General features: G+C 43.6%; 9 protein-coding genes, 1 long non-coding RNA gene and 1 pseudogene across 28 annotated transcripts in view; 4 read left to right on the top strand and 7 right to left on the bottom strand.

Moving 5' to 3' along the window:
* LOC147343451 (forkhead box protein M1 pseudogene) overlaps positions 1 to 441 on the bottom strand; it is a 2,580-nt pseudogene extending 2,139 nt beyond the window's left edge. The window contains exon 1 of the transcript XR_015156016.1: positions 1 to 441. This exon is cut by the window's left edge and continues 2,139 nt beyond it. The product of XR_015156016.1 is annotated as a forkhead box protein M1 pseudogene (transcript).
* Positions 442 to 981: 540 nt separating this feature from the next.
* Positions 982 to 2,917, bottom strand: LOC147343450 (protein FAM90A27P-like; the record flags this gene model as incomplete). The annotated part of the gene is made up of 3 exons (XM_086379662.1): positions 982 to 1,668; positions 2,216 to 2,321; positions 2,841 to 2,917. Coding segments are annotated over 3 exons (870 nt in total), but the record flags the coding sequence as incomplete, so codon positions are not given.
* Positions 2,918 to 3,010: 93 nt separating this feature from the next.
* On the bottom strand, positions 3,011 to 11,058 carry LOC147343449 (uncharacterized). 2 transcript variants are annotated; one of them, XR_015156017.1, is made up of 3 exons: positions 10,881 to 11,056; positions 7,404 to 7,463; positions 3,011 to 3,145 (listed from the first exon to the last, which is right to left on the bottom strand). It is a non-coding gene; the product is annotated as an uncharacterized LOC147343449 (long non-coding RNA). The 2 variants fall into 2 exon arrangements; XR_015156018.1 differs by lacking the exon at positions 3,011 to 3,145 and adding an exon at positions 3,251 to 3,555 and having other exon boundaries at positions 10,881 to 11,058.
* Positions 11,059 to 13,337: 2,279 nt separating this feature from the next.
* Positions 13,338 to 14,303, bottom strand: LOC147343448 (uncharacterized). Its single transcript, XM_086379661.1, has one exon. It carries the CDS (start codon positions 14,301 to 14,303, stop codon positions 13,338 to 13,340), a length of 966 nt encoding a protein of 321 aa, XP_086235787.1.
* A 15,046-nt stretch (positions 14,304 to 29,349) lies between these two features.
* Positions 29,350 to 35,465, top strand: LOC147343447 (zinc finger protein 69 homolog). Its single transcript, XM_086379659.1, has 6 exons — positions 29,350 to 29,525; positions 31,903 to 31,964; positions 32,041 to 32,111; positions 33,612 to 33,738; positions 34,705 to 34,800; positions 35,277 to 35,465. The coding sequence occupies exons 1-6, from the start codon at positions 29,350 to 29,352 to the stop codon at positions 35,357 to 35,359; spliced, it is 615 nt and encodes a 204-aa protein (XP_086235785.1). The 3' UTR covers positions 35,360 to 35,465.
* A 7,109-nt stretch (positions 35,466 to 42,574) lies between these two features.
* On the bottom strand, positions 42,575 to 60,338 carry LOC147343446 (zinc finger protein 705A-like). 11 transcript variants are annotated; one of them, XM_086379788.1, is made up of 10 exons: positions 60,224 to 60,331; positions 56,397 to 56,555; positions 51,485 to 51,552; positions 50,982 to 51,258; positions 50,650 to 50,720; positions 48,206 to 48,292; positions 46,021 to 46,147; positions 45,208 to 45,303; positions 44,662 to 44,741; positions 42,575 to 44,201 (listed from the first exon to the last, which is right to left on the bottom strand). In XM_086379788.1, exons 6-10 carry the CDS (start codon positions 48,215 to 48,217, stop codon positions 43,551 to 43,553), a joined length of 966 nt encoding a protein of 321 aa, XP_086235914.1. In that variant the 5' UTR covers positions 48,218 to 48,292; positions 50,650 to 50,720; positions 50,982 to 51,258; positions 51,485 to 51,552; positions 56,397 to 56,555; positions 60,224 to 60,331; the 3' UTR covers positions 42,575 to 43,550. The 11 variants fall into 11 exon arrangements, with proteins under 11 accessions (XP_086235914.1, XP_086235920.1, XP_086235913.1 ...); XM_086379794.1 differs by having other exon boundaries at positions 42,575 to 44,198; XM_086379787.1 differs by having other exon boundaries at positions 60,064 to 60,247.
* Positions 60,273 to 98,673, top strand: LOC147343443 (uncharacterized). Of its 7 annotated transcripts, XM_086379801.1 has the most exons (4): positions 60,273 to 60,462; positions 61,227 to 61,387; positions 94,696 to 95,330; positions 98,113 to 98,673. In XM_086379801.1, exons 3-4 carry the CDS (start codon positions 95,150 to 95,152, stop codon positions 98,385 to 98,387), a joined length of 456 nt encoding a protein of 151 aa, XP_086235927.1. In that variant the 5' UTR covers positions 60,273 to 60,462; positions 61,227 to 61,387; positions 94,696 to 95,149; the 3' UTR covers positions 98,388 to 98,673. The 7 variants fall into 7 exon arrangements, 1 of the variants encoding a protein (XP_086235927.1); XR_015156011.1 differs by lacking the exon at positions 94,696 to 95,330; XR_015156015.1 differs by lacking the exons at positions 94,696 to 95,330; positions 98,113 to 98,673 and adding an exon at positions 85,749 to 87,198.
* LOC147343445 (beta-defensin 107A-like) lies at positions 73,371 to 77,266 on the bottom strand. The gene is made up of 2 exons (XM_086379799.1): positions 77,197 to 77,266; positions 73,371 to 73,513 (listed from the first exon to the last, which is right to left on the bottom strand). Exons 1-2 carry the CDS (start codon positions 77,264 to 77,266, stop codon positions 73,371 to 73,373), a joined length of 213 nt encoding a protein of 70 aa, XP_086235925.1.
* LOC147343444 (beta-defensin 105-like) lies at positions 84,105 to 85,985 on the bottom strand. Its single transcript, XM_086379800.1, has 3 exons — positions 85,907 to 85,985; positions 85,527 to 85,568; positions 84,105 to 84,344 (listed from the first exon to the last, which is right to left on the bottom strand). Exons 1-3 carry the CDS (start codon positions 85,974 to 85,976, stop codon positions 84,217 to 84,219), a joined length of 240 nt encoding a protein of 79 aa, XP_086235926.1. The 5' UTR covers positions 85,977 to 85,985; the 3' UTR covers positions 84,105 to 84,216.
* A 1,155-nt stretch (positions 98,674 to 99,828) lies between the features above and the next one.
* On the top strand, positions 99,829 to 104,788 carry LOC147343442 (sperm-associated antigen 11B-like). Its single transcript, XM_086379798.1, has 3 exons — positions 99,829 to 99,929; positions 100,914 to 101,060; positions 104,431 to 104,788. The coding sequence occupies exons 1-3, from the start codon at positions 99,875 to 99,877 to the stop codon at positions 104,643 to 104,645; spliced, it is 417 nt and encodes a 138-aa protein (XP_086235924.1). The 5' UTR covers positions 99,829 to 99,874; the 3' UTR covers positions 104,646 to 104,788.
* A 12,668-nt stretch (positions 104,789 to 117,456) lies between these two features.
* On the top strand, positions 117,457 to 119,946 carry LOC147343441 (sperm-associated antigen 11A-like). Its single transcript, XM_086379797.1, has 2 exons — positions 117,457 to 117,511; positions 119,614 to 119,946. Exons 1-2 carry the CDS (start codon positions 117,457 to 117,459, stop codon positions 119,799 to 119,801), a joined length of 243 nt encoding a protein of 80 aa, XP_086235923.1. The 3' UTR covers positions 119,802 to 119,946.
* Positions 119,947 to 141,120: the final 21,174 nt, after the last annotated feature.

The raw sequence follows: 141,120 nt of genomic DNA, 5'->3' as shown, positions 1-141,120 counted from the left end.
TGCAGACTTTGGTCCCAGGGTCTCGGTGATTACTTCTGTCCTCTTGGGGTCCTTGCTGGTTTGGGCTTGACGCTGGGGTCCTGGAGGGGGAGTGGGGGCTCCCCCACAGCTGATGAGGATGAACTTGTTGGGCCCGCTGCTGCCACTCTCCTTCCCTTTGGCGGTCGGTGCTGTGATGATGCTCTGGATGTTGGCATTGTTGGGGACGACCACCACTTGGGTGTTGCGCATGGTTGGGTGGTTCAGGATCTTGATTCCGGCTGGAAACTTGCAGGGGTTGGGCTCTGCCACCTTCTTGGGGGCTTGTGCTTGAGCAGGCTCTTGTTGGGCAGGGGGCCCCTTCGGCTCCTCCTCTGCTGTGTCACCTGGAGCATTTTGAACAGGAAGGGGCAGCCTCTGTCTTTTGAGAATCAATGGCCTACGGGGGCTAGTTTTCATCATGAATCTGTGCTTTCACTCTCCATTGAGCATCACAAGAGTGGACCCACCATCCAGACCAGGGCAAGGCTGCGGGGGTCTCTGGAACCCGGAGGAGGGTCCTGGGACAGGGCAGAATGGAGACTGGGTTACCTCGCTGCACCGTCGGCTCCTGGCGGCTCGGCGCTGCTCCGACCTGCGGGCCTGGCCGCAACCCCGGCTGCGGGCGGGAATCCCGGGATCCCGGCGGGGGAGGGGAGGGGGGGAGGGTGTCCCAGGCCCGGGCCGGGGGTGGGGTCCCGCTCTGGGGCTTTCAGTTTGTTCCCTAGTTTTAGGTTGACAGCTTGACATTCGGTTTGAGAAGTGCCATGTGACAGACTTGGATTCCATGAGGAGACAGGGCAGTGTGTGCAGCTGTGTGTCCCCAGGGTGGTCCGGTCGCACTGCTGTCTCGCCCACCAGGGTGGGGAATCCTGCTTCACCGGGCACAGCCACTCCCTCTAACACCCAGCCCACCCGCCAGAGTCACAGTCACGTCAGGGCACGGGCGCTGGAGGACAAGTCTCAGTCGCCACTGGTGTCTTCGTCCCAGTTACTCTCTTCGGAGGAAGAAGACACCTGGAGGTCATCGTAGAGGATGCTCCGGGGCCCGGGGATAGCGTGTACCTCAGGCTCCTGGTCGACGGACCGGCGCTCCACAGGCCACGGAGACGGGGGCACCGTGTACCCGCAGCTCCAGCAGCCTTCGCCGTCTCTCAGGAAGAGCATCCTGAGAGGCTGGGCTGGGATGACAATAATGGGCGAGGGGTGGGTTGCGGAGAAGGCGCGCACGCTCCTGGAGGGAGATCTGTCCGCTGGAAGCTTGAGGTCAAAGCGTTGCCCCTGGGCAGGTGTCTCCCTGGATACACGGACGGCCACTCTCCGTCCACGTCCAGCTGTGCTGGGTGGAGGAGGGTGATTCAGGAAGGCCCCCGGATTTGCTGTCAGAGTGCTCTGCTGGGGGATCTGGACAGGGCTGAGTCTAGGTTTCTTTGGGGGGTTCACACATGTCAGGGTGGGGGTCTGAGCACATCTCTTGCCTGGAGCCTCGATGCAGCCCTTGGATGCTGGGGCCAAATTCCTGCCGATGAGAGGCACTGTGGAGAGGCTGGATTTCACATCATCTCTCCTTGTTGGTGACCCTCTTGGGTGATCTGGATGCTGTAGGGATTTCCTCTTGGATGTGTGGATAAGCACGGGCAAGTTTGGGTGCTGCAGGAGAAGAACACACAGAGAAGCCAGGTGTAAGAATCTCCTCTCCCTCTAGTAAAACACCTCAAAGGAATTAATTTTATATGATAAGATACTCAACATCAGGTTTGCTCATAAAAAAAAGAAAATTACAGTATGATTTTGATACATTTATGGATCAAATAGGTAAATGGAAATGTTATAAAAATATATCTTGTTAAGCAAGGGGAAACAAGCTTTTGGTACACACTCTTCTTAAGACTGTACACAGCTTGGTGTTTTGCAGGCACTATGATGGCAAATGAGTTTTCATGGTCATGGAGGATGAATCACAATTCACAGATTCCTGTTCTAACTTCTACTATGGAAGCTACTGATAAAATCACTTTCATGTCCCTGCCAGCTTCTTCTTCCAGACATGTAAGTAAGAATGCAAAATCAAAGACAGCAAGAAAAATGGCATCTGAAAAATAAATGATGACATTGGTCAGGAAAGAACATGAACAATTTCCTCCCACAGACAGGACTGAAGCCAGTGGATTAAAGAGGGGGCCCAGCAGAGACTGACCCTCAGGCAGAGGCCGGGCTCCAGCTCCTGCTTCCAGCTCTGTGGCTGCCAACCGCAGGGCCTCCTGGGAAATCGCTGCAGGAGCTTCCTCTGCTGCTCCTCTTTCCTGCAACACAAACATGTCAAGTGTCAGAAACCCAGTGTCCTTGTCACAGTTGGGACCAACGGTGCTGTGGCCCAGCCCCTTTCCTACTTTGGGAGTGACACAGGACCTGAACCCCTCTGCCTTTGTGCAGACCACCCCCCCCACGTCCTTCCCCAACTCCAGAAACCCCTCCAGAGTCTCCCAGGAAGTCTTGTCTCTCCATCTCTATGGCTTTGGGGCCCATCAGGTGCAAAGTTGTGTGTGTTCCCCACTCTCCTTAGTGACTTCAGGACCTAGTGTGAGCCCCCGAGTGTGGCCCCTGAGCACTGGCTCCTGTCTGTCTCCTTAGTTCCCCTGTCCTTTGTAGAGATGGCTCAGCACAGTGTCAACAAGGAGAGGAACCGTCTCCCAATTGCAGCCCAGACCTTGGGTCCCACCTCCCTGCCACACACATCTGCCTTTCCTCCTCCTCTCTCTCAGCCATGTTAGGGGTCCCTGGGGTAAGTGGGTCCTGCAGCTTCCACGCCAGGTTCTCCTTACCGAATCTGGACCCCAAGGGCAGGGGGAACAGCACCCCTTGCCAGCGCTTCATGGGGCACCTGAGGCTCCTTGCTGTGTGCCCAAAGGCTCCACAGTCCTTACACTTCACCTGTGGGTGGAGGAGAACCAGGTCAGTGAGTCAGCAGAAGCCACAGGCACGAGTCCAAAGGGAGTGCAAGGATGGATGAAGAGCGTTGCATGCTGGTTCTGGAGAAAGGACGCAGTCCCTCAGGTGCCGGGGTAGTTACAATATTGTGGTTCCCAAAGCCCTCTTCAGGAGCATCAAAGGAGGAGGGGCTGGCAGTCTAAGGTGAACAGTAAGAGCCCCATTGAAAGATCTGGATGAAGCCAGGGCAGACATAACCCTGAGGAGCCCCAGTGGTTCCTCCCAGGCTCTGAATGGCCCGATCTGCTGGGGAGGGAGGTCGAGGCAGCTATCTTTGGATGCGAATGCACTAGTGAGTTATGGACCAAGAATATTCCAGGTCTAAACCCTGAATCCGCAGTCCATGCCACCCACAGATTCCCTGCAGGTCCAAGGCTCCACGCACCATGGAGTCTTTCTCCTGTGGTGGGGGAGCCATCTGCCTCCCAGGTCCCTGGTTTTGCTTCCTCACTCTCTGGTGTTGAAAGAGGCAGGCTTTCAGCCATCCGTAATAACCAGCCATCTTCCACACCTACTGGAGATTCCCCTCAAACTTAATTTTTGGATCTCCTTTGTGAAAAGAAAGAAGAAACTGTCATATTGATGCAGAGACACAGAGACATCCCTGCCCTATTGACCCTAAATAAGGATTCTGACATCGGGACCAGGTTTCTGACAATTTGACTTCTCCTGCCCAGATCTTTCTCTTCAAGGAAAGCGAAGAAGAACTAAGGAGGCTCTTGATGAAAGTGGAAGAAGAGAGTGAAAAAGTTGGCTTAAAACTCAACATTCAGAAAACCAGGATCATGGTAAGTGGATAGGGAAACAGTGACAGACTTTATTTTTGGGGGCTCCAAAATCACTGAAGATGGTGACTGCAGCCATGAAATGAAAAGATGCTTGTTCCTTGGAAGAAAAGCTATGACCAATCTAGACAGCATATTAAAAAGCAGAGACATTCCTTTACTGACAAAGGTCCATCTAGTCAAGGCTATGGTTTTTCCAGTAGTCACGTATGGATGTGAGAGTTGGACTGTAAACAAAGGCGAATGCCGAAGGATTCGTGCTTTTGAACTGTGGTGTTGGAGAAGACTCTTGAGAGTCCCTTGGGCTGCCCGGAGATCCAACCAGTCCATCCTAAAGGAAATCAGTCCTGAATATTCACTGGAAGGACTGATGCTGAAGCTGAAACTCCAGTACTTTGGCCATCTGATGTTAAGAACTGACTCATAGGAAAAGACTTGATGCTGGGAAAGATCAAAGGCAGAAGAAGAAGGGGAGGTCAGAGGATGAGATGGTTGGATGGCATCACCGACTCGATGGACAGGAGTTTGAGTAAGCTCCCAGAGGTGAAGATGGACAGGGAAGCCTGGTGTGCTGCAGTCCATGGGGTCCCAAAGAGTCAGACATGACTGAGAGACTGAACTGAAATGCCCAGACATTTCTATATTCTCCCCTGATTCCCGACACACAGATCAGGACCCAGACTAAATGCATTTGGATTTGCATCCTCGGAAGACTAAACTTAGAGACTTGGGTTACATGTATCACAGTCTAGGAGATAAAAGGTCTCCCCACATGTACACAAATATTTGCACTAGGGGAAGCTACACTTAATATTGAGGAATAGGCATTTGAAAAGGAAAAATAAATGTGATTAATTTTGAAAACTGGACTCTCCCATTCGACATCAGGGAAGGCAATTTTCAAGTACAAATTCACTTCAAGTTATCTTCCTCTCTACTAGCTTACATGATTCATGGCTGAGGGTCTGTTTTCTGGAACTTTTGTCCTCAGCGTCTCATTTGTTCCTAGCTCATGTGAAATACATGTTTCAACTAAGGATGAACAAATAATGTTTTTGGCTTTCAATAGTATGCATATTCAATGGAAATCTAATCAGCCAGAAAAAAAAAAAGTTGAGATGTTATTATTCTCCAGAACATGGAGAGACCTTAGTGCTATGATGCTGATGAGTTAAGTCAGAGACTGAAAGCAAAGACAAGAGGACTTCCCTCCTGGGTAGAAGAGTGAGAGCAAACACAGAAGGAACAAACCAGCACAGCGACAAACACAGCAGAGACAGAGGCAACACACAGACATGAGAACAAAAGCCCACAGTAGGGAGGACGCTTCCGCATCCACTGGATCACCATAAAAGCAAGAGGGTTGCAGAAAACCATCCACTTTTGCTTTATTGACTATGCCAAAGCCTTTGACTATGTGGATCACAACAAACTCTGGAAAATCCTGAAAGAGATGGGAACACCAAACCACCTGTCCAGTCTCCTGAGAAATCTATATGCAGGTCAGGACACAACAGTTAGAACCAGACATGGAACAACAGACTGGTTCCAAATAAGGAAAGGAATATGTCAAGGCTGTCTGTTGTCACCCTGCTTATTTAACTTACATGCAGAGTGCATCATGAGAAATGCTGGGCTGGATAAAGAACAAGCTGGAATCAGGATTTCCCGGAGAAATATCAATAACCTCAGATGACACTACCCTTTGGCAGAAAGTGACGACCTAAAGGGCCTCTTGATAAAAGTGAAAGGGGAGAGTGAAAAAGCTGGCTTAAAAGTCAACATTCAGAAAACTAAGATCATGGCTTCTGGTCCCATCACTTCATGGCAAATAGATGGGGAAACAGTGGAAACAGTGGGAGATTTATTTTGGGGGGGCTCCAAAATCACTGCGGATAGTGACATGCAACCATGAAATTTTAATTTCTTTTAAGACACTTGCTCCTTGGAAGAAAAGTTATGACCAACCTAGACAGCATATTCAAAAGCAGAGACATTACTTTGCCAACAAAGGTCCATCTAATCAAAGCTACGGTTTTTCCAGTAGTCATGTATGGATGTGAGAGTTGGACTGTGAAGAAAGCTGAGCACTGAAGAATTGATGCTTTTGAACTGTGGTGTTGGAGAAGACTCTTGAGATACCCTTGGAGTGCAAGGAGATCCAACCAGGCCATCCTAAAGGAAGTCAGTCCTGGGTGTTCATTGGAAGGACTGATGCTGAAGCTGAAACTCCAGTCCTTTGGCCACCTGATGCAAAGAAGTGACTTCCTTGAAAAGACTCTGATGCTGGGCAAGATTGAAGTCAGGAGGAGAAGGGGACGACATAGGATGAGATGGTTGGATGGCATCACCGGCTCAATGGACATGAGCTTGAGGAAACTCTGGGAGTTGGTGATGGACAGGGAAGCCTGCCGTGCTGCAGTCCATGGGGTGGCAAAGAGTCAGACATGACTGAGCGACTGAATTGAAATGAGGGAGGAAGCTTCAGGGGAGAAGGCAGGATAGTCACGGTGGTCAAATGTGTAGCGGCAGTGAGAGAGGAAAATCTGGGTGGTGAGCCTGAATAAGGTTCAAAAAGCTGAAATGCAGTAATGTACAAAAGGGCAGAGTCACTGTAGTCAGCATGACGCAAGGTAGCCAGCAGGAGCTTGCCCGCCAGAAGAATAAGAAAAGGCAGAGCAGCTCGGTTAAGGGAATGCACTGATCTGCTGGGGCGATTGTTCCCCAAGCAGAGGGACATGCAGATCATGCAGCAGAAGCTAAAAATGCAAAAGGGAAGGGGGAAGCCAAGTAGCTTTGTGGCTTCCTGTGCAACCCTCTTGCCCTTGGCCTGTGTGCCTGAAGCCAGTGCCCCCACACTGGGGTTTCCTGCCACAGAGCTCCTGGGCCCCACGACCGATGGTGTTCCCTTTGCCCTGAGTCTGCAGCGGGTCCCTTTTGTGCTTCCTTCCCCTCAGGTAGCCTCTCTCCCTTTCAGCCACTTCCAGAGGGTGAGGGGGTTATCCTTTCCCAGTCTTTTTTATTCCTCTGGAGTTCACCCCAAAGTTTTAAAATTAGCTTTGTAATTGCAAAAAAAAAAAAAAGGACAAATGAAACATCTAATATTCACATCAACGTTTACTCAATTTAAAAAGTAAAATTATAAAGTTCAAGACACCTTACCCTATTGCCAGGCCAAACCACTACATAAGTTTACTATGGATTTTTGTTCTGAGCAATATGCTGAACACCAGCTTTAAAAAGCAAACCATCCTAAAATCCAGCTGTGCTCCTCCCCTCTGTAGGAGATGGTCAGAGAGGTGGGGAAGGAATGCCCTCGTTGAGGGAGATGCAGCTTTGTTGGTGGCTGAGGACCAGTCCCCTTCTCCTCCTGACCCCAATCCCTTCCAGCATCAGGGTCTTTTCCAATGAGTCAACTTCGCATGAGGTGCCCAAAGTACTGGAGTTTCAGCTTTAGCATTATTCCTTCTAAAGAAGAGCCAGGACTTATCTCCTTTAGAATGCCATAGGCATTTGAAAATCAAAACTATTTTTTCATTTGCTAATTTAAAAAAAACTGTACCCTCCCAACTGACATCAGGGAAATCAATTTTCAGATTCAAATTCACTTACCCAAATTATTGTCTTCTTTCCTGTTTTCTGAATCTTTCATCCTCAGTGTCTCATTTTTACCTAGTTAATAATAATGTGAAATATATTTTTCAATGAACGATGAACAAATAATTTTTAAGCTTTCAGTGCCTACAGACAATAGCATTGAGTTTTCATAACTACTTAGCCAGTATTCCACATCAATCAGAATGATAAGATGCTAAATTCCTTAGAATTTGAATCTTCACATAATATTGTATTCAGAAGGATGTATTTTATCAGCCGCTGTTTTTAAATTTACTGAGATTAAGTGATCTAGATCATTGTATTTGTGTGTTCATTCACTAAGTTGAGTCTGAGTCTTTGCAATCTGATGGACTGCAGCATGCCAGGCTTCCCTGTCTTCCACAATCTCCCAGAGTTTGCTCAAGGTCATGTCCATTGAGTTGGTGATTCAATATAACCATTTCATCCTTTGATGCACCCTTCTCCTTTTGCCTTCAATCTTTCCCAGCATCACAGTCTAAATCTAGATTCTTATTTGGCACCATACCTAAAACTCAACCCAGAGTTGATTAAAGATTTGAAGATAACACCTAAGAATGTAAAACTCCTAGAAGAAAACAAAAGTAATACGCTCCTTTTCATAGTTCCCAATCAAGGGAAAAGGGGGTAAGGAAAAAAAAATCGTGTGCATATTCAACGGAAATCTAATCAGCCTTTAAGAAAAAAATTGAGGTCTTGTTCTTTTCCAGAACATGGATAGACCTTGTTATGATGCTAATGAACTAAGTCAGAGGCTGAAGGACTTCACTCCTGGGTAGAACAGTAAGAACAAATAAGAAAGAAACAAACCAGATGAAAAAAAGAAACACACAGATATACAGAACAGAGTAGTGAATACCAGTGAGGAGGTTTCAGAGGTAAAGGCATCATGGTAAAGTCATCAAATGTGTAGTGACAGTGAGAGAGGAAAATTTGGGTGGTGAGCATGTAAGGTTTACAAAAGTTGACGTGTAAAGCACAAATGAAGCACATCTAACCTTAACACACAATGTTAACTCAATTTATAAACTTAAATTATAAAGACACCTTACCCTATTGTCAGGCAAAATCACTATGTATCTTTACTATGGATGTCTTTTTCTGAGAGATATGCTGAACACCAAATTGAAAGCAAACTATCGTAAAATCCAGTTGTGCTCCTCCTCTCTGTAGGAGATGACGAGAGAGGTGGGGGAGGAATGCCTCTACTGGAGGAGATACAGCTTTGAAGGTGGCTGAGGATCAGTGAAGGAGGAATTTCCCTTTCCTAGCTGACCTGAGGCTGCTCCAAGGTCGCATGACCTTGTTGAAAGTTTCTTAGCCAAGTGACATCGTCTATTCCCTTTGGTCTAACCACATCTGAAGAAAGAAATAATTCACAATTTCACTCTTGTGTGAAACACAAGAAACAAAAAGAAAACAAGCAAGAAGAATTTTAAGGAAGAAAAAAGTTGACAGGATAACAAGTACAAAGATACACAGACCTGAGTAGTGGAAATCAGAGGAGAAGCCTCAGACAAAATGGGGCAGCAAATAGTAACAGAGGAAAACTGCATGTTTGGTGCTGAGGACATGCGTGCTTCACAGAAGCTGAAATGTATGGCTGTGCATCTATAAATTCACTAACATTATAATGGAATGATACCTAAGTTTAAAAATTTTTTTAATTAACTTGAAAGAAATTAAAGAATCAGTTCCCAACTATCTAAAGCCACATCAGTATATAATTTTACTCTTGTTGTATTTCCCTGAGGGACTAGCCGAACACCAAATTTAAACCACACAGCTGTGAACCTCTAGTCAGCTGTGAGCCTCTAGTCTGTTAGCACATGCTCAGAATCATGAGTGCTGGACACTCCATCTGAGGAGATGCACTTTCCATGGTGGCTGAGTAGTCAGCGGGGAAATTTCCCTTTCATGCTGACTTTATACTATCCTAAGGTCACATGACCTTGATGAGGTTTTCTTAACCAATCAAGGTTAGGTAAGCTATAGTCTAGGAGGTCGAAAAGAGTCACACATCTTAGTGACTGAACAACAACAATCACCCTGTATCTATCAACATCTTGAAGACACATTTAGAAGAGAAATAGCTTACAAATTCACTTATATGTGGAACACTAAACATATATTTAAAAAGCAAATAGGTAAAAAAAAGAAATGAGGAAAACAAATGATACAAAAACAAACACATATTCTCAGAGAACAGAGCAGTTGACGTCAGAGGGTAGCAGCAAGTGGACGGCCAGTGAGTAAAATAGGTTCACAGAATGGTAACAACAACAACAAAAAAAAATTTTTGGTGCTAAGCAACTTTATGATATGCTGGAGCTGAAATGTATTGTTACACACATGAAACTTATCTAATATTGTGACCAGTGATAACCTAGAAAAGAATAATTAAATTAAAATTTAAAGTATCTGTGGCCCATCACTTAAACCACATCAATACGTAATAATATCTGGTTTACTGTCCCATTTCTCTGATGGACAGGCTGAATGCCAAATTTCTTTTTCATATAATAGTAAGTTTATTCAAGTCAACAGCACTAAGCAGGTGTATCAAATAATGTCAAAATGGACAAGTAAGTGAACTCCAAATTTACATAAAACAACCTTGAATCCTCTGCTCTGCTGCACCCCAGCTGGGTTGGTCCCTAACCCTAACCCCTGTTGATCAGTAGATGTTCAGAATGGCAGATGCTGGACACTCTTGAGTCCATTTGAAAGTGGTTGAGGAGGACCACTGGGAAATTTCACTTTCCTACTGCCTTTGATTCTGCTCTGAGGTCGCATGACCTTAATGAGGTTTTTCTTAACCTCAAGGTTATTTATCAACTTTTGACCCTTTCATGTCTTGTAGACACATCTAGAAGAGAAATACCTTATGAATCCACATATATGGAACACTAAAAACAAAGAAAAAGAACACATACAGTAAAAAATATTAAAGACAGTCAATGGCACAAACACAAATCCATATATTCACAGAACAGAGCAGTTGATAGCAGACAGTAGCAGCAGAGGGATGGCCGATGGCTCCTCTGTCCATGGGATTCTCAAGGCAAGGATACAGCAGTGGTTTGCCATGCCCTCCTCCAGGGGATATTCCCTACCCAGGGATCAAACCCAGGTCTTCTGCACTGCAGGTGGATTTTTTACCATCTGAGCCACCAGGGTAGCCCCAAAATAGGTCAACAGGATGGTAAAAGTAAAACCTCGACTTTCTTGGTGTTGATCAGTTTTATAGCATACTAAAACTGAAATATAATCCTACACAAGTAAAACATGTAATATTGTAACCCAATCATACCCTGGAAAAATAATTAGTTTAAAAATTTAAATTATCCATGCCTCAGTGCATAAAGCCACATCTATGCATATTTTGTCTATGTCCAGGTTCTCTGGGGAATACACTAAACACCAAAACAAATTTAAAAAAAAACAAACAACCTGAAATCCAGCTGGGTACCTCCCATCTGTCAGTAGACGCTCAGAATGGTAGGTACTGGACACCCTCCACTGGAGGAGATACAGGCTCAGAGGTGGCTGAGGGTCAGTGGGGAGAATTCCCTTTCTTAGCTGCCTTTTTTACTGCCTCCGTGGTCCTGTGACCTTGTTAAGATTTCTCCTGGCCAATTAAGGTCATGTATCAGCTTGTTTCACCTGTGCCTGAAAACAAACTAGGAGAATCTTGATAGGAACAAGAATAGGAACACACCTGATCCCAGTGGGTATCCGGGAAGACTCCCTGGAAATTTCAATTCAATGTAGGTATGTATCAAAGGATAACTTTCCAAGTCCTGCAGACAAGTGGGGACATCTGCTTTGTGACAGTATTTCTTTCTTTCTTTGGAAAAAGACATTGCACTAGTTATTTTCAAAACTGACTTGTGTTAAGGCTGATAGTTTGGGGCATTTTATATTCCTGCAGCCTTATTCCATGAGCTTATGTGGTAGTAACAAGGCTGAGTTCCTGTTTAGTGAGAATGCTGGGTGCATAATTCAGTAATCAGCTAAGTAAGACAGACAGTATGATCATGGAAGGAAGTTTTCATTCACTTGGCTCAATTCAGAGGTTTGGGGGCAAAGTAACAAAGATTTCTGAGGTCTGGGAGGGAAGAGATGTCTGTTTCTTGAGCCCCAGGTGGTTTCTCTCTGCAGACATAGGTTGAAGGGCTCAAATAATGTAACACCAGATGTCTCTGAGACTCCCCCAGGACCTTGCATGAGCAGGGTCAACATTCTGGGAAACCTGACCAGTGGAGCTGAAGATCAGAGCTGTGTCACCACCAGGGCCTGAATGGGGTACATGGGGATAGAGGGACATTGGAATGAGTGGAGTGGAGTTGTGTACAAAGAGCTGTGGAGAAAGAGGGAACTCAGAGAATGGGGCTGAGTCTCTGTTCACTTTCCCAGAGTGTAAACCTGTGTCCCTTGTTTATAGGGGCTCAAAGAAATCAAACAGCAACTCTGAGCTTCTTTAGCCATGGACTTTATTGTTTGAATATTTGCAATTATTATTCTATACACAAATGTTAATTTCTTACAAAACTCTGTATTCCATATTGCTAGGTCACTTCACTCTTCATTTTATGTCACATTTCCATCAATAACTATTTCCCTAAATCACCATCTGCCTGATTGTGTGTTGTTGTTGTTCAGTTGCTAAGTTGTGTACGACTCTGCGATGCCAGACACTAGTCCACCAGGCTTATCTGTCCATGAGATTTTCTAGGCAAGAATACTGGAGTGGGTTGCCATTTCCTTCTCCAGGGTTTCTTCCTGGAACCAGGATCGAACCTGTGTCTCCTGCATTCACAGGTAGATTCTTTACCATTGAGCCACTTGGGAAGCCTGATTGTGTGTTACAGTTTTCTTTCAGGGGTTCCCCCTCCCATACATGATCATTTTTTTCTGATGTGAAATCTAGCTGTAGCTCCATTGTGGTTTTTAGGATTGCTACATCCTCAGTGTGAGAATTTCACATTAACTGAAAAATAAGTGATCACTGAAGACTTCTCTTCCTTCTTCCTTCATGACCCTGAGGGTGTGTTATATAGTCTGAGCACAGGTGAACCAGTGGGCTGGCTCTATGGATAAAGAATTTCTCATAACTTTTCATGAAATCAATTCTCAAGGATAAATTATTTAGAAGTATGCTTTGATGTTGCTCAACATACTTTGGTATTTCTCAAGTCTTAATCTTTGTTCTTATTTTAGTGCTTATTTTCACTGAGTTGCTTGTGCACATCAAGCCTGGGGCTCACCTGAATATATGTTAAGAGTGATTACAGTCCCAGTGATTCTCCACATTGAGTGTGTGTGTGTATTAGTTGCTCAGTCATGTCCAACTCTTTGTGACCGCATGGACTGTAGCCCACCAGGCTCCTCTGTCCATGGAATTCTCCAAGCAAGAATCCTAGAATGGATTGCTGTTTCTTTCTCCAGGCCACATGGAGCAGCCTCATACTGAACAATTAATCGTGAAAGAAGAACTAGGGGTTGCTTATCCTCTCCTCACATACTCTAGGGTCTATAAAGTTGGAAGGTGCTGCTGAAAACACTCATATTGTGTTTACAGAGTGAGTTCTGCTAAGTTACCTGAGGTCAGGCAATTGACTAAAGGCATAGACAGTGCACATATAGGTCCACTTCCATAGGTGATACCTGTCTGGACTGTGGATGGAGTATGATGCCTGTAGGAGCCTCCATGTTGATTAAGTCACCTCAGGTTAGAACATCTATGGAGGGCCCTTCTGCTTTTCTCTCCTGTGCTGGGTTCCCTCGTGTTGTCTAAGGGAAAAAGCAGGAGCAAAGTGTTCTCCACCGAGCTGACACTCATAGGGCTGCTCTCTGCTCTGGGTTCTCTCATGTTCTCTCAGCTTATTAGGTTTACTGAAGGCCTTCTTACACACATGGCAAGCGTGCTTTCACTCCTGTGTGGGTTTTCTTGTGCATACAAAGCCCAGAACTATAATGGAAGAACCTCCCACACTCAAGACATAGATACGGTTTCTCTCCCGTGTGAATTTTATTGTGTGAATTAAGGTCCCTTCTTTGAGGAAAGGCTTTTCCACACTGAGGACACTCACAGGGCTTCTCTCCTGTGTGAGTTCTCTCATGTCCTTTCAAGGAGGAATTTCGATTGAAGACTTTCCCACACAGTTGACATTTGAATGGTTTCTCTCCAGTGTGAATCATGCTGTGTCTCTTGAGGCTAGCACATCTACTAAAGACTTTCCAACACTGATGACATTTACAGGTCTTCTCTTCTGTGTGTCTTTTCTCATGTTGTTTCAAGGAGAAATTTTGATTGAAAGCCTTCCCACACAGTTGACATTTGAATGGTTTCTCTCCAGTGTGACTCTCCTTGTGTCGTATGAGCTTAGAGCAATGACTAAAGACTTTTTCACATTGATGATATTCATAGCCATTCTCTCCTCTGTGAGCTTTCTCGTGTTCTTTCAAGGAGAATCTTCCATTGACGATTTTTCCACACAATCGACATTCAAATGGTTTCTTTCCAGTGTGAATCCTCTTGTGTTTGCTGAGGCTAGTACATCTACTAAAGGCTTTTCCACATAGAGGACATTTATAGGGCTTCTCTCCTGTATGAGTTCTCTTATGGTCTTTCAAGGAGCAACTTTGACTGAAGACTTTCCCACAGAGTTGACATTTGAATGGTTTCTCTCCAGTGTGAATCTTCTTGTGGCTGCTGAGGTTAGAGTAATTTCTAAAGGCTTTTCCACATAGAGGACATTCACAGGGCTTCTCTCCTGTATGAATTCTCTCATGCTCTTTCAATAAGAATCTTTGATTGAAGACTTTGCCATAGTGTTGATGTTTGAATTGTTTCTCTCCAGTGTGAATCATCTTGTGTTGTCTGAATCTAAAGCAATTACTAAAGACTTTTCCACACAGAGCACATTGACATGATTTACCTCTATTGTGAATGTGACCCTGTCTATTAAGGAATGACCCTTGACTAAGTGATTTTTCACACTGTTTGCTGACATTACGTTTCCTTCTTAAGGGAATTGTTGAATATTGAGGTGAAGATTGAGGAGTAATTCATCACTCAGATCAGTACATCCAGCAGAATTCCCTTGCGAGTGAGAAACCTGCTTTGGAGAAGGAGATATGAGACTGTTACTGGTTTGCCCAAGACCAGGCAGACATTCATTTGTCTGCATGTTCACCATAGAGCATCAGCTGGTAAGTTTCCTGTTAAAATGTCTCCAGTGTTAGATGTAAACATGTGTTGTGTTACTCCCCTGCAGGCACAAACTTTTGCTTTTATAGTTTCCTACCTCAGATATCAGATTAATTTTGAAGATGAGCAATGTTTGTATAACTGACTTTTTCCCCTTAATTCACTGGTTGTGGTTTTGAGCTCATATTGATTCTTAACTGATTTCAGACTACCCCAAATTTTTTTCAAAAAGAGCTCAATCTCAAATTACACATAGGCAATGGTTCTCAATTGCCAACTTATCTCACTGCCAGGTCTTTAATTTGGATGACTGGGGTTCCCACCCATGAAACTTACCATTGCCATGGCAGGGGATATGTGTTTCCTGTAGACACTTGGCATGAGTATCATTTCCTGTTGTCTAAGGGGTCTTTCACTGCCTAAATAAATGGACAAAATATAGATTTTAGAATGGCATTCAGTCAGTCAGTCAGTTCAGTCACTCAGTCGTGTCCAACTATTTGCAACCCCATGAATCGCAGCACGGCAGGCCTCCCTGTCCATCACCAACTCCCGGAGTTCACTCAGACTCATGTCCATCAAGTCAGTGACGCCATCCTGCCATCTCATCCTCTGTCGTCCCCTTCTCCTTCTGCCCCCAATCCCTCCCAGCATCAGAGTCTTTTGCAATGAGTCAACTCTTCACATGAGGTGACCAAAGTACTTGAGTTTCTGCTTTAGCATCATTAGGAAAATAGAAATATAGATAAATACCAAGTCCTCCATGTGAGTATGTTTCAAAAATTGGCACTCACATGGAGAAACTGTGTATATAACAAAGAAATACTCAAGGTAGTAGAATACTTTAAAAGTCATTGTCTATTAGACAAAACCAGGAATAAAATATAAAAATGTAGTGTGGGGAAGAGACAGTGTGTCAGAAAATGATGGAAAAAACATTAAATGAGAGGATCAGGACAGGAATCACTATGTGTAAGTTTAAGTGCAGCAAGTCCACAAGTATTTAAAGAAAAGAAAGTGGCAGGAAGACACATGATTTGGGATAATAGGTGCACAAAATGGTAAAAATGTGAGGAATATGCCCCAATGTCCTCACTTTCATTTAGGATAGATCACTCATGTCTCACGGAGAAGGCAATGGCACCCCACTCCAGTATTCTTGCTTGGAAAATCCCATGGATGGGAGGAGCCTGGTGGGCTGCAGTCCATGGGGTCGTGAAGAGTCAGACACGACTGAGCAACTTCACTTTCACTTTTCATTTTCATGCATTGGAGAAGGAAATGGCAACCCACTCCAGTGTTCTTGCCTGGAGAATCCCAGGGATGGGGGAGCCTGGTAGCTGCCGTCTATGGGGTCACACAGAGTCGGACACGACTGAAGTGACTTAGCAGTAGCAGCACTCATGTGTCAAAACCTTCAGTTCTGCTTCCAAGGACTTAGTCACTCAATGACCAGAACCTTTTTGCAGTGAAGTCCAGGCCCCTGATGTTCACCTGGTCTTTGACCTTGGAAGCCTCCTGCTGCTTTACTCCACAACTCTTTTCCCTGTTCTAGCAGGGAAATCACATCTGATTTGCTGATCTGATAGCCTGTTTGATTTAAAAAAAAAAAAGTGTGGATTTCGAGTCTGGCCTAATTATCTTTTGGTATGCTGAAGTCCAAGGTAAGGGTACTGAGGAAAATAAAGAGATAATTGAAGGTCAGTGCAGGCAACAACATCTTTACCAGACAGAACAGTGAAGGTCCTTCAGTAGACCAGGACGAAACCCAGAGCAGCAGCAAGAACAGTGAGGTTGTCTAAGGGATGATGCCCATGTACCAGTTCAGAGAGAGGACACAGAATCCTCAGTCTTTTGCAAATGGGAAAGAGCAAAAGCCTCTACAGTGGGCTGAATATTTATGTCAAACAGGATCCAGTAATGACCCACCTTACAGGAAGAATCAAAATTATGTCATATACAGGACTCTGCTCTCAAGCCTTCAAGAAGTGATGCAGTTCAGTTCAGTTCAGTCGATCAGTTGTGTCCGACTCTTTGCAACCCCATGAATCACAGCACACCAGGCCTCCCTGTCCATCACCAACTCCCAGAGTTCACCCATACTCACGTCCATCGAGTCAGTGATGCCATCCAGCCATCTCATCCTCTGTCGTCCCCTTCTACTCCTGCCCCCAATCCCTCCCAGCATCAGAGTCTTTTCCAATGAGTCAACTCTTCGCATGACGTGGCCAAAGTACTGGAGTTTCAGCTTTAGCATCAGTCCTTCCAAAGAAATCCCAGGGCTGATCTCCTTCAGAATGGACTGGTTGGATATCTTTGCAGTCCAAGGGACTCTCAAGAGTCTTCTCCAACACCACAGTTCAAAAGCATCAATTCTTCAGCGCTCAGCCTTCTTCACAGTCCAACTTTCACATCCATACATGACCACAGGAAAAACCATAGCCTTGACTAGACAGACCTTTGTTGGCAAAGTAGTATCTCTGCTTTTGAATATGCTATCTAGGTTGGTCATAACTTTCCTTCCAAGGAGTAAGCGTCTTTTAATTTCATGGCTGCAGCCACCATCTGCAGTGATTTTGGAGCCCAGAAAAATAAAGTCTGCCACTGTTTCCACTGTTTCCCCATCTATTTCCCATGAAGTGGTGGGACCGGATGCCATGATCTTTGTTTTCTGAATGTTGAGCTTTAAGCCAACTTTTTCACTCTCCTCTTTCACTTTCATCAAGAGGCTTTTTAGTTCCTCTTCACTTTCTGCCATAAGGGTGGTGTCATCTGCATATCTGAGGTTATTGATATTTCTCCCAGCAATCTTGATTCCAGCTTGTGTTTCTTCCAGCCTAGCGTTTCTCATGATGTACTCTGCATATAAGTTAAATAAGCAGGGTTACAATATACATACAGCCTTGACGTACTCCTTTTCCTATTTGGAACCGGGCTGTTGTTCCATGTCCAGTTCTAACTGTTGCTTCCTGACCTGCATATAGATTTCTCAAAAGGCAGATCAGGTGGTCTGGTATTCCCATCTCTTTCAGAATTTTCCACAGTTTATTGTGATCCACACAGTCAAAGGCTTTGGCATAGTCAATAAAGCAGAAATAGATGTTTTTCTGGAACTCTCTTGCTTTTTCCATGATCCAGCGGATGTTGGCAATTGGATCTCTGGTTCCTCTGCCTTTTCTAAAACCAGCTTGAACATCAGGAAGTTCACGGTTCACATACTGCTGAAGCCTGGCTTGGAGAATTTTGAGCATTACTTTACTCGCATGTGAGATGAGTGCAAGATGGCAAGAATACACAGAAGAACTGTACAAAAAAGATCTTCACGACCCAGATAATCACGATGGTGTCATCACTCACCTAGAGCCAGACATCCTGGAATGTGAAGTCAAGTGGGCCTTAGAAAGCATCACTATGACCAGTGCTAGTGGAAGTGATGGAATTCCAGTTGAGCTCTTTCAAATTCTGAAAGATGATGCTGTGAAAGTGCTGCACTCAATATGCCAGCAAATTTGGAAAACTCAGCAGTGGCCACAGGACTGGAAAAGGTCAGTTTTCATTCCAATCCCAAAGAAAGGCAATGCCAAAAAATGCTCAAACTACCGCACAAGAAGTGATTGGAACAGAATAATTATTTGTAAAATATCGAATCCTTTTACTTATGCATTAAAATATCCACTGAATCCCCACTTCTGTTCTGACTCTAGAGACTGAGTAGCAACAAAGATGAAACCTTGCCAATAAAACCTTTCAGTGTGGTGATGAAAAGTGTCACATAAAGAAATATCTTCCTTTTAAGTGGTCATGAAGAATATCAGAGAATCAGGAAGCAGTTGCAGTGGGATACAAGGAAGCTGTTTTAAATGCTTGTTCAGTGAATGAATGAATGCAATGGACACAGATGCATGTACATCTGTGTTGACAGACTCACCTACAGAGACCAGATGATGGATAGTTTCCATCATCACATTTCTGAACAGGTTTTTCTGGGACTTGTCTAGCAGGCTCCACTCTTCCTGGGTGAAGTCAACAGCTACATCTTCAAATGTCACCAATTCCTAAAACATCAGGGATATTCTGATTTGGACAGAGCAGCCTCTACTGCTGTGAAGGTTCAGCTGAGGAAGGATGGGGACTGGGTGGATGATGATCATGTTCCATGTGGGGTTCCCCTGGTTCCCTGCAGCACTGAGCTGGTGTCTGCCTTTCAGGTACATTCATGGACACCTATACACTCAAGAATCCTTATTTTACAGAAATATCACATGAAGTGTGTTTTAGTGTAATTTGGAAGTTTTTCAATAACCTTGTAATTAGGACTTCTAGACAGGTGATTATGAAATATTCACTTGAAAATGTATAATTAAATTTCTCTTTTTTATTAATTGGACACATTTCCAACAAGACAAACAATAACCATGATGAACTACTTTTAAAACATGGCTATTGGTTTAAATTATGTCCCTAGGTGCTTCCCTCGTGGCTCAGAAGGTAAATTATGTCCGTAGGGGAACTTCTGATTCTCCAAATAGAAACTGTTTTCATAACTTGTTATGAGTGTTGAATTGCCCAATATATTGTGGTATGAACTGTTTCTGGCCTAGCAAACCTATGTTAAATACAAAACATTATTCTACTAATCATGCAAATGTCAGAGAATCATGAAGAGCTGTCTATAGTGTTCTCGGAACCGAACAGGGTTCATACAGAATTCATACAGAATACCAGGAGATGTCTCTCTCAGCACTGTGGGACTCAGGTGTTCAGAACACACTCTGAGGTCAGACAGTTCAGCGGCATGAGTCATGGACTCTTGGGCTGGAGTGAAGGACAGACTGAGACTGGCTATTCCTGTGGTGGGAGGACTCCCACTCTCAGCATTCTCAGGGACCTTGACCTTAGTTATCCCTACTTCTCTTGTAATCTAACATTGTCTGTATGGTGAAGGATGAAAGGAGCCTAGTTATTGGCTTGTTTTCTCCAGTTTTAAAAAAATCTATACAAGAACCTAGTTTAACTCTATCTACTCTAGTCTTTCTCTTTTCTTTGCAGATAATACTCTTCCCTACACATTCCTTCCAGACTTCCCTGGTGGCTCAGTGGTAAACAACCTGTCTAACAGTGCAGAAGACTCAGGTATGACCACTGTGTCAGGAAGATCCCTGGAGAAGGAAATAGCAGTCCATTTCAGTATCCTTGCCTGGATACTGAATACTGGATACTGGATACTGAATACTGGATACTGGATACTCCCATGGACAAAGGAGTCTGGTGGGCTACAATCCATGGGGTTGCAAAGAGTTGGATAAAACTGAGCAATTAAACAGTAACAATAGCACATTTGTTTCAGTTCTCAAATATGAGTACAAGTCAGACATCTTGGAATGTGAAGTCAAGTGGGCCTTAGAAAGCATCACTATGAACAAAGCTAGTGGAGGTGATGGAATTCCAGTTGAGCTATTTCAAATCCTAAAAGATGAGGCTGTGAAAGTGCTACACTCAATATGTCAGCAAATTTGGAAAACTCAGCAGTGGTCACAGGACTGGAAAAGGTCAGTTTTCATTCCAATCCCAAAAAAAAGCAGTGCCAAAGAATGCTCAAACTACTACTGCACAATTGCACTCATCTCACATGCTAGCAAAGTAATGCTTAAAATTCTCCAAGCCAGGCTTCAACAGTATGTGAACCATGAACTTCCAGATGTTCAAGCTGGATTTAGAAAAGGCAGAGGAACCAAATATCAAATTGCCAACATCTGCTGGATCATTGAAAAGGCAAGAGAGTTCGAAAAACATCTACTTCTGCTTTATTGACTATGCCAAAGTCCTTGACTATGTGGATCACAATAAACTGTGGAAAATTCTGAAAGAGATGGGAATACCAGACCACCTGACCTGCCTCTTGAGAAACCTGTATGCAGGTCAGGAAGCAACAGTTAGAACTGGACATGGAACAACAGCCCGGTTCCAAATAGGAAAAGGAGTACATCAAGGCTGTATATTGTCACCCTACTTATTTAACTTATATGCAGAGTACATCATGAGAAACGCTGGGCTGGAGGAAGCACAGCTGGAATCAAGATTGCCGGGAGAAGTATCTATAACCTCAGATATGCAGATGACACCACCCTTATGGCAGAAAGTGAAGAACTAAAGAGCCTCTTGATGAAAGTGAAAGTGGAGAGTGAAAAAGTTGGCTTAAAGCTCAACATTCAGAAAACGAAGATCATGGCATCTGGTCCTATCACTTCATGACAAATATATGGGGAAACAGTGTCAGACTTTATTTTTGGGGGCTCCAAATTCACTGCAGATGGTGATTGCAGCCATGAAATTAAAAGACACTTGCTCCTTGGAAAAAAAGTTATGACCAAACTAGACAGCATATTAAAAAGCAGAGACATTACTTTGCCAACAAAGGTCCATCTGGTCAAGGCTATGGTTTTTCCAGTGGTCATCTATGGGTGTGAGAGTTGGACTATAAAGGAAGCTGAGCACCAAAGAATTGATGCTTTTGAAGTATGACGTTGGGTAAGACTCTTGAGAGTCCCATGGACTGCAAGGAGATCCAACCAGTCCATCCTAAAGGAAATCAGTCCTGAATATTCATTAGAAGGACTGATGCTGAAGCTGAAACTCCAATACTTTGGCCACCTGATGCAAAGAACTGACTCATTTGAAAAGACCCTGATGCTTGGCAAGATTGAAGTCAGGAGGAGAAGGGGATGACAGAGGATGAGATGGTTGGATGGCATCACCGACTCAATGGACATGTTTGAGTAAACTCCGGTAGTTGGTGATAGACAGGGCAGCCTGGTGTGCGGCAGTCCATGGGCTCCCAGAGTCAGACATGACTGAACAGAACTGAAAATGTGTGATTTGGGGAAAGAATGCTAATGATAGTTTGTTGACGTTTTCAGTAATTTTCAATAGTGCATATGTACTGAGTAGAGGTTAAAAACTGAAAAAGTAGAATGATTCTCTTTTAGTCCCAAACCTGAAAGACAGGAACCTTCTGTTCCTGTCAACACTGAACAGCTTCACATCAGGTGGTATAACACTAGATTAGCTACACTCAGGGCTGTAACCTCTGACTCTCCAGGGCTTGTGATGTCTTCTCCTCACTGACCTCTACTACTTGCCATTACTGCTCCTAAACCCCTCATGTCCAAAAATAACCAACAAATTAATCTTTCGCCAATCAGGACAAGGGTTTAATAAGTAAAAAGAAATTTTATTATCTCTTCTGTAAATACACAAGATTAGTGCAAGCTCTCATAAATTTGTTTACTGTAAAGAATGAGATTAGTTTCTTATTATTGATAGACCTGACCCATGATAACTATCCCAGAGTCCTGGACAAAGGTAATTTGAGCTCAGATATCTGAACCCTGCCTGCTTGTGCTTGGAACATAGAAGCCAGTTTGGAAACCTTGTCCATCTAATGGCACTTGGGGTGTAATTTCAGGAGGAGGCATCACTACTTACCAGGGGCTCCATCTTCAACAGCTCAGTCACCAGGAGCCTTTCTCACGATTTCACTCACAGCCAATCCAAGCACAAGGCAGGTCAATCTGAGGATGAAGAAGAAGCCTTGAGACTCCAGACTTCCAGACCCATCAGAATTCAAGCCCCAACCTTCACCTGGACATGACCCCCAGCCCCTCAAACCGAAATAAGTGATGCACCCTAAGAATCTTCTCTGCAGGATCACAGGTAAGATGGCAATAGCCGTTGTGAAATGAAAATATCTCCTGCCATATTAATAAACAAGAAATGTCACAGTCATCAGTAATTTCTGGCCTCCATATGTGAATAGTTCAGTTCAGTTCAGTCGCTCAGTTGTGTCCGACTCTGCGACCCCATGAATCACAGCACGCCAGGCCTCCCTGTCCATCACCAACTCCCGGAGTCCACTCAGACCTACGTCCATCGAGTCAGTGATGCCATCCAGCCATCTCATCCTCTGTCGTCCCCTTCTACTCCTGCCCCCAATCCCTCCCAGCATCAGAGTCTTTTCCAATGAGTCAACCCTTCGCATGAGGTGGCCAAAGTACTGGAGTTTCAGCTTTAGCATCAGTCCTTCCAAAGAAATCCCAGGGCTGATCTCCTTCAGAATGGACTGGTTGGATCTCCTTGCAGTCCAAGGGACTCTCAAGAGTCTTCTCCAACACCACAGTTCAAAAGCATCAATTCTTCAGCGCTCAGCCTTCTTCACAGTCCAACTCTCACATCCATACATGACCACAGGAAAAACCATAGCCTTGACTAGACAGACCTTTGTTGGCAAAGTAGTATCTCTGCTTTTGAATATGCTATCTAGGTTGACCATAACTTTCCTTCCAAGGAGTAAGTGTCTTTTAATTTCATGGCTGCAGCCACCATCTGCAGTGATTTTGGAGCCCCCAAAAATAAAGTCTGCCACTGTTTCCACTGTTTCCCCATCTATTTCCCATGAAGTGGTGGGACCGGATGCCATGATCTTCATTTTCTGAATGTTGAGCTTTAAGCCAACTTTTTCACTCTCCTCTTTCACTTTCATCAAGAGGCTTTCGAGTTCCTCTTCACTTTCTGCCATAAGGGTGGTGTCATCTGCATATCTGAGGTTATTAATATTTCTCCCAGCAATCTTTATTCCAGCTTGTGTTTCTTCCAGTCCAGCGTTTCTCATGATGTACTCTGCATATAAGTTAAATAAGCAGGGTGACAATATACAGCCTTGACGTACTCCTTTTCCTATTTGGAACCGGGCTGTTGTTCCATGTCCAGTTCTAACTGTTGCTTCCTGACCTGCATACAGGTTTCTCAAGAGGCAGATCAGGTGGTCTGGTATTCCCATCTCTTTCAGAATTTTCCACAGTTTATTGTGATCCACACAGTCAAAGGCTTTGGCATAGTCAATAAAGCAGAAATAGATGTTTTTCTGGAACTCTCTTGCTTTTTCCATGATCCAGCAGATGTTGGCAATTGGATCTCTGGTTCCTCTGCCTTTTCTAAAACCAGCTTGAACATCAGGAAATTCACAGTTCACATATTGCTGAAGCCTGGCTTGGAGAATTTTGAGCATTAGTTTACTAGCATGTGAGATGAGTGCAATTGTGTGGTAGTTTGAGCATTTTTTTGGCATTGCCTTTCTACAATATACAATTGCAATATACATTGCTGCTTTTGAACGGCTTAGTAACCTAAAGATTTTGAACCAGAGTTTACATAAGAATCCCTGTGATTACCAAAGCCAGACAAAGATGCTACAAAAAAAGAAAACTACAGACCAAAATCACTGATGAACATAGATGCAAAAATCCTTAACAAAATTCTAGCAAATGGAATCCAACAACATATTAAAACGATCATACATCATGACCAAGTGGGCTTTATCCCAGGGATTCAAGGATTCTTTAATACCCACAAATCAATCAATGTGATACACCACATTAACAAGTTGAAAGATAAAAACTATATGATTATCTCAATAAATGCAGAGAAAGCCTTTGACAAAATTCAACATCCATTTATCATAAAAACCCTACAGAAAGCAGGAATAGAAGGAACATTCCTCAACATAATAAAAGCCATATATGATAAACCCACAGCAAACATTATCCTCACTGGTGAAAAATTGAAAGCATTTCCCCTATAGTCAGGAACAAGACAAGGGTGCCCACTCTCACCACTACTATTCAACATAGTTTTGGAAGTTTTAGCCACAGCAATCAGAGAAGAAGAAGAAATAAAATGAATACAGATTGGTAAAGAAGAAAGTAAAACTCTCACTGTTTGCAGATGACATCATCCTCTATATAGAAAACCCTAAAGACTCCACCAGAAAATAACTAGAGCTAATCAGTGAATATAGTAAAGTTGCAGGATATAAAATTAACACACAGAAATCCCTTGCATTCCTATACACTAACAATGAGAAAACAGAAAGTGAAATTAAGGAAACAATTCTATTCACCATTGCAATGAAAAGAATAGAATACTTAGGAATAAATCTACCTAAAGATACAAAAGACCTATATATAGAAAACTGTAAAACACTAATGAAAGAAATCAAAGATGACACAAATAGATGGAGAAATATACCGTGGATATATTTGGATTGGAAGACTCAATATAGTGAAAATAAGTATACTACCAAAGCAATCTATAGATTCAATGCAATCCCTATCAAGCTATCAATGGTATTTTTCAGAGAACTAGAACAAATAATTTCATAATCTGTATGGAAATACAAAAAACCTTGAATAGCCAAAGCAATCTTGAGAAAGAAGAATGGAACTGGAGGAATCAACCTGCTTGACTTCAGACTATACTACAAAGTTACAGTCATCAAGACAGTATGGTACTGGCACAAAGACAGAAATATAGATCAATGGAGCAAAATAGAAAGCCCAGAGATAAATTCATGCACGTATGGACACCTTATTTTTGACAAAGGAGGCAAGAATATACAATGGAGAAAAGACAATCTCTTTAACAAGTGGTGCTGGGAAAACTGGTCAACCACTTGTAAAAGAATGAAACTAGAACACTTTCTAACACCATACACAAAAATAAACTCAAAATGGATTAAAGATCTAAATGTAAGACCAGAAACTTAAAACTCTTAGAGGAAGACATAGGCAAAACACTCTCTGACATAAATCACAGTAGGATCCTCTATGACCCATCTCCCAGAGTAATGGAAATGAAAGCAAAAATAAACAAACATGATCTAATTAAACTTAAAAGCTTTTGCACAACGAAGGAAACTATAAGCAAGGTGAAAAGACAGCCTTCAGAATGGGAGAAAATAATAACAAATGAAGCAACTGACAAAAAATTAATATACAAGCAACTCCTGTAGCTCAATTCCAAAAAAATAAATGACCCAATCAAAAAATGGGCCAAAGAACTAAACAGACATTTCTCCAAAGAAGACCTACAAATGGCTAACAAACACATGAAAAGATGCTCAACATTACTCATTATCAGAGAAATTCAAATCAAAACCACAATGAGGTACCATCTCATGCTGGTCAGAATGGATGCTATCAAAAAGTCTACAAACAATAAATGTTGGAGAGGGTGTAGAGAAACGAGATACCTCTTATACTGTTGGTGGGAATGCAAACTAGTACAGTCACTATGGAGAACAGTGTGGAGATTCCTTAAAAAACTCAAAATAGAACTGCCATATGACCCATCAATCCCACGGCTGGGCATACAGACTGAGGAAACCAGAATTGAAAGAGACACATGTACCCCAATGTTCATCATAGCACTGTTTACAATAGCCAGGACATGGAAGCAACCTAGATGTCCACTGGCAGATGAATGGATAAGAAAGCTATGGTACATATACACAATGGAATATTACTCAGCCATTAAAAAGAATGCATTTGAATCAGTTCTAATGAGGTGGATGAAACTGGAGCCTATTATACAGAGTGGAGTAAGGCAGAAAGAAAAACACCAATACAGTATACTAATATGCATTAGAAAGATTTAGAAAGATGGCAATGGTGACCCTATATGAGAGACAGCAAAAGAGACACAGATATAAAGAACAGTCTTTTGGACTCTGTGGGAGAGGGTGAGGGTGGGATGATTTGAGAGAATAGCATTGAAACATGTATATTATCATATGTGAAACAGATCGCTAGTCCAGGTTAGATGCATGAGGCAGGGTGCTCAGGGCTGGTGCACTGGGATGATCCTGAGGGATGAGATGGGGCAGGAGGTGGGAGGGGAGTTCAGGATAGGGAACACATGTACATCCATGGCTGATTCATGTCAATGTATGGCAAAAACCACTACAATATTGTATAGTAATTAGCCTCCAATTAGAATAAAAAAAAAAAAAAAAAGAATCCCTGTGATTGCACATGTGGAAATTGGCCTTGCATTTCTGTTGCCTCCTGGGGTTAGTAGTCCTTGCCTTCAGGGGACACTTTTCATTGTGTAACCGACACTGATTCCAACCATCTCCAAGAAGTCCAGGATCTGTACTTGTCATTCCCTTAAGGGAACCTGTACTCTTGTCTACCCTCTTTGTAGTTTGAGTGCTATTGTCAGAATTATATTGTTAGTATCACTAGGATGATAATGATCACAGTTACTGTTGACATTCATGATGATTTTTATTAATGCATATGTTGCCTTTATGTATTGTGTTTCAGTTATATTCATTAAAAATGAATAGAGTCTCTTTATTCATCAAGGGTGTCTGATTTTCTGAAAATGTCTGTGAGGGGTCCCCAACACAAATACTCATACGTTGCAGCTCCAAGCTCCTGATACACCTGACTGAACCCTTCGGTTGGAAGACACTCCTGAAATACACCTTGTTCCCCTTCTGGGGCAGAGGTTCTGCATGTTGGGATCTGAGGACCAAGGATGACGTCATGGGCCCTTTTGAGACTAGAAAGATTCAGAAGTCCCTGTGAAACCCAGCAATTGTTTGTAGACATCTGGGATCTCCAGCTGAGGGCATCTTTGTACATCTCGAGAAACCACTACATTTCTTACTTCAACTCAGGGACCCAGAGGCAGCTTTTAATGACACAGAATGTGACGGAGTGAATGGTGGGCATAATACTCCAGAAATCTTTCTCAGATGCCCCTAACGACACAAGAACCATCTTGGAAAGGCTACCGAGAAAACTTTTCTCCCTCTTCAGAAATTTTTACTTCAGCTTAAAAGCCAGGGAACTGCCATTGGTCAAAATGGCTGCTCAGAGACAGCTACCTACCTCCTCTTAAGTTGATGAAAACTTTCTAGGTCACCTCTGGTGTCCAGGAAATGTTGATACTGGCCTGGAAGTCCTGAAGAAAGTGACCACCTCTCTCGGGCAACTGCAGAACTTTGTAAGTACTCCAGGGAATCTTGGAATTTTGTGGAATTTAGTTCATTGGGATATAGCCAATGATTTTTCTTATGATCACATTGGCTTTTGTGTTTTATTGTTTGTTGGGTTTTTAAAATAATTTTTAAAATTATTTATTTTTGGCTGTGCTGGGTCTTTGTTACTATATGTACTTTTCTCTAGTTGTTGCGAGATGGAGCTACTCTTTACTTGCGGTGTGAGGGCTTCTCATTGCTGAGGCATCTCTTGTTGCCAAACACAGGCTCTACAGCATTCAGACTTCAGCAGTTGTGGCCTGTGAGCTTGGTTGCTCTGTGGCATGTAGGATCTTCCTGGACTGGGGATAGAACAAATTCTTTACCACTAAGCCACCTGGAAGCCCCTGTTTGTTGGATTTTTATTTAATTTGTTTTTTGAGAAAGATGGCAGAGGTACCATCCACCATTCTCATCATTTCATTTCAAGGCTACAAGTCTGAAACGACTTAATACTAGGATACTAGTGTTGTTAGTCCAGCTACTTAGATTAGATTTCTCCAGTGTAAAGTTATGCTTATATCATGTCCAAAAATGTGTTGTTTTGGAAGGATTTCACTATGTACAGCCTTTGAGGTGTGGAGAGTTATGCTCCACCTCCTTGATTGCTGATATCCACATAAATTATCAGGAATTCCTCTCCACGGGAGATTTGTACTGTCCTCCAATTTGTTTATATAGATAATCCTTTATACATTTATTTATTTATTTTGGCTACACCATGCAGCATGTGGGATCTTAGTTACCTGACTAGGGATCAAACTGTGTCCCCTGCCTTGAGAGAGCAGAAGCTTAACCACTGGACCACCAGGGAAGTCCTATTTTTTTATTTAAATCAGTATGAACTCTTGGATATTTACTTTGTATCCTAGGATATAGTGAGTACAACTTTATCCTGTTGCTCAAAATGTTCCAGTTTGGGCCCTTGGGAACTCTTTTAGTTGACTTCTGTTTTCTTTTGACATAATCCCATTTATGCCTCTATGTGTGTGTGTGTTTGTGTGTGTGTGTGTGTATGTGTATCTGTGTGTGTGTATGTGTGTGTGTGTGTGTGTGTAGCTGTTTTGTTGAATTAACACTTCCTCACTTTCTGGAACTACAAGAATCTACAAATCTGTATATTTCCTGCTCCAACCCTATACTATGCTATGCTATGCTAAGTCACTTCAGTCGTGTCCAACTCTCTGCGACCCCATAGACGGCAGCCCACCAGGCTCCTCCGTCCCTGGGATTCTCCAGGCAAGAACACTGGAGTGGGTTGCCATTTCCTTCTCCAATGCATGAAAGTGAAAAGTGAAAGTGAAGTCGCTCAGTCGTGTCCGACTCTGAGCGACCCCATGGACTGCAGCCCACCAGGCTCCTCCGTCCATGGGATTTTCCAGGCAAGAGTACTAGAGTGGGGTGCCATTGCCTTCTCCTGCTGCAACCCTAGAATGAACTATTTATCCAAGGAATATGGTTTTGTTTTTATTAGCAAATATGATTTCAAAAACAACAGCATAGGTCTGAATGTGTTCATTGCTAGAGGGGAGTTCTTGTTTCTTGGCTTTTCAGCGGACAGTGTGAGGAAATTTTTGTTTGTCCTGACCTGTGTATTCCCACCTAAGTTGTGTCTATCAATCCACTGATCAATATATACAAATAGACAAAGACATGGCTTCCCTAGTGGCTCAGATAGTAAAGAATCTGCCTGCAATGCGGGAGGTGGGTCTCAAAAAGTCAGACACAGCTGAGCGAGTAACACACACATAGACAGAGATGCATGTCCATAAAGAATAACTGTCGTTTATATTAACATAGACCGAGCTTAATAATTCATCCTGATGTTCTCGTCTGTCATCCACGGGCACACGGGATCTTCTAGCCGGCCCCCCCCCCCCCCCCCCCCGCACTCCCGACCTCCGGGCATCCTGTACTGCGCCCAGCCGCCTGCAGAGGGCACCAGAGCGCGCCACGTGGAGAATGCGTTGCTGCGCGGGGAGCTCGACACCGTCTCCTGGTGAGAGGACAGGAGTTTCGAACCCTGGGGACCCACAGGGACCAGGAGATATTTCTCTCAAATAGAGGGAATGTGCTTTTCATTTTCTGGGCTTTTTCCGTGTCCTATTATTCACGTTCTTGTGCACTATAAATTAGACTCCTATGCACTATGAACCAGAGAAGGCAATGGCGACCCACTCCAGTACTCTTGCCTGGAAAATTCCATGGATGGAGGAGCCTGGTAGGCTGCAATCCATGGGGTCGCTAAGAGTCGGACACGACTGAGCGACTTCACTTTCACTCTTCACTTTCATGCATTGGAGAAGGACATGGCAACCCACTCCAGTGTTCTTGCCTGGAGAATCCCAGGGACGGAGGAGCCTGGTGGGCTGCCATCTATGGGGTCGCACAGAGTCGGACACGACTGAAGCAACTTAGCAGAAGCAGCAGCAGCACTATGAACAAGACTTCTTTTACAGAAGTATTCTTTCATTAAGTGGTTTGGGGTGAAAAATCACAGCCTGCTTTAGTATTTTTATGGATTCGGAATGGCTTCTGAGGAGAAATCTCTCTACAAGTTTGGAGGAAGGGTAAACCTTCCTCCAAGGGTAAACCGTGTAAACCTGTGGATGGTGGGAGCAACCATGAGCGGCGGTTCGTCGCATGTCTTGGGGACGCAGAAGGGTCTGGTCAGCAGTCACCCGGTCTCGGGGGGAAGGAAAGTGTTTGCAACACTACAAGTGTTTGTTTATTTTTAGAGGGTAATTTTTCTGTAAAGTGGAAATAGTTGGAATATTGAAAAATTGAAGAGTGGGTGTTTTAAAACTTCCAACCATATTTAAATATTGATTCCCCTCCCCCCACATCCAAATCAGAATATATCGTAAGTTCACTTTCCAGGCTTTAAAGAAAATTGTCTTCTCTCTCATACCTTTAAAGTAATGCTTCTCCGCGTATCCCAGTTTCAAGTTGAATTATTGCATGATTAACTTTTTTTGTGTTGTGACCCAATAACAGTTTTTTTATAATTCTGAGTTAATTTCATCCTAGGGCAGGTCTTCTGCAGAACCTAGGTGTGGTAGGAATTGTTGAAAGAAACCTAGGACAGTTGGAAGTTTATAAAATTGTCATAAAAAGAAATGAAGGGAAAATACTGATTTTGAAACAAAAGCTTAGACTCAAAATGATAATCGGTTAACACTTTTTCAGAATTGCATGTTCTTTCTTGAGACGGAGGGCGGAGGGCAGGTGGAGGGGTCAGCAGGATCGGCGAACAAGAAAGACCTGCCAGGCTGCCATCATAGCCAGATAGCCTGAGACATCTCAGTTCTATTTTTTTTTTTTAAGGAAAAATATTTATTTATTTTTGGCTGCCCTGGGTCTTCACTGCTGCATATCAGCTTTCTCTAGTTGCTATGAGCAAGGCTTATTGTCTAGTTGCGGTTTGGGGGCTTAGTTGCTCAGTGGCAGGTGGAATCTTCCCGGGTCAGGGATTGAACCCATGTCTCCTGCACTGGCAGGCAGATTCTTAACCACTGGACCACCAGGGAAGTCCCTAAGTTTTACTTTTTAAAATATTAGTTAAGACACACTTTATTTATACCAAAAACATTTGTAAGTTGTGATTCAATTATTCTGAAAGGGCATAATATTTTAAAAATTTGTAGTAGTGATTTACATAGTTAGGGTATAGCTAAAGCATAGCATAAATATGCTTGCAGAAATGCATCCTGGGTTGACTCTCTCTTACTTTAAATTAAAATATGAACTCTTCATAATCACCAAAATGTTTGCTTCTTGGCAGTGTCCCCAGTGTGTTTTTATCTGAAAAAAAAATTTTTAACAATTTCAAATCAGGTGACAGGAAACCAGCTAAAGGCTCAGAGTTGCTGAATAAAGATAGTCATTTTTGTTTTACTTCTTTTTTTTTTTCTGTGACTAAGAGAATCTCCACATGGCAGGAGTCAGGTTCTCTTAGGATTTGCTGCCAGTGAAAGTGAGTGAAGTGAAAGTCACTAAGTCATGTCCGACTCTTTGCGACCCCATGGACTATACAGTCCATGGAATTCTCCAGGCCAGAATACTGGAGTGGGTAGCGTTTCCCTTCTCCAGGGGATCTTCCCAACCCAGGAATCTAACTGGGGTCTCCTGCATTGCAGGCGGATTCTTTACCAACTGAGCTATCAGAGAAGCCCTGATAGCTGCCAGGGATGGGATTAAATAATCCATCTGAATAACATGCCTAATTAAACCGTAAAGCCCCATGCTTCTGCTTTGTTATCTTTTTAATGAGGATGTTAATATCTTCTTTATGACTGTCAAGAGCCAAAGACTTATTGCTGCCCCTTCGAGAGGAGAGCCCCCTCCCCATTTGTCTTTGCTCCCTCTCTCTGCAGGTACTTGTGGGTTGTACTGAGGTGGGGAGCATTACCATGTGAAGGTTTGCAGATTCAAGATGGTGGGCTTTTCTGGGGATGTTAGAAATGACTGGAGTCTCTCGGCTTCTTTCTCTTTCCTCAACTTTGTCTGTTTAGTCATTGAACTGTCCTTTGGTGAGAATACACACGAAGACAGGGCGACCAAGTTGCAGACAATGGAACCCCAGGTGAGTAGGACTTGCTCGTTCTTGTGAATTGATACCTATCTTTTCTTTTTTTTTCCCCGGGGATGAGTGGGTTTTGAGTCTTGGCCTGGATTTCCTGGGGCCCCCATGAAATTAAATTACTGTCAGTCATTTTTCCTCAGGACTCTGGGAGGCTTAGGGCAGGTTGGGGACTAATTGAGAAATAATTCCCTACCCAGTATTTACACTGCTTTACTCCATTCCTCACTCCCTTAAGGATGTCCTTGAAGAAAAGGTAAAAAGTTGTTTCTTTGAATTTATCCCATGTTAGTGTCTGCTGTGGGCTTAGGCATGTGGTGAACATAGGCAGCAGAAACGAGTAAGAGCAAAAGTGTCTAGTCCTGCAGGGAGGCAGTTGTTTGTTTTTCAAGTGAGTTTAGTCCATCCAGTAATTTGGATGCTGCAGAGGAGGGCTCTGCAGCATGGAGATTGGGGTGAGAGGAGGCAAGCAAGAGAGCAATAAGGAATCATTATTTTCCCCCAATTTTAAATTTATTCAAAATTTTATAGAATATACTTGCACATTTAAATAACTTAAAAAAAGAAAAAAAAAATCTCCTTATCCCTTTTGTCCCCAACAACCCAGTTTCCTTCTTTGTAATCAAAACTGCAAACAGAAAGAAATGTCTGGTACTGTTTTATTATTTTGGGCTGTGCATTAAGAAGAAGGATTATATCAGCATAAACCTAGGGTCCTGTAGCAATTTTTGAAGGGCTGGAAAGATCAGGTTCCACTGAGAGGCCTCTATTTCCTGTTAGCATATAAACAGCTTGGTGGTACAGGAGGGACCTTGATAACCCATGCTTGAAGGTCCTAGAGAAGATGGAGATGCAAGGTCCCATCACAGGAGGGTCGGGTCAGGACAATCCTTCTGTGTAGCAGTTCTAGGGCCCCTTGGGGTTTGCTTCTGAACTGTACGTCTTATTCTGCGTCATGAACATATGAGTTGTGCAGAGATGGGAGAAGCCACCTAATTATCACGTTCTCCAGGAGAGTGTTCAGTTCTGCAGAATTTGGCCATTGCTTTGCCAGATTATTTCCACTACAGTTACCTCATTCACTGTAATATTTTGTTTTCAAAGAAAGTGAAAGTGAAAGTGACTCAGTCGTGTCCGACTCTTTGCGACCCCATAGGTTGTACAGTCCCTGGAATTCCCCCGGCCAGAATACTGGAGTGGGTAGCCTTTCCTTTCTCCAGGGGATCTTGCCAACCCGGGGATCGAACCCAGGTCTCCTGTAATGCAGGAGGATTCTTTACCAGCTGAGCCACCAGGGAAAGCATTTTGTTTTCAAAGTGGTGCGTCTGTGAGTATGTGTGAGAGACACACGGCATGTCAGCCTAGAGAAATGTTTGACCAGAACCCCAAACAAGGTTGAGCTTTTTCTTACACAGCAATCTAACCACAGCCCTACTGCATACAGTATCTTTCCATGGCACTTCGTGGGGAAGGCCCTGGCTGCACAAAATGTCCATGTTTTAGGAAACAGTGACCCTCAAGGATATGGCTGTAGACTTCACCAAGGAAGAGTGGGCCCTGCTGGACACCTCCCAGAGAAAGCTGTTCAGAGAAGTGATGCTGGAGAGCATTAGCCATCTGGTCTCTGTGGGTGAGTCTGTCAACATTGATGCATTTTTAAAACAAGTATCCAGAACAGCTTCTACATATTCCCCTCCCTTCTCAGCCCTCATTCACATTCTTTCATGGTTCTTAAAACTCCTTGAAGTTAATTCGTTTATTTATTTACTTATACCTGTTTTTTGTCAGCCCCAAAGATTATAGTTTTCCTGACCACTCTTCCCTGCCTTTCTTGCTTCTTTTTTTTATTTTTATTTTTTAACTTTACAATATTGTATTGGTTTTGCCATATATCAAAATGAATCCGCCACAGGTATACATGTGTTCCCCATCCTGAACCCTCCTCTCTCCTTCCTCCCCATACCATCCCTCTGGGTCGTCCCAGTGCACCAGCCCCAAGCATCCAGTATCATGCATCGAACCTGGACTGGTGACTCATTTCATATATGACATTATACATATATGCCATATATATATATGTGTGTATATGTATAAATAACTCTGTTTACTTACCAGATAGTTAAAAATGCATTAATGAAAATTATACCAGCGATCTATTTCCAAAGAGAAATTAGATTGTTCCTGTGGAGCTTCTGTGTTTTGGATTCTTTTTTAAAAGTAAAGTTTATCTTACTGTTGTTGTTCCGTCGCTTAGTCGTGTTCGACTCTTTGCGACCCCATGGACCTATCCTACTGTGGGAAGATTTAATTTCTCCATTGAAAACACTGAGGCTTCTTCACTCTAGCTTTGACCTCAGGCCCACACATCAGCAAGAAGAGCCACCTGTGTTGGCCCAGTGCCAGGATGTTGTTCCTGCTCAGAAGGAACAGCTTCCTGAAAGAAGCTTTAGTGTTGTCAGGGGTGCTCTTCCTGGGCTGTTCTCCGGTATTCACCATGTCCTTCCTTGGCAGCCTGCCCTGAAATGAAAGAATGCGCATAGTTCTTTAACCCTGAATTAAATCCAAGACAAAAATACCTTTTCCCACCTCTAAACAGGGCATCAACTCTGCAAGTCAGATGTGATTTCCCAGCTGGAGCAGGGAGCAGAGTTGTGGAAGGAAGAGAAAGGATTTCCCCAGTGCCCGAGTTCAGGTGAGTTCCAGGCTCCCGTGTGGTCAGTATCAGGAAGATCCTGATACTAGGGGAGCAGATGCCTGGAAATGTCAGCGGCAGAGGTTCCTGAGTGAATTCTGTTTTCAGGAAAGTGGTGGAGGCCACTGGGACCTGTACTCTCTTTCGCATTTTCTTTGGGCCTCAGAAAGGAACTGTTCACGTCCTCTTAAAGTTTTGTGTAATGTTCTTTGTCCTGTTTTCTTACCTTTGACAAATTTCCTTCTCTTTACCTTATCAACAACCAATCTTGATTTTATTTTGTCTCTTATCGAAATCCTGAAAATACTTTTTAATTTTCAGTTTTCTAAAATGGGTTTTAACTCACTTTACCTCCTTTCCACATTCTTGCTCTGTGTCAGGGTCAGTATTTGAAACATACTCACGCAGGCCTTGCATGCTTTCAACCGTTTTCTTCCTCCAGTGCCACACTAGCATTTTTTTTAACATTATTTTAGACAGGAAAGGTGACCCTGTGAGACAAGAAGAAATATTCCTGCAAGATACCTGCAAGGAAGACTTATCTAATTGTAAATGGTAAGTCTCAAGGGGGTGAACCCATCCCTTTTCATTAAAGGCATGGAAACTGAAAGGCTTTAGAATGCAGGACACCACGGTTATTTGAGGTGAACGTAAATGCTGCTGCAGCAGAAAGTTTAGATGGTTTCAATTTAGGGAAAAAAATTAATTCATACTTGCAACCATAACCTGAGTACTTATAAAATAATTGCATAAACATGGCTTCGAAACTAATGAAATATTTAATAGATTTGCAGTTGAGATGTTATGAAACAGGAAATCTCTCTGTGTTGTAGAAAATAACACACAATGAGTATGTAAATAGCATTCAACAGGAGCCTATTCGTGGCACGGTCAAACTAGAAGTCGTGTAGAGAAAAATTAACGTCTCCTTGTTTCCTTGGAACAGCAGAGATTTCACACTAGAGAGGATATACATGGATATAATGATTTGGGGGACATTTTCACCCACAGATATACAGTGGCAAGACATGTGCTAAATCATATGGGGGGAAAAAACTGTAAATGTAATAAACATGGGAAAGAATTCTACCAGAGCACTCAGCTCTCTATACATGAAAGGACACACACTGGAGAAAAACCCTATAAACCTAACAAATGTGGTAAATGCTTCAGCCATCAATTCAGTTCAGTTGCTCAGTTGTGTCCGAATCTTTGCAACCCCATGGACTGCAGCACACCAGGCTTCCCTGTCCATCACCAACTCCTGGAGCTTGCTCAAACTCATGTCCATTGAGTCGGTAATTCCATCCAGCCATCTCATCCTCTGTCGTCCCCTTCTCCTCCTGCCTTCAATCTTTCTCAGCATCAGAATCTTTTCCAATGAGTCAATTGTTTGCATCAGGGGGTCAGAGTATTGGAGTTTCAGCTTCAGCAATAGTCCTTCCAATGAATATTCAGGACTGATTTCCTTTAGGACTGACTGGTTTGATCTCCTTGCAGTCCAAGGGACTCTCAAGTCTTCTCCAACAGCTTCAGCCATAGGGCTAATGTTTACTTGCATGAAGAATTCATGTGGGAGAGAAACCATGTAAATGTAAGGTATGTGGGAAGCAGTTCAGCCAAAGCACTTACTTACATTCACACAGAACAACTCACCCAGGAGAGAAACCCTGTAAATGCAATGCATGTGGCAAAGAATTCCATCAGTGCACTCAGCTTTGTGTACACTGAAGAACACACACTGCAGAGAAACCCTATAAATGTCATGAATATGCGAAGTGTTTCAGTCAAAAGGCTAACTTACATTCATACAAAAGAAATCCTCTGTCTGTAATAAACATGGTAAAGCTTCCTGTCATCCTTTCCTTCATCTTTAGTCAACAAAAGAGAATCACACTGGGGAAAAACTAGGAATCCTTTGGTTAAAACTCTGGCCTTAGATAGCACGAGAGAGTTCACACCAAAGAGGAATCCTACATGTGAAATAAATGTGGCCAAAATTCCAGGCATATGTCCAATCCTTAAAGAAAATAATCACGTTATGGAAAAGCTTTCAAATAGTTCTTTAACCTTAGTTGATGTGAAAGAACTCACACTATAAATGTAATGAAGGACTGTCTTCATCCTCAATTTTAATATTTATACACACCAGAGAACCTACACAGGGACAAATTGTGTGTCTGCAATTAATGTGGAAATGCCCTCAAAGAAGATGAGGACAGCAGGTGAGCTAGAGCTTTCAGGGTGTCTGCTCTGCACTCTAGGTCCAAGAGAAAACAGAAATGGAGTAAAAACCTGATGGAAAATATGGGAGCCAGAGAGCCTACTGGAGGAGGATGGGAGCTGGGCTGGTGGTAACAGCGACCTTCAGCAAAGGGATGAGCCAGGGAAGGGATGAGCCAGGGTCCAGGCCGCCCATGAGCCCTGGTTCATTCCCCTTAGGGCTGATCCCTCCGCAGTTTCTCCTGATGTTGGTCTCTCACTTTCCCTTGCACCAGGAACAGATGTCAATTTTCTCTCTGCACCCCAACTTGGGTATCACTGCACTCAGCTCAGTCTCAGAAGCTGCTTTAATGCCTGCCCTGTTGGATTCAGGGCTGGTAAGTGCAGAGCCTGCCTTACTCCAGATGCCAGCTTGGAGTGAGTGAGATATTCAAAGGCTGATCAGTGACCTACGTTTATGTGCCACAGTGGCTTCCCTAGTCTCATTTGAGAACATTTAAGTAGTAAGTGAATTGATACAAAATAGACATTTCTATCACAAAATTCATTTTGTATGGAGCATTCATGACAGTGAAAAACTAGTTGAAATGAAAACAAACAAAAAACCCCTTTGGCTTTTACTCTGAATGTGTAAACTGTATGTGATGTAACAATGAAACGCCAGTGCACGTGGGATCCACCAAGCCTGTGTGGGTGTGCTGGCGGGCACACTCACAGCACATGCTCTGGGCACTGCAGCACTCACCTGGGCCTAGTGGGCTGAATCTCCCAGAGGAAAATGGCCTCAAGTGTTTACAGTTTATCTCACCAACTATCGTACAATAATACGTTCACTCCTGCTTTCTGGGGACCAGTAGTCATTTTCTCCAACAGAAAGGTGAACTTTCTATTTCCCAAACTTCTCTAGTTTTTTAATTTGATTGAGGAGAATAACAAGGAAAGTTATGAATGATTGCTAAGTCACTTCAGTCGTGTCCGACTCTGTGCGACCCCATAGACGGCAGCCCACCAGACTCCCCCATCCCTGGGAGTCTCCAGGCAAGAATGCTGGAATGGGTTGCCATTTCCTTCTCCAATGCATGAAAGTGAAGAGTGAAAGTGAAGTCGCTCAGTCTTGTCCGACTCTTAGCAACCCCATGGATTGCAGCCTAACAGGCTCCTCCATCCATGGGATCTTCCAAGCAAGAGTACTGGAGTGGGGTGCCACTGCCTTCTCCGTATGAATGATTACTAAATGCTATTGTATGCTCTGTAACATAGTATAGGAATGTGTGCTGTTTTGTTATTGTTACTATTAAATCTGGATTATCATATTTAGAACATACATTAAAAGTTTACTTTTTTGTGCCACGTCGTTTGAGGGATCTTAAGTCCCCCATTTAGGGATTGAGCCTAGGCCAGGGTAGTGAGAGCACCAAGTCCCTAACCACTGGACCGTCAGGGAATTCCCAAAAGCTGATTTTGGAAATCTATTACAGCTTGTTTTTTCGAGAGCCAGCATAGTGGAAAAATAAATGTGTTTTGATTTATACATAACGTACCCTGCTAATTCATGTGATAATATGTGGATTTTTATGTTCCAGGCATATAAAGAATAAAATAATGTCTATTTTTAATTCTATCTTAGGGTCTGTCATCTAGCAACATTTCATGCTAGGTTCATTCACGTACCCACATAACTGTTGATGTACAGAGGACATTCCTCCAAAAGAACTGAAATCAAAAAATTACATAAAATGAAAATTTTACATCAAAATATAATTATTATGAAATTTAAAATCAATGGTATTGACCTAACAAATATTTTTTTTAGCACACATAGATTAAGTTGTAGATTAAGATAATCTAGTTAATAGTAATAAAACATTCAGATAAAGTGTTCTTTACCAAGAAATGATATATGTAAAGTATGCCAGAGTGTGAATTACTTGACATTTCAGATGAGAACATTAACCATTCTAGGAATTCTTCATAAATAAATGGTGGCAATAATTTTATTACATGGAAAATTAAAGCTATTAAAATATAACTTCAGATAACTCATTCTTTTGTAAATGTACACTTTTTAAAAAGTTAATCAGCAAAGAGGACTTTTAGAGCAGTGAAAATACTCTGTATGACATTATAATGATGGACACACATCATTATACATTTGTCCAAATTCACAGAATGTACACCACCAAGAGCAAACTGTAACGCAAACTGTAGACCATGGATGGTTATGAGGCATCAGTGCAGCTTCATCTTTATTAAAAAATGGACCATCTAGTAGTGGTGTCCATAATGTGGGAGACTGCATGGTTTGGGGGAAGGAGCAGTCTCTGTACCTTCTCAATTTTGTTGTAAACCTAAAACTGATGTTGAGAAATGTTACTTTATTTGTTGAATAAATATCTCACACAACTTTTGTATAACTATTACTGAGAATGTTAGAAAGCATTCTATTAAAATTTTATTAACATATCTTTCAAATTCTGATATACTAGTAATATAGACTATGTTAACAGTACTTCATTATTTGATATTATCATTGTTTAATTACTGCATAATTCAGTATAAGCACATATTACATGTTAATGAAATTGAAATTCACCATTAAAATATTCCATCATTAATATTTTCATTAATTACTGTATTATCATTATTGTAATTAGTATCATTTAAATTCACCTTCTACTTTAATACTAGAAGTTCTAGTATAGGTTATCTAAAATCTTACTGGTTTTTCTTTTGAATTCCAGACATGACTATAGTCAACCTGTCATCAAATCCTGTTCTAGTCTCTGAGGGCTCTCACTGCCTGGGGGCTGCAAGAAGAAATTCACTTTGTTTTCATCTCAATCATATTTGACTTGTAACACTGTAATTAAGTTTTTAAAATGTGAAAATCCCTAAGAAATACTGTCTTTATTCAATGCAGTTTAACTTGAATACAACTATAGTTCTCAGTCAATTCAGAGATGCTTTTCAGAAGGTTCCATACACGTGATCATGAATCACCAGTTGGTCACCTTCCTCTGGGCTAGTTTTCCCTAAAGGACAGATTTGTCTTCAGGAACTAATAAACTGAGTAAGGGGTACCTTTGAATATTAAATGTGGTGGTGATATTAGTCTTCTGAGTCCAGTACAGTTATCACCTGGAGGTTGTCCTCCCATATGGAAAAGGCTGGAGACCCGGTGGTTGCTCTCTTGCCGCAGTTATGGCTGACTGCTCACAAGGCTGTGACTAGACTACGGGCGTTGTGATGAGGAGGGTCACGGAGCGCTGGGGAAGGGGAGACCCGTGCACGTGGATGGCTTTTTCTCTGATGTGGCAACACTAGAGCCAGCTTTAGAGGCAGTTCTGCATATCATTCAATCTTTCATGTATTTAAACTTAGAGGAGTTTCTAGATCTTACACATGTCATATAGAAGAACTTCTCAAAGGATTTGAGGATCTGCTTTCTTACCTATTTCTAGGTTTTAGTTCATGTTATTGGGGAGGCCTCTCACTGGTGTTTTCCACACAGGAAATGAAAACCACCCTCTGTGCTACCTACCTGTGTGTTTTCAGATGGTGCAGGCTTTCTATCCTTGGTGTAGTCCATCATCTCACACTATAGTTATATATACAAGGACAGTGCTTCTCAAAGAAGGTGGATCCTCAAATCTTGCACGGTGATGCAAGACAGTAAGAGCAAGCAGTGAGTGAAGGCTGAGACAGAGTTGTAAACTTCCTGGCTAAGCTTTAAGCACCAACACGGAGATCTGTTAATACTGGCAGAGTATTTTGTGCGGGGCGGGGGGGGGGGGGCCGCTTTTTGGTTTTGGCTCTAGTATTTAAGGAGATCTCTCTCAAATCACAAGGTGGCCACCAAACTAATACAGACCTCAATAGCATATCATACATAACAAAACCTTTTACACAAAGTTCAGAAAATCATTAAACAAATAAGCACAAACCACATAAAATGTCAACAAATCTCAGGAAGGCAGGAGAGTCTCATTTCTAGACACATTATAATATTCAAAATATCCAGTATTTCATGCAAAGAGATAAGAAAATACATCCCATCCTTAGGAGAAAAAGAAAACTAATGGATACTGTCCCTGAGGAAGGACAGACATTGGAGCTACTAGAAAAAGGCTTTCAATAACTGTCTCAGTGTTGCTCAAAGAAGTAAACCAGGCAAATGATGCTTCATCAAATCACAAGTTTCAATTAAGAGGTTTTTTTTTTTGGCTGTGCCCTTGAGATATGGGACTTTAGTTTTCCAACCAGGGATTGAACCTGGGCCCTCTGCAATCAGAGCACAGTCCTAATCCCTGGACCACAAGGGAATTCCCAACATAGAGATCATAAAATGGAGTCAAATAGATATTCTGGAGTTAAAAGTACTATGGGCTTTCACCTGTGTTTATTATATAAAATATTAATAGGGACTTCCCTGATCACAGCCGATCCCTCTCCCGCCAGAACACCAAGATGTTGAATTTTGCTCATCATCCTCACACATGACCTGTTTCCACCCTAGTTGAACAGTACAATCACTTTTCAAAAAATTATGTCAGTTTCACCCTGGGATGTGCTTATTTAATTGGCCTCAGGCTATGATCTGTTAGTAGTTGTAATTGTGTTAGTTTGGGAAGTAGTAATTGTGTTAGTTTGGGAAGAACACCCATCTGCTTAGTATTGAGAGCACTTCCCCTATAGATATAGGTTCAGTGTGGAAGTCTGTTGAAAGGCAATACATTTCCAAGCCTTGGGAGCAAAGCAGGGGAGACCTCCTTTGAAAAAACTTTCATTTTTGCTTGGGGAAAAGAACATTAAGTTAATGATAAGAAGGGCTTCTGTGGTGTCTGAGAGGTTAGGGGATATTATAATATATTGCTTGGGTATTCTTTCCAGGGCTGCTATGTGGGGGGGAGGGCAGGGGTGGCATAGCAGTGACTCTTTGGAGGGTGCTGCTGCTGCTGCTAAGTCGCTTCAGTCGTGTCCTACTCTGTGCGACCCCATAGACGGCAGCCCACCAGGCTCCCCCGTCCCTGGGATTCTCCAGGCAAGAACACTGGAGTGGGTTGCCATTTCCTTCTCCAGGAAGTGAGTAGGTGCATAACTAAGGATTCACCTGAATAAAATGTGGAATGGGGTCATACAATGAACTCTGATTTTTCAGAGGCTTCACAGAAAAATCCTACTAAGGAGTGTTCTTGGCCTGCAACGGCAGAGCTGGCTGTCTCTCTGGCCCCATGTAGCTGCCCCAGGGCAGAGACAGGCTGGGGACTGCCCAGCGGTTTACACTCAGTGTCTATGACACTGTGCACAAGGTCGGCCAGGGTCACGTGCCTGAGAAACCAGCCAGCGGGGTGAATATTGTCACCAGGGTGTGGATGGAGACAGCTGATGGTGGTGGGAAGCTGGAATGAGTGGAGCTGAGCTGTGTGGAAGGAGCTGTTAGAGAAACAGGGAAGACTCAGAGTTAGGCTGAATCTTACCCACATGTCACCAAATGCAGAGCCAGATCTGTGTTTACAGCTGCATGAAGAAAACTGGAACTTCATCAACATACTAGATTTTTCAGCAACAGACTTTATTATTTAAATATTTACAAATAATAATCTATTGAAAAAAGTTTAGTTTCTTACAAAATTTGGCATTCAGTGTTCCCAGATCACTTTACTATCTTGTATTTATATGTCAGATTTTTCTTCATAAATAGTTCACTCAAAATCCTGAATTACTTGCTAAATTGTACATTAAAAGCTCTTTTAAAGGATTTTTCACCCCACCTTAGTTTTCTGAAATCTAGATGAAGTTTTCTCCACTTGACTTTAGGATCACTTGTTTCTTCAACATGAGAGCCTTAATGTTGATTATGAAATGAGGTCACTGAAGACTTTCCTTCTTTCATGACAGTGTTTTGTACAGTCTGAATCCACACATGTACCTCAGGTGTGGTTCTTATGAATAAAGGATTTGTCATATTTTTCAGTGAATCACTTCTTTAGGATGAATTATTTGGTATTTCTCAAGAGCCTTCACCCTCTTACTTCCTGTCATAGATTATTCCTTCACTGAGTCTTCTTGTGCACATCAACTGTGCTTGGCTTAATGTTTGTTCAGTGATTAGACCCAGAGGCTTTCCCAGATGGAGTCTGTTCATGTTGTTTACCATGGATTATAAATGAAAGCATTTTCACACTGATTGCAGACTTGGATTCTCCCCTATGCAAATCCTCCAGTATGTTGAAAGTTTAGAGCTGTTGTTAAAGACGTCCACATTCCTTATATTTACAGTGCAAGTTCTCTCATGACATCTATGGCCACACAACAGACTGAAGGTTTTGCTATATAAATGTCACACATGTGGATTCTTTCATATAAATGTGCATATGTCAAATGGAGTAAGGATGACTGAAGGGTCTTCCCCACTGATCAGTGTTTTACAGTGATTACAACTTTCTTTGATGTGACTCTCTGATGTGTTCAAATATTAAAACTATGGTTGAAGTCTTGTCCATGTTTATTACATTTACAATACCATGTCATCTAAGGTCAGAATACTTACTGAAAACATTCATAATTTTCTCTCCATTGTGGGTTCCCTCATGTCGCCTAAGGGCGGAACACTGACTGAAGGCTTTTCCACAGAGATGACATTCATACGGCTTCTCTCCAGTGTGAGTTCTCTCGTGACGTCTAAGAGCAGAACATTTACTGAAGGTTTTCCCACAGAGCTGACATTCATACGGTTGCTCTCCAGTGTGCGTCCTTTCATGCTGTCTGAGGTTGGAGGACTGACTAAAGGCTTTTCCACAGAGATGACATTCATACGGCTTCTCTCCAGTGTGAGTCAGATTGTGTTTTCTAAGGTCAGAGCTTTGAATAAAGGCATTCCCACAGATATGGCATTCATAAGGTTTCTCTCCAGTATGGGTCATCTCATGTCTTCTAAGGCTAGAGCAATTGCTGAAGGCTTTACCACACAGATGGCACTCGCATGATTTACCTCTGCTGTGGATCTGCTTATGTGGATTAAGGTATGACTGGTCACTCTGGGATTTTTGATACTGTTTGCTGATATTGGGTGTCTTTTCTGTGTGAGTTAACAAATGTCGACTCAGTGTGGAGCTAGGACTGAAATCTTCTCCCAAATCATTACATTCACAGGGATCCTCTGGAGTGTGAAATGTCTGCTTTTAGAAAGGAGATGAAAGGCTGTTAGTGGTTTGTCTACGTACATTCATACACTCCTTGCTCTACATACAAATCCAAACCAAATCATTCAGTGAGAGCTTCCATTTACAATCTTTCCAATATTACCTGCATACATACAGTGATTTGCTTTTTATGTGTTGTAAAGACTTTCTCTAAATAGTATCCCAACTTCAGTTTGAGCTTATAGGTTAATTTTGAAGACTGCAATATGTTTCAAAAACTAGACATATGAACAATTTGTGCATTTGCCCACCCCCTCTTTTTTTTTTTTTTTTTTTTTTTAAAGATCTGAGTTTATGGTTTTGAGGTCAGGTTAATTTCTCCACTAAATGCAAACCATTTAAAACTTTTTGCTCAGATATACCTTAATCCAAATTATTAATACCCACTGCCAGGTTTTTAATGTTGATGACCAGGGTTAACACTCAGGAAACTGACCATTGGGATGATTGTAGATGTGTCCTTCTTGCTGATATGCTGTGTGGCTAACAATTCTTCTTTAAAGGCACTTTCCCTGCCTAAAATAATTGGGAAAAAAAAATTAGAATGGCATTAGTGAAATGAAAATGTTGAAAAACTCTGACCTCTATGTTTCAAAAACTGGCATGTCGATGGGGAACACTCCAAGAAACAGAAACACATTTATAGGGCATTGACAATTAGTAAAGATTTTCAGGAATGAAATATGAAAAAATGGAGATAAGATGCTGAGTAGGTAAAGAGGGAAAACCTTCAGAGGGGAGGATGAGAACAAGAGTTATATGTGAAAGTTTAATAAGTACATGAATGTCCTTTTCCCTAAAGCCAAAAAAAAGATAATGGCAGGAGGACACATGAGTGAGCCTGAAATATGTAAGGAATAACAACATCTAAAGAATTTTGCACCTACATCTTAGAAAATATCACTCAGTTAACAAAATCTTCAGTTGATGTTTGCTAAGTATGTACTCACTCACTGACTAGGCATAGGCCCCTGATGCATACCTGGACTGTGGCTTTGGAAAAATCCTCTTCCTTCAATCCACAGCTCTTCACCTTGCTCCAACTGGAAAATCACATCCAATTTGCAATGCTGATACCCTGTTCATAGAAAAAAGGTGGATTTTGAGTTTTGTGTTAGTAAAAGCACATTATCATCAAGTCCAGGACAGGCTACTGAGAAATAAGGAGGCTGACCACTGAAGTTTGGCTCAGGCAACACCTTGAACACAGAAAACACTGAAATACAGATCGTGTGTCCAAAATAGTGAAGACCTCTAGATGCTGATGTCCATGTTCGAAGACAGGACACACAGAATCCCTTAGTCTTTCCAAAAATGGAAAAATTAAATGTCCCCATAGTGGGTTGAATATTATTTTCAAACAGATGCCAGTAAGTTCCACGAGTATAATCAAGGTTTTACTATTTTCTCTAGTCTGCTGTCAATCCTCAGCACAGTGACTAAAGCAGAATAATTAGAAAATATTTACTCAATTTATTGATACATCAAAAATACTAAATTCCCAGGTCTGTTCTGAATATTAGAGACTGAATAGGAAGAAAGAGATTAAACTGTGGTCAAGATTACATTTAGTGGGGTAACAAACTAGATGTAAGTATTACATAAAGAAACAACTTGAATGTAGTTATAAGGCCTACAAAAGAATCAGGACAGAGACTGGGTGAGTATGTAGAAGCTGTTCTAGATACTTATTGACCGAATCAATAAATATCTACCTACCTACCTACCTACCAACCAACCTACCTACCTACTTATCTACTCACCTGCATACATACATAAATGTTGACAGACTCACCCACGAAGACCAGGTGACTGATATTTTCCAGCATCACATCTCTGAATAGCTTTCTCTGGGATGTGTCCAGCAGGGCCCACTCTTCCTGGGTGAAGTCTACAGCTACATCTTCAAATGTCACTGATTCCTACAACATGGATATTATAGTTCTGACAGAACAATCTCTATTAATGTCCAGGGCAGGAGGGTTGATATGGCAGCGCTGAGTAAGGGGGTGGAGACGCTGGGTGTACAGAAGGATCAAACCAAGTTTGGGTTCTTGCTGAGCTGGTATTTGCTTTTCAGATATGTCACAGAGATATACACAGTCTGAATTAATACAGACTTTATTAATTTCTTTGTCATAAAGAAATATCACATGAAATGTGGTATGATAAAACCTGAAAAATCTCCCCTAAACTGGTAATTATGAGTTCAGACATGTAATTAAAACTTTCATTTGAAAATTCATAACTCTCTTCTTAATTTCAAATAACTTACAGACATATCACAAGGCAAACATTAACCATGATTTGCCACCTTTAAACCATAACTATGGTTATATCATTCCCCTAAAAGAACTTCAGACTCCTCATCTATTAAATGGTTTACTAACCAACCTAGATAGCACATTCAAAAGCAGAGACATTACTTTGCCAACAAAGGTCCATCTAGTCAAGGCTATGGTTTTTCCAGTGGTCATGTATGGATGTGAGAGTTGGACTATGAAGAAGGCTGAGCGCCGAAGAATTGATGCTTTTGAACTGTGGTGTTGGAGAAGACTCTTGAGAGTCCCTTGGACTGCAGGGAGATCCAACCAGTCCATCCTGAAGGAGATCAGCCCTGGGATTTCTTTGGAGGGAATGATACTAAAGCTGAAACTCCAGTACTTTGGTCACGTCATGCGAAGAGTTGACTCATTGGAAAAGACTCTGATGCTGGGAGGGATTGGGGGCAGGAGGAGAAGGGGACGACAGAGGATGAGATGGCTGGATGGCATCACTGATTCGATGGACGTGAGTTTGGGTGAACTCCAGGAGTTGGTGATGGACAGGGAGGCCTGGCGTGCTGCAATTCATGGGGTCGCAAAGAATCAGACACAACTGAGCGACTGAACTGAACTGAATGTGCTATGAGTGTTGAATGATCCAATGAACTAATGAATGAAGTTCTTCCTATCTAAGTAAACATGCATTAAATACAAACCTCAGTCTATTACTCAGTAAAGTGTCCAAGAACCTTGAAACCATCTCCATCATTCTTCAGAAATGAACAAGTTTCATATAGAACTTGGTATCAGTAAATGTGGTCTCACTGAACTCAGTAAGAGTTGGATGTTCACAATAAGGTATGAGGTCAGATGGCTCAGCAGCATAGGCCAGGGACTCTGAGAGAGCTCTCTTGAAGGACAGTCCTAGCCTGACCATGCCTGTTCTCAGTTTTCTCTGGGACCTCAAACACCACTCATCACTCTCTCCTGTCTTCGGCTTGCCTCTCTGCTAAAGGATAACAGAAGCCTCTTGATTGGGTTTGGGCTATCTAGCTCTTCAAAACTATCCACAGGGTCTTAAATTTTTACTCTGCTATCCTCCTCCTGAACATGCAGCCACAATAAAGGAAATAATACCCCCCTATATAGTAATTTCAGTTACCAAGTATGAAAAAAGGGTTAATTTTCTTTTTAAGAAGTTCCCAAAAGAGCAGATATATTCTATCAAAACTTTAAAATTAGAAAAAAATAAATGAATGATTCCTCATGCCTTCTCTGTCCTCAACTTCTCTCGTCCTCCTTTCAGAGCCCCCACCGAGGACCGGTGAAGACCGGACTCACTGAATTCAGGTGATGAGACCTCAGCCTCTCCACTGGATGGTAATCTTCTGCTCCTCCCTCATCTCTGGTCACCACAACCTTAGGCTATTATAGCCAATAACATGATTAACAAGTGAATTATTCCCTGATGAGACCAGGGACAGATTAGAAAAAGAATACTTCTCTCACCTCTTCTATAAATACACAAGCTGCACAGAGGCTGAAATAAATCAGTGTGATGTTAGGAAGGATACTAGTTACTACATTTCACTGGTGCTCAGACCCATGAATACTTTTTGATTGCACTTAGAACATCCATCCAATAAGAGAAACCTGCCCATTTCCTCTCAGGAGCAGGGTATGCAGTTTCAGCAGAAAAAGGCATTCCCTACTCACCAATGGCTGCATTGTCAATAACTCAGTTGCCAGCAGTCTTTCTCTGGGTTTTCACTCACAGACAGTCCAAGCATTAAGCAGGCAAAGCTGAGGATGGAGAGAAAAGTCAAGAGACTCCAGTCTTATGCACAAGTTCCAGTCCAACATCTCATGAAATCCCAAATCTTCACCTGGTTGTTGACTCCCAGTCACACCAACAAACATGCCGTGCACATTCTATGAGAAACACACAGAGGATGCTACTCCTCTCCCAGGGTCAAAACTAAGAAGACTGTAACTATAGTCATTAACAACAACGGAAGAAACACAGATAACTTATGGACATTTATGGACAAGAACATCAAAGCTCAAAGTATTGAGCTTCGTATCAATAAGTAACTTCAATAACTCTGTGATATCCAGAGTTATTCTCTCCCTGACTCCAAACCACAGTGACCCCTGACTCATGCCACATGTAGATTTTGGTTTTCATTTGTAGGTAACACTATGGACATTCTCAGATTTCATTATTCTTGATTTATGCACCCACAATGGTTCTTCAGCATTCACGGTGGCTCTCTGAAAACTCACTCCCTTCCAGCTCTCCCTTCAACTCTTCTAGATCTGTCCCCCATGAACTCAGAAGTCAGTTAACTAAAAATCTGCATTATGATGGAATTAATTTAAGAATTTATTCCATTTGGAGGAATCATGGCACCTATCCTGCCAGCCTTGTCCTTAACATCCCCTGTGCCAGAAAGTAGCAGGAGTCCAAGAGTCATAGTGTTACCATCATGGACTGTTTCAACCCTGTAGGTCAAGGGTGGTTGGAGTTTAGGAGGAAATCTAGTTAAGGCCACGTGATTATCTTAGTAAAGGGGTAGCCGAAATTCTTGAAATCCCTGCATTAATCTTCATTGGCTGCCATATGCCTGCATTTCATTATATACAAACACACTTATGTGTATAGGCATACATATACATATGCACACAAATGTGTGTGAGACACACAGAGAAAGCATTTATAAACTGTAAATTCTCCCCTTTGTTGTTTAGTTGCTAAGTCATGTCCAACTCTTGCGACGCCAAGAACTGCAACCCTCCAGGCTTCACTGTCCGTGGGATTTCCCAGGCAAGAATGCTAGAGTGGGTTGCCACTTCCTTCTCCACCATCCTAGGTACTGAACCCATGTCTCCTGCATTGGCAGGCGGATTCTTCACCACTGATCCACCAGGGAGTTCTCCTCTAAAATACCAATAATAACTAAATACATTTTATGGAAAATGATGATAATGGATCATAAATGAAAGTAAGATTAACTCACCCATTTGTACCTGAGGTCCACAAAAGAAAAAAAAAAAAAAAAAAGATACATTCGCATCAAATATGACTCTGTGCTTGGATATTTACATACTCACTTAGTCCTCCCAGTAACCTGGCGATTTTAGTTTATCAATTTAACAGACGACATGGATAGTTTAAACCTCAACTAGCAGAGACTTTCACTAAATCCAACCAGAGCTAAACCTTTCCCTTCCCCTCTGCCCTGATCTGCACAGAACTCTACCACTCCCTGAGGCCATTCATCTCACTAGTCACTAGGTATTTATGTATGTTCTGTCCTCCCAATGGTCTAAGTCTACCTAAGAATGATACGATTAAGCAAGTTCACCTCTGACCATTATGTATTATAAATACAGAGAAATGTCCACCGTAAGGTAACTTGCCCTCAGTGCCTTGCCCACAAGTGGCTGCAGTCCTGTAAACAATTATTTTCTGATTATAAACTCCTTCCCAAAATAATGGAGTCTGTCCTTCCTGGTAAAATTCTAGTATTTACCCCAGCCCATGGAAAAGCTAAAGAAGCCAACTATTAGGGATACAGTCATTCACCACCCAAAACTACACAGCATATAACTGGTTAACTATCTTTCAGGCTCACGTGTATCTGGCTCCAAAGTCTATTCCCTGACCACAGTTTAATGTGAGTTACGTCCTTCCATGGTTTAAATGCCTCTGAAAAATCAGAACCCCAGAGGGATAAACATTCAGGGATAAACATTCATCCCCTCCCTAGGGGATGGATAAAATTGGCGCAGGGTGTGTAGGTGAGCTGGGATGATTTCAGAAGGCTTTATGCTTGAAATCACAAAGAGTTCCATACTCAGTGACCAGAACCTGAATCCCATGAATCTTTGGAAGAGAAGCCTGACAACTGGGGCCTCTCCCTCCAACAACCAAATACTCTGATGACCAAAGGACTAAAACCAACTGCCTTCAACCAGCATCAGGGAGAGGAATGACTGAGATTCTGGGCCTTTGGACAACATCAAAGCTGCACTAAGCCATCATATATATCCCCTCCCCACTCCAAGGAGCCCAGCGTGGGTTCTGTGTCAGAACTGCCATGCCGGGTTTAGAGCAGAGACCTTCGATGGCTTTCCCAAGTAGACTCCATACATACTCGGTAAGATGTCAGGCACATGTCTCCATGGAGCAGACTGTTCAGCTAGCATCTTCCAAAGCTGACAGACTCTGCAGAGGGAGAAAACGGACATTTCTTCATTCTCTGAAACTGAGGCAAGTCTATGGTTTCACCTCTCAGCTCTGACCATCCTACACACAAGGCCAGGAAGTGGCTAGATGCCCTGCTCCAGGTGGGCCCTAAGCTCTGTCCCGTGTTCCTCCTCACTGCGTGTGGACTGGGTCCTATGCTCTACACCCCTTAGACACCTGCCTCTACCCTGAGCTCTTCAGAAGAATGAGGACACCCCTCCCCCCGACACTGGTCCATACCTGGAAACCTGAATCTTCTCTGTGATACACAGGAGGGAGAATGTTGTCAGCATCCCAGAGACAAGCAGTGCCAGGGTGGTTCTCAGGCTTGCTCTCTGCCTGTTGTAGGCACACACTCTGAAGAGTAACTGGAATCTTCTGGGGCGAATTGAGGGAACTAAGGATCTGGAGGGTGATTTAAATGTCTGGGGGTGGGGTGAGAAATAGAATTCTGGGCACTGTTTCCTCTTATTTTCCTCTGTGAGTCACCCAACAAGGACAGTACTGTCAATCAGATCTGTAAGAAAAGCCCCAGATTAATACAAGGATCTGATAACTGGGGAGCAGCTGTCAATATTGAGGACAGTTCACAATATCTGGAAGCTACTCCATCAGCATAGTCTACCTACTGAGTCATAAAGAGAAGGAAGATCTAGTAAGACTACTCGGGCATTGTCAATGGGGTTAGGTTAGGTTTTGACCTCAAGGCAGATTTAAATTGAAATGTAAAATAATTTTTTTACCTTTAGAGTTCGTCTTCTAAGGACATAAGATATCCAGGGAAGCCCTCTACACACAAAACAGAACAGCCCTGTGAATGGGAAGGAACATATCTAGCTGTCACTGCGCTTTGCCCACACTTCCAAACAGAAGGCATCAAAGGTCACCAGTAGGTGAGAACTATAAATAAAGGTAGCCCTGCTGGAGCTGATATCTTTCTCCAAACTATCACCATGTATGCATGTGGCTTAAGGAGAACCCAACTCAATGAAAAAGACTTAGAAAAAATAACCAAAGGAATAATAATTAAAAAGACTAAAGCGTAAGCCCCCGCGTCCGAGGTAAGGAGCAGCGGCTGTGCTTTGCTGGGGCAGCTGTGAAGACAGACTCCAAGTCCAAGGTAAGAGAAACCCAGGTAAGACAGTAAGCACTGAGAGAGGGGATCAGGGGGCAGACTGAAACTACAGTCACGGAAAACTAGCCAATCTGATCACACGGACCACAGCCTTGTCTAACTCAATGAAACTAAGCCACGCCATGTGGGGCCGCCCAAGACGGACAGGTCATGGTGGAGAGGTCTGACAGAATGTGGTCCACTGGAGAAGGGAATGGCAAACCATTTCAGTATTCTTGCCTTGAGAACCCCATGAACAGTCTGAAAAGGCAAAAAGATAGGACACTGAAAGAGGAACTCCCCAGGTTGGTAGATGCCCAACATGCTAGTGGAGATCAGTGGAGAAATAACTCCAGAAAGAATGAAGGGATGGAGCCAAAGCAAAAACAACACCCAGTTGTGGATGTCACTGGTGATAGAAGCAAGATTCGTAATGCTGTAAAGAGCAATATTGCATTGGAACTTGGAATGTCAGGTCCGTGATTTAAGGCAAATTGGAAGTGGTCCAACAGGAGATGACAAGAGTGAACGTCGACATTCTAGGAATCAGTGAACTAAGATGGACTGAAATCGGTGAATTAACTCAGATGGACCATTATATCTACTCCTGTAGGCAGGAATCCCTTAGAAGAAATGGAGTAGCCATCATAGTCAAGAAAAGAGTCCGAAAGGCAGTACTTGGATGCACTCTCAAAAACGACAGAATGATCTCTGTTCGTTTCCAAGGCAAACCATTCAATATCATGGTATTCCAAACCTATGCCCCAAACCAGTAACACTGAAGAAGCTGAAGCTGAACAGTTCTATGAAGACCTACAAGACCTTCTAGAACTAACACCCAAAAAATATGTCCTTTTCATTATAGGGGACTGAAATGCAAAAGTAGAAAGTCAAGAAACACCTGGAGTAACAGCGAAATTTGGCCTTGGAGTACAGAATGAAGCAGGGCAAAGGCTAATAGAGTTGTGCCAAGAGAACGCACTGGTCATAGCAAACACCCTCTTCCAACAACACAAGAGAAGACTCTACACATGGACATCACCAGATAGATGGTCAACACCGAAATTGGATTGATTATATTGTTTGCAGCCAAAGATGGAGACACTCTTTACAGTCAGCAAAAACAAGACCGGGAGCTGACTGTGGCTCAGATCATGAACTCCTTATTACCAAATTCAGACTTAAATTGAAGAAAGTAGGGAAAACCACTAGACCATTCAGGTATGACCTAAATCAAATCCCTTATGACTATACAGTAGAAGTGAGAAATAGAGTTAAAGGACTAGATCTGATAGATACAGTGCCTGAGGAACTATGGAATGAGGTTCGTGACACTGTACAGGAGACAGGGATCAAGACCATCCCCATGGAAAAGAAATGCAAAAAAGCAAAATGGCTGTCTGAGGAGGCCTTACAAATAGCTGTGAAAAGACAGGAAGTGAAAAGCAAAGGAGAAAAGGAAAGATATAAGCATCTGAATGCAGAGTTCCAAAGAATAGCAAGGAGAGATAAGAAAGCCTTCCTCAGTGATCAATGCAAAGAAATAGAGGAAAACAATAGAATGGGAAAGACTAGAGATCTCTTCAAGAAAATTAGAGATACCAAGGGGACATTTCATGCAAAGATGGGCTCGATAAAGGACAGAAATGGTATGGACCTAACAGAAGCAGAAGATATTAAGAAGAGGTGGCAAGAATACACAGAAGAACTGTACAAAAAAGATCTTCATGACCCAGATAATCACGATGGTGTGATCACTGACCTAGAGCCAGACATGTTGGAATGTGAAATCAAGTGGGCCTTAGGAACCATCACTACGAATAAAGCTAGCGGAGGTGATTGCATTCCAGTTGAGCTATTTCAAATCCTGAAAGATGATGCTGTGAAAGTGCTGCATTCAATATGCCAGAAAATATGGAAAACTCAGCAGTGGCCACAGGACTGGAAAAGGTCAGCTTTCTTTCCAATCCCAAAGAAAGGAAATGCCAAAGAATGTTCAAACTACCGCACAATTGCACTCATCTCACATGCTAGTGAAGTAATGCTCAAAATTCTCCAAGCCAGGCTTCAGCAATATGTGAACCGTGAACTTCCAGATGTTCAAGCTGGTTTTAGACAAGGCAGAGGAATCAGAAATCAAATTGCCAACATCCGCTGGATCATCGAAAAAGCAATAGAGTTCCAGAAAAACATCTATTTCTGCTTTATTGACTATGCCAAAGCCTTTGACTGTGTGGATCACAATAAACTGTGGAAAATTCTGAAAGAGATGGGAATACCAGACCACCTGATCTGCCTCTTGAGAAACCTGTATGCAGATCAGGAAGCAACAGTTAGAACTGGACATGGAACAACAGACTGGTTCCAAATAGGAAAAGGAGTACATCAAGGCTGTATATTATCACCCTGCTTATTTAATTTATATGCAGAATACATCATGAGAAATGCTGGGTTGGAGGAAGCACAAGCTGGAATCAAGATTGCCAGGAGAAATATCAATAACCTCAGATATACAGATGACACCACCCTTATGGCAGAAAGTGAAGAGGAACTCAAAAGCCTCTTGATGAAAGTGAAAGAGGAGAGTGAAAAAGTTGGCTTAAAGCTCAGCATTCAGAAAACTAAGATCATGGCATCCGGTCCCATCACTTCATGGCAGGTAGATGGGGAAACAGTGGAAACAGTGGCTGACTTTATTTTTCTGGGCTCCAATATCGCTGCAGACGGTGACTGCAGCCATGAAATTAAAAGACACTTACTCCTTGGAAGGAAAGTTATGACCAACCTAGACAGCATATTCAAAAGCAGAGACATTACTTTGTCAACAAAGGTCTGTCTAGTCAAGGCTATGGTTTTTTTCAGCGGTCATGTATGGATGTGAGAGTTGGACTATAAAGAAAGCTGAGTGCTGAAGAATTGATGCTTTTGTACTGTGGTGTTGGAGAAGACTCTTGAGAGTCCCTTGGACTACAAGGAGATCCAACCAGTCCATCCTAAAGGAGATCAGTCCTGGGTGTTCATTGGAAGGACTGATGCTGAAGCTGAACTCCAATACTTTGGCCACCTGATGTGAAGAGCTGACTCACTGGAAAAGACCCTGATGCCGGGAAAGATTTAGGGCAGAAGGAGAAGGGGATGACAGAGCATGAGATGGTTGGATGGCATCATCGACTCAATGGACATAGGAATGGGTGGACTCCGGGAGTTGGTGATGGACAGGGACGCCTGGCGTGCTGCAGTTCATGGGGTCGCAAAGAGTCGGACATGACTGAGTGACTGAACTGAACTGAACTGAAAGCATAAGAGAGACTGGCATGGAAAAGAGATTGAACATTAATATTCAGATTCCTTTGCCTTGGAGCAGAACATCATTTAAAAATTATATAACAATTTTAGTGATAAGACTACAAACTATTAAAAACCTTAATTAATAGAACTTCAAAGCTTAAGTACAGGACTGAAAATAAGAGATTATAAGACATCAGAAGGAAAATTGACTTGCAGGGCTCTAGAACTTCTGAAGTAAAATAAAGATTTATTAGTAATTTAAGAGAAGAGACCACATTGGGAGATCAGAGAGAAGAGAACAGTCAGTGCTAAAAACTCATTCATTTATGTGGATGACAGGCTTTAAAATGAGCAAAAGATAAAAGAATTAAGTAAAAATCAAGTAAAAACTATTGAAAGGATCAGAGAGAAATTGAAAACTGTGAAAGACAAGTCTGCAACTTATAAAATCCCCATTAATGGTAAAGATAACAAAGGAAATGATATGACAAAAATAATGTAATGATTTAGTTCAATAAAGAAGGATTAAAACATATAAAAAAAATACACAGAACAATACAGTAGAGACAAAAGTCTTAGTTGACAGGAGACGTGGAAGCAGGGAATGGAGAGCTATTGCTCCCATCATAGGACCATTATCATTACTGACATTCATCACCGTGACGGTACTTATTACAACAATTATGATTTATCATTGATGTTAATAAACAGTGACTCACCTTTCTCTGTTCACACAGGGCACCGAGTTTCCTGAACGGACTATAGAGGGTTTCACAAATATATACAAATACACTGATCCTTTCAAGTCATCCCAGGCCCCTTTGCAGAAACAAGCGTCCATCAATTTCCCAAGTTTCTCTCAGGAGGCCGGAAGCAGCCATTTTGACAGAAAAGACTAGATGAGGACATCCTGGCCTGCCTAAGCCTCTGGAAAATGTTATAAGTCATATTGGGGACCAGCAACCATTTGATCCTGCCTGCAAGGCCTGGGAAGGAAGCCCACGACTGGCCAGGCTCAGTGAAAATTTTCCTACAGTCCTTGGAGGCCCTGGAACAGACACAACAGGAGAAGCATGAAACCTACAGAGGAGGTCCTTGCCACCTGGAGGCTCTGCAGCATTTTCTAGGTGTGCCCAGAACCAGGCAACTGCTCACCTGCTCTACATCATACGAGTATAGAGGAGGGCAAGAAGGGACCATCTGGCTGCCCACTCACAGCCCCAGGCTTGGAAGCAAGATCTCAAAGTACATACCTCTACGCTGTAGGGTGGAGCAGATGGCAGAATGTGTAGCAAGACAGTCCAGGCTGAGAAAGGCTCTAGTCTTATTGTTCAGAGTAGGTGGGGCCCTGGAGGGCTGGGGAACAGGGCATAGTCCCTGAGTCTGGCCTTCTTTCCGGGAGGCCAGATTCCCTGAAAGACACATACACACATACTTAAATGAACATAAATGTACATTCAAACTGTGGAGACTTTTTATTTCCATTTATCCCAAAGGAGAGACTTCAGTTCACTCACTGCATCCATCAAATTTGACTGTGTAATTAGCCCCAGAGAAGATGTTAGCTAAATGCAAGAGAGTATGTCAAATAGGCCACATAGGCTTATCGCAGTAAGTTAAAGTGAAAAAATACACAATAATCAGTAGTAGAAACAAACTATTCTAAAGACAATGACAGTTTAAACAATAGGGTTACAATACAATCAAATGACCAATTAACAGTTACAGTTACTGTCACCATGGAGAATGAACATGATCAATACCACAGAACAGGGCCACGGTTGTTATCTTGAAAAAAATGTTTAACTTTAAATATACTTAACAGAAACAAAAGGCTTGAAAATGAATGAGCCAGTTGTTCAACCTTATAAATCAAGAGAAACTAAAAGGAAACAAGAGTAAATTGACATTTCAAATTGTTAGGAATTAAGATATTAGTAAAAGTTAAAAGAAATACAAAAGATTAAATAAAAGAGTAAAGAATAAAATGAAGAAACAGATTATTTGACAGAAATCAATTAAGTAAAAGTTTTGATAGTCAAATCAAGGAATTAAAAAAGACACATGAAAAGCTTCTTTCTCAGGCAAGATCAGTCCTGTGATCACTCCGAAGTGTGGAGAACATGCCTTCAAGGCTTCGACTCAACACACCCTTTCCAATGCCACAATCACACAGGGGAAGGAATTTACTGAGTGGCACAGATAGTCTCCTGGGGCTTCCCTGGTGACTCTGGCGGTAAAGTGTCTGTCTGCAATGCAGGAGATTGGGGTTCAATCCCTGGGTTGGGAAGATCCCCTGAAGAAGGCAATGGCAACCCTCTCCAGTACTCTTGCCTGGAGAATCCGGTGGAGGAAGGAGCCTGGTGGGCTACAGTCCATGGAGTCGCAGAGTCAGACACGACTGAGCAACTTCACTTCACTTATAGTCTCCTGCTGTCTAAAGATTCAAAAGGATTCACAGGGATTCAGAAGCAGTAAACACGAGATGAACAGGTGGATTTTTCTGTCCATTTCTTCAGAACACCCTCCCACCCTACAAGAAGCCTCACATATTTGGTTGCAGCAGTGGGTATGGGAGCTGGACTGGCCTTCCCTGTTAGTCACAGACCCCACGGTCTCCTTAGCATCTGCCAAGCACAGGGTCACCTCAGGGGAGGATGGAAGAGACCTCCCTTCCTCTGGCTCCTGAGCTTCTCAGTCTCCCTCCCATTCCTGGCTCCTTAACCCCTCAACAGCACTCCTGTTCTTTCTTCCAGCTACCTTCACAGAGGCAAGCGCCCTCTAAGCCCTTCTCATTGGAGAGATACTTTTGACCTGCGCTTAGTTTAACAAGTCTAGACGTGGACTTCCCTGGTGACACAGTGGATAAGAAGCCGCCTGCCAATGCAGGGGACATGGGTTCAGTCCCTGGACTGAGAAGATTCTGCATGCGGTGGAGCAACTAAGCCCACGAGCCACAACTACTCAAGCCCATGCCCCAGACCCAGTGCGACAACAACAAAAGCCTGGATCCTCCCTTATCAAGCAGACTCATGACTTCCGCTTGACGAAGTCAAGTGATGGAGCAGGCTAGGGGGTCAGCAGGAGAGGCCCTTAGAGAGGAACCAGCACTGTCCCCATGGGAATGACATGGCCTGACAGGGACAGTCACAGGGTCTGCCCTTCTCAACCCTGCCTGCCCCTAAAAATCACATCTCCTTATTCTGAGCAAGAGCTACTTCCTTTCATGACTTTAATCCCAGTAATCTCAAAGGTTGATGCTTTTGAACTGTGGTGTTGGAGAAGACTCTTGAGAGTCCCTTGGACTGCAAGGAGATCCAACTAGTCCTTTCTGAAGGAGATCAGCCCTGGGATTTCTTTGGAAGGAATGATGCTAAAGCTGAGACTCCAGTACTTTGGCCAGCTCATGCGAAGAGCTGACTTATTGGAAAAGACTCTGATGCTGGGAGGGATTGGGGGCAGGAGGAGAAGAGGACGACAGAGGATGAGATGGCTGGATGGCGTCAGTGACTCAATGGACATGAGTCTCAGTGAACTCCGGGAGTTGGTGATGGACAGGGAGGCCTGGCGTGCTGCGGTTCATGGAGTCACAAAGAGTCGGATACGACTGAGCAACTGAACTGAATCTCAAAGGATTTAATTCCTCTTTCCCAGAATATCACACTACAGCTATCAAAAAACACATTAAGAAGACCTAATCAGCAGCACTGGAAAACATGAAAGAAAGGAGTAGTATTGGAAAACATGCAACGGAAAGAGCTCAGCAGCTTATTTACCACGAGCAGAAGCACTCTCTTCCAACTAATTCTGAGAACAATCCAGCTTACCCTTGATCACTTTCCAAGACAAGAAGAAAGGATGTCTAGGGGGGTCTCTGAAGAGGAGACTGTTTAGAGATGCCCTGGGGAGCAGCAGGGCCCCAGGACCAGGCGAGGCGGGGGAGGGGGACCCAGGAGAGGACAGGGGTCAGCAGAATCCAGAAAAAGGGCCCAGACTTGGTTGGAAACCTCAGTTCACAGCCCACTAAACTAAAAGCTCATCTAAGGGGATAAAGATGTTGAATATTAGACTAAGTGGTTAATCCAGGGTTTGACTGCGGTAAAAAATTACCAATATCTTTAGCAAGAACACATTGAGATAGCATAAACTTATTTAGCACTAAGGAATATTTTCAATATATGAAATGATATACATTGGAAAATCAACTGAATCTGACACAATACATGTGAAAGGGAATTAAGCTGGAAATTTAAGAACAAAATGAATGAATCTGGGATCTACTTTTCTTTTGCCCCCTGCTGCTACTGTGGCTCATAACTCCCTCCTCCCATTCTGTCCTTTTCTATCTGTGGATCATCTTTTTCTGTCTTTTCGTTCATCCCCCTGCTTTTTGCCCAGGTCACGCTCCTTCACTCTTTACTGTGTCTTTCTAAGCCCAGGGGACCCACTCCCCCAAGCTCAACTGCCCCCTGCTTCTATCTCACGCTGTCTCCCTGGTTCTCCCTCGATCTCCCTTTCTCCTCATCCCCTTGCCCCACGCATTCACAGGACGAGCACGCCTTCCGGTGGGGCCCTGGGAACGTAAACACACCCTGACAGGCACTGCCAATGGGATGGGATCTGAAACCGCCCCCCCCCCCGGGTCTCGGGGGCCTCTCTGAGGAGGTGACTGCGAAAAGATCACCTGGGCAGCAGTAGGGCTGGGGCCCAGGACGAAGCAAGGCTGCAAAGGAGGACTCCAGGGAAGACAGGGGTCTGCGGGACCCGCGGTCAGGGGCAGGCGTGACGGCCCGACTCCGCCCACCAGGGCCGGGGGACACGCCGGGAGGGACCTGACCAGGCGCGGGGAGTGGAGGGAAGACGGGGACGAGGACCGAGGCTGGAAGGTCGGGGCGAGGACCAGGCGCGAAGCGGTTTTACCAGAAATAGGTGTGGGTCCGGCCCCCGCGGCAGAGCGCCTCCAGACTAGGCGGGGCTCCCCGCGGCTGGGACGGTAACAGCCGCGGGGGCCCGGGAGTGTGGAGGACCCGGCGCTGAGCGCGTCAGCGCGCAAGTTTGGACGCGAAGTACTGAAACTCACTCGGTGAACCGGGCCGCCAGTCCTGGAGATCTGCTTCCCGGTTGGCAGGAAATGGCGCCGCCGGGGGTGTGACCAGGGGGCGTGGCCTTGGGCGTGGCCACCCGCCTCCCCGCCCCTGGGAGTTTCCGGTCGTTGGGTACCGCGTCTCTGAGACTCCATCGCCTTGGGACCTCGTCTCGTGTCCAGCCACTGGCGCCGCGCCCACGTTCCCTCCAGTCAGATGTTTACGGTGCTTTCAGGTAAAAACCTAAGGTCGTGAGGCCACTTATACTGAATGCAGAGATCTTTCTTTCTCAAAAAATAGAAAATGATTTAAGTCAAAAATCCTTTCTGGGAGCGTGTCCTGTGAGTCCTGTGATACGTTTGACATTTGGGTGGGAATGACATCCCACATGTTGTGTAAATCATTACTCTCTTAATATATTGTAGTTTCACATTTTCGTTCGTGTTTATTATCGCAGTTACTTGAAAGTAACAAGGGACACCAAGTGGCCCCTCCAGAACCAAACTCTGACCACCCCTACCCCGCCCCGCCCCCCGCAGCCCCTGACAGCAGCTGTAGGACTTAAATGTCCAGCCCAAATCCTGCTCATGTGCCCTAAGGTCTCCTGAGAGTACCCGGCCCCCTACCTCCCCGTTCCAGGATCTTCAGCAACAGAATGATTTGTTCACTAACAAGTGGTCTAGTGGGCTCTAGACCACTCAACCATTGATATGGTGCTATGAACTGAATTGTGACCCCCCGCCCCCAGTTTTCATACATTAAAACCCTGTCCCCCCAGTGTGATGGTGTTTGGAAATGAGGTCTCTGGGAGGTAGGTAGAGTTAGATGAAGACTGGGGCCGGGGTGGTGGTGGGGAGTGGGTGGGCAGGGGTCGTTAGAGGAGGTCACCAAGAGAAGATGGAACCACTGGTCGACTCAAGAACTGGACCTAGGCAATTAGAGATCCCTCATCCCCTCCCCTGTCTTTGAAATGTATATTCTGCTCTGTTCCCTCACTAGGGTCATTTCTAGGAGGCAGCTTTGAGAGTAATGTGGTGTCGAGACCACATGGATGGTGTGTGTGACTGAGGCTCCATTAAGGCCTCTCTAAGTGCTTAAGATTCTGGGAGATGGATGTGGAGATCTACTCACCTTGTAGCTGCCCAAGACAAGCCTCAAATGTAAGTTCCCTTTCTTATTAAAATAGTAGCCTTCTGTTCTCGGGCCAGGCTTCCTTCATAGCTCAGTTGGTAAATCATCTGCCTGCAATGCAGGAGGCTGAAGTTCGATTCCTGGGTGGGAAAGATTCCCTAGAGAAGGAAATGGCAACCTACTCCAGTATTCTTGCCTGGAGAATCCCATGGACAGAGGAGTCTGGCGGGCTACTGTCCACAGGATTTTAAGAGTTGGACACAACCTAGCAACTAAACCACCACCATTCTCAGGCCAGAGGGTACCCAGATATTTGGTTAAATATTGTTGTGGGTGTGTCTCAGGGGTGTTTCTGGGTAAGATGGACATCTGTGTTAGCAAACTGAAAGAAGCACAGTTGCCCTTTCCAGGGTTGGGGAGGAGAAGCTCATTCAAGCCTTTGAAAGTCTGAATGGAACAAAAGGCTGAACAAAAGGGAATTTGCTCTCTCTCTGCCTTTTTGTCTTCAAGCTGGGAAATCTGTATTCTCCTGTGTTCAGATTTGGACTGTGTCGACTGAAAAGATGCTCAACTTGAGAGCTGCGAGTTAAGTTTTATTGGGGGCAATAGGAGGACTGCGGCCTGGGAGGCAGCACCTCAGGTAGTTCTGAGAGAATGCTCCAAAGAGGCAGTGGGGAAGGTCAATACATAAGATTTTGGTGAAGGGGGAGTTCAATATAATTATTTCAGTTCAGTTCAGTCACTCAATCATGTCCAACTCTCTGCCACCCTATGGACTGCAGCACCCCAGGCTTCCCTGTCCATCACCAACTCCCGGAGCTTGCTCAGACTCATGTCCATTGAGTCAGTGATGCCATCCAACCATCTCATCCTCTGTCATCCCCTTCTCCTCAATACCATTAAACACTCATTTTACAAAAGGTTTTCTGCTAGTCAGGTGGAGCTGATGTGATCATGAAGGGATTTAGTGCTTTTCTAGATATGAAGAGATGCAAGGGTTGGGATCATGAAATCAGCTTCTGAAAACATCTTAAATATCTAAAGACCTGTCTGTTAGGGAAATTAAATGAATAGTTTTGTTTAGGCTTCAGAGGCAAAGCAGAGCAGGCCTCTGACCTTGCTTCTAACCTGCCTGGACACTGCCCTGGGAGTGACTATGAGTGACTACCTGCTATGAGTGCAAGACTTGCAGCACTGTAGATAAAATGGGAGAGAAATCTTGAGATTGTTGAGACCCTGGAGGAGGCCTGGCCAACCAAGCCCCAGGCTTAACTACATTTCAAGTTTTACACAACAAAACAAACAGCATTAACGTGAAACCAGAGCTGCACTGCCAAAGCATGCTCAAACTACCTCACAATTGCACTCATCTCACATGCTAGTAAAATGATGCTTAAAATTCTCCAAGCCAGGCTTCAACAGTAACTTCCAAATGTTCAAGCTGTTTTTAGACAAGGCAGAGGAACCAGAGATCAAATTGCCAACGTCCGCTGGATCATGGAAAAAGCAAGAGAGTTCCAGAAAAACATCTATTTCTGCTTTACTGACTATGCCAAAGCCTTTGACTGAATGGATCACAACAACTGTGGGAAATTCTGAAAGAGATGGGAATACCAGACCACCTGACCTGCCTCTTGAGAAACCTGTATGCAGGTCAGGAAGCAACAGTTAGAACTGGACGTGGAACAATAGACTGGTTCCAAATAGGAAAAGGAGTACGTCAAGGCTGTATATTGTCATCTTGCTTATTTAACTTATATTGCAGAGTACATTATGAGAAACGCTGGGCTGGAAGAAGCACAAGTTGGAATCAAGATTACCGGGAGAAATATCAATAACCTCAGATATGCAGATGACACCACCCTTATGGCAGAAAGTGAAGAGGAACTCAAAAGCCTCTTGATGAAAGTGAAAGAGAGTAAAAATTAGCTTAAAGCTCAACATTCAGAAAACTAAGATCATGGCATCTGGTCCCATCACTTCATGGCAAATAGATGGGGAAACAGTGGCTGACTTTATTTTTCTGGGCTCCAAAATCACTGCAGATGGTGACTGCAGCCATGAAATTAAAAGACACTTGCTCCTTGGAAGAAAAGTTATGACCAACCTAGATAGCATATTAAAAACCAGAAATATTACTTTGCCAACAAAGGTCCGTCTAGTCAAGGCTGTGGTTTTTCCAGTGGTCATGTATGGATGTGACAGTTGTGAGAGAGTCAGTTCCTAGGCAGGTTGATAAGGAGTCTAGGGGTCCCCAAGGAGAGAGGGGTCTGGAATTCTCAAGGAGGAAGAAAGGACAAATCTTTTCTTCCTTCTCTACATTCCTTAGGATTATATAACAATAATGTATCCTGCCTAAGGACGGTCTCTGGATTAAACTTTCTGTTATCTTAAAATGTAAATTATGGGAGTAGGTCTGGTGAGGTCTTTATGACCTCCAGACATTCTTTGGATTCATTGGAGAGTATATAACTTCATTGCTAACACTAGCAAGTGGGTACTCTTTCTGCCCCCTTCTGATGCCTATGTCAGAAGCTTTCTCTATCTCCTTTATACTTTAATAAAACTTTATTACACAAAAGCTCTGAGCGATCAAGCCTCGTCTCTGGCCCCGGATTGAATTCTTCTCCTCCGGGGGTCAAGAATCCCGGTGTCTTCGCGTGATTCAACAACAACCTTTCAGTTGGGCCATAAAGAAAGCTGAGTGCCGAAGAATTGATGCCTTTGAACTGTGGTGTTGGAAAAGATTCTTGAGAGTCCTTGAACAGCAAGGAGATACAACCAGTCCTTCCTAAAGGAAATCAGTCCTGAATATTCATTGGAAGGACTGATGTTGAAGCTGAAGCTTCGATACTTTGGCCACTGATGCAAAGTTCTTACTCATTTAAAAAGACCCTGATGCTGGGAAAGATTGAAGGTGGGAGGAGAAGGGAATGACAGAGGATGAGATGGTTGGATGGCATCACCGACTCAATGGACATGAGTTTGAGTAAACTCTGGGAGTTGGTGATGGACAGGGAGGCCTGGCGCGCTGCAGTCCATGGGGTCACAAAGAGTCGGACATGACTGAGCGACTGAACTGAGAGCTGCACAGATTGATGATGATAACAGTTTGTGACCCTCCTGGGATTATAAGCGGGAACCCGAACTGCAATCTTTTAAGTCTCACCCATGGAGTGGCCGTGCTGCCTGGGACCTTTTCCCAGTTGGGACTCCAGATATTCTGTGCCATGGGACTCCCCAGCACTGATTAAGTCTGGATGTTGATCAAAACCCAATTTAATGTTAGTAGTTGAATTAATATTCATTCATTCATTCATTATTAATACCCATTAATTAATATGAGTTAATATTAATAAATATTGAATTAATATTTGTATTATTTATTTGTATATAATGAGTGGCTTATTTTGTTAACAAATTCTTTGAACCTGAGATGAAAGTGAAAACTTTTGGCAAAACAAACACAAATTTACAATGACCTATGATAACCAAAATGTTAAGATTTTTAATAGTATATGTCTTGTGGCGAGTTTTACTTTTCTTTGTAAGACTTTTTTTTTTCCTTAAGATTTCACCCCAGTTTGAGTACATATCCAAAATCCACTGTTCTATTTTACCATGTTTGAATTACTACTTCTCGTATTCCTCTGAGCAGCCTAGCAAAGGAGCCCTGGTCCCCTGAGAGGCCCTGGACTGTGAGAGAATACATTTCTGTCCTTCTGAATCACCAAGTTTGTGGTAATTTGTTATGGCAACCTTAGGAAATCAAGGTTGCCTAAAATGTCCTAAGTAAGATGCCATTTGTGATATCTTTCATTAAAAAAAATTTTTGTTGTTGTTATTTTTGGCCGCATTGGGTCTTTGTTGCTCAGAATTGACTTTCTGTAGTGTGGTGAGCGGGGCCTGCTCTCTAGCTTTGGTGTGTGGGCTTTTTGTGGGAATGCCTTCTCTTGTTGCAGAGCATGGGCTCTAAGGCATGCCGGGCTCACTAGTTGTGGTGCTCAGGCTTGCTTACTTTCCCTGTAGCATGAATCCCCTGGGACCAGGGATGGAACCTGTGTCACCTGCATTGGCAGGTGGATTCTTAACCACTGGACCACCAGGGAAGTCCCCATCTTTCAGTTTTTAACTGAAAGATTTTTAAGTTGATTAAATCAAATTGATTTTAGACTTTGAAGCGATTTCCTAAATTTTGCAGAATCTTAGGTAAGATGCAAATAGTATACACACACAGGAGCTGTAAAGGAAAAATCTTACAGTAAATCCAGCAGATACAGGTCAACTTGTGGAAATTTTGGTATCCAGTATTTTCTTCCTGTATTTACATCTGCCTTAACACATAGCGTCAGACTTTATTTTTTTGGGCTCCAGAATCACTGCAGATGGTGACTGCAGCCATGAAATTAAAAGATGCTTACTCCTTGGAAGGAAAGTTATGACCAACCTAGATAGCATATTGAAAAGCAGAGACATTACTTTGCCAACAAAGGTCCATCTAGTCAAGGCTATGGTTTTTCCAGTGGTCATGTATGGATGTGAGAGTTAGACTGTGAAGAAAGCTGAGCGCCAAAGAATTGATGCTTTTGAACTGTGGTGTTGGAGAAGACTCTTGAGAGTCCCTTGGACTGCAAGGAGATCCAACCAGTCCATTCTAAAGGAGATCATCCCTGGGTGTTCTTTGGAAGGAATGATGCTAAAGCTGAAACTCCAGTATTTTGGCCACCTCATGCGAAGAATTGACTCATTGGAAAAGACTCTGATGCTGGGAGGGATTGGGGGCAGGAGGAGAAGGGGACGACAGAGGATGAGATGGCTGGATGGCATCACCGACTCAATGGACATGAGTTTGAGTGAACTCTGGGAGTTGGTGATGGACAAGGAGGCCTGGCGTGCTGCGATTCATGGGGTTGCAAAGAGTTGGACACGACTGAGCAACTGAACTGAACTGAACTAACACACGCACGCACACACACACACACACACTTGATTTGAATGATATTACACCATCCATAAGCACCCATTAAGCCCCACACCATACTGTAGCCAGCACCTCCTCGCTGACCTTCTGCCATCTGTTCTGCCCAGACCTGCAGAAATCCAGACACCTGGGTTTGCATTCTATTAGAGAAGGTGTAGACAAGAGTTGTGCATGGTGCTTCTGACCAGCAGGGGTGTCAGTGGCCTGCACAAGCATTTCATAGGCTTCCTAGAGGACAGAAAATTGTGCAGTGGCTCAGGCTGGCATGGCCCCATCTCCATGGCTTGAAGTGCAGCACAGGCATTTCTTGGGCCAATAAGGGGCTCAGGTGCAGAGGCTCAGGTGAGCCCAGGACTCCCACCTTGTGCCTCTGCTTTTGGCAACAATGATCCTGGGTCCTTAGCTACAGTAGAAAATCTCAGGATTCTCAGGCAGTCGGTAACATATTTTTCAGCCTTTCCAGGATGGCAAGAACAGTGCCAGGACCTACCGGTGGAGTTAGAAGTTTGGGGTGGCTCTGGAGAATGAAGGAGGCTTCCTGGGTCTTCCAGGCCTGCACAAGACGGTGCTGATCCCTGGAGGGAGGTTGCTCACACCCTAGAGGCTCAGCCAACCTGGGGATGTCCTCCACTGAACCCCCCACCAACAGGGTACCTCAGAAGGGGGACCAGGAACATTTCAGGGGGCTAGTCTCACGAGAGGAGACCGAGCAATAAAGCTTCGGTGTACATGTCTGAATTTGGGGGAAACATCAGTAGTGGTCTCTAGTGAATGGGACCTTCCTCCTGAACAGAGAAAGTGTAGTCAACGTTATACAACAACCACCACTGAAATAATCCACCCTAAGACTCATAGTAAATATAGTGATGGAAACAACAGCAATAATAGGGTGCTGGTCACAGTGACATTAATGTAATGATAATAACAAACCCAAGGGGGTGGGAGATTAGAGCACAGACTCCTCAGAGTAAATGACTAGGTACCCAAACCTAGTCCTTGTGGGGTATTTTAGACCTGGACTCCTAGATTTTCACACAGGAAATTATGCCTTAAAGCAAACACAGGCAGCCTGCTGGGATAAAAAAATCAACCAGGCCCAAGGCATTGGTGAACTTGCTGTAAGGCATGTCTGGGCAGGATGGCTCATGCCTTCAGTTCCTGGTCCCCCCACCCACCCACCCCCAAATGTAGACAGGCATGCACAATTTTGGGGTTACCTTGAATCTCTATGTGTAGCTTCTATTTTAGAAGAGCAGGGCTTGAAAGGGAAGATAGAGAACCAAGGTTTGGAATAAGGCCACCGGGACATAGTCAAGCTCTAAAGATGTTTAGTCCTTGGTCAGTTTACTTAGACTCATAGTAATCCTTCCAAGTAGGGCCCTGTTGCTTCCCTTTGTCCAGGTCTACAAGACTTTGTCATGGCTCTGTCTTGCCAGCATTTTAGAACCACTAACTCTTGGAGAACTTGAGCAGAGGAGTTTTTGAGACAAAAGAATTATTAGGAAAATGTCCTGTTTTCTATGACTCTGATCCTATTCGTTTTCTTTCTTTTTAAAAAATACTTATTTGGCTGCACCAAGTCTTAGTTGCGACATGCGGGATCCTTTTTTAAGTTGCTTAAAAAGGTCCCACTTTTTTTTTAATTTTTTAATTAATATTTTTTTTTTTTTTTTTTACTTTACAATATTGTATTGGTTTTGCCATACATCAACATGAATCCGCCACGGGTGTACACGTGTTCCCCATCCTGAACCCCCCTCCCACCTCCCTCCCCATACCATCCCTCTGGGTCATCCCAGTGCACCAGCCCCAAGCTTCCTGTATCCTGCATCGAACCTGGACTGGTGATTTGTTTCTTATATGATATTATACATGTTTTAATTCCATTCTCCCAAATCATCCCCCCACCACAGAGTCCAAAAGACTGTTCTATACATCTGTGTCTCTTTTGCTGTCTCGCATACAGGGTTGTCTTTACCATCTTTATAAATTCCATATATATGTGTTAGTATACTGTATTAGTGTTTTTCTTTCTGGCTTACTTCACTCTGTATAATAGGCTCCAGTTTAATCCATCTCATTAGAACTGATTCAAATGTATTCTTTTTAATGGCTGAGTAATACTCCATTGTGTATATGTACCACAGCTTTCTTATCCATTCGTCTGCTGATGGACATCTAATAGCCAGGACATGGAAGATCTCAGTGGGATCTAGTTCCCTGAGCAGAAATTGAACCTGGGCCCCCTGCAATGGGATCATGGAGTCTTAGCTACTGGACCACCAGGAAGTCCCTGATCCTGTTCATTTTCACTGATGGGACAGAGATAGTTCCAGAGCCCTGCAAAGCCTCTGACAGCCACTTCAGCTACGTCAGCCTTCACCTGACCTGGTGTGTGGTTCATAACAATCAGAAGCGATGATTCCAAGGTCAGGTGACTTTCCACGGGGCTCCTCCGTGTGTAGGTCCTGGGGATTTTGTCTTGGGTGCAGGATTCTCTCAAGCTCTCATGTTCTCTAAACTTAACCAGGGTTTTTTTTGTTTTTTTTTTTTTTAATTATTTGTTTATTTTGGCTGTGCTGGGTCTTCATTGCTTTGAGGGCTTTTCTCAGGCGGCGGTGAGCGGGGGCTATTCTTCATTGTGGTGCTTGGACTTCTTATTGCAGTGGCTTCTCTTGCTGCACAGCACAGGCTTTAGGGCACACGGACTTCATAGTCCTGGCTCATGGGCTCAGGAGTTGCGGTCCCCCCTCCAGAGTGCAGGCTCAGCAGTTGTGGTGCACAGGCTCAGTTGCTCTGCAGCATGTGGGATCCTCCAGGACCAGGAATCGAATCTGCATCTCCTGCATTGGCAGATGGACTCTCCACCACTGAGCCACCAGGGAAGTCCCTTCCCGTGCTTTTATAAATTTGTTCTGTTACCTGGGGAAATGTGGTTCAAGAAAGAATAAAGCGGCAGAGGAGAAAACAGAAGTTCCTGTGCGTGAACAGATGGCGTGATGTCCCTCGGCAGCACACTAGGGCCAGTGGAATGTCTTTGTTTGAATAATGAGGACATTTAATACTTAGTCAGGTATATCCAGGGTCATGGAGGTCCCATGAGAGCAGAATGGGCTTCCAGGGAGGACAGGGAGTCCTGGTTATGCTGGCTGCTCCGTTCTTCAGTGATGGGAATAAGCAGTTTGAATGGAAATGATTGTCAAATGGGAACATACTATGTTTATATTGACAATAGAATGGAAGATTACCAACAGCTGTCCTTCTGTTTCAGTTCAAGTGACTTAGGCTAGTTTGAGGAACCCATGGTTTTAAAGAGTAACTGGGCCTCTTTTCTGTGAACCCTGTCAAGACTCCAGTAACTAGTCAGTGGCTCCTCTCCTGTTCTGGGCTCCCCTGGGGCTCCCATCAGCTTGTGGAACTTGCCACCACATATGTTAGTTTGCTGGACATGGATGTGTCATGACAACTAAAATGGCACTTCCACCCCTTAAGCTGAGCAGGAAGGTGAGCCATTTGTTCATTTCCATTCAGCATCTCTTTTCCAAATGGAAAAGTGCACGGCAGTGAAGTAGCAGTGGGTACAAAGCCCAGACTTCGGATCTGAGTTGCGCCTCTTGATTCTGGGACTCCCTGGAGGTAAGGGGCAAGAGCAGTGACCAGAGTGCATCTCAGATGCTCCTCTGTTCCTCAGTTTCAGATGTTACGGAGCTGGAGACTTGGTTAGAAAACTTGTTTTAAAAATTCATTTTGTTTGCTGAGGATTTCCTAGTATGAAGCATTAGAGTGGGCACAGAACTCTGATTTTATACATATTCTAGGTGATTAGAATCAACTTCGTTCTGGAAACATTGACCTAGATGAAGGCTACTTCTAGCTCTGCTATTGTAGTGTTCCAAGTATTCCTATACAACTGAGTATGAATCTAATACCAGTTTCTATGATTGAACAACTCACATGGTGTGTGTGTGTGTGTGTGTGTGTGTGTGTGTGATGTGTGCTCATGCACACACATGCAGCATGAAAAGGTGAAACTATTCCTTATTCCATACAAAGCCCAAACCCAAATGTATAAGTAAACCTTAGGTAACTGACAGTGAGAATTCGCTAGTTTGATAGACTATACAGACTGAAGATGGTGCAGCTCTGAACACCCAACACCTTTAGTGAGGAGAGAGAAGGGAGGATGATAATTGCAATTTGCAGATTCTAATGAGTAATTTATGTAGATTAATGTAATGAGTGAATTGTGTGATTTATGAGGCAAAGAAAGCTTTCCTGAGGAAGCCATTTTTCACCTGAGTGTCTGAGTAAAGGGTAACAATATTGACTAAGATCTACAATATTAAATGAAGATCAGTTGTGGAAAGAAAGTAATATATTGAAATGAAGGTAAGTTACTTTTGAGGTATCTATCAGAAATCCATTTAGATAAGACCTAACCCTGGTGGCTCAGCTGGTAAAGAATCTCCCTGCAGTGTGGGAGACCCGGGTTCTATTCCTGGGTTGGGAAGATCCCCTGGAGAAGGGGAAGGCTACCCACTCCAGTATTCTGGCCTGGAGAATTCCATGGACTGTATAGTCCAGAGGGTCACAAAGAGTTGGAAATGACTGAGCAACTTTCACCAATAAACTTTGGCAAGAAGTTCAAGTTGGAAACATAGTGTAGTTTTTCTTAAACAGGCTTCACTCAGGTGAGCAGAAACCATACTGAATATCTGAAACAGAGTGGATCTACTGCAGGTAACCAGGTGCACAGGGACTGACAGGTCAAAAGGGCACAGAGACTAAAAACCAGAGGACAGAGTTACCACCTCCATGCCACAAGGACGAATGATGATCAGAGATCTTTGGAGTTGACTCTGACATCTTTTTTTTTTTTTTTGGCCACACTGTGCGGCTTGTGGGATTTTAGTTCCTGGACCAGTTTTGAACATGGGCCACAGCACTGAAAGCGCCAAGTCCCAACCTCTAGGTCATCAGGAAACTCCTGACCCTGGTGTCTTTAAGATAAAAGAGTGACTAAGAGGCGTCTAAGAGGTCCCTTGTCTCTCGGTAGACAAGTCCCAGCATGAAGTGTGATGAAGGCTGAAGATGTTTCTATAGATTAAGAAGCAACTAGGGTGACAGAAAACATATAGTACCTTTCAAGTCATTTGGTGAGGAAAGGGAGAAAAGAGAAGAGGAGAGAAGGGAGAGAGAAAGTCTAGGTAAATTTAGATTCTCAAAGGCAGTTGGTTTTATCCCAGTCTGTTGATCAGGCACTGCTGGGAAAGCCAGAACCAGAGACCATTCCTCTGATTCCTATAGGTCATGTCCTCAACCTGTTGCAGTTTTAAGAAATGAGCCATAAAGATAAGTGATAATACCAGAATATTTTCCCAAAAAAGTTTATTTCTCAAAGCTTTTTACAAATTGTCTTGCCCCAGGAAAGTTTGTTTTGCTGCATTCTCTCCTATGTATTAATATATCTTTATAGGAAGCAAGCTTAACCCAGGAGATGAGGAAATTGTCTAGAGCAGAGCTGAAGGATTTTGCCTTCTTCTGCTTTGAAAGGGTATGGTGTCAGTCTTCTAGGATGAAAATGGCACATGAGATAGGTTTTGCTCTGCCTGAAATCTGGGACTCCATATTTTGGCAAAACAGGATAAAGGCAAGCCTCAATTTGCTTCAAAGAGCAAGGATCTCAGGAGAGATTTTGGAAAGTGTCCACTTTTTTTTGCATCTGCTTTCAACTTTTTGTTCAATCTAACTTCTCATTTGAGCTGCTAAAAACTGTTCCGTCTTTATGTTGGCCTTGTTCTGTGCTCATCTAGCAGTTCTCTGTGGACATGCTGAGAACACAAGACCAAATGAGAAGTCTGAATAGAGGAGTAACTAAGCCTGTAACTGGGTGATCTTGAACTTGGATCGCTTCACCCATAATGAGGGTGTTAAATTAGATAATCTCGTTGGACTGTGAAGAAGGCTGAGTGCCGAAGAATTGATGCTTTTGAACTGTGGTGTTAGAGAAGACTCTTGAGAGTCCCTTGGACTGCAAGGAGATGCAACCAGTCCATTCTGAAGGAGATCAGCCCTGGGTGTTCTTTGGAAGGAATGATGCTAAAGCTGAAACTCCAGTACTTTGGCCACCTCACGCAAAGAGTTGACTCATTGGAAAAGACCTTGATGCTGGCAGGGATTGAGGGCAGGAGGAGAAGGGGACGACAGAGGATGAGTTGGCTGGATGGCATCACTGACTTGATGGACGTGAGTCTGAGTGAACTCCGGGAGTTGGTGACGGACAGGGAGGCCTGGCATGCTGTGATTCATGGAGTTGCAAAAAGTCGGACACGACTGAGCGACTGAACTAACTGACTGAGGGAGCTTAGTGCTTGAATAGACCATGATTTAATCAGCCCTCACTGCAAGTGGCCAGAATGAGGATGCTACTTAGTCTGTGGCCAGCTTAAATTTGGACAGGTCCAAATCTTTGTGGAACTCAATGTTCTAGATCAGACAGGGAACAGGAGACATTTTAAATAATTCCTCCGTATAAAGGAGAGAGAGGAGGGTGCTGCTGAGGAGGTCACAGTTGGTGTCCAGCAAGGGGTCCGTTTACCACAGAGTTGAGTCTCTTCACATTGCAAATAGCAGAATCTCGGTGGAGACAGCCCCAGGTCACATGTCTGGTAGAAGCCAGGAGTATAACCTTAGAACTCAATTCATTAACTTGCTCTTCAACCTTTCCATTCTACCTCTTTTATTAATTAGTTTACTAATTTTATCCATCAATAAAGTAACTAACAGCCCCTATATGAGGAAGGGGGATGCAAAGTAAACAAGACAGAGAGCCTCCTGCCCCGCCCCCAACTTCTCCCCATCCCAGAAGCTTGCAGCCTAGAAAAGGTATTTCCTGCAGCATCAGAGACTGGACTGACAACTTCAGAGAATCCTGACGTAGACGTCAAGGAGAGAAGATCTAGAGAGGTTCGCTGCACTGAGATCAAAGACAGAGCTACACCTCATTGATTTGTGTAGCTGCTGCTTAGCTTTTAATTATTGACTCTTTTTCTGCAGCAAAATGGTGTCAGTTCAGCTCTGCAGCCCCCTATCTTATCCTCAAAGGAAAGGCATTCGACTTCACAGCGACCATCCATTTTCAGACAGTGTATCTGTCTTTTAAGGCTTCTTGGGGCTAGAAAGCAAAGAAAGCAATTAGTCTTCAGTTATCTAGTACTTAATTACCAAAAACTTCGCCATCCAGGCCAGCTTAGAATTCCCTGTCACCCGAATTCCAAGGAGATAGGATTGTGAATCTAGCTATCAGATAAAGCAGATGTGACCTCAACAGCTGTTGTCTGAACTCACATCCCTGGTTCAGTATATACCGTGTCCTTCCATTGGATTCAATTAGGAAAAATGAAAAAGAGTTCCCTCTGTTGTTGTCTTTATTGGACGTATACAAACAGAATGTTTCTTCCTGGGAGGAGACGATATACTTTTGAATTCCAGTGAACAATCTTTTCCAAGAAATGTTTTTTTTTTTTTTTTCTTGTCTCCAAAATAATAGTCTCTGATAAATAACAAAAGATAAAGCCTGTTCTATTTACATTATAGGCAAATTGGTACTTTGGCATATGGCTGTGGAATTCCACATTTTTGCTTTATAAAGATCAAAAGAAACATAGTGCACTAACCTGCTCCATAAATACCATCAACGGAATATTATAATATTATCTTTACCAGCAACCTTAGGGCGCCTGAGGCAGTGTGTGCTCATTCAGAACAAAGAGACTAAGCTGAAAAGAGTAAAGTGTTTCAAGAGAGGAGTAATCGAAAAAATATTCTCTGGAAAAATAATTGAAAGAGCTGACAGTTATTCTCAAAAGGTGTAATACTTATGCTTGCAAAGCCACTCTGGGAGGGAAGTGTGGGCTGTCACACATCTCAGACATTACCATGTTGAAAGCTTGATGATGCCCAGGGTAGGGCTAACCAATGGAAAAAAAAAATGTCAAGAACTTAGATTTCTGCTCAGAGTAAAGGGAAACATTTTCAGTAGTCCAAAGTTGAACTCGGGATATTTTGAGTTATAGATCACTGAAATTTATCAAGCATCAGAGCAGTCAATTGACATGTCATATGTTTACATTGAATTGGGGCAAAGAATAACAATGATAATGATAAGAACAATGAGAACTGAATAATAATAATAGTTAACTCCATCAAGTGCGCCTGGCACTGTTTAAGCAGTGCATATAGAGACTGTCCCCAAGAAGTCATTTTCACCTTCCATCTGTTAGTAAGTAGTAGAACCTCTGAGTTTTGTCTGGCTGCTCAGGGAAGATTCCCCTGGAGAAAGAAATGGCAACCCACTCTAGTACTCTTGCCTGGAAAATTCCATGGGATACAATTCATGGGATTGCAAAGAGTCACAGGACTGAGCTACTTCACTTTCACTTTCACTTTTCAGATCCTTAGCTAAAGATGACTGTTTCTGGTTTTCTATTTCCGTCTAGCCTCGTGAATGATTTTGGACCAATGAAATAGGACTGGAGTGATACGAGCTGTTTCTGTTTTACTCAATTTTTATTCCTTCCTTTTAGAGCATCTTAGAATCAGTGACATAGTCACCTGTTTGGGATGGCAAGATTGACCTTCCTCCCTGATCCCAGCATGGCTTACCTGATGGAGAAGAGCCTTCTTCCCAACCTACTCAATTACCTCTTTTGGAACTTTTACATGAGAGAGAAATAAACTTCCTTTTTTCTATTACTCTAGTTTAAGGCTTTTGTTCTCTTTTTAATTAAAACCAGTTGGCCTCTACTCTAATTAATATAATAAAATGTCTTAATCTTGAAAAAAATGCCCTATTGTTATTATTATTTCCATTTATAGGAAATAAATTGAAACACAGAGTTCATAAATCTTATGAGGACTGGAGCTGAGATAGGCCTCAAATATGTTGGCATTATAGTCTGTGTTCATCACCTCTTTTATTAATCATTAAACCCACTTGCAATGCTGAGATTCTGTGTGACTGTTGTGGCGGTAGCCCTAGACTGTGCTCCTTATAGAGAAACAAGCATGTCTGAGCTGAGTTTTGGAAATAAGAAGCTCTTACACATCTCCTTCTACAGTTGATTCGAATCAGCTGGAGTCTGGATGGAAGGAGATGGAGCTGCTGCTGCTGCTAAGTCGCTTCAGTCGTGTCCGACTCTGTGCGACCCCATAGACGGCAGTCCACCAGGCTCCCCCGTCCCTGGGATTCTCCAGGCAAGAACACTGGAGTGGGTTGCCATTTCCTTCTCCAATACATGAAAGTGAAAAGTGCAAGTGATGTTGCTCAGTCGTGTCCGACTCTTAGCGAGCCCTTAGACGGCAGTCTGTCCAGGCTCCTCTGTCCATGGGATTCTCCAGGCAAGAGTAGTGGAGTGGGGTGCCATTGCCTTCTCCAAGGAGATGGAGAGGACAGCTTAAAACTTGTTTCCTTAGCCTGGATTCGTTGTCTGACTTCACCCCCCGGCCCCACTCCCACCCCCGGCACCCCAAGAAAGAGACTGAGGCCGAAGTTAAGAAACTGACTTTACAAGAGATGGTTTGAAACATGAGGGCAATGTTCCTCAGCTCTGTTCTTTATTTCTAGTCCTGCGGGTTTTCAAAATTTTCAAAAGTGCGATGCAAACAACGACCTTCCAGGAAGCCTTTCCTGGTCTCCCCATTTGGAAACAAACTTCTGCTTCTGTGGCTTCTCTTTTACTTTTCTTCTTCATGGCACTTGTGAGCACTGTTTTGTATCATAGTTATTTGTGATATATTTGCATTCTAAACTTACTACATGCTTATTTGTTACTATGGGCAACCTATTTTTGATCAACACAGAAATAATAGACTAATAAACAGTAAGTAAATTAAGAGCAAAGGCCACACTCTAATGTTCACCTCCACTTTACCTCCTTCTGTTGTAGTCCCTAGAACAATTTCTCATTAGTGGTAACACACATTCAATAGATGTTAGGACAGGGGAGCTTGGCTTGCTGCAGCCCACGGGGTTGCAGAGAGTCAGACAGGACTGAACAACTGAACAACAAAAAGCTAGGTACTGAGGCCAGATTGTGCAGTAAGTAAGTGTAGCAATTCAGAAACCACGAAGAAGAAATAGACAAGATGCTGTATGATGCATGGAGAACCCCATGAGGAAAGGCATCATAACAAAAGGAATGAAGGATGGTTGAGAAGGGAATGAACATAAAAGTTGATTAGGGATAAAGTCTTGGCTGTATGGAGTAAAAAGAACCCATTTCTAAGGACTCAAGGACTTCAAAGAAAACTAATCAAGGTGTTAGTGCTTTAAAGGATATAATTTTCCATCCGTGTGTAAGAGCCAGAAAAAAGGTTCAAGATAATCTAGGATTAGGAGATCTGCACCAGTTAGTTAGACTTGAAAAAATAGACTAAGGACCATCATAAGTTTAGTTTCTAGGCTACAGAGGCTATATTTCTCTAAATTAACAAGTTCTTTTGGAGTTTGTCTCTAACATTTTCTCTCATTTTAAAGCAATCACTTTGTCATACTTTGCAGATAGGTCAAAGATCATAGGAGGAAAGAGATTTAAACATAAAGAGAACTCTGAACCCCTTTGTAGAGCTTTTAGGGAAATTAACAAGATACTCTTCTGATTGAAGGTGGCCTGAATCAGTGTGGCCACAATGATTTGTGTCTAAGCTTAGGAAAAGATTTCCTGTAACTGGTTTGTTCTGGGACCTTTTCAGGACATAGGGCTGAGTCATGTACTCTTCTGAAAGCTGAGCTTTCTTCTCAAAAGACAGATCCTGAACAGACTGCCATCCTTACATCAATAAAGATTTCCCGCTTACCTGAGAAAATCTGAGCAAGAAGAATCATGGCAGCAAACATTAAGAAGAAGGTTTTCATGGCTCCAGGCATCAGTGGAGAGAGGATGAAGGAGGTACAGTGGCAGGAATCTAGCTGTTTTATCGAGGGAAATTGATTAAAACAAGTTCTACAGCTCTGAAACAGTGGAACGTCAATTTTGGTTTGTAGTGTTCATTAAGAGTGAACTATTTTCCATGCTCCACTGAATAATATGTGGGCTGCTGGGTCAGGTTTTACCTAAGTAAACACTTAGGAGAGAGTACCTTGTCTTCTCCTGTCTTCCTACCTGGAATGCTGTCTTCTACATCTCTGTCCAGATTTCTCCTATGTTCCCGAAACCCCTTCTCAAGCCCTACCACTTCTGTAGAGTCCATAACCACCATTCCTTTTATCCTTATCTGAGATTTTACATGCAATTTGCTTTTATAAGATTCACTCAGCCATTATTGATTGGCACCTGGTATATATCTTTTTCAAATTATACTCTATGAAAAAAATTGATCTCCTCATTTGTATTATAAACTCCATAAAGGAAAATAACTTTCTTCTCATCTTTTTCCTTCCCATTCATTCCTTACAACAGTATTTTTAACAATAGGTGCTCAAAATATATGTATTTGACTTATTGGTTGATAGCTGGCTGGTTAGAGGAATCCGTGAATAATTAAGCAATCAGTATGAGAACTGTCATTAAATGTTCAAAGTTTTTACACATGTAAGATATGATTACTCAGGGTAATAATGTTAGTATTATATATGCCTATGGTTTATATTTTCTGGGAATAGTATTCATTCAACCAATATGTGTTGGACAGTGTGTAATGTCCAACAAATACCATGTGTATTTGTATGTTACTAAGAAATTTGAATTTTATCCTAAAATCAAAGGAAAGTCATCAAAGGGTTTTAAGTAAGGGGGTTATCCGAAAGATTTGAAATGAAAAGAAGAGTTTTATAAATCATTAAGAGAAGAATAAACATTCTATAGAAAAAATGGAAAAGACATGAAAGAGCAATTAAATAAAGGAAAGTGAAAGTGTGAAAGTAGTGTCCAACTCTTTGGAGTTCCCATGATCTATGTAGTCTGTGGAATTTTCTTGGTCAGAATACTGGAGTGGGTAGCCGTTCCCTTCTCCAGGGGATCTTCCCAACCCATGGATCAAACCTGGGTCTCCCGCATTGCAGGCAGATTCTTTACCAGCTGAGCCACAAGGGAAGCCCAAGAATATTGGAGTGGGTAGCCTATCCCTTTTCTCCAATGGATCTTCCCAACCCAGGAATCAAACCAGGGTCTCCTGCATTGCAGGTGGATTCTTCACTAACTCAGCTATCAGAGAAGCCCAATTTATAAAGGAAGAAACATGAAAAAAATCAAATTCCATTAGAATTCCATTTCTAATAAACTGAAATGAGCTCCTAACAGATGATCATTTCCATTGATAACAAGTGAAAGTCTGGAGGAAAAAAACAACCTACCCGAAGGATATGAAAGTTACAATAAAGACAGACATGTTTTGGAGAAAAGTCAAACTTGGAAAAATGGACCAGAATGGAATGAATTCTCTGATTGCAATGTGGCATGAAGCAGTTAGAGCTCCAAAAATAAATACGTAAAAATAATCTGCCACCTTGCTAAACTTAGGACAGGCACAAGGACAGAATCAAAGTTACTTAAAGCTGGGGACTTCCCTGGCGGTTCAGTGGTTAAGACTCCACTCTTCCAATGCAGGGGGCGTGGGTTCAGTGTCTGGTTGAGGAAATAAGATCCTGCATGCAGTGTGGCCAAAAAGAATAAGAAAATAAAAAAGCATTCTGGAGGCCTGAAAGAGGGGCAGGTATTCCCACGCAAGGTTACAAGCCCAATCAATACAGGCTGTGTGGGCTTTTTATCTCTCGATAAAGAAGTGTTCCCAGCCTGAACTTGCCTTTTGTTGCTGAGTAGAGGTCAAAAGACTACACACGCAAGACTGCCATTACCAGCAAAATAATACAAAATGTTATTAACAACTGTATGCCTAAACATTCAACTGCTTACATAAAATAGTAATATTATTATTAATCAAAAGATGGCTTTGAAAGGGCATCTTTTCACTCCAAAATACAGAATGAGCTCCAAATACTAAAAAAAAAAGTTTAGTTGGCTCTTCATTTTTAGTTTCTAAAGGTAGAAAATGAGTTTATTGATTTGATATCTTTCTTCTTTCTAAATACAGGCATTTGAAACTATAATTTTTTTCCTCTAAGCATTAGTTTAGCTGCATCCCATAAGTTTTGTGGGGTTTTTTTTGTTTGTTTTGTTTTTTACATTTTCATTCACCTTGAAATATTTTCTAATTTTTCTTACGATTTTTTTCTTTGGCTCATTATTTATTTGGGGGAGTGTGTGGTTTAATTTTAGGAGAAGGCAATGGCACCCCACTCCAGTACTCTTGCCTGGAAAATCCCATGGACGGAAGAGCCTGGTAGGCTGCAGTCCATGAGGTTGCACAGAGTCAGACACGACTGAAGCGACTTAGCAGCAGCAGTAGCAGTGGTTTAATTTTAACACATTTGAGACTTTCCTAAGTGTGCTTCTGTTATTCCCTTGTGGTTGGAGAGCATATTTTCTATGATTTCAACTCTTTTTTTTTTTTTTTCAACTCTTTTTATTGAGAATGTTTTCTGCCTAACATATGGCCAGTCCTCGAGAATACTTCATGTGAACTCGAGAGAATCTGTGTTGTGCTGTTGTTGGATGGGCTGGGCCGTAGATGAGGTCTCATGGGGTTTACTTTTTATAAAAATGTTCTTTTGTCTCTAGTGGCCGGTTTGTCTTAAAGTCTGTTTTGTCTGTTTTTAGTGTAACCATTAGAGCTCTCTTTTGGTGACTGTGTACATGGTGTATCCCTTCTCACCCTTTTCCTTTCTGTGGTCTGTGAGAATCACACCCATCTCTCTGCCTAATATCCTAAGGGCAACTACCCGGCGCTGTTCTGCTCTTGTCCTACCGTCGGAGGCGGCCCCAGCCACAGCTCTTTTCAGGCGTGAGCACCACAGGGTGACTTGTCTAGCTCTCCAGGCAGCCTTCCTTGAATTTAGTCTCTTAAGCATTGATGTGAACGTGATATTTTCCTCACCTTTCCCCATGAGAGGCTGAGTGAAGTCACAGTCACAGCACCACAGAGAAACCCTGTCCCTGCCTTCTCTAGTTTTCTCTTATACCCTCAAGTAGGTACAAGGGTAAGTGTTTCAGAACGCGTTTTGAGGTCAGCCTCTTTACTCTCCTTACCTTTGCGGTTTAGCACCTCAGTCAGGACTGTGGAAATTAATGATGCTTAGCGTTTTGTCCTCTGCCTTTTGGAAATTCGGCCCATACTGATCCATCTTGCTCTGTAGGCACCATTGTTTCCTTTCAGTTATTGTGAGAGGGCTTTCAAGTGGAACCCAGAACCAGGAAAGGGTACTAGCCATCTAGCATAAGGCCTACAAAAGCTACAGCTTCAGAATTGATGGAGTTCAGAGCTTGCTAACCAGGAGCATTATGTAGACCAACTCAAGTGGGGACACTGTAGGAGAGGCCCAGCCCCCGGGTCTCTCTTCCTTGCCACTTTTCTCTGCCCCATCCATCACCTAGAACCTTCCTCTTCAGAAGATTCAGCAGAAACCAATAATCAGAGATCTCCATAATTTACTGAGGAATCAACAGACACTTATCTGAGGCATCTGCTTGACATCTGAAAGGACTGACTTTTCAAGTAACAAGAAGCTAGTGTGAGCTGAGACTATATTATTCTGTAGGAAGGATCGGGTGTCTCAGGGAAAAAGAGGTAACTGAATACAGAAGTTCTAAAAGGAACAAAGTATGGAAGAGAGGTGAGAGCAAAAGGAAGAAGGGAAATTTGTGAATGGTTGAGTGTTAATGAGAGGTACCCTCTGAGACCATAAGCCGTCTGACTCTGGATGCTGTTTAAGGTAATGATTAAGGTAATAACAGGGCACAACCACTGATCCTCCACTCCCTAGGACTCTGAGACATGTACATGAATTCTGTAAAAGAGCATTAGTTCAGATCCAGAATACTTTGTTTTGGAGTCAAGCAGTATGGGATGTGGGATGAGTAAGGAGTACCCTGGCTTTGTGATGTTCTCTGAGTCATCAGCTGCACACTCACTGTGGAGATCCAGGGAGAAGGACCATCCTCTGGCAGATGGTGACTCACCCAGATTTTTAGAACCAGATCCTCCACTAGCCACTTCCCTGAACTGTTTCCTGTGAAAATGAAGGAAACACTGTACAGTCCCACAAGCATTCTGTCTTAGATCTCTTCTGGAGAACAACTGATCAAATGTAAATATTCAGGCTCTGTTGTCTGATCTATTTACATTCATGTCAGACATGAAATGGTTCCCTCACCAGAAGCTTGAAGAAATAATTTAATTTGGACAGCTGGTGATAAAGTGTTGAAAGAACTGAACTTGTATAATGAGAGCAGTGAGGCAACCCTAACATTCAGTCAGTCAGTTCAGTCACTCAGTCATGTCCGACTCTTTGCGACCCCATGAATCGCAGCACGCCAGGCCTCCCTGTCTATCACCAACTCCCGGAGTTCACTCAGGCTCACGTCAGTGATGCCATCCAGCCATCTCATCCTCTGTCATCCCCTTCTCCTCCTGCCCCAAATCCCTCCCAGCAGCAGAGTCTTTTCCAATGAGTCAACTCTTCGAATGATGTGGCCAAAGTACTGGAGTTTCAGCTTTAGCATCATTCCTTCCAAAGAAATCCCAGGGCTGATCTCCTTCAGAATGGACTGGTTGGATCTCCTTGCAGTCCAAGGGACTCTCAAGAGTCTTCTCCAACACCACAGTTCCCTAACATTAGCCACAGCTGAAATACCCCTCTGCTGGATGGTTGGAGGAAAAACAAGAGGCTCTGGTGTGAGTTCAGGAACAAGGACGAGATGGTGAGAGCTGGGCCTGAATGCAGAAGCTGAAACCAAAAGAGATAGTGAGGGAGGGAAACCCTGAGTTCTCCTGTTCTCTTATCCACCATTCAGCTGCCAGGCACTTGCAATAGACTGATACCAGCCAGAAAAACCAGAAAGCTTAGAGAATGTACTTTGCAGACAATATGCCAGTTATACAGAGCAAAGTAGGAAAAAGACAGGCATGGATCTGAGCGCAGAAAGACCAATGAGGCCACGGTCCTCTCAAATGTGGAGCAACATAGTCACATATTAAAACTGGGTGAGCAAATTTGAGTAGGGCCTATCATTTTGACCTTTATTTTGTGAACTGCAAATTTTTTCATAAGGCAAAGTTATAGAGTCAACCATTTATACATATCCTATGTTGAACCTTTTAAATTAATTTGTAGCATTTCACCCATTGGCAGGAAGAGAAGGGCTTCCTTGGTGCCTCAGAAGATAAAGAATCTGCCTGTAATACTGGAGACCTGGGTTTGATTTCTAAGTTGGGACGATCCCCTGGAGGAGGGCATGGCGACCCACTCCAGTATTCTTGCCTGGAGAATTCCATGGACAGAGGAGCCTAGCAGGCTACAGTCCATGGGATCGCAAGAGAAGAGAAACATAAACTTGGTGTCCTGGACCTTAACTGAGCAGATGTGAGATGTTTTTAAAAAATACACATCATACACTTTAACACCGGTTGTTTTGTGTCTTCTTGATTATAGCCATGCTGAGTGGTGTGAGGTGTGGTTCTGAGTTGCATTTCCCTGAGGAGTAGTGATGTTAATCCTCTTTTCAAGTACCTGTTGGCCATTTTAATGCCATGTAGATGGACCTTGAACACATTATGCTAAGTGAGATCATCAAAAAAAGACAAGTACTGAACGCTATCTATTATATGTAGACTCTAAAAAAGCCAAACATGTGAAACACAGAGTAAAATAGTAGTTACCAGGAGATGGGAGTAGAGGGCTGAGGTCAATGTTGTTTAAGGGCACCAACCTGCAACAGGTAGTAAATAAGCCATAGAGATCTAATGCACAATATAATGAATACAGACGACAATTTTGCTGAGAGACTAAAACTTAATTATCCAAACAGTATAAAGAAAGGATAAGTATGTCCTGTGATAGAGGTGCTCAACATCACTACAACAGAATCATATTATAATGTAGAAATGTATCAAACTAATATGTATGTCTTAAATTTACATAGTTTTATGTCAAAGATAGTCAATAAAAATACACCATAAGTACTAGAGTAAGTGAGTGACAACATATTGGCACAGAAAGAAATGATGTGGAAAAAAGTAATTTGTTACAGAACTATAACTCCATTAACAGTGATGCGGATGCCGTGTCCATTTATTTTGTGTTAGAATTAGTCCATAAGGATGAATACACAGAACATGGAGGTGGTCTGCACATCCTTTGCTGGTTTCCAACTATGACCTTGAGCAAATGACAACCTCCCTGGTCTCAGTTTCTTCAAATATATACAAGGACAATAAAATCTACCATATAAGATGTTTGTGAGTCATATGAGAAAAGTATATGGGCAAGATTCATAAGTTATAAGGGACTCTATAAATATATAGTAATAGTTTCTGACTGTGTGAGTAGCTGTTAGGTACCGACTCATGTCTTGACTTTTTTTAAATTTAAGTATAGTTGGTTTACAGTATTACATTTTTTCAAGTGTACAACATAGAGATTCCATGTCTTATAGATTATACTACATTTAAAGGTATTATAAAATATTTTTATTTTCCATGCCATACAATATATATTTATAGCTTATTTATTTTATACATAACAGTTCGTACCTCTTAACCCCCCAACTGCTACTCCCCCCTTTCTTGCCTTCTCTTTCCCCACTGGCAACCTTTTTAGAGATTATCTTCAAAAAGAAGCAAAGGAACAAAACAAAGAGAGAAGGAAATGAGAATGATCCTGAATTCACACTGATTGTATGACTAGGTTAAGCTACATAACTTCTCTCCACCTTCCTTGAACATCCAGTCCCATTTCCAAAGCCAGAAGAGAGCTGGTGTGGCTTACAGGATCCTCCGCCGGCAGCAGAAAAAGTTCACTTTGCAATTTCCAACAATCTTCTCATCCTCAGTGCATATTTTCCTGCATTTGCCCCGACCGAGCCAGCACGACTCACAGGGAGATACGTCACCTGCACCAAGAAAGAGCTTCTGACTTGACTTTCCTGAGGACTCTCTAGGAATGGGGGAAGGCCCCAAGGCCATAGAAGAAGGGAGGGTTTGTGTTTATGACTATAAAGAGTGTTTTCAAGAAACGGCCTGGACTTCTCCAAAGACCTCCACTTTTTTCAGAATAGAGTTGGGGAGTTTAATGTTTAAGCAAAAGGAAGATGCAATCCCTTTCTCTATATGTTTAACAACTGCATGGGTCAAAAGTATAAGCACAGTTGGACAATGTTATGTATGTTACAGAACTATAAAAAAATACATACCTGATGCTGCTGCAAAAGTTACAAAATGAAAATGGGAGAGAGATCTTGTGGTTTTGAAAGATCTTTGAGGGTAGAGTTTCAAGACTTAGGTTCAGTTTTGTTTGGGCCAGGTAATGGCTATGTGTCCTCTCACTAAACTGCTTAGTCTCATCTTCTATAAAAATGGTGGTTATGATACTATCTGCCTCAAAGGGATGTTTTGAAGATCAAATGACATAATGCACATAAAGTTGTTAAGAGCTTTCCTGGGACATAGTAAGCACTCAGCGATAGAGGCAACCTTAGTCGCTCTCCCACTCTGAAATTCTGTCTGGACACTTCTAAATGTTTAGAATTACCCAGGAATATTTCTTTCAGTTCTGTTTATAATATGCTTTTTTCCTATACTGGGTGAGTTTACAAAAAAGATCACTGGGCTATTCATTATGAACAGGTCATCTGCAGTGGTGATGGATTTTCACTGAACCACCTTGACCTCCTTCTTAGACCACTGGTATACATTCGGGACACAGTTTACTGGATTTAGGAGCAGAGGCTGTTAAGAGTTGGGTAAGCGTGCTCTCAGAGCAGAGTTAATTGGCTGGTACAAGCTTGGTCCTATGACCTTGGTTTAGTTAGTACCATGATCTCATGAGAACAGCCATGAAATCCAAAGCTCCATGACCAAAATAACAAACCAATAACAAAGAGGTTTCTCTGTGAAATGGAAAAATCCAGATATGACACTTAGAACAAGAGGAAGAAAAGGTGGAGTTAGTCTGGTTATCAGTTGGTCTGGGATATCAGGCAGTTAGTTCTATTTCCACGGCTTCTTTGTCTCTGGAAGTTCAAGATACCCGACAGGGCCAGAGTTCCTAAAAGTAAAAGAGGGATTTATCTTACCTGCTGAAAGTGGCTGGGAATACTGGAGTCCTGCCTGGCACCCTAAATTCAAAACAAAGCACATTTTGAATATGAAAACCAATGCAGGGAAATAACACTGGGAAAACTTTTACACAACACTCTGTAAGAGCTTTCCCAGCTCACAGAGGTTGAATCTTTATTCTATTTTTGAAGGCTGGAACTCCTGGTATCCAATAAGTTTCTTTTTTTTTTTTTTTTAAGGAATCATAGTTTGCTTTTAGAAAACACTACTGCTAGTTGAAGAATTGCCATGAGAAGTGCAGTGGGGAGCTGACTGTCTCTCCTCTTCAGGGTGGTACATAGAAGAGTCATCAAGCTTTATGATCTGCCCCGTCAAAATCCCATCTACTCTCTTTTACCTGACGGAAATTGAGCCAGCATGAAGAAGAAGGCCAAGACAAAATAAAACATCTTCCTGCTCGGCGCCATCTCTGCGGGAAGACTCTTCAGAAGGGAGATTTGGGATTCCTTTGAGAGGACGAAAGGCTCCCTTATATTTGAAAGTAATGCAATGTGCTCTTGGTCAGTGAAGTGAATCCATAAAGAAAGCACACTTACATGCTCCGTTTCCCAGGATCAAGGACCAGGGTGACGCCCTTGGCCTCCACAGGTCCTTGTGTTGGGGGAATGCCTACTGGGCTGGTAGAAGGGACGCCAGGCCAGGAGCTGAGAGACCGGGGCAGCTCAGTCCTGGTGCGGGGAGTAGGAGGAAGCCCCACCCCACTCTCCCAGCTCAGCGAGCTCATCTGTCAAGCAAGGACCAGCTCACAGTTGTTGAGAGTGAGCACAGTCACTCTCCTACCTCTTCCGTCTGGTCTGAGGATCTGGTGTGATGATGACAAGAATGTGTTGAGCACATGGAATGCTCCCAGGAGCCCTGGTGCCCTGTGAGAGCTCGATAATCGTGGAGTATCACTTCCCTGGCTTTCAGGTGTGCTGTCCCTAACTTTCCCAAGGAGAAAGGGAGGGGTAGCAGTCATTTTGCCAAGTTATTTCTGAGTCCTTGAACCTGTAACAACCCCACTGAGAAGACCAAAGTCATAACTACCACACCTCTTTAATTCATTAAGAACACGGGTATTGGGACTTCCTTGGTGGTCCGGTGGTTAGCACTCCTTGCTTCCACTGCAGGGAACCTGGGTTCTATCCCTGGTTGGGGAACTAAGATACCACAAGCCTCAAGGTTTGGACAAAAAATAAGTAAAGCTACGAAAATGGATGAAATAACCTAGGGAGCTAATAGACCAAACACACACACACACACACACACACACACACAAAACCATGGGTATTAAAAGTTATACCCATATCAGGCTTCCCTGGTAGCTCAGTGGTATAGAATTTGCCTGCCAATGCAGGAGACATGGATTCAATCCCTGGTCTAGGAAGATCCCACATGCCCCAGAGCAAGCCAGCCCATTAGCCACAACTACTGAGCTTGTGCTCTAGAGCCCGTGCTCCACAGCAAGAGAAGCCACTGCACTGAGGCGCCCCGCACCGCAACTAGAGAGAAGCCCCCACTTGCCACAAGGAGAGAAAGCCCGCATGCAGCAATGAAGACCCAGTGCAACCAAAAAACAAATAAATTTAAAAAAATCAACGAGATGACAAGATAATAGATAAGATAAATGAAACTGTGTATCACTGAAAATATCCGGAAGTTTGTCTTTCCTTGGGGGCTTCAGTCTGCTTAGGTGAGGCTGGAAGGAAATAGGAGAAAACACATTGTTTTGGTCAATCATCCCTAACTGGATATGCATAAAGAAATATCTAACAAAAGCATGCTGACAAAGGCCGAAGTTAGATAGGATATTCCCCAATTGCTTTTTAAAATACGGTTTTTAGTTTGGAAAAATTTTAGATTTTCTGCAAAGTTGCAAAGACAGTATAGAGTGTGACCACCTACCCACTGCCCCCAGCGCCTCCAATGTTAACGTCCATGTTGAAAGTTACTCATACTTGTCAAAACAGAGAAAGTCACAGTAGGACAAGACTACATGGTAAACGCCAGGATTCCAGTTTCTCTAATGTTTTCTCCTGACGGGGACTGGGTTTGGGGTTTGGAGAAGGAGAACACAGAGTGGTGTGTCCTTCCCAACCCATTCATCACATCAGGGTTACATAATGCAAATGTGACGGACCCCTCCTGAGATGACCTTGACCACCTGATAGGCTCTCCTGCCAGGCTCCCCCAGTCTTACATGATCTCCTTCCACAGTCTCTTCTTTGAAAGCAACTCATTTTCCTTTAAACTGAAATAATTAAGCTCCAGCTCCTGGATCGGGAGTATCCACAAATACCGATTGGAATTCTTCTGCTCAGAAACATGTCTGTTTTCTCAAATGTATTTATATGTTCAGTCACTTATTGATATCAGCAGAACATGAGGAAGTGAGCTGGTGAACTTATCCAGATCACATATGAAAACCACCTTTCCATAACATAGCTTTTGAGGCGTTTGTGGTTGGCCTGTTGTTGATTTAATTAATTTTTATGGGAGTATAGTTTTTCTACAATGTTGTATTCGTTTTTGCTGTGCAGCAAAGTGAATCAGTCATATGTATGCATATTGGGGGAGGTTTATGGTTGTTTCAACAAATGCTTCTAAGGTATCTTGACATTAGCAATCATAGCAGTGGGGCGATATGGATGGATGCATAGCCCCCTAATTCCACCTTGTCCTAAAGAGAGGCATCGCACTCCCTCTCTCCCAAGGGGGAGGGTTAAATTGGACAGTTCAGGTCTTCGTCTCCACCCAGGTGTCCGTGGGCTATCTTGAGAGGAGCACAAGCACATCTTTGCTTCTGCCACGCCTCACTGATCAAGAAGTTATCGGGCTGGAGAAATTTATAAATGTGGGTGCTTGCTGCTCCTTCCTCGTGGTCACTGTGCTGATCTCTCAAGACCTGCAAGTCATGAGGACGTCCCTCTTTCTCTTTGCTGTCTTCTTCTTTCTGGCCCCAGGTAAAACGAGCACTTTGGCAGGGAAGGTTATCGGAGGTGGAGGCCCAGAGAGAGGATCTGTCTCAGTGAGCTCCCGGGCACAGCTAGCTCTAGAATGCTGTGACCACCCGCCCCCCCCCGCCCCCACCCCGGCTTAGCCCAGGAGCCCTGCAGAGGGGACCAGAGGCTATTTTCCTCTAATGCCTCTGCTGGAAATCCTTTGCATTTGTTGTTGTCTAGGATGGACTGTCACAGGTTTGAAGACATCACAATATGCTAGGAAAGATACCTTTTGGTCCTCCCCAGTCTTACACTCACTAACAAAAACTTGGAAAAAAAATTAAAAGCAAGGTTAGCTATTGGTGGATCTCTTTAAAAATAGTTGTGATAGAGTTTAAGTCCGGGAGGAAAGAGAGACAGAGGAAGGAAGAAATGGATAAGAAAAGGGGGTGGAGCTTGGAGACACTGTGTATCACGCTGGTTATGGTGTTAGCACTTAAAACAGGAAAGCTTAAACTGCCGTTCCTTAATCACAGATTGTAGTGCTGGATGCTGAGATGAAGCCGTCATGTAATGAAATGCATTTCTCTCTCCAGTGCCAGAGCCTTTAAGGGAGACTCCGTCTTACCTCTAATTTAGTGATATTCATAGCAACCCTCTTTGGCTTGGAAGGCCAAGCAAATTACATGTTACATGTTATATACATGTTACATAATTCAATACATGAATACATGTTACATGTATTTCATAGCTGTAGAAGTTAAACTTTAAATAGGCTGAGCAGCTCCTCAAAGTCCAGCAGAGAAGCAGGAGCAAAGCCAGGACATGAAGCTGGGTCTGTCTCGACCCAGTGAGGGGAAAGGTCCTTTCCCAATCAGAACCCCCGTCATCAACCCCAGGACCTCCAAGGGCTCCATTTGGATCCCACCCAAAATTATAGTCCAAGGCTAGGCCTGTCCGACATCCTGGAGAGCTGATTGAAGGGCTTTCTAGAAGAGACAGTGAGTCCGAGTTTGTACCAAATACCAGTGATACCCCTGACTTGATGCTCAGAAGTCCCATGGCAGCTGTGCATGTCTCTGGTCTGCTCTGCTGCAGTCACCCTGTGTGAGCAGATTCTGGGACAAGTACACATGTGGGGATCTAGCACCTAAACTGTTCCTTCCACTGGCTTTGGTGGACACGTTGGAAACTGACCAAGGTACTCTTTATAGATCACTCATCCTTAGTGAACACAAGATGATATACTATAAAGTTATCTAATGTAACTAAATGAAACTGACCTATCAATGAGCCATGCGTGCACACACAGGCAGGCACGGGGTTATGTCACCCTTTAGATGGTGTCTGTAATGATCCAGAAGAAGCCCTGTAGGCACGAGGGCGCGTGCTCATTCCAGAGGCGTTCTCTTTCTGGGCCATCACTGTGAACTGGACCTATCACAAGGACTCTTGTCAGAGTGAGGTCCAGCACTCCTGGCCTGAGACAGCCCTCTGCTGTTAGGACGGCAGAAGGAGTGTAGTTTCCTGGGGTGGGAGCCAGCGTTCACTGAGCTTTGAAATACTGCGGTATTTAAACTTATAAACTTACATGCTGATGCTCATATGATTAGCACACATGCTGACACTAATCCATCTGGTTTTAATTTTATAGGTATGTGAATTAGGTGCCTTTATAAGTTGATGTGAATTGCAATTTGTGTACATTTGACACTTTCATTACATACACCCAAATTGTGCAACTCTAAAATGTTGATACTGCTAAGATGCACCGCCTGGGGAATCCTCTGGCAGGCCAAACTTCCACTGCAGGGTCACGGGTTTGATCCCTGGTTGAGGAACTAAGATATCGCATGGGATGGCATGGCCAAAAACATAAAAAATAAGCAAAACAAAATGTTAAAAAAAAAAAAAAAGAAAAGATGCACTGCCTGTCTTTAAGTTGAAACTGGCTACTCCGGTGATTGCTCTTCATCAAGTACTAAGGCCAGAACTGGCCTCCAGTGCAGAGCAGCAGAAGGAAAGTCTGGGAGAACCACTCCCAACAGAGTCCACCTTCCTGGTCTTGAACACTTTTGATGGAATGTGGTGAGAAAATGAGACTGAGCCTCTTAAAGCAATCTCTCAACTTCTATCCACTACAGTAAACGTTTTGCTTTCTATGCATTTACTTCTTTTCACTGCAGTCCTGGGACATCTCCCCAGCCTCAGGTCTTGCTCCACCCTCACCAAATAGCACTTCGAGAGTGTGTTGGGGAAGCTTACCAACACAGGTGTTTATAAGAACAAGTTGATGATGTCCCAACAGATTTTGATAAAGAACATTAGCTTCTGTTTCCCAAAGTTCCCCCCACCCCACCAACCCAACCTAATCCAACATGCTGGAAGACAGATATGTCCTTCCTGGGCTTTCATCCTGTGTGACAAAATGACAGGAAAGTCAAATGGGAAACACTCGCCCACTGCCATCTCACTGAGATGAGGCACTATAACAACTCATAAAGAAATCCTCATTGGTTGATTAAATGACTGTACCTGGTAAGTAGGCATCTATGAGAGAAGAATTAATCCAGGTGGCTCTTTCTTCCTTGTGTAGCCAGGAGTGGATTTTTTGATGAGAAGTGCTACAAGCTTAAAGGGAAGTGCATCGAGTCTTGTCAGATAAATGAAGAACTTATAGGTCTCTGCCAGAAGTCTCTGAAATGCTGTGTGGCACTCCAACCGTGTGGGATAAATAAGGAAGGCAGTTAAGATCCCAGAGCAACACGGATGACCCAGCTCCATCTTGCTTTTATTCTGGCTTCCAGTAAGAAGACACTTTAATAAAAATAAATGACTTTCTTTGATCCCTTTGTCAAGTGCTTCACTTAGAAGGGGAATATGAGTAGCTAACCTTGATGGTTCCCGACTCTTGGCTTAATTTTCTGTAGTTTTTTGATAAGGGGCTTGTCCCTAAGCCACCTGATATTTCTTTCTAAAAGGGGACTAGAAGTTATTGTAATCAACAAACCTCTAGTTCGCTCTCAGGCCATCATCAACCTCTACCAACCTACTGAGATAGATGACAGATAGATTATGGGTAGTCAGAGAAATGAACACATATCTAGATGGATTATTAATGATATATGGATAGACAATCAATTTATCAAGGACTATCCTGTGTTACACACCTGTCTAAATTTATCATCTTGACTCCTTGCCTTTAATTGTAAATGGAGACAGTTCCTATGGACTTGTTTCTTATCTGTAAGTCTGGAATCAAATTTGCTGCTGGGCACAGAGATTGTCAATATCTCTATAATTGCTAGTAGCTCCAGTGACGAGGATTCTGGTCCCACATTGACTTTCTACTATTTTCCTAGGCACTGGCTAACCGCCAGATCACCTTCTGACTCTAGACTCTAATGTTACCTAGTTCAGTCCTTACCTGAACTAGGTAATAGGAGAGCTAAGGACTCATGACAGGTAAGGACTCCCTGTCATGTTCCCTAGGCTTAAGATCCAACCTGGGTTCCCTGCTGGGTCAGAAATCTTGCCTTACCTCCCTTTTAATTCCTCAAGGTCAATGTGCGTAATCCTATCGGAACCAATGTCCCTTTTAATGACATCTTTCTGTTTCGAGACAACTGTGGAGTCACACATGACTGTAAACAACACAGGAACATCTTCAGCAGGTAGGGCTACACAAAAAGTTCTTAGACTTGCTAAAAAACAAAGATCCATAAAAAGAAAATACATGTGATCTCACAAAATTTGCTCTGCAAAATATCCTGTTAAGAGTTTGAAAAGATGAACCGTGGATTGGGGATAAGTGTCTGAAAACCATATATCCAAACAAATAACTAATGTCAAGAATATATCAGGGACTCTCAAAACTCATTAGTAAAAACAAAAAGCAACCCAATTAGAAAATAAACATGTGACAGATATTTTACTACAGATGTTAAATATCACTAACATTTAGAGAGTTGCAAATTAAACTCACAATGAACCATTAATATACTCTTACCAGAATGGCCAAAAAAAAAAAAAAATGGTGACCACTATTTCTAGACAATCCTGGCTAGAATGTGGACAAGCTAGATCACTCTTATGTTGTTGATAGCAATGTGGAATGGTGCAGGCATTCTGGAAAAAAGTTTGGTATGCTCTTTAAAAACGTCCACTTCTAGCACCCAAAGGATGCAGCAGTTGTACCCTAGGACATTTATCTCAGAACTGAACTGAACTGATGAGAACTTGTGTGAGGTTTTATGTTAATCTGACTGGGAGTTGGGCTGAGTTTACTCTTTATTGCAGCTGTAGGTGTCAGAAGCTTCAGCTTCCTCTGACATCCTTGTTTTTGTCTTCCCTGGTATTTTTGGGTTCCCTGGAAGCAACTCCTTTTTATTTATGTTTTACTTAACTTTTTATTTTGTACTGCAATATAGCTGATTGGAGGAGGGCATGGCAACCCACTCCAGTAAAAGAGCTTCTCTGGTGGCTCAGTGGTAAAGAATCTGCCTGCAATGTAGGAGACCCAGGTTGGATCCCTGGGTCAGGAAGATCCCCTGGAGGAGGGCATGGCAACCCACTCCGGTATTCCCATGGACAGAGGAGCCTGACTGGCTACGGTCCATAGGGTTGCAAAGAGTCAGACATGACTGAAGCAACTTAGCACTCATAGCTGATTAACAATGCTGTGATAGTTTCAAATGAACAGTGAAGGGATTCAGCCAAACCTCTTTGCAACCCCAGGGACTGTAGCCCTCCAGGCTGGAATGAGTTGCTATGTTCTCCTTCAAGGGATCTTCCTAACCCAGGAATTGAACCCATGTATCCTGCATTGGTAGGCAGATTCTTTACCACTGAGCCACCTGGGAAGCCCATGCATGTATCCATTCTTTCCCATTTCCCCTCCCGTCCAAGCTGCCACATGATGTCGAGCAGAATTCCTTGTTCTATACAGGTCCTTTTTTGTTATCCGTTTTAAATGGAGCAGTGTTTGCATGTCCATCGCAAACTTCCCCTGGCAACCATAAGTTCATTCTCTAAGTCTGTGAGTCTGTTTCTCTTTTGTACATAAGTTCATTTGTATCATGTCTTTTTAGATTCTGCATATAAGGGATATCATATGATGTTTCTACTTCCCTGTCTGACTCACTCCACTCACACAAGTCCTTTTTAAATAGTTTGTATATGCAGCTTTTGCATCTGTGACCTGTTGTTCCTACACTGGAGCCCCATGGATATGGGAAAGGGAAGCAGTTTATAATCTTACAATTAAAGCCCAGTCCTCTCCTGTCTTGTGTCTCTGCAAAGCCACCTTCACAAGATTTCTCAGCCTATCCCTGCCCCCCACCCCCCCACCCTGCACTGAGGTGAGGCAGGAAGGCTGGTGCGGCGAGCCCCTTCTTCAGGATGGGTTGTGGCTCTAGTGATGCTCTCCCCGGGGAGTGAGCTCTTGTAGAGAATTCTCTGGACATATTTCGCACAATTACTCTTCCTTTCTTCCTGCCAGAGTCAGTGGGGATGTGTTTTTGGTTTTTCCACTGGGATAACTTGGTGGGTTTCCTGGAGTTAAAACCCAGGAGGAGGGAGCTGGATCTTGGCCTGGGGCATTCAGGACTTTCCACCTCTCCTGCTTGTCAGACTCTCACAGCTTGTCAGACTTTGAATTTAGGCTGTCTTTTCCCTGAGGCTCATCATCAAAGATCACTAGGCCTAAGCTGTTGACTGGAGAAGGAAATGGCAACCCGCTCCAGAATTCTTGCCTAGAGAACCCCATGGACAGAGGAGCCTGGTGGGCTGCTGTCCACAGGGTTGCACAGAGTCAGACGTGACTGAAGCGACTTAGCATGCATGCATGCATGCAAGCTGTTGACGGTCAGGCAGAGTCCATGGATTACACCCATGGACGCTCCATTTTGTCTGCTGCGCTGCAGTCCCAGGCTCCTCCGACCCGCCCCCACCTCGCCTCCACGGAGGTCAGGTCCCAAAAAGGGTCGCAGACTCTCCCTGCCCAGTCCTGCTGCCCCTCCTTTAGCCTCCACAGTCACGTGCTGTGCCGTCTTTCTCTCCTGATCCCTTTCACCTGCTCCTTGGAGATGCCCGTTGTCCTCATCCCACAGGTTTTCTGTCCCCGAAATGTGCTGAGCTCTCTCCCGCCTTCACACCATCTTTCTCTTTCACATTATGTGCTTATCGATCTCTGTGTTTGTTTCAGAGTGGTCCTGGGAATGACAGACTGCGTCCCCATTTGCCTCTGCTATAATGTCAACAAGAAGCCCCAGGCTGCAATTTACCTGGGGCAACTTAATGCCAGTTGAACTGAAACAGAACTGCAAGTCCTTTCATCTGAATCAAAGAATATCTTAGAGATCATCTAGATCCAATTCTTGTTTCAGATAGGGAAACAAGTGGAGGCACAAACAACTCCTCATCGAGGGTCTTTCCCCCACCTCCCCATCCTGAGCACTGTCTCCAGGCCACTAGGGTTGTCCCTAGCACCTGCCTTCATGCTGCGTGAGTGCTCACCAGTAAATGCTGCTTTTTAAAATTCTTCTGGCCATGTTGCACTGCACGTGAGATCTTAGTTCCTGGACCAGGGATCAGACCTGCGTCTCCTGCATTGAAAGCATAGAGTTTTAATGACTAGACCACCAAGGAAGTCCCAATAAATGCTGTTTTTGATAAGCGTGGGCAGTCTACAGCATCGCTCTGCCGTAACCAGATCTGCTCCTCTCCTGCCCTGTGGTGACTCTTGCAGATCAATTCTGTGTCTCTCCAGCGACCAAGGAACCATGAGGATCCTTGTCCTGCTCTTAAACACTTTTCTTCTGCTCTCCCAAGGTTCTCCAAGTAAAAAGAGACTCTCAGCTAGAAGTCTAGGGAACTACAAAGGACAGGGGGTGAAGAAAAAGCTTGACTAAGAATAAACATCCTGCAGGGGCCGCAATCTTCTTCCATCAATCTTTAATCTCAGCCCTGATTGAGACCAGGAGTAATCTGCAGTGAAACGCTGGGCTGGTGTACACCTCCCAGCAGCAAGCTTCGTGACTCAGAAACATAGGGACTTTAGATGTCACTGGGAGATTCACTAACCGTCCTGACTGCATTGCAGGAGTTGCAGTTATTCACTTGGGATTTTGTGGAAAGAGATGCCTGCCTCTCCCCTTCCCATTGATGGCCCCCATCTGCTCCTGAAAACCTTTGATCTGCTCAGAAAGGGACCCCGCTCACACTCCTAAAATTTTCATATCAAGTCTGAGGGTTAGGATGAAGAGAAATGCTGTGATTTCGGTAGGCAGAACAGAAACGTATGGATAACACAAATAGCAGGTGCCTTTGGACACTGCTGAGGAAGTTTCTAAATTACATTGAAACGTCGGCAATCTCCTGATCCCTGTGGTAATCTGTGCACCCAGAGGCAAACCGTTAGCTTCGGCAGGGACTCTAACTCCCGCCTCCTACTGCTGCGGCTGCTGCTAAGTCGCTTCAGTCATGTCCAACTCTGTGCGACCCCAGAGACGGCAGCCCACCAGGCTTCCCCGTCCCTGGGATTCTCCAGGCAAGAACACTGGAGTGGGTTGCCATTTCCTTCTCCAGTGCATGAAAGGGAAAAGTGAAAGTGGAGTCGCTCAGTCGTTCCCAACTCTTAGCGACCCCATGGACTGCAGCCTACCAGGCTCCTCTGTCCATGGATTTTCCAGGCAAGAGTACTGGAGTTGGGTGCCATTGCCTTCTCCGCCCACCTCCTAAAGGCTGAGCCAAATGCTCTACAGCACAGTGAGGGTAAGTCAGGTCCTCCGAGCCTCAAATCCAGCTGTGCTGGGATGACACCAATTGTTTGACTCAGAGAAACTCCCTGATCCTCTCCAAACCACTTGGTGGATTTCCAAAGCTCCAAAGGGTACCCAACCTTGTCCCCATCTAGAGTGAGTTCCTGCAGTAATTCACATGGGTTATTTCTTTATCCTGGAGGATTCACGTTTAGCTTAACTCTTCCTTCCTTGTTCTTTCTGTCTGGGCTGTTTCCCACGGACATCTCTTTGAAGTCCTGCTGTCAGCATATTCTAGGCCTGTCAAAGTATGGTGGTAATTTATTTATCAAAAACCAGCTTCCCTTTGACCTGTAATCACACAACGAAGAATCCATTGTGACAGTAACCTGGGTCTGGGGTCCCTCCAGAACAAGGGGATGTTCACATCAAGCTGGTCACCATTGCCTGAGTTTGGCTACTAAGGGCTGGGGCAGGGTAACCACTAGAGTCTGAGCTTGAGAAAGGCCCTAGGATGCCAGCAATGTTGGGGGTGAGTGGGGGAGTGGAGTCCAGATTGCCATGACCAGCCGCCCACATCTCTGCCACTCCTCCTCTCGGTGACTCTAGCTCTTACATACCTGCAGCCCTTTGAAATGCCCATGAAGCAGGAAAGTGGGTACATAGGAGGATGATCAGTTATATAAGAAAGACCTAGAATCACTTGGTCTACTCTGAAATGCATTCGTCTGGTTCCTGCTGAAGGCACGAAGCATCTGGCTGTAGAGCCGCCTTAAGCAAAGTTCCGGAGGGAGGTTCTTTCAATCCACCATCCACCTTCCCACCATCGTCACCTGTGCTTCCAGGGCTCTCCTGGCTCCGCTGTGAGATACGACCAGCTTGTCATGTGAGAGCTGACTGTTCAGCCTCAGAGCACACACTGAGTGAGGAAACCGCCTCTCCCGCTTCTGCTCTCGGTCAAGGGTCATAGGATCAGGATTCCACCGCCTTCTCCCCAGTCCTATACTCCTCTACTCATTCCAGTCCAGTCTCTCCAGGCATGTGCCCAGAAGGTCACTATGAAGCACACGTGTGTACCTGTCCTGGGTGTGCAATCGTGAGCATGAACACAACATCCTCCTCCCACTCAGGGAACCTGGAATTCAACTGAGAAGACCAAATTACTTAAAACACACACACACACATACACACACTACAATTTGGGATACAGGTTATGAAAGAATAAAAAAAAAAAAAAAAATTCCATCAGGAAGAGAATAGTTCTGGGGCACTGAGCCACGTGAGGAGGACCAGGCAGAGTTCCCTGCCATTGACACTGAAGTGGAGAGCAGAAGGTTCAGAGAGGGTATTTGTGGGAAGAGGAGGAAAGTGTTCCAGGTAGAGAGAAGGGTGTAGGATGGGGGGCCCTGAGACAGACAGGGGCTGGTGTGCAGGAGCCCACGGAGTCCAGGAAGTCTGGATGTGGGGGAGCGAGGGCCACTGGGGAACAGCTGGAGTCTGAAGAGAAGGCCCAGGTTCTGAGCAGCCAGCTCTGCGGGCGAAGCTAACAGGCTTGGCTGGATTTAATAAAAAAAATTAATAGCAAACTTTTGCAGGGATTTTAAAAAGAAGTGTGACATGAACCAATTAACTTATAAATGAACAATAAAGCCATGCTGGAAGCAAATCAGATGATGAAGTCGATCAGCGAGGACGGTGGAGGGGGTGGGGTCGCCGGGGAGGCCGCCATCTTGTGTCCGTGCCACCACCGCTCCCCGGCGTCGTCCAGTCAGCTTCAGTCTCCGCGCTAAAGCTGCCGCCAGAGCCTTGCCTCTTGGTCCTCGGGTACAGTTAATCACACCCTGCCTTATTCTGTTATTTAGTGGGAAGTGACCTTGACGCAGGCAGGATTTGCGGCTACGGGACTGCTCGCTGCCGGAGGAACTGTAAGAGACAAGAGTTAAGAGTTGGAAAATGCCCCAACACCTATCCGTGCTGTTTGAAAAAGTGGAAGGTCAACTCACTGAATCCTCAGAAGGACACAAAGCCGAGGGGAGCTTGGCTTCTAGAAATGGCCACAAGTCAGACCTCTGAGCCTCCCTTCTCCGGGCCTTCCCGCTGGACCGTCCCCAGCGGAAGCAGTCGTCTGGTTGAGTGAGGACCGGCCGGGGGCGCTCGCTTGTGCAGAGCCGAGGCAGGAGACGCAGTGAGCACAAGGCCTCTGCCTGAAGGCGGAGGGCAGCAGCGCAGGTTACATGAACGTCTCAGTACTTCAAAAGATGAGCCAGAAGCGGGTCCAGTCCGCCACAAGCCTAAGTGAACATCATTTTATTCTTTTGCCTGAATCATACTGATTGATCTTGTAACATTGGGTTTCTTTTCTGATCAGCAGTTCTGCTCAATAGTTATACGTGTCTTTTATTAATTAAAATGGAATAAATCAATACTGAGTGCAATTTGTCTGGCATACACTGCAGTTCAAAATACAGACCTCCAGGGAGACAAACCAGAGATGCGCTTTGAGAAGGGTTGACCTCAGTGGATGTGTGTGGAGGGTTCCATCCGGCAGATGGCAGCAGAGAGCGATTCCGCCCCTGGCTAGGTGCACGCTCCCGGCCTCCTTAGCCTGAAAAGTGAGAGGTGTGATAAAACACTGGACCTAGGTTTCCTGCCCAAACTACTTCAGTGAGTAGTCCAGCTAATAAATGAAGGAGGGGTGATACAGAATATCACTATTTTGCAAACACCCAGGGAAAGAGTGATCTGCTAACGAATGTCAACAGCCACTAAAATGAGAACAACAATCCTGCCTTTGGTGTCTCCTAATAGAGGTACTCAATACCACCTATGAGCTGTGAGGCTGATTGTGACCTTTCTCCCCCAAAAGAAAAGTGACCCTTCCTGTTAGTGTTACCCAGTGTCAACACGGGCTCAGTCTTGTTTCTTCCTCGATAACCTCCCCTTCCTGGGTTGTTTCCAAAAACACTCACCATGTTCTATCACATCATCGGAAAATACTTTGAAATATATAACTCAGGGAAAAGAACTTTTTTTTTTTTTTTAATGTGACCAGAGGGTTCTTACCATACTTGGAAAATTCAGTGCTAACTCCTTAACACAATTTAAGAGCCAACCAGAGTTCAAATGACGCTGGTCTGCTTCAGTCGGAGTTGTTTTCTTATAGGCAAAGGAAACGTGTAGAAATAAGTTGCCCATATACTGTAAAACTTGCATTGTTTTTGAAGATACATTCTGAGGACAAGATAGCAGTACTGTGACAGCTTTATTTATGTCATTTTAACGAACAGCAGTGCTTTAGCCATCAGCACTTGAAACTGGTGATTTAGTTTTTCTTGCCTCTCTCCTCTTCCTCCCTCCTCCACTCTTCGCCTGACATATCTTATTCACTAAACCTACCCAAGGCATTCAGGCATATTATTTACTTCCTGAGAAAAATGGCTCAATGTTTGTTCCGCTAGCGGTGGGAAAATAATGCACCACCTGTGTGCTTTTGTGAGTAGGAAGTTACTGCGGCTGCAGCCCTCCCAGCCGGCACCCCCCAGCCCGGCTATAAAGGAAGCCCTCCCTGCCGCCCACCCACCCTCGGCCAGCCCTGGACGTCCCAGCTGCAGCCCCCTTGGTGACATGAAGCAATTCCTCGCTCCATCCACTCTTCTCTTTGTGGTTCTTCTCTTTCCAGGTAAATCAGAAACGGGACCTAGGCCTGAGGGCCAGGGTCTCTCTGCGATGGTCATTTCCAGGGTAGGAGTCCCCTGGGCCTTGAGCAACTCAGCTCTGGGAGCCCAGCTCCTGGTGGGTTGCTCAGCAGGTGTCTCTGCCTGCGTTTGTGAACAACACTTTTTTTTTTTTGGTGCGCCCTGAAGCTTGTGGGATCTTAGTTCCCAGACCAGGGATCAAACCCACACCCCCTGCATTGGAAGGCGGAGTCTTAACCACTGGACCTCCAGGGGAGTCCTGTCAATGACACTCTGAAGGTGCTGGTGGCGCAGCTTCCCAGGAGAGAGGCTGCCAGTGCTGACTGTGCTTTCCCATTCTTTTAGCACCTCCTTCCCTTACAGAGAAGGACAGTGTGTGTCAGGAAGGACTTTGACATTCAGGGGGTCTCTACGACTACCTTGGTGACAGCCTGGCAGCTGCTCAGCTTAACTTCCATGGGGACTCAGGTTCCGCCACTTCCCATTTCAGACACCGCTCATCTCTGTCTCTGCCTCTCACACACACAGGTCACGTTTGCCCCTCTTCCAGCCCACTACATCCATCCTCCCCTTTCTGTTTCTGCAGCTTTGTTGAGGTATGGTCCTCACACAGGGTGCTGCACCTACTTAAGTTTGGACATGTGCAAACACCCGTGGCCCTGTCCCCGTGGCCAAGGGGATGGACACCTCTGTGCCTCCCAGAGCTTCTATGTCGCTCTCTGTGCTATCGTTTTCCTGTGGTTACAACACTTAACATGAGATCTTCCCACCTAGAAAATTTGGAAGTGCACAGGCCATGTTGTCACCTAAGCCGGACAGCAGGCCTGGGACATGTCCATCCTGCATGACCATTGATGGCTGATTCCCCCGCCCCTCTCACTTCCACTCTCGGCTCGTCTCTTGGAGTATAAGCCCCTCACTCTCCTGGCTCTGTGAACATTCTCTGCTGTGTGTTTACCCTGAAATAGGACTTTCCAGAGTCACACATGCTAACCGCCAGGACCCCAAAGGTCCCAGGAAACAAGAAGAATCTCTGGGACGGGGAACAAACAGGTCTCACCCACTTCACCACCAAGTAAAGCGCTACCTTGTGCCTCGCAAGCCCCCCTTCCCGGGTAAGTGACAGAGCCCGGGATGGGTCAGTCCATGGCAGGACCTTCAGAGGGAGAATGGATGGGAGGTGACTGTGGGGGCGGGTGGGCTGAGCGGTGGAGTGTCCTGAGACAATACATGCATGACTTAGTCTGCTCTGCCTGTGGGGAAGGTTAGGGAGGGGTATGACAGGCCCCCAGGGCAGGACCCCCGAAGATCTCGTGAAACGTGGGAGCATCAAGCCAAGAGAGTGCAAGCAGAATGTGACACAGTTGGCTTGGAGACTGACTGCGGTGCTCTCAGAGTGGTCCACATACTGTGGTCTGCCTGCTGGAGGTTCTGGACCACATGACTTTTGTGTCCCCAGTGTGCTTGCCCTATGTCTCAAAGGCACATGCAAATGAGTGGAGAACGTAAACCTGAGCAGAGAGTTAGAGATCAGCTGCCCGTTCGCTGTGTAAAACCCAACACGCAGAGCAGGACTTAGCATGTTACAGGTTCAGTAATGATGTCTTGAGTCAATAGTCAGGTGAGTTGGTTTTGCTTCATGAAAACAGTGCTCAGTGTACAAAATATTGTTATGAACTTGCCTTTATTGTACAGGAGACTCATAACACTGGATCATTTTGCCTTATAACTTACGGAGGCAATCCAGAAGACTAGGACGTTATCGCAAACGATAATATTTACATTCTGCTCACTTAATGTGGGTCTGTTCCAACTGCTTCCCATAATTTCATTTAATCTTCACAATAGGCTTATAGGCTTATAATCTTCATAATAGGAGATAAGCCCTATTATTGTCCCCATTTTGCAGATGAGTAAACTGAGAAGAACAAGTGGACTGTCCCCAGGGCATGACAGAGCTGTTAGCCGCTGGGCCAGTCAAAGGTCTCCAAATACTCTGCCATCTTTCCTCTGGTTGCTCCTACTGATTGGTTAGAAGATTCCAGGGCTGGAGGCTTCTAGGATCAAAGTATGTCCCACCTGTTTTAATTAATAGGATAATGATTTGTGTATAATAAGCACCTGCGATGTGCTGGGTGCTTTGCTAGAACTCACATACAATTAGAAGATAGGATTTATCACCTCCTTTGGAAGGTCAGGCAACTCTCAGCTCCTTGAAGAGTTTCTTTCTTAAATCACAGCCACCTAAGCAGCAGAAAAGTCGTGTGGATTCAGAACTTCTTCCTCCAGAGCCTGCAATATTATCTTCTCTTGTTTCCATTCAGAGCACTAGTTTTCTGAATGTTTTATAATTCATTTTGGTGACTAGAGATGCAGATTGAATAGGGGTCTGGACTGTGTGTGGGTGCAGTGAGAATGAGCTCCTCTGTTGGGTGACAGGTGTGTGTCTCTTCTGTCTCCCACTGGAAGGACCTGGAGAAGACAACCAGACAGTACAAACGCCTGCTCCAGAATAACCTGAAATCAAGCAACCTGTGTCATCCTGAGACTGGAGCACTTGGAGGGATACAGTAGCTCCCCTAAGACAGGATTATTTTGAGTAGATTTGAACACTAGACAAAACCACAGAGTGAACATCGTAGAAAGTGTTGGATCCCCCAAAGAAAGGGATCCCTAACAATGACTATTGCACAGCTTAGTCTGCCTAGGGTGCCCTTAGGCACAGGGCACCCTAAACATGACATTTCTCAGCAGCGTTGAGACAATTCTGGGATCATCTGCCGTCGAAGCCATAATGCAAACAATCTTTGGATTGTATTGGGGTTTAACTCAATGAATAATAGATCTGAGGAGATAACTCTCTCTCTTGGAAGAAGCAGAGTTATATACCTGGACTTGATTTTACAGTTTTGAACTCGAAACCATGAACCTTATGGGGTATTGAAAACTATCAAAGACAGAGGAGTAGACAATAGCAACGTCTCTGGGGTTCCCAGAGGAAGCAGGTAGCGAAGTCAGTGGAACTGTTGTTCATTAGGATTAAAATTTCAGTGATGCTAGAGGTGTGCTGTGCATCATAGAGCCTATAGCTAATGGTGTGGGCTATGCATTTAAATAGCTGTTAACAGAGTAGATCTTATATTCTCACCACAAGAGAAACAAAAACAAAACAAAAAGGGACACAGGGAAATTTTTGGAGGTGATGAATATGTTTATGACTTCGATTATGGTGATAGTATCAGGGTTTCTTTCTTTCTTTTTCTTGCAGGGTGGGGGCTGGCTGTGTTGCATGGCTTGCAGGATCTTAATTCCCCAACCTGGGATCAAACTCAGGGCCTTGGCAATGGAAATACTGAATCCTAACCACTGGACTGCCAGGGAATTCCCTACATTCAGGTTTTTATAGGTTAAAAAAAAAAAAAAGACTATTGTTCTGAAAATGAAGTGATAAAATAATTTGATTGATCAATTGATTCATTGATCTAATCAAGGCTTATTGATGACAAAAATTAGGACAGGAAGAGGGTAACACCTCTTCAAATCTCAATGGTCAAATCTCACATCAGCGACAGTGCCTCTGATAAACAGAGCACCCTGGGCATGGTATCCATCAGAAATCTTCCCCACTTACTTCTAAGTCTCTGAGATTGTGCCTCTGCTTTCATTGTGTTCATCAACTTTTTCTTTTTTTTTTAATTTATTTATTTCTTTGGCTGAGTCAGGTCTCAGTCACAGCATGCAGGAGGCTTAGTTGCTCCGAGGCAGGTGGGATCTTAGTTCCCAGACCAGGGATCAAACCTGTGTCCCTGCATTGCCAAGTTGGATTCCTAACCACTGTACCACCAGGGAAGTCTCCCAGCTTTTTCTTTCATCATTGCACCATAATATATTATTTCAGAGAAAAATTTGTTTACCAATTTCAGTACTTAAAGTACAGAGTGAGATCAATACAATTACTCCGGTAACTTGACTCATGTTTAAGGTATCGAATCCAGGCACTCTCTCACAGCAGTGGGGAGAAAGCACGTCTTTTTAACTCTTTGCAGTTCTACCCTCTGCCGCCCCTGCTTGCCGGGCCCAGGTGTGTCATCCCCCTCGCAGGGTGGCTCCGCCCACTTTCCTCAGGGACCCCTGCACTTAGGACTTGTCTCGTGAGGCCATGGCACTTCACACTTGGCCTCAGCAAGTCCTTCTTTGTCCCTCTACACAACTTCTAGATTATTTAAATTACAACCTTTGTATTCTAAAGTATCCCTCACCATTTCTCTTGCCAGTTGCCTCTGAATTGAAAGTTCATTTTTCAGGGAGAGTGAAGGTGACTTTTAAGCCAGAATCAAGGATCTGAGTTTGATGGTAGATCGTATACAAAAGAAGTCCATTTCCTATCCCTTGCCGTCCTCCACTGTACGCCTTTGGGTTAAGATAACTAGTGTTTGGTTCTTGAGATGGTCTTAAGATGCTAACGTTGACTGTTTCTTTATACAGATACAGACCCAGGATTCAAAGTTGTCAGGTGCATAAAAGGCGATGGCAAATGTCAAAAATTTTGTAATTACATGGAATTCCAATTAGGCTATTGCTCTAAAAAAAAGGACGCTTGCTGCTTACCTTTGAACAGAGGTGTTGACATGGAAGCCAAAACTCTGTCCGCTGCCTCCTGGGCCATCCATCCTAATGCAGGTGTTTTGGACAAGAGCTGAAAGGCTGAGCAGAGAGGAACTGGGGCTTTGTCTGTGGCGCCAATCTAAACTTTCACTGCAGCAAAGGAAAAGATGAAAACTGCCACACGTGATCTTTTGACCTGATCTTAGAGAAAACGGCTAGCTTGAGATATACAATACTTTCCAGATCAATACAGTTTTTACTGGTAGATGTGGATGTAATAAACTCTCCCAGGAAAACATTCAAATCATTTGTTCTTTTATTCTAAACATATTTTTGAGTACCTCCTTTGGTTCCTAGGCACTGGGAAATGTAATGACTTGGAAGTACGACTATGTGGGGAGAAAGATATCTCAATAAATAAAAACAACAGGATGCTACTTATTCTAAAATGTGCATGTATCCAGCATGTGGGGAAGATAAATACAAATAGAATTAAGAAAGGATTCCTGAGAAAATTTGAGCAGGATTTTGGAGTATGATTAGGAGTTTGTTAAGTGAAAGAGAAGCAGAGATTCTCAGGCCAAGGGTGCAGTTGGTAGGAAGTTGCAGAATCTTGAAAGAATGATTTGCTAAGAAAATGTGGAAAAGCTCAGCATAACTGTAGAAGAGAGGGACTGATTACAAGTATCACATGAGGAGGGTGCAGGAAGAGCCTGTGATGTTGTCAAAGAAAGAACAGATCTTATACTAAAGACTTGGGACGGCTAAATAAGACAAGGTTCCCAGGTGCTCCAGGGGTGTGAACATAATCATACTTGCGTGTTGGAATCTTCATTCCAACAAAAGAATTGGGCTTGGACTGGAAATGTGGGAGACCAGAGGCCGGAAAGGAAGCGATGTTCCTGACAGTGGAGGCCACGGTCAGTGACTGCAGTGGAGACAGTGCTCTGAAGAGGGAACAATTAAGGGATTTCTGCAGAGACTGGGCTTACACCTTGGTGATGGAGGAGAAGGAAGGAAGGGAAAAAGTCCTGGGGATCAGGCAACATCAGGAACGAGGAGAGCAGGAGGAGCAAGGGGCTGGCTAGACAGGTCTAGGGAATGTTGGATTTGAAGCCTGCAGCATTCACCACATCCAACTGGGACCTGGAGGAACTTGATGGATTCCAAGAGAGAGGAGATAAGAAATAAGAGTCAAAGTTAGCCATAGAAAAGGATGAAATTTAAAAAAAAAAAAAAAAAAGGATGAAATAACTGGACAAATGGCATTATTTGTCCATAATAATGCCAACAGGATACAGTTTTTGTATATTTGATGTAAAATTAATTGTGAAAAATATGTCCAAAAGCAAACAAAAATATTTTCATTTCCAGTGTTAAGATTATTGGTGATTTTAAGTGATTTTATCTTTAAAAAATGACTCAGTGAAGTTATTGAAGTACTCTTCAATTTTACATTTAAAAAGACAGAATTGATATACCTAAGGGAAATGGCAACCTACTCCAGTATTCTTGCCTGGAGAATCCTACGGACAGAGGAGCCTGATGGGCTACAGTCCATGGGGTTGCAAAGAGTTGGACATGACGGAAGCCACTTAGCATTAGCAAGGATAAATAAGTATGTATGTGTAAACAAAGACTACTTCAACCCTAGGCAGAGCCAGTCTATAGTAGACTTAAAACGACCTCAAGAAAGTCATAAATTTAACATAAGGAAGGACTTCCTGGGCATTGAGAGTATGAAATAGTAAAGCATGTTATCCAGAGAGGATTTTGCATTTCTGCCTGGAGACAAGGGCGTGAGCCCCCGGGCTCCTCAGGGTCAGTTCTGAGCCAGCAGCTCTGTTAGTCACCTTGTCTATCTTTTCAGGGAAGCAATTGAGCACAGGCCCCCGGGCCTGGCCAGGCTTGTAGACACCTGCTGTACTCCTGGTGGGAAGAGACCCTTTAGGCAGCAGGTTGCTCTGGGTCATTGCAGAGCCAGTCGTAACACACCTGACTGCCTGCTGTCTGCTCCCCTCGCCCACTGTGTCCTCTCTGCCCACTGCACCTGGAGAAGCCTTCCCCCAGAAGGCTTTGATCACTCGGCTCCCACTGGCTCATCCACCGCCCAGAGCTTCCCGGTCATCAGGAAGCCCAGGGTGGCCCGGCTCTGTCACTCACATCCCCATTTGGCTTCCTATGACTAATAATGGCCACACCTAATCTCTCCTTCCTGTCCGCACATGCGGTGGTCATCAGGGCCCTGCAGGTTCGGCCTGCTCTGAGCTGGTTTGCCCTTATCTCTTGGGTCATAGGAGGATATCTTACTAGACCCAGGGAAGCTTTTAGCAATAAAAACAAAAATTAAAATTAGTCTGTCCTAATGAAGAGAGTCAGACATGACTGAGCAATTAACACACTGACTTTAACACTAATGAAGAGAAATTGAGTTCATTAACACAGCATCTTTCTTGATGGACCAGAGAGGTTTCCTGGGGTCACATGAATCACATCAGTGTTACTTTTACAGCGGAGATGGGATTGACCCCAGCAGCCAGGGGCAGGGGTGCGTTCCACAGGGGACTGATGGAATGGCTCTGTTAGGCCTATGTGGACAAGTGGGCATGGGCTTCCCTGGTGGCTCAAAAGGTAAAGACCCCACCTACAATGTAGGAGACCTGGGTTCCTGCCCTGGGTCAGGAAGATCCCCTGGAGAAGGAAATGGCAACCCACTCCAGTATTTTTGCTTGGAGAATCCCATGGACAGAGGAGCCTGGAGGGCTACAGCCCATGGAGTTGCCAAGAGTCAGACCCAACTGAGCACACATGCCTCAGTGGGCACTGTGGTGAAGCTTTCGGGAGAACAAGAAGGCCCTCAGAGGGTCTGTTGTTTCTCTTCCAGCAGCTTCCTCCCTTCTCTGAGTTTTGAGAGCTCCTCTAGGAAAGCTAGGAGCTACTTCCTGCCTGTCCATCCAAGGCTCCTGTAATGGGTAGTTCTCATGTCTGCCTCATTGTAGGACAAATTAAGAGCAGAGTTTGTTGAGCCAACCTAGATGACATGGCGATCAGGTGACATGCCAGGACCCTGACCCAGCTTACTTTGAGCCAGAAGTCTCAAGGTGTGGGTGTGGGCTTTTCTGCCTTACACAACTTTGCTCTACCTAAGGCGACACACATTCCTTTCTCAGGATGTTTCCTGGCAGCACTGACTGGGACAGGCTTCTCAACAAGCCCTGGACAAGGGCTCTCCGGGCTGGAAGGCTTGTGGCCCTGTGAGTCCCCGATGACTGTGGATCTGAGTGTGTGAGTACAAGCAGCACTTGTAGGAAGGCCGGTACTTGAAATCTAGTCTCAACTCCAGTGATGACTGTGTTGATGCCCTGGGTAACTCTTGATGAGCACAGTGGGCAAAAATGTCCTGAGCCCAGCGACTTGTGATTGTGTGAATGAGTAATTCATCCTGGGAAGCAAGTAGCATGACCACAGCTGGTGAAGACCATGAAACAGACAGCTCTTCTGGAGACCTACTTCCATCAGTTATTTGAGAACCTCGGGAGACAAAGGAAACGTGACTGTATGGGCTTGGTGTGCTCCCCTGCAAAGAATCATGTTGAGCCTGGAAGAGAAAAAAGACCTGCAAGACACATGAGATAAGAGTTTGGTGTAAGATGTTAAGAAATGGTAAATAATCGCCCCAACTTCCTCCCTGGCTTAACCGAGGATCGGGCTAGCTGTACAGGGGGTTTGTGTAAAATGGGGGATTATAGGAAGTAACCGAAGAATTGAGTTAGGATAGTGAAAAGAAAGCCCAAAGGACTTTCCAGGGCTTGGAGGAAAGGAGGCTGGTTATGCTGACCAGTCGCTCTTTAACTGAAGTTCCCGATGGCTTAGTGGTGCCTGCTAATGTGGGAGATGCAGGTTTGATCCCTGAGTCAGGAAGATCGCCTGGAAGGAGGAAATGGCAACCTACTCCAGTATGCTTGCCTGGGAAATCCCATGGACAGAGGACCATGGTGGGCTACAGTCCGTGGGGTCACAAAGAGTCAGACATGACAGCACAACAGCACACTACAGCAGGAATAAATACAAAAGAAAGACACACCAGATGGATTCTAGGATGAGAGGAAGTCAGTGGGAAGATCACTTCAAATGGATATTGTGGCAAGAATCCTTAGCCACAAATAAGAACAACTGCCCTCAGCCAAAGTCAGGTGGTGGGGACCCAGTGTATTATTTCACTTAGTCTACACGCAAGGGCTGTGTTGATGTAATTCATGTAGCTGGGAACCAAGCCAGCTGGTTTGGTGGAAGCCAGCTGATGAAGCCTCTGATGGAAGAGGACGGAAGCCTCTGAGGAACAGAGAAATTGGTCTTATTATAGATAATCAAGACTCTCACTATGGCTCTTATGGGAGTGTGAGATAATTCCATCGGGATACCGAAGGCTGAAAATTCTGCTTATTTCTTCAGGAATAAAAGGGAGATTATGAAACACTCTGTGTGGTGAAATAGACATATGATGAGTAAGAAACGCTTCAGTAAAAGTGAAAAGCCAGTTTGGACAGAGAAAACATAAGTATGAACCTAAGCATGACTTGGAGAGGGAAAAGATGAATTTAGCCAACCACTAAATACTTTTCGCTAGTAGCTGTTACTTCCTGAACCAACAGAATGGCAAAGCCACATAGTTTTAACATTGAAGGTCCTGCTTTCTGTCCTTTGTTACAAGGACACCTGAAAATGAGTTTGAAAATGGCAAATCTAAAGGTGGAAAATAACATCTGGTATTCCTTTTCTTAAAAACAAACAAACAGGCACTGTAGGATAGAAAAAAAGGTAAATTTTACAACATTTTCAAAAATAGCATTTGGATGTAATATTTTCTGATTCCTTGAATATTTTAGAATGATTTTCTTTCTTTCTTTTTTAAACCCATAAGAGATAATCAGTTATGGAACCAAAGCATTGCAACAGTTTTCCTCTTTAAATCTCAAAGGTGCCAGTTCCTCATCTAGCATTTAGAATTGTGTGAGAGATACATAAGGCAGGTCTGCTTTTGTTCTCTAACAGGATTCCTGATTTTTGTAGGCTTTCATTTCTTTTTGTTTATGCTTTCAACATTTCATTAAGAGATATGTAACTGCAATTCTCATTTAATTGGTTTTACCTGAAAATTGGTAAGTCTTATCAACTGGCTTATTTCATTAATTTTCTACTTTATAAACTATTTTTAAATTGTATTTTAGCACTATTTCCTTTTTAAAAAGTAATTTTATTATGATAAAAACACTTAGCATCATATCTACCATATATATATTAAGAGTACAATGTATCATCGTTGACGGCAGGCACAATTTGAATAGCAGATCTCTAGCGCTTATTCATCTGAAATGTCACACGTGTTGATTAATAAATTCCTTCCATCTAGCTCACATTACATCTTCTCTGAAAATTCTGTTTCCTTCTCAGGAATGCCATAATCTTTAGGTAGGTTGACTTGCCTTCCTCTGACTTTCGTGTCTCACCATCTCTAACAGTTTTCATGTCTGTGTCTCTTTCCTCTTCCGCCTGGATTGCCAACCAGTGAAAAGGGGAAAGACACTCCCTCCTCGTGCTGCAGAGTTTTGGTACCTGGAAGCTCCAGTGCCTTGCTGTCGTTGACAATCAAAAGAGCAACAGCCTGTTCTTTCAGGAGGCTGCAGCAGACCTCCAGTTCATTGGGCTGTCCCCAGCAGGTGGCTATTATCTATCAAATATGCCTTATTGCAAACGTGGCATCTGGAGTTTTACTTCCCTTATTTATAGTCCCCAAATAATCCCTTGAGGAAACTCTTATTGATTCCCTTACCCAGATACAGAAACCAGGGTCATAATCAATGGGCAAATTAATGCTTATTTTTTTTAAAGAACGGAATTCTCCTTACAGGTTCTAAAGTAATAGACGACTGGATTAAGCTTGCTAAGAATGGGACAGAGGGAAGGCCTTGTCCTTTTATAGGGTCTTCTAGTGATTACAGTCACATCCTTAATGTATAGAATATTGTATGTGTACTCAGTCACTTCAGTTGTTTCTGACTCTTTTGCAAGCCCGTACTAGCCCACCAGGCTTCTCTGTTCATGGGATTCTCCAGGCAAGAATACCGGAGTGGGTTGCCATGCTCTCCTCCAGGGGATCTTCCTGGCCTTGGGATCAAACCTGCATTATCTCCTGTGTCTCCTGCGTTGCAGGTGGAATCTTTACCTGCTGAGCCATCAGGGAAGCCCAATGTATAGAATATTGATATCAACCAACTAATGATGAAGCTTCTCCTGCTAAGGAGTTCCCAGATGTTGGGGTACTGGTGTTAAGAGTCTGTTAGTTAAGTGACAAGGTAACAAAAGTGTGACAATATATGATTAACACATTAGGACAGTAGAGTTTAAATTATGACCAGGTATGTAGGCAGTGAATATTGCACAAGGAACCAAACGATCCCCACGCTAAAGCCTATGGTTATACAATATGCGTGAACTTACACCCCCATGCTTCTGTTTCTTAACTATTGAAGCTGGAATAGTGATAACTACGCTTGTCTAGATTATGAAATTGCTAAAGAGATAAAGCTTATGAAAGTCAATTTTTAACGATAAAAATGCACAAAAGAAAGGTATTATGATTAATCTATAAAATAACTTCATCATTTAACTTCTAAATTCCGCTATTTCATGTTTCTCACAAGGCCAAAAAGAAGTGTAGAAATATCATGGAAATATGCACCATTTTGGGGTCCAAAGTGCATTTTCATTATGATAGTATGTCAAATAGGAATTTTTCTGGCATTTAAATCATTAGGTCAATCATTAGGTAAATCTTTAGGTCAATTTTTAAATTATTATTATTATTTATTATATTCCCCTGGAGAAGGAAATGGCAACTCACTCAGATATTCTTGCCTGTGAAATCTCATGGACAGAGGAGCCTGAAGGCTACAGTCCAATGGGTTCACTAAGAGTTGGACACAACTTAAATAAACAACAACAACAAACAATTTATTATATTAATGAATTTTAGAGGTAGGATCAAAAATTGCATAGCTTTCAGCCTCTTAAGGATTTAAAAATCACAAGGTTTCATTCCATAGATAGAGAGATGGAGACTCTGGCCTGAAATTTATTAAGATTTTAGAGACTATTGCATTGGTGATGCTACATCCTCAATTTTGTAAGGGTAGTGAAATATATTTCATTTTGTTTGGATACGTTGTGACTGAACATTCCATAAAGAATGAATTCTACAAATAATGTGACTGAACATGAATCCACAAAGAATTCTTTTCTCTTTATGGAATTCTACATAATTTTATCAAGAAGTCCTTTGTCTTCAGTTCCAAAAGCATCACAAATTGCCACCTATAGACATAAAGGTGGGATTGAAAGAGTTTTACTTTATATTTCACAAATAAAATCAGAGCACATTCTATTTGGAATGAAAACTGACATTTTCCAGTCCTGTGGCCACTGCTGAGTTTTCCAGATTTGCTGGCATATTGAGTGTAGCACTTTCACAGCATCATCTTTTAGGATTTGAAATAGCTCAACTGGAATTCCATCTCCTCCACTAGCTTTATTGGCAGTAATGCTTCCTAAGGCCCACTTGACTTCACATTCCAGGATGTCTGGCTCTAGGTGAGTGATCACACCATTATGATTATCTGGGTCTTTAAGATCTTTTTTGTATAGTTCTTCTGTGTATTCTTGCCACCTCTTAATATCTTCTGCTTCTGTTAGGTCCATCTGCTTCCAAATCAGCAAAGGAGTACATCAAGGCTGTATATGGTCACCCTCCTTATTTAACTTATATGCAGAGTACATCATGAGAAACGCTGGACTGGATGAAGCACAAGCTGGAATCAAAATTGCTGGGAGAAAATATCAATAACCTCAGATATGCAGATGACACCACCCTTATGGCAGAAAACGAAGAAGAACTAAAGAGCTTCTTGATGAAAGTGAAAGAGGAGAGTGAAAAAGTTGGCTTAAAAGTCAACATTCAGAAAACTAAGATCATGGCATCTGGCCCCATCAGTTCAGTTCAGTTCAGTCACTCAGTGGTGTCTGAGTCTTTGCGACCCCATGAACCACGGCATGCCAGGCCTCCCTGTCCATCACCAACTCCCGGAGTTTACCCAAACTCATGTCGATTGAGTCAGTGATGTCATCCAACCATCTCATTCTCTGTCGTCCTCTTCTCCGACTGCCCTCAATCTTTCCCAGCATCTGGGTCTTTTCAAATGAGTCGGCCCTTTGCATCAGGTGGCCAAAGTATTGGAGTTTCAGCTTCAACATCAGTCCTTCCAATGAACACCCAGGACTGATCTCCTTTAGGATGGACTGGTTGGATCTCCTTGTAGTCCCAGGGACTCTCAAGAGTTTTCTCCAACACCACAGTTCAAAAGCATCAATTCTTCAGCACTCAGCTTTCTTTATAGTCCAACTCTAACATCCATACATGGCTACTGGAAAAACCATAGCCTTGACTATGTGGACCTTTGTTGACAAAGTGATGTCTCTGCTTTTTAATATACTGTCTAGGTTGGTCCTAACTTTCCTTCCAAGGAGTAAGCGTCTTTTAATTTCATGGCTGCAGTCACCATCTGCAGTGATTTTGAAGCCCAGAAAAATAAAGTATCTCACTGCTTCCACTGTTTCCCCATCTATTTGCCATGAAGTGATGTGACCAGATGCCATGATCTTTGTTTTCTGGCCCCATCACTTCTTGGCAAATAGATGGGGAAAAAATGGAAACAGTGACAGAATTTATTTTTGGGGGCTCCACAATCTGCAGATGGTGACTGCAGCCATGAAATTCAAAGACGCTTGCTTATTGAAAGAAAAGTTATGACCAACCTAGATTTTGCATATTAAAGAGCAGAGACATCACTTTGTCAACAAAGGTCCGTCTAGTCAAGGCTATGGTTTTTCCAGTAGTCATGTGTGGATGTGAGAATTGGACTATAAAGAAAGCTGAACGCTGAAGAATTGATGCTTTTGAACTGTGGTGTTGGAAAAGACCCTTGAGAGTCCCTTGGACTGCAAGGAGATCCAAGCAGTCCATCCTAAAGGAGACCAGTCCTGAATATTCATTGGAAGGACTGATGTTAAAGCTGAAACTCCGATACTTTGGGCACCTGATGCAAAGAACTGACTCATTTGAAAAGACCCTGATGTTGGGAAAGATTGAGGGCAGAAGGATAAGGGGATGACGGAGGATGAGCTGGTTGGATGACATCACTGACTCAGTGGACATGAATTTGAATAAACTCCAGGAGTTGCTGATGGACAGGGAGGCCTGGTGTGCTACAGTCCATGGGGTCGCAAGGAGTCGGACACGACTGAGCGACTGACTGCAACTGAATTGAACTGTATTCTATTTTATATGGTGAGGGATAGAGTAGTTTGTGTGTGCATGTGTGTGTATGTACTTAGCACCACAACTCATCGCATTAGTGGAAGAAATACCTTTTGACTGTTCAAGGATCTGGTTCCTGGGACTAAAAGTAACCATCCTGTCCTTAGGTGAATTATTTTCTCTAAGATGAGGTGATTTTAACAACACAATTATTAATTAATAATGTATTAGTTGTCTATTTTATACATAGTAGTGTATATATGTCAATCAATCTCCCAATTTATCCCTTCCTCCCCTTTCCCCCTTTGTAACTGATATCTGTAATTCTATTTCTGTTTTGTAAATAAGTTTATTTGTACCATTTTGTTAACATTCCATGTATAGCAATATCATATTATATTTGTCTTTCGCTGTCTAAATGACTTCACTCAGTATGACAATCTTTAGATCCATCCGTGGTCCTTTATATGGCTACATTGCAATTCATTTGTCCATTAATCCATTGATGGACATTTGTGTATTTCCATTTTTTGGTGATTGTGAATAGTAATGCTAAGAGCATTCATGTACAAGTTTTTTCAATAAATAAAATATTATTTAAATACATAAAATGAAAATAAGTATTTCCTAACCTAGATAGCATATTCAAAAGCAGAGACATTACTTTGCCAACAAAGATTCATCTAATCAAGGCTATGGTTTTTCCTGTGGTCATATATGAATGTGAGAGTTGGACTGTGAAGAAGGCTGAGTGCCGAAGAATTGATGCTTTTGAACTGTGGTGTTGGAGAAGACTCTTGAGAGTCCCTTGGACTGCAAAGAGATCCAACCAGTCCATTCTGAAGGAGATCAGCCCTGGGATTTCTTTGGAAGGAATGATGCTAAAGCTGAAACTCCAGTACTTTGGCCACCTCATGCGAAGAGTTGACTCATTGGAAAAGACTCTGATGCTGGGAGGGATTGGGGGCAGGAGGACAAGGGGACGACAGAGGATGAGATGGCTGGATGGCATCACTGACTCGATGGACGTGAGTCTGGGTGAACTCCGGGAGTTGGTGATGGACAGGGAGGCCTGGCGTGCTGTGATTCACTGCAAAGAGTCGGACACGACTGAGCGACTGAACTGAACTGAACTCAAACTTATTGAGGAACCATCCAACTTTTTCTACAAACTTTTTCTAACTGCACCATTTTGCTTTCCCATCAGCAATGTATGAAGGTTCTGATTTTTCCACACTGTTACTAATAGTGTCTACTTTCCAAAATATTATTTTTGTTACTTTTTTTTTTAATGACTTTTCTAGGGCGAGTGAAGTGGTATCTCTCTGAGGCTTTGATTGCATTTCCCAAATGATTAATGATGTTGAGCATTTTTTCATGTGCTTATTGGCCATTTGTATTTCTTCTCTAGAGAAATGTCTAAGTCCTGTGCCCAATTTTTAATTGGGTTGTTTGGCTAATTATTATTTAATTGTATCAAGTTTTTATAATATATAAAAATGTTTGATGTTGTTTTCCAGTCTCTCAGTCATGTCTGATTCTTTGTGGCCCCATAGACTGCAGCACGCCAGGCTCCCCCGCCCTTCACCATCCCCCGGAGCTTGCTCAAACTCATGTTCATTGAGTCAGTTATGCCATCCAACCATCTCGTAATGGCATAAAAGTGTTTAGCTATTATCAAATGTTTCAAACCTGTGTATCTTTCATCTCTCCTTATACTGTTTTCTTCTATTTATAAGTGTAATACACACCAGAATAATTATCTTCTGTGTTGGAACAAAATGAACTTTAGTTTCTTTCAACCCTGTAATTATAGAAACCAATGAACCTATGACCAGATTAATAAGACCATTCAATGAACTTGATTTTCTACTTTAGCTTCCTTAAGAATGGCACACCTAATTCTCCAGGCTGTTTATGCAATTCTTCCTTAGCGGTTGCATTCCAAGTCTGTGACTGACTTGAAAATAGATTAAAGTATAGGGGGAGATGTGGGTGATAAAACCTGATACTGTTAATTTATTTCTCACCCAAATGAGCTGATTTTCCAACATAGTTCATGAAATTTCCAACTGTACAGAAAACAGTTTCCAAACTATAATTTCACAACTATTAGGGCTTTAATGCTAGAAAAAATATACCATACACCTTTACCTTAAATGTTCCCTACATTAGGTCGGTATAAATACCAAGGATGAACACAAATTATAAAGCATGCTTTTTATTGTGTCATTTACGAAGGTGACTTTTTAAAAAATGACCCATACAATCGAGTATATGCACTTTAGTGTTTTCATTGAACAATAATCCTTCTCTCTTATAGAGAGATCCATTTAGAATTGTAATTATTCATCAGAATCCTTGAACTTTTAGGATGTATTGTTTTGGTATGTAAGCCTATTTTCTCAGGGTTAAATCAATCCGTTTATACATTTAAATTTTCAGTTATTTTTAATTAGCGGATAATTGCTTCACAATATTGTGTTGGCTTCTGCAATACATCAGCATGAGTCAGCCATAGGTATGCATATGTCCCTTCCATCTTGAACCTCCCTCCTACCTCCCACCCGATCCCACCCCTCTAGGTTGGCAATTTTTACAACAGGTGATTTCAGACATAGGTTCAGAGCAATGAGCCATAAAAAAAGAGTTTAATGTTTTAATGTTAATGTTTATTTTTAATGAAAAATTTTAATGTTTATTATTTACCATTTGAATCACACATAGACACTATCTTAATATCTATTTTATAATTACATAGTGCTTTGTGAACCTTTCTGTTGGCACAGAGAGGTAAAGTTCCCAAGTAACTTCCCCTTAAGCCCTATTTTAATAGGTGCTTTTACAAAGTACAGATAAGCCAGTGAGTAAGGGTATCCTTTGTTAGGACCCACTTCCTCTGCTTAATCTTTCTAGAACTGGAATCTCTGAACTGAATGCCTGTGCCCTCTTCTTCTGGGTGCCTACTCTGCTCACCTGTGCCCTTACTCACCTCCAGAAGTATGGGGCTGCCACCTGACATCTCTTTGTCAAAATCCATTTTCTCGGTAAGACTTGTGGTCAAATATGTTGGCAGCAAATTGGTTAAACAGGGGCAGGAGACCACCTATAAGTGGTCTTGTAGCTATTGTGCACCTGAGAGTGTGTCCATGTGTCCAACTGTGGTAGATGCTGACCAGTCAGAAGCTACTAGAAGGCAGGGACCCCATCTTTGCATGTCTCTGTCCTCATCACTTGGCCCAGCACCAGGTGCTAAGTAACCATCACCCCAGCGGTTCTTCTGCCACTGAAGCCAAGTTATTGGTCAGGTCCTGAATACGATGAAGCCTGTCTATTTTTAGGCAGAAAAGAGTATCCAGTAACTTCTGCCCACAGCCTTAGTCAGTAGACCAGATAAATGTGCTCATTCCTCATTAGTGTCCCCAAACCTATAAATGTCCCACTTTTGTGACCTGTCCTCTCCATTCCACTTGGCTCTTTCATCAGATTTGCTTTTCTGCACAGCAGGGCGGGGAGACCTGAGAGAACTTTAAAACATGAAGGTCCTCTTTCTGTTCACTGTTCTCTTCTGTTTGGTCCAAATGAACTCAGGTAAATGTCTCCTGGTCAGGGTAGAAAGCTGCTCCCAACCAGTAGGGATTAGCTGAGACAGGCTGGGGAAGGCTTTGCAGGAATTCTCTTGATGTGTGTGTCCCTGGCGGGGGTGGGTGGGAGGTGTCTGTGTGTTGGTGGTGGGTGCAGGTGGACCCCTCTGGGACTCAGCTCTGGACCATTTTGATCTTCCCTACAAAAAGGTTTTTAGAGGCTAAATATGAGTTTTCAGGGTCATAAAACAAGTCATAGAGGCATCTTTGCTCCAATACAAATAGAAAAGATTCATCACAGTCTGAGAAAAGTTCACAGAAAGAAATTACCGTCATCCAACTGTCATAGCTGGAAGGGAATGAATCTTCTATGGAAGCCCCACACTTTACAGGGAGAGGAAACCACACTCCCAAGAAAGGCTGCTGTCCTGCAGAGCAGTTTACAATCACGGTCACAGCAGCAATTCCTACTGCCAATAGCATTCCTCCAGCTTCCACAGAGAGCCTATTTTACAGAGGAAATCTGAGGCACAAGCAGTTAAATGAGTTATCCAAGGAGAAATCATTAGCTACTGGGAGAAGTGAGGCCAGCTCTGATCTCCAGATTTCTGGGCTGTGGTTCTTTGACCTTCTTTAGGTATGTCGCCCTTCGCTTCATTGGGCTCCTCTCCAAACCATGGTAGAGCTGAGATGACACAGGCTCAGAGGGTGTACCCCATTTGGATATGAGATATTGTGCAAGGTTGTTTTTTTAAATCATGTAAGACCAACACTGTGAGTGTTTTGGTTTTTGAATAATTTTATTTATGTATTTATTTTGGGGTGCACTGAGTCCTCATTGCTACACACGGGCTTTTCTCTAGTTGCAGTGAGCAGGGGCTACCTTTCATTGCAGTGTGCGGGCTTTTCACTGTGATGATTTCTCTTGTTGGGGAGCATGGGCTCCAGGGTGCTCGGGCTTCAGTACTTGCAGCGTTTGGGCTCAGTAGTTGTGGCTCCCAGGCTCTAGAGCACAGGCTCAATAGTTGTGGCACATGGGCCTAGCTGCTTCCTGGAATATGGGATCTTCCTGGATCAGGGATCAAACCTGTGTCTTCTGTATTGACAGGTGGTTTCTTTACCACTGAGCCACCAGCAAAGCTTGTTTTTTTTTTTTTTTTTTTTTTGAGTCATGATAGATTGACTTTTGCAGATCTGATATAAGACCTTTCTTTCGACCATCTCATTCTCAAATAGAAAATGCTGTTTTTGAAAAATTGAGATATATTCAACATAAAATATTAATTTCAGGTGTACAACATAATGATTCCATATTTGTATAGTTTGCAAAATAATCACCCTAAGTCCAGTCAACATCCATTACCACATGTAGTTCCTCTTCTTTTTTTTTTTCTTGTGACAAATAGAAAATGCTTTCCTTATGGGAACATTGGGTAGTTCTGCTTGACCTATAAATCCACAAGTCATGGTGAGGAGAAGTCAGTTTTCTTTATTTCATTTTAGGCTGTAAAACTGAAAATTAGGCCACAAACTGAGGATCAGAACACTTTCCTATTTTCCTAAAGACCAAGACTCATCCTTCCAATCATTCCACTCTATTCTCCAAAACTCTGTTTTTCCTTGTTGTATTAGCTCATATCCACACCAGGAGGCTTGAGAAGCCTGATATAATACAATAACATATACAAATACATGTGTTATATAAAGGTTCCCAACAACTTTTAGAAGTATGTATTATTGTCCCTGATGCTGGGAAAGATTGAAGGCAAAAGGAGAAGAGGGCAGCAGGGATGAGATGGTTAGTTTCATGTTCATTCACATTCATAGATTAACCATCAACCCAATGAACATGAATCTGAGCAAACTCTAGGAGATAGTAAAGGACAGAGGAGCCTGGCATGCTACAATCCATGAAGTTGCAAAGAATCAGACATGACTTAGCAACTGAACAACAACAACAAAAGTTATTGTCCCTGTTTTATTTTTCCAGTTGAACTGGAACCTGTCCAGACAATTTTTAAAGAGTATGATAAACAGTGTGGAGGTGGCCTATGTTTATCCTTCATTTTTTGCTGTGTGAACTAATTTGTCAATTTGTTCTATCCATAGGGGATGTTCCACCTGGAATTAGAAATATTATCTGCCTTATGCAACATGGAACCTGCAGACTTTTTTTCTGCCGTTCTGGTGAGAAAAAATCTGAAATCTGCTCTGACCCCTGGAATAGGTGCTGCATACCACATTCAGAGGAAGAAAGAAAATACAGACCAGAGATGGACGGCAGATCAGGCACCTAGAACGTAAGCTTCCAGAAAGCAGGCGGGATCTTGAAGTATGCTAAGTGTTTAGAAGAATGTGTGACTCATAACAGGTGCTTAACAAACATTTGTTGAATGAATCCAGCATCAAGGGTGAAGGTCTGATAAAAGATTTTTCCCGAAAGCTTGCCTACTTTCTGATTTCCTGTTTTGTTTTTTTTTTTTTTTCTTTAAAGACTCTCAGAATTTCATAATATTCACCTCCTTTCCAGGGACTTCTCACAGTTAGGGGTAGACCAGAAACCAAAGTACAAATCCAGCTCATCTTCAGAGAGTCAGAAATGCAGCTAGTCTAACTGGGCTCTTTTCCACCGAATGACATCTTCTCATCAAACCCGAGCCCAGACTGATATCCTACTGATTTCCAGACTATCGTGCGCCTGATCCCCTTTCCACAGCCTCCTCAAGTCACAGTAACAATAAGTCACATGTAAATAGGATTTAAAATTTTTTTCAAACAATCTGAGGTTATCTCGGTTGATCAACGCAGTCTCATGGAGTATATGATAAGGTTGAGGCAGTTCCATTCTAGGGATGGGCAGAAGATGGAAATCAGAAGGTTAAGTGAATGCCCCTAGGTTAGCAGTTCCCAAGTGGATTCCTGGCACTGGTATCACCAAACCAGTGCTCATTGTTCTGTGTTCTTTCTAAAGAGCATATTCCTGAGTAAACAAAGCAAGGCAGGACTTGACGTTCACAACCCGCTGTCCTTTGTTTTTCTCTGAATCTGCTGAAACTTGTCACCCATCCCATATCTTTGAGCAGTCATCCGAAGGGCAGTAAATATTAATTACAGGTAAGAAATGTAAAGAGTGATAAAAGCAACTGTCCTAATGTATGAGACCATGTGCCAGACTTTTTCTAGATCAGTTAGAGAGCCTGGTAAGGTACCCTCTTTCTATGTCTGTGTTCACTGCCTGAATCCAGTTTGCTCTCCCATAAGCTGAATGTACTCTAAGAGTCACAAGGAAGATCTGCCTCTGGGCTCCTGTCTTGATTCCCAGCTCAGGCGTCCAGCCACACTTGGCGCAATGCCTTGGCTTCTCCCCAGGCCCTCCTACGCTCACTCTTGGTTGATTCCTAAATATCATCAGACAGGCTCATTGGGTTGTGAGGAGTGGAGCCTGTCTTAATCACAGACATCTCTGTGAAGCCCTTGGTCATCCCCTCAAAGGACTGAGGGCCAGTTCCAGATAGGCAAGGACTGTCTTCTTGGGGAGGGATCTCACTCAGGCTTAGGTCTTGCTCCCAAGTGAAACATGACGCTCTCCATGCTTCAGGGCAGGCCGACAGATACTCTGCCAAGAGTCCTGCCATTCCAAGTCCCACATCTCTGTCCCCTGGAGATTTCACACACGCATGCATGCACACACACATACACACACACACACACACACACACACACATGTATGGGCCCATGTCCAGAATACTGGGGAACTGGGGTCTGGTTCTACCTCCTCTCTTGACCTTATTTTCTTAAAAAATAAAATGAGGGAGATGGTTTAGACCTCTGAGAGTCCTCACAGCTTCCCATGTGGGTGTAGAATCAGGGCCCCATCAATGATCAGGGATAACTGGGAGCAGGGCAGGGGGGACACCCAGGATTTGGGCAAGTCTCTTCTCTTGGAGGAAATGGAGTTGGGAGCATGGACCCTCTACTGACCCAGGAGGGGCTGGACTCTTCCTGGTGGTGATCCTGGGCCATGGACAGCCAGGAAAGGACAGAGGGACTTGACTGGGACCAACAGGGTCCAGCATTTCTACTCGGGAGGTCTATACACCTTCTCCATGGCTTTTTTTCTGAGCTAAATATAATTATCCCCACCATTCATCTCAAAGATGCAGCTTCCTCTTCTGAGATGGCTAACGAGTAAGAGGGCAGGCCCTCCCTAGACTCCAAAGGGCTCCGATGTCCCCAACTCGGGCCCCTCCCGGGTCCTCCCCTGCCCAGCATAGTGGAATCTATCACTATGGCTCATGGCCCTCAGGCTCCTTGGTGCTTCCCTCCTTGCCTTTTTTTGACTTCCCTGGTGGCTTAGATGGTAAAGCAGAAGATCCCCTGGAGAAGGAAATGGCAACCCACTCCAGTACTCTTGCCTAGAAAATCCCATGGATGGAGGAGCCTGGTAGTCTACAGTCCATGGGGTCGCAAAGAGTCGGACACGACTGGGCCACTTCACTTCACTTCCTCCCCTTTTAGGACCTGTCACTGTGCTGCTGTGATTTATTCACATATCTGCTTTTCTCGCTGCACCTGGAAATCCTCAGGACAGGTCTGGGTCTTACTCCTCTGCAGGACTTTAGTGACCAGCCAAGCACAGTCAATGTGAAACAGATGAAAGAATGAATAATTCAAGCCTCAGACAGATCTCCAGTCCACTGCTGCTTCTGTCCTTTCTGACTTGAGGACAGGACATGGGATGCCCCCCTGTGATGATCGCCACATCCCTGTCACAGCCTAATGCCCGCCTCCCCTCTTTTCTCTCACAAATGGCCAGAAAGTAGGACAAAGCTCTCAGCAGCTCTGCCCTGTTGCACTGCCTCACAGCTGAGCACGTGACTCTTTCATTTTCAGGGCTCCCTGCTCCCCGCTGTGAGCAGCAGGACTAGAGGAGCGAGGCTGGCAGAAGCCTGAAGAGTCTCCACCACGAACGTTCACCTGCCACCCCCTGCCCGTCAGACACAGAATCTTAGGCCAAAAAGGGCCCTGAAAGGTCATTTAACAAAACCACCCGCTCTCCCCACCCCCACATAGGCAACACAGTGTCATGGAATCTTCACTTGATCTTAGCCAAAAGGCTGAGAAGCAATCATGAAAAGACTCTTGAGCAAGGAATCAAAACCCCCAAATTCTAGTCCTGTGACTCATCCCTGTCAAGCTCTTCATTTGTGATGTGGTCATATGTTTGTATCCGCTGATCTCAAATGGGTCATTAAACTTTTGTTATTTAATGTTGGAATCTTCTTGATTCAAATAAGACACAGGGAGAGTGAGTTGAGATTGTTTTTCGATGTGGAAATAGTACACATTATATTTGAATTCCTGTAGGTGGAGCAATTCAGTAATGAAAATACAGACATGCATATACATGGACACATTTACAGAAGCTCTTTCTCTGTACAGTTATAACATGAGAGGGTGTTTGAATCCTTCATGAGTGAAAAAGTCCCTCAGCTGAATGTCGATCATCTTTGTCTTGTTCATCTGGACTCTTCAGAAGAAGGCACTTGCTCTCCCCACATCTTGGGGTCTTTGAAGACAGAGCTGAGAGGGGCTTCCCAGGGGGCTCAGTGGTAAAGAATCTGCCTGCCAAGCAAGAGACACAGGAGACATGGATTTGATCCCTGAGTCAGGAAGATCCCCCTCCCTCCCCATGGGGAAGAAATGGCAACCCACTCTAAATATTCTTGCTAGGATAATCCCATTGACAGAGGAGCCTGGTGTGCTACAGTCCCTGGGTTCGGACACAACTCAGTGACTCAACAACAACAAACTGCAGAGAAAAGTGAGAAGCTTGCCTCTGAAGATGACCTTTGCCACCAGATCCCACCTATGAAGCCCTGTGCTGGGGAGGTGAGTGTGCTCATCTCATGAAAAATCTCTCAGGCCAGATGCCGCCTGCTTGTTTCCCAGAGCAATTCTGTGCTGTCTGAAAATTATGCTGTCCTTGGAGGTGACGTGGCAATAAAAAACTGAGATGAAATTTTAATACCACCAACAACAACAAAAAAGAAAATCGTTCCAACTAGCTCTTGTGTAAGGCCACAGGCCGTACAGGCTCACAGTCATGTTGCACTAGCTCAGCCTGTTAACCTTCCTCTTCCGGAACCTCCCGCTCCTCCATGAAACACCCATAGTGTCATCTTCTCAGAAGATGCACGATCGTGTACGTAAAAGCCAGGGAAACCCAGGCCTCCAGAAGCTCAGAAATCCACCGTGGTCCCGGGCTCCATCTGTTACTTGGAGGTGAAGTAAGGAGCCTCCAAACTCAGGAGTCTGCAGCCTATCTCTGTGTCTGAGAACAAGAATCAAACACCAGGCCTTGTCTTCAACAAGAGCTGTTGACCTCCCTGAGGTCAAGGCCCAGGACTCTAGGTTTCTCCTCAGGGAATGCTTTCTCTCTGTCTGGAATGGGGTGTTGCCCATCTGACATCTCTCCTCAGACCACTCTATCTTTCTCCATACAAACAAGCCCACCTCCCTCGGCCCCCAAGTGAGTTATTTCTTCCAGAATGTGCCTGTCTGTCTGACATGAAGTGGATCATGTGACCGTCTCCTCTGAGGGCACCTTCTCTCTCTCTGAGGAGGAGGCCCAGCCTTTCCTCTCACAGGTTTTTAGGGGTCTGTGGGATCATGTGGTGAAATTATGTTTATCAGGGTTCACTGCAACTTCTCTGTGTTCCACTCACTCGGAGCCTTAGCTGTTGGGTGGCTATGGTGGTGCCAGCGGTCATGTGACTGCAGGGAAAGGTAGTGAATTGCTGGAGGGGGTTCCCGGGATCCCCAGCTCTCTACCTGAGGCTGTGGTTCTCAGTCTGGATACACAACAGTTTCATTCAGGTGCCATTACAGAGTCAGATAAGGATCCACCCTAGATAATAAGTCAGACCCTATAGGTGGTGCCTTGGGGGCCACATGTAATTCTTAAATGCTGCCAAGATGTCCCTGAGGACCACAGGGCTAGGGAAGACAATTGCTGAAGCAGGAGGACACCCGCCTAGACTTGGACTGAGAGCTGGTCTGTCTGAGCTCCCCTAATTTCCTCCCAGGAGCAACACAGTGACAACAACAAGTGAAATGTGTGGCTTTTCCAGTTTCCTGTGGTGCTCACCTGGAACCGCACCACACCTGCAGCAGGCATCACACCTGAACATCTTGTTCCGTGAGTCACCGTGGTACAGCCGTCAGCTGGTCAGGCCGCAGTGGAGCCAGGGAGCCCCAGGCTGGCTCAGCGTGGGAACCCACATCCTGGGAGCCCAGGCGGCCCTCCCCTCATCCCCGTCATTCAGACATCTCCGCCCTCTGCTCATGTGCAGGGAGGACACCGTGAGTCTTGGGAAAGGAATTCAGTAGAGAGACAGCTCCTCTTGAAAAGAAGGATGGAACACCAAGATGGCAGAAAGCCTCGTTCCAGGATTTCCCACTCCAGCAGCTTTCCTTTTCAGTGCCAGACCCTATAGGTGGTGCCTTGGGGGCCACATGTAATTCTTAAATGTTGTCAAGATGTTCCTGAGGACCACAGGGCTGGAGAAGACAACCACCCCACAGTGGGTGAGGGTCTTGTGGTACCTGGTCCTCCCTTTCCTGTGTTGTCCCCTTCCCAGTGGCGTAACTGATGCATCTCTCTGCAAGCCCTGCACCCCCTCTCCAATAACCAACTACGGAAGTGCCATTCGAGAAAAGACTTTAGGCTCTGGTTTTTGACTAGAAACTTTCCGTTGACACCTTCATTTAAGATTAAAAACATATCACCATGAAAATTTTCCTAATGGGTGTTGGCATCCTTGAAAAAAGTCCAAGTTAAACAGTCTTATAAGAATTGCTTCCTTAACATGAACAGTAGTCTTGATACGGAAATACTTTTTTAAAAAAACTCATATAAAAGCATAAAATAAACTAAGTAATTATGTCTAAACAAATTTCAGAGTTCATTCAATAGATGTAAAGTTAAGGTTCCATGTGATAAAGATACATTGTTCGTAGTTCAACTTTTTTGTAATTAATGCATTAAAAATGGTGCATTTTTACATTTGATGGCATCCGTGGAGACAAAAAGAGTGAGAGCAGAGATTTGTGTCTAATAGGAAACCCCCTATTAGACAGCTCAGGAACTGTCTTCCAGGAAATACCCCCTCTACCTCTTCCAGATAATTAGTCCCCTGCTAATAGGGGGACATTGACTCAAGGTTAGTTCTTCAGGAACTGACACCAATTTGCTCAATGTTCATTCCTGCCTGCCAGCAAGTTTGAAAGTCTGAAATCCTTTTCCTATAGACTTCCCAAGACCTCCAGAAACCCTAACTTGCTTGAGTCTCTAGTTTCCTCAAGAAGATTTCAGGGAACCAATACAGGGCTTTAATCTGGAGGTAAAATAATTTTTCTGCTGAAAGTGAAAATTCTTGGGGAAAGAAAGGAGATGCAGCCCAATTCACTTCTCCCCAGAATCTCTGCAGTCTGAGCAGCTGGTCCTGACTCATTGCCACTCTGGCCAAGTTTGAAATTTGTGTTCAAGGTTAGAGAGGAAGAAAGGAAACCAGGAAAATGTTTCTCACCCCCACCTCCAAAAAAGATCTAGAAATGAGGTGATGAATGTGTTGATTAACTAGATGCGGGGAGGGGGTGGGGAATTCTTTCAAAATGTGCACATACTTTGAATCATCTTGATGTCAGTATCATGTGTATGCTTAGTCACTCAGTGGTGTCCGACTCTTTGTGACCCTTTGGACTATAGCCCACCGGACTTCTCTGTCCATGGGATTCTCCAGACAACAACCCAATGGAGTGGGTTGCCATTTCTTTCTCCAGGGGATCTTCCCAACCCAGGGATGGAAACTGGGTCTCTCGAATTTCAGACAGATCCTTTACCATCTGAACCACATCATGATCTTACAACTTTATTTGTCAACTATACCTAAAATTTAAAAATCAAAAGTCAAAAAAATTTTTAAAAAAGGACACAGTCTGACTAAAAAAGAAAGAAAATGAGAAGAGAAGAAGGGAAGAAAAAGGAAGGGAGGGAGATTTTTGAGAACCAGGAACCAAGACAGGAACAATGAGACATGAGTTGGGGAAGTGTATTTTGGCTCAATAAAGAGAAAAATAAAACAATAGACATAGCAGCTAAAAGTAAAATGAGATCCTCTTAGAAACAGTGAGTTCACCAACATTAAAAGTGCTCGAAAAAGGCAGGATTTAACCATCACATAAAGCATTTTATTACTATGAACTTGAAGATCCCTTTAAATCTGGAGATTTTGTTGCTGTTAATAACAAAGCTAGAAAACAATCATCTTTAAAAAATAAAGAAACTCCCCTAAAAGCTTGGCTTTGACTACGTCAACTTGGTCATATTTCCTCATGTAGAGGGAAGACCCACACATGGCCCTACGCTTGGCTCATTTGGGATTTGAGAATGGTTAGTTGGAGAAGGCAATGGCACCCCACTCCAGTACTCTTGCCTGGAAAATCCCATGGATGAAGGAGCCTGGTAGGCTGCAGTCCACGGGGTCGTGAAGAGTTGGACACGACTGAGCGACTTCGCTTTCACTTTTCACTTTCATGCATTGGAGAAGGAAATGGCAACCCACTCCAGTGTTCTTGCCTGGAGAATCCCAGGGACAGGGGAGCCTGGTGGCTGCCATCTATGGGGTCACACAGAGTTGGACACGACTGAAGTGACTTAGCATAGCATAGTCTGAGATGAGTTAAGACTTCCACCTTGAGCTCTTCTCCCCACAGAAAATGAGGGTTGATTCTTATCTGTTATCTCTTTCCCCATGAACCTTCAAGATGCGTCATTACAGAGCTCTGTAGCCAGATTTATGGACAGGAGGGGTCTGTGTGTTCTCGTCACGCTCTCCCACAATCACCTGGCTGGAGAAGGAAACTTCCTGGTCAGGAAACTCCCTTGGGTGCAGAAGGGGATTCTCAGAGCTGGAAACACTCAGAAGACTTCTGACGTGGAGAGACCCAGAGACCATGGCGCTCTCCTCCAGAGCAGAGGAAGAGAGACCACTCAGGGGGAAGACACACACACACGGAGACAGGAGAACAGAGGCAGAGAGAAACAAGAGCGAGACACACAGGGGAGGTGAACGAGATTCGGGAACACGTTATGGTTTCCTTTCTTGAGTGAAAAGGTGCGGTCTTGCAGGGGCTCTGCAAGCTGGTATCAGGAGCTTCCACTTCCCCACGGAAGAGGCAGATCTCAAAAGGGTCCCAGAAGTGAGACTTAAACAGAAACTTCAGGCAGCTGAGCAAGACAGCCTGTGATACTGAGCATCACTGTCTCTAATTAAATCCACTTCCGAAGAAGCTAGAGAAACCACCACCATTGTTCAGTCACCTAGCCCTGTCTGACTCTTTGTGACTCCGTGGACTGCAGCATGCCAGGATTCCCTGTCTTTCACCATCTCCTGGAGTTTGCTCAATCATATGTCCATGGAGTCAGTGATACTGTTTAACTATCTCGTTCTCTGCTGCCCTAGAGGCAAATGTGACCCTTTGGAAAGCAGTACATCCTGCCCTAGGCACCGCAGGGGCTTTTTGCTCAGTGAGCCATCATAGTCACAATAATATAGGACAGTCTGGTGACTCAAAACACCAACCTCCAGGAGAATAAAGTCCAGGCCTTTATCAGTTATTTTTCCTAAAATGTGTACTGTGCTTGAAAACATCTAGAGATTTCATTGATTTTTTCCCCCCCAGTTTTTGTAGGTTGTCATCCGGAAGACAAGTTCCTTAGCTGGGCATGCAGGCCTGGATATGTGTTGTAAGCTGTGCGTACGTGTACATAACTAGAGAGCTAAACCCGAGATTTGGCCCTGGGCCAGAGTGTTTCCAAAAACAGACATGTCTTGTGAAATGCTTATTACCAAACACAAAAATACCCCTGAAACAAAACACATTTTAAGACACAGTAATTTAAACAGGTCTATGTATACATATATTATATAGACTGTATTTTTCATGAACTGATCACTAGTGCTCAAAAGAAGAAGATACACGCAAACAGCACAGATAAATAGAAACATGTGCCCGTGATTGTCAAGTAGAGTGGTGAAAAGGAAGGAAGGAGAAAGAATGGGAAAGAGGAAAGAACAGAAACTCTCTTTTCATAGAGATTGTTAGAGGATAAATGACATCATTTAAGAGGAGTGGTAAGGACCTGCCAGAAGCGGAAAAGGGGGACGTTTTTCAGGCTCTTATGTATCAGGAGAGGGGGAATATAAGACACACGCAGGTTTCATCTGAGCTAGAGTGACTTCTGTCATTCTGTGTGTGTTCGGGTGTGCATGTGTCTCCCTGTAAAGGCTGTGGGAGAGAGGAGAGGTCTTCTAGCTCTGTGGTGGGGAGAGAGAACATAGGAAAGGTGCCGACCAGACGCACAACCTGCTGGGTCTCCCTGAGGTCTGGGCAGCAGGACCCATGGGTGCAGCTATCATGACACAGCTGGGTTTCACAAAGTGTAGACGGAGCCATTACATGGGCAATGTCCTGGCCTCAGACATAGTCAGAAAGTAAGAGAACACTGTTGCTGTGTTTTAAGGGAGCTCTCAAAGCAAAATGGAATATAGTCTAAGCAGCTCCCTAAAGCCCTTCAGAGCCAGGCATTATGACTAAGTGAGACAGACCAGTGAAAAATGACTCAGGGTCCCACCCTGCTCTGAGGGTCCCATTCTGTATAAAGGGGGAGAGATCTTTGGATACTCCTTGAAGTTACAGTATAAAAATATGAATTAAATCATTTAATTTTCCTGAAAATGCCAGAAATCTGGGTTTTTCTGTAGAATCTTTAGTCCTTTAAATGTTCATAATTATATCACAATAATTATATCATAGTATGCTGTGTTTTACCCATGGGTTGCCAATTCACAACTCTGGCTCAGAGGCAGAAATCAGTTTGACTCAATTAAATGAACTATGAAGATTTAAACCTACAATAACCTCAGAAATGCGTGACTCCTGTTTCTTCAGCAGGCAGAGAGGAAATGGAAGGCCCACACTGGGTCAGCAGCTAACCTAAATTCACACAGTCAATTTGTCAAAAACCTTGAGACCGAAAATCTCGTCTCTAGATCCCATAAAGCATTGTTTGTAGAACACCTCACCATAGTAGTTTAACCATCGGTGGGTAACAAGTGACCTCAAAACGTAATTGCTGAAAGCAGCAAACGTTATCTCACAATTTCTGTGCATTGTGAAAACCATCACAGTTATGCTAATGACTCAGCTGGGTGCTTCTCGATTAAAGCACTCAAGGAGTTCCAGTCCGGCAGTCAGCCAGCCTCTGGTTCTGTTAGAAAGCTCTCATCTTCAAGCCCACTCAGGGAGTTGTTGGCAGGAGCTGGTGTGTCCCAGGCTGTTAGAGTAAGAGTCTCAGTTCCCACTGGCTGTTCCCACCAAAAGTCTTCTTCAGCTCCTGGCCACATGGGCTTCTCAGGGCAGCTCCAAACATGGCACCTGGCTTCCCTCAATGGCAGCAAGTAAGAAAGCAAGTAGGCACCCAAAACTGAGCCCACGCTCCTCTTATCTCAGGAGTGGCATCCATCACTTCTGTGTGTTAGAAGTGAGTCAGGGAGGCCAGGCCACAAGCAACAAATGGGGGTTACACAGCTTTAGTAGGATAGGTGTCTTCAGAGGCCACCCACATACTCATTGTCTCACAAATATACGCCAGGGGTCAGCCCACTGGCTAAACCCAGCTGCTAACTGTTTTCATAAATAAAGTTTTATGGAACAAAGCCATGCCCATGTGTTTATATATTGTTTATGACTGCTTTTGCATTTCACCTGCAGCATTGAGTGGTTGGAATAGAAAGCATATGACCAGCAAAGCCTAAAAGTATGTGTTGTCCGGTCTTTTACAGAAAAAGTTTTCCGGGTTTCTTTTTAAAAAATTTTTTTTGTCCACGCCACAGGGCATGTGGGATCCCCATTCCTCAACCAGGGATTGAACCCATACTCCCTGCAAGGGAAGCACAGAGTCTTAATCACTGAACCACCAGCAAAGCCCCAGTTTTCTGATTTCTGATGTAAGCAATCATAAGATATTTTTTAAAATATGGAATATCGAGGTGGAGATGCCAAATTCGTCATCTGAGTTTCTCCTGGGGCTCTGGCGTTGTGAATGTCAGGGTGGTTCTTCCGTTTGCGTGCTTGAGGTCTGAGTCACTTCAGTCGTGTCCGACTCTTCTAGACCCCGTGGACTGTAGCCTGCCAGGCTCCACTCTCCGTGGGATTCTCCAGGCAAGAATACTGGAGTGGGTTGCCATGCCCTCCTCCAGGTGATCTTCCCGACCCAGGGGTCGAACCTGCATCTCTTACAGCTTTTGTATTGGCAGATAGGTTCTTTACCACTAGCGCCACCTGGAAAGCCCAATACTTCTGTAAGAGAGTTAAATGGGAAATCTCAAAACAACTCTACAGTTTGGGTCGAGTGGGTGAGGTCTAACTTCAATCCCCAGGTCCTTCTCTGCTCATTCTCCACCACACCAGCCATTCACCCTTCCGTTGGGAAACCCCACTCCCAAAACCTTTGACAAAAAGATGGATACAAAGCATAGTTGTAATGACCTCAAGTGGTAAAGTAGATATTTAGCACTCTCTGTGCCCCTAATGGGGCTTCCCAGGTGGCTCAGTGGGTGAAGGATCCACCTGTAATGTAGGAGATGTAGGAGACTTGGGTTCAATTCCTGGGTAGGGAAGATCCCCTGGAGAAGGAAATGGCAATGCACTCCAGTCTTCTTGTCTGGAGAATCCCAGAGGAGCCTGGAGGGTTACAGTCCATGGGGTCACAAAAAGTCAGACCTGACTGAGCACGCATGCCCATGACCCTAACGGGCCTGAACTCCAAACTTGAATTTTACCAACTTACTTTGTTTCTCTCAGCCTCAATTTTCTTATTCTTAAAATCCAGATTGTAACACTGACTTCACACTTTTTCTTATCACAAAAAGTGCATTATAGCACCAATTACAGTGCTAAGTACGTAACAGTTCAGTAGGTGCCAGTTATTATGTGTAAAGTCTTAGATGGTTTCCCATAGCTTATTTTAGCAACAGCCAATAGGTTCATTTCAAGTTTCAGTTCTTTTTTACTAGTGGCATAAGCCCTATGTTTTCAAAAGTTTTCCCTGAGTTTCCCTCTCTTCCTCCCCCGAGTCCCTGCCCATTAATGAGTTCACTAAATGTCTTTTTACTAAGAGCCATTCTGGCTTTTTACTAGCCCAGAATTCCTGCTCAAGGAAGCAGCCAGCAGACTGGGCAGGCTAGTGGCAAGAGTCGCTGCCAGGTGAGTTTTCACTGGGGCTGAGGGTGAAATGCAAAGAATCTGATTAAAGTATAAAAGTATAAACAGAAAGTAAAGCATCCTGCACACTTCATTCTACTTGGAATGAAAACATTGCTGTCAGATGGGTAGGAGGAAGTCTTTCGGGAGACTTACATGAATCTTTGAGGTCCTGCCCTCGCTTTTGCCCTCAGGACTTGGGAGAGTAGCCCCACCTTGTTGGGTGTGATTTTAGACTGGAAAAGTGCACACTGCACCACATCACTACTAAGCCTTCAGATTCCTCAACAAGCTGGAGCCTGTTAAAAGGTGTCAGTCACGTCTCCAGTCTGGCTCTCTCTCCAGAGCGTGTTTTCCTTCAGGCCCACTGGGAGTCACCACCTTGATCATCTTTCCATGTTGATGACAATACCATCTACCTGAACACTGGTGGTCTCCCGAGTCTGCTTTGTCTCACTCCTAATTCCTTCTTTTATGCTCAGTCATACCAACTCCAGATTTTACCTTCTAGGTGCTTCTCACTCGCAAGTCTGTCTCTGTATCCCATTGTTTTGGGGGGTAAATAAACAGTCCTCGGTTCAGCTCTTGGTTTCCTGACCTTTAGCCTAATAATCCTCTATCCTGGATTATATTTGCTGTAAATTTTGTTTGCTAAAACATAAATTTGTTTGGATTGTTGTCCTTTGTAAATCCTTTGTTGACTTCGCATTACCTGCTGATATTCTCTATTTCCTAACTCTTCTGATATTATTTCTCCTTTGTAATACTTTTTTCCCCTAAGTTTCTTGGTTAAAAATACCTAAAATTATTCAAAGGATGAAAGCAGTGTAGGACGTGAGTGTGTACTTTCTCATTAACACAAGGACACAAATAAAAAGGCACTGTCTGTTAAAGGTGATAAGAAATGTCCACACGTAGTGATAGGATATGACATTTACTAAGGAGTTTGGCAGTAGCTCCAAGTGCGCTACAAAATATGCCCTGCATGAATGCAAAGGAGGGAGCAAGCACTTTCAGCCAGGGCGGTCAGCGTCGTGAAGAGTTGGCATTTAGTCTGGCTTTTGTATTAATAGATTATGCAGACAAGTGTGGAATGAATTGACTGGACACACAGATTGCATTTGAATAATTGCGAAAAGAGAAGAATCAGAAAGACTTTAATTTCCACCTTGTATTGCCAAGCAATTGAAAAGCCAAGATGATGGAAGGTTACATGCTGGGGTGATGATACGGTCCCAGGTGGTGTGCTCTTTACAAAGATGTACAGATCAGAAATTGAGAGAGTGGTCCAGTGTAGTGATAAAGATGGAAGCCATCTGTGTAGAGACATAGATAACCCACATCCCAGGGATGACATGAAGCAATGAGAGGACCAGAAGTAAAATTTTAATATTCAATATATAAAGATGACAGGGTACCTTATCTAGCCTCTCTATGTTGTGGCTTCCTCATCTGTGAAATGCAGATAATTATATTAACCTTATTGAATTATCGCATGATTCACATGAAATAAATGCTCGGCAGAGTGTCTGGCACAAAAAATGTCTGTGCTCAACAAATGTCAGCTATCATGATGGTGATCATCATTATTATTATCATTATGATAATGTTAAATTCTTGAAGATACTCTCTTTTAGGGCCTTGAAAGTGAAAGTGTTAGTTGTTCAGTCATGTCTGACTCTTTGCAACCCCAAGGACTGTAGCTCACCAGGCTCCTCTGTCCATGGAATTCTCCAGGAAAGAATAGTGGAGTGGGTTGCCATGCCCTTCTTCAGTGGTTCTTCCCAACCCAGGGATCAAACCCAGGTCTCCTGCATTACAGGTGGAATCTCTACAGTCTGAGCCACCAGGGCAGCCCTTTAGAGTCTTCAGTTCAGTTCAGTTCAGTCTCTCAGTCATGTCCCACTCTTTGCGACCCCATGAATCGCAGCACACCAGGCCTCCCTGTCCATCACCAACTCCTGGAGTTCACTCAGACTCACATCCATCGAGTCAGTGATGCCATCCAGCCATCTCATCCTCTGTCATCCCCTTTTCCTCCTGCCCCCAGTCCCTCCCAGCATCAGAGTCTTTTCCAATGAGTCAACTCTTCCCATGAGGTGGCCAAAGTACTGGAATTTCAGCTTTAGCATCATTCCTTCCAAAGAAATCCCAGGGCTGATCTTCAGAATGGACTGGTTGGATCTCCTTACAGTTCAAGGGACTCTCAACAGTCTTCTCCAACACCACAGTTCAAAAGCATCAATTCTTCAGCACTCAGCTTTCTTCACAGTCCAACTCTCACATCCATACATGACCACTGGAAAAACCATAGCTTTGACTAGACGGACCTTTGTTGGCAAAGTAATATCTCTGCTTTTCAATATGCTATCTAGGTTGGTCAAAACTTTTCTTCCAAGGACTAAGCATCTTTTAATTTCATGGCTGCAGTCACCATCTGCAGTGATTTTGGAGCCCCCAAAAATAAAGTCTGACACTGTTTCCACTGTCTCCCCATCTATTTCCCATGAACTGATGGGACCAGATGCCATGATCTTAGTTTTCTGAATGTTGACTTTTAAGCCAACTTTTTCACTCTCCACTTTTACTTTCATCAAGAGGCTTTTTAGTTCCTCTTCACTTTCTGCCATAAGGGTGGTGTCATCTGCATATCTGAGGTTATGGATATTTCTCCCAGCAATCTTGATTCCAGCTTGTGCTTCTTCCAGCCCAGCATTTCTCATGATGTACTCTGCATATAAGTTAAATGAACAGGGTGACAATGTACAGCCTTGACGTACTCCTTTTCCTATTTGGAACCAGTCTGTTGTTCCACGTCCAGTTCGAACTGTTGCTTCCTGACCTGAATATAGGTTTCTCAAGAGGCAGTGGTCTGGTATTCCCATCTCTTTCAGAATTTTCCACAGTTTATTGTGATCCACACAGTCAAAGGCTTTGGCATAGTCAATAAAGCAGAAATAGATGTTTTTCTGGAACTCTCTTGCTTTTTTGATGATCCAGCAGATGTTGGCAATTTGGTCTCTGGTTCCTCTGCCTTTTCTAAAACCAGCTTGAACAAGTGGAAGTTCACGGTTCATGTGCTGCTGAGAACAGAAAAAATAAAAATCCCATAATGAATCAAAGACAACAATCAAAGGAGAGCAGATATGAAAAGTGTTTGTCTTTTATCTTTCAAGTCATCATGCCCCAAGGTCCTAATACAGATTAACTATCCACAAAGTTTTCTGGATGTTGAAGTAGAGGGACAGGTTTCAAAATTGAACACAGTCCCACAAATCACATGTTGAAAACAGATCTAGTTAAATGATTACGGACAAAGAAACCATTGGATTGGCGATGTCAAGGTCATTGTTGAACTTGGAAAGGGTGCCTTTGGCGAAAAATTCCTTGAAACAGATCCCAGAAAGCAATAAATTTAGAACCAATATGTTGAGGGAATGTATAGTAGTATAGACCACTCTTGGGAACTTTGATAATGGAGACAAAACAAGCTTCTGCCTCTTCTGAGAGGTTCTCTCCCCTATGCAATGGCTCTCATTTTTTCTTCTTGTAATATTCTTAGGTAATTTCAAGTAAACACAGTTTTCACTTGAAGCAAAGTCAGTTAGGGTAATTTGAGAGGATTTGGACTTGCGATTCAAGTAGCACCTAAGAGGAGCTCTCTATGCAGAGTTGATGCAGACTATGGACATGGAATCATTTTGCTAGTTTATTTGCCCTTTCTCAAAGCTAACAAGTATCTCTGTGTCTGCTGGACCCATGAGTAAAATTCTGAAGATAGAACATCATCAAGGCAGTAGTGAGGAATCAGTGGATCTGGCTAGCTTACAGTGGTCCACGTTCAGAGGAGTGGGGGATACCTGTATGAAGGTCAGACATGGTGGGTGTGGAGGTAGATGTTGGTGACCTCAGCATGTTAGATAAATTAGATCTACGTCATCATGAATTCTTGTCACGGTCCCCTTGTCTTCCGAATCAAGGCAGGCTTGTCCCCCTGGCCACAATAGACTGTTGACTGTTTCCTGACTTGCTCTGTGTTTCCCCACCATGTGCCCTGGCTCCTGAGGAGAACAGTATATCTCTGATTCTGCTCAGTCTCATTAACCAGATCATGAGTCCATGATTCATGGTGATCCAGGCATCCCTCACTCCCACACTTGTTTTTTCTTTTTACTTCCTCCCTTCACCTTCTGTTGATATTTCCTCTTTTTTTGGTACAGTGGATGAAGCAAAATGTCAAATAAAATGTTCACAGTTCAAGAGTATTTTCAGGAATCTTAGAGGGTCAACAATGTTTACTCATGCCTGGAATATGCAAGAATGCCAAGAATACTTGCTGTCTGAAGATGATATAAAATACTAGTACACACCCAGGGGGTTTGGTGGAGACTAACAGCTCAGTCATGTAGTGTGAGATACAGCCTTTTCTCGCTGGGTCCACTTCCCCATGTCGAACTGTAGTTCTCCGGTGTGAATTTGAAGGGAAGACAATATCTTTTAAAGCAGGAGTAACAGTTCGGATGCCTTTGGGAGATAGGCAAATATATTAATGCATAAAGCAGGGGGATGGGACAAAGTGCTAAGCTGATTTTTCAACCTGCACAGAGGCCAAATCTACTAACAAAACTAAATACCTCCATAGAGGGCCCCAGACTGAGCACCTACCATTCGCCACTCCCCAAAGGGGTCTATGTGTCCTTGCGCTCTCTGTGGTGTCCAACTCTTTGTGACCCAGTGGACTGTAGTCTGCCAGGCTCCTCTGTCAATGGGATTTCCCAGGTCAGAATACTGGAGTGGGTTGCCATTTCCTTCAGTGGGGAATCTTCCTGACCCAGGGATTGAACCCGAGTCTCTTACATCTCCTGCATTTGCAGGCAGATTCTTTCCCACTGCACCACCTGGGAAGCCCAAAAGGCAGCCTATGATTACATAGTAAAGGGAAGGTTTTGTTTCTCCTGTTTTCTTCCTTAGATTCTTTTGGAGAAAAAAATTTGGAAAACTCAGCAGTGGCCACAGGACTGGAAAAGGTCAGTTTTCATTCCAATCCCAAAGAAAGGCAATGCCAAAGAATGCTCAAACTACCGCACAATTGCACTCATCTCACACACTAGTAAAGTAATGCTCAAAATTCTCTAAGCCAGGCTTCAGCAATACGTGAACCGTGAACTTCCAGATGTTCAAGCTGGTTTTAGAAAAGGCAGAGGAACCAATGATCAAATTGCCAACATCCGCTGGATCATCGAAAAAGCAAGAGAGTTCCAGAAAAACATCTATTTCTGCTTTATTGACTATGCCAAAGCCTTTGACTGTGTGGATCACAATAAACTGTGGAAAATTCTGAAAGAGATGGGAATACCAGACCACCTGACCTGCCTCTTGAGAAACCTATATGCAGGTCAGGAAGCAACAGTTCGAACTGGACATGGAACAACAGACTGGTTCCAAATAGGAAAAGGAGTACGTCAAGGCTGTACATTGTCACCCTGCTTATTTAACTTCTATGCAGAGTACATCATGAGAAATGCTGGGCTTGGATGAAGCACAAGCTGGAATCAAGATTGCTGGGAGAAATATCCATAACCTCAGATATGCAGATGACACCACCCTTATGGCAGAAAGTGAAGAGGAACTAAAAACCTGCTTGATGAAGGTGAAAGAGGAGAGTGAAAAAGTTGGCTTAAAGCTCAACATTCAGAAAACGAAGATCATGGCATCTGGTCCCATCAGTTCATGGGAAATAGATGGGGAAACAGTGGAAACAGTGTCAGACTTTATTTTTTGGGGCTCCAAAATCACTGCAGATGGTGACTGCAGCCATGAAATTAAAAGATGCTTAGTCCTTGGAAGAAAAGTTATGACCAACCTAGATAGCATATTGAAAAGCAGAGACATTACTTTGCCAACAAAGGTCCGTCTAGTCAAGGCTATGGTTTTTCCTGTGGTCATGTATGGATGTGAGAGTTGGACTGTGAAGAAAGCTGAGTGCTGAAGAATTGATGCTTTTGAACTGTGGTGTTGGAGAAGACTGTTGAGAGTCCCTTGGACTGCAAGGAGATCCAACCAGTCTATTCTGAAGGAGATCAGCCCTGGGTGTTCTTTGGAAGGAATGATGCTAAAGCTGAAACTCCAATACTTTGGCCACCTCATGCGAAGAATTGACTCATTGGAAAAGACTCTGATGCTGGGAGGGATTGGGGGCAGGAGGAGAAGGGGACAACAGAGGATGAGATGGCTGGATGGCATCACTGACTCAATGGACGTGAGTCTGAGTGAACTCCAGGAGTTGGTGATGGACAGGGAGGCCTGGCGTGCTGCGATTCATGGGGTCGCAAAGAATCGGACACGACGGAGCGACTGAACTGAACTGAACTAAGCTAAAATAACAGTGATAAATTGGAATTCTAGAAACTGCCTCACATACACACCTGCAACAGGAAGCATGCAATTCTGAGATGCTTTAACAAAGGACCATAATAAGTTGGTAGCAACTGGCAACTCCATATCATTGTCTCGAAGCTCCTGCTGGATGCTGAATCTTAAGATGCTGATAAAGTAGATAGGAGGTAGAATGTAGCCAAGTGTCAGTCTAGCTACACTCATTCGACAACACAGTATTGCCACCACAAGGGGAAGAATGAATAGAACTTTAATATTGCTATGATTTAGAGCATGGCTTTGATCTAACTCTTTGCAACTCTATGGACTGTAGCCCATAGGCTCCTCTATCCATGGGATTCTCCAGGCAAGAATACTGGAATGTGTAGCCATTTCCTTCTCCAGGGGATCTTCCTGACCCAGGGATCAAACTTGGGTCTCCCGAATTGCAGGCCGATTCTTTACCATCTGAGCCACCAGGGAAGCCCTATGGTCTTAGAAGATAGTCAAAATCCAACAACTGAAGAAAATATGAGAAGTTGAAGTAAATATAAGGACCTCAAAAGGGAGGAGTTTATTAGGCAATTGGTTATAGCAGTGGTAGGAGAGCTGAGAAATCAAATAAATGTATGGTGAGTCACCTCATAATTTGAACAGCAGGGAAGTCTCTAGTGGTCCAGGGATTAGGACTCTGAGCTCTCACTTCCCCGGGCTTGGGTTCAATACCTGATTCAGGAACTAATATCCCACAAGCCACATGGTTCAGCCAGAAAATTTTTTTGCAATAGCATAAAGACACTACTATCCCTGGGACCAGAGGGGCAGAGGGAGGAAGGAGGAAACCTTCCCAGAGCCTGGGACAGGGAGCACGCCACAGAAGCCGGGGTCGTGGCGAACCTGCCTGAGGAAAGCCAGGCCGTGGGATGAAGCAGCATTCTGGCCGAAACTGGAAATGCAGAGGAGATGCCTTCAGAAGCTCAGGAAGACAATTACCTTGGCTTCTTACCAGTTCCTGCCTTCTCATTTTCTACCAGGGTCTCCCTTCGGCAAATGTACATGGTGCCTGGAGGCAGGAGTGCGTGAGAAATGCATGTCGTTCCCTACAACACTGCCATTAACTAGCTGGGTGGCCCAGGGAAAGTCACTCAACCTCTCTGAACCTCAGTTTCTTCATCTGCAGAACTGGGCTAATGCTTATCTTTGCTGATAAACCTTAAATAGCAGTGGTCATGACAAATTTTAAACAGCTGCAGAGGAGAGTGGCTGAGTCCCACTTATACTGTATTAAGATAAAGAAGGGAAGTCCGAGCTCCCTTGTGAGGAGCCCATGCCACAGTCTTTAAGCTGTCTTGCTATTGTTCACCAGCCCTCACTTGTCATTCCTCCCCAGGGCCTCATGGGTGATAAATGGGCCACATGGTAATTTGCAGTTTACAAGTCAATTTCATATCATTAACTCATAGGGCTTTCCCTGTGGACTAGATAGGATATTTATTAGTCTCTGTACTTTATTGTTGAGGTACAGATGGTCAAAGAGTTTATGAAACTTATTCAAGTAAATCCAAATAATAAATGATAGCACTGAGAATTACATGGTATGGCCTTTGGGCCCCAAACTTTTTTTTAAATTAAACTTTTAATTTTGTATTGGAATATAGTTGATTAACCATGTTGTGATAATTTCAGGTGGACAGCACTCAGTCATACATATATAGGTATCCATTCTCCCCCAAACTCCCCTCCCATCCATATGTTATGTTATGCTATGTAACATACAGCAGAGTTCCTGTGATATACAGTAGAACCTTCTTGGTTATCCATTTTATACAGATCAGTGTGTACATGTCCATCCCAAACTCTCCCACCATCCCTCCCCATCCCTCCCCCTGGCAACCATATCTTTGTTCTCTAAGCCTGTGAGTCTGTTTCTCTTGGACCAAAAACTTGATCAACCAAAACTCTGCTCCAGATTTTAAAAACAGAGTTCAAAACAAAACAGGATTAGAGGAGATTAGGAGAAGTCTGACCTGAGAGAAAATAAGTCTATCCTCTCTCAACCTAATCAACATCAAATTTTAAAAAAATGCTGGCTCAGAGTCACCAGGAAAAAACCCAGTGGGTCCTGCAGGAGGGTTGGGAGGGTCTGCATCTCTGAACCCAGTGACTCAAGCCCCTGGGCCTGGGGCATGGCCTCAGTTCTTGTCAATGTCAGACTCATAGGTATGTATTAATTATTCAACAGTAAATGTGCACCTATTAATTGAGAGGCCAGAAGTATTTGTGACACGTAAAACGGTACAATAAGACAAAAAGGAGGCAAACCAGAGTTAGCAGTGGTTCCCCAGGCTAGAGAAGTGAAGAACAGTCTCACTCTTCTGCTGTGTGAATTTTCACCACAAAAAGTTTCACCCAACTTTTATAAACATCTTAATATATAGAAATGTTCCCCAAAATTCATTCTGTGAGTGGGGCAGGTACCACAGCCATAGCCCACTCCCCAGCACCCAGCTTCCAAATTAGCTGACAAGAACAGGTGCCTTCCACTCTCAGAGAACCTCTGATTAAACAGTCGTGTTGCTGTAGAAAGGCCTCCTGTCTTTGAAGGGACAGGTTAGACTCAGGGTTCACGTGGAGGTCTGGTCTCCAAGAAAAGTACGTCATTGCAGGTAAGCAGAGCTCCAGTGATGCCAGCCCTGAGCCTGGGCCGAGCGCTGGTTCTAACTCTCTACAGCACCCCAGCCACCCTCTCTTTTATCTCATGTAAGGCCAGGTATGAGAGCCCGCCGGCTCCACACTTACCTCCTTCTGTATTTAAACGTGTCTGCACTTGGGACTGCAAACTTGTGCAGCCACCACGGAAAACGGGATGGAGGCTTCTCAAAAACCTAAAAACAGAAATGCCATATGACCCAT

This window comes from Bos grunniens, chromosome 27, assembly GCF_055505025.1.
Source record: "Bos grunniens cultivar Pamir isolate PY7600 chromosome 27, Bosgru_T2T1.0, whole genome shotgun sequence".
Lineage (NCBI taxonomy): Eukaryota > Metazoa > Chordata > Mammalia > Artiodactyla > Bovidae > Bos > Bos grunniens.
Note: the sequence above shows the minus strand (reverse complement) of the source record. Positions and strands in the feature narration are given on the sequence as shown.

What these genes read in the sequence shown, in the direction of transcription:
- LOC147343448 (XM_086379661.1), bottom strand. Translation starts at nt 14,303, where the DNA reads ATGATTCACACTGGAGAGAAACAATTCAAACATCAACACTATGGCAAA.
- LOC147343447 (XM_086379659.1), top strand. Translation starts at nt 29,350, where the DNA reads ATGTTCTCGTCTGTCATCCACGGGCACACGGGATCTTCTAGCCGGCCC. An exon ending in GAGCTCGACACCGTCTCCTG is followed by an intron (nt 29,526 to 31,902) that starts GTGAGAGGACAG and finishes CTCTCTCTGCAG; the next exon opens with GTACTTGTGGGTTGTACTGA. An exon ending in TCCCCAGTGCCCGAGTTCAG is followed by an intron (nt 34,801 to 35,276) that starts GTGAGTTCCAGG and finishes ACATTATTTTAG; the next exon opens with ACAGGAAAGGTGACCCTGTG.
- LOC147343446 (XM_086379788.1), bottom strand. An exon ending in CAGTCACCTGGTCTTCGTGG is followed by an intron (nt 45,304 to 46,020) that starts GTGAGTCTGTCA and finishes TTCTATGAACAG; the next exon opens with GGTATCAGCATTGCAAATTG. An exon ending in TTTCCAAAGCCACAGTCCAG is followed by an intron (nt 44,742 to 45,207) that starts GTATGCATCAGG and finishes CAATTATTTTAG; the next exon opens with GCAGGGAAAGTGCCTTTAAA.
- LOC147343445 (XM_086379799.1), bottom strand. Translation starts at nt 77,266, where the DNA reads ATGCCTGGAGCCATGAAAACCTTCTTCTTAATGTTTGCTGCCATGATT. An exon ending in TCTTGCTCAGATTTTCTCAG is followed by an intron (nt 73,514 to 77,196) that starts GTAAGCGGGAAA and finishes TTTGCTTTCTAG; the next exon opens with CCCCAAGAAGCCTTAAAAGA.
- LOC147343444 (XM_086379800.1), bottom strand. Translation starts at nt 85,976, where the DNA reads ATGGCGCCGAGCAGGAAGATGTTTTATTTTGTCTTGGCCTTCTTCTTC. An exon ending in GCTGGCTCAATTTCCGTCAG is followed by an intron (nt 85,569 to 85,906) that starts GTAAAAGAGAGT and finishes TTTTGAATTTAG; the next exon opens with GGTGCCAGGCAGGACTCCAG. An exon ending in TTCCCAGCCACTTTCAGCAG is followed by an intron (nt 84,345 to 85,526) that starts GTAAGATAAATC and finishes TTCTTGGTGCAG; the next exon opens with GTGACGTATCTCCCTGTGAG.
- LOC147343443 (XM_086379801.1), top strand. Translation starts at nt 95,150, where the DNA reads ATGCTGTTTTTGATAAGCGTGGGCAGTCTACAGCATCGCTCTGCCGTA. An exon ending in GCTCTCCCAAGGTTCTCCAA is followed by an intron (nt 95,331 to 98,112) that starts GTAAAAAGAGAC and finishes TCTGTTATTTAG; the next exon opens with TGGGAAGTGACCTTGACGCA.
- LOC147343442 (XM_086379798.1), top strand. Translation starts at nt 99,875, where the DNA reads ATGAAGCAATTCCTCGCTCCATCCACTCTTCTCTTTGTGGTTCTTCTC. An exon ending in TGTGGTTCTTCTCTTTCCAG is followed by an intron (nt 99,930 to 100,913) that starts GTAAATCAGAAA and finishes ACCCTGAAATAG; the next exon opens with GACTTTCCAGAGTCACACAT. An exon ending in TCGCAAGCCCCCCTTCCCGG is followed by an intron (nt 101,061 to 104,430) that starts GTAAGTGACAGA and finishes TTCTTTATACAG; the next exon opens with ATACAGACCCAGGATTCAAA.
- LOC147343441 (XM_086379797.1), top strand. Translation starts at nt 117,457, where the DNA reads ATGAAGGTCCTCTTTCTGTTCACTGTTCTCTTCTGTTTGGTCCAAATG. An exon ending in TTTGGTCCAAATGAACTCAG is followed by an intron (nt 117,512 to 119,613) that starts GTAAATGTCTCC and finishes TTCTATCCATAG; the next exon opens with GGGATGTTCCACCTGGAATT.